General features: G+C 38.7%; 1 protein-coding gene across 5 annotated transcripts; it reads right to left on the bottom strand.

The window, feature by feature from the left end:
- Window positions 1–1,934: 1,934 nt before the first annotated feature.
- STK39 (serine/threonine kinase 39) lies at window positions 1,935–101,005 on the bottom strand. 5 transcript variants are annotated; one of them, XM_061343285.1, is made up of 17 exons: window positions 100,601–101,005; window positions 80,960–81,072; window positions 75,830–75,938; window positions 74,437–74,578; window positions 72,280–72,335; window positions 67,376–67,485; window positions 67,163–67,264; window positions 66,838–66,971; window positions 63,472–63,520; window positions 63,300–63,365; window positions 44,970–45,092; window positions 44,817–44,849; window positions 42,808–42,875; window positions 24,183–24,235; window positions 22,269–22,337; window positions 6,755–6,819; window positions 1,935–2,738 (listed from the first exon to the last, which is right to left on the bottom strand). In XM_061343285.1, the coding sequence occupies exons 1-17, from the start codon at window positions 100,974–100,976 to the stop codon at window positions 2,664–2,666; spliced, it is 1,743 nt and encodes a 580-aa protein (XP_061199269.1). In that variant the 5' UTR covers window positions 100,977–101,005; the 3' UTR covers window positions 1,935–2,663. The 5 variants fall into 5 exon arrangements, 3 of the variants coding, with proteins under 3 accessions (XP_061199269.1, XP_061199292.1, XP_061199277.1); XM_061343308.1 differs by lacking the exon at window positions 100,601–101,005 and adding an exon at window positions 81,956–82,171; XM_061343293.1 differs by lacking the exon at window positions 22,269–22,337.
- Window positions 101,006–106,492: the final 5,487 nt, after the last annotated feature.

Genomic DNA, 106,492 nt, shown 5'->3' with positions numbered 1-106,492 from the left:
ACCTCCTGCAGCCCCAACCAGTACAGCAGATGAGCACTTCTGACAGTTGGTACTCCTACCTCAACACCTTTTCCCCAACCTACGGGGAGGTGTATAGTGAGTGGAATACGATTTTCAACCAACTATATATTCCCACTTCTTTTATACATCCGTGAAAACAACAAGCTTCCCTGAGCGTTCATTTCTCTGCCTAAGAAATTGCCAACTACCTTACAGGTAGATTAGTCAATAATGATGCAACATTTGGTGAAGCATACATTAACGTAAGTAACAAAAATAATCTAACAGCAATGCTCTGAACTTCACCCCTTTGGGTCCTGCTCAGTAGTCACCTCATCACAGCATTGCAGGTTACTGTTTCACTGGCAGATATATGTTTAAGCTACCTTTGAATTTACTCCAACATAAAGGTTGCTAACAAATAATTATCTGCCAAGGAGCAGCCTGCCCCCCCGGGCAGACACGATGCAGAACCCTCTGTTCTCACCCGGCACAGCCGAGGCAGAGGCTCCCAGGCCACGGCCTCACCACTGCTGTGGCGGCTGCCACAAGTCCTCGGCCCAGCTCCTCCAGGCACAAAGCATGCACAAACTGACTGAGACAAAGCATTAAACAACACAGGGCAAGAGATAAACACCTAATTACAGAGCTCTGAGGTGAAATGGGGGAGATACGGAGCAGACATCAATAACACCACACCCCCAAAGACACCCCAAACCCAAGTTAAAACACACTTACCATTTCTGTTGGATGCCTGCAGCAGACCAAGCCCCACCAGAGCACAGTATCATTCCCACACAGACTGCAGCGCCTACCACACTGCCCAAACCCAACCCAGGGCTGGGGCTTTCCACACCAGAAGGCCTCGGGGCACCAATGGTGCTAGGAGGGCCTGACTGCCCCAAGGAGCCTCAGCTGTGGCCAATAACCCCACACCTGGGCTGCAGGCAGCACATGCAACCCTGCCCTGGACCCTCTCACTCTCTTCCCCACACAAACCGGCATCCCATACATACAGGCACACAGGTCCTGCCCCAACCAACCAAGTGATTTCTTGAAGTACAAGCACCCCAGGAGTCCTAAGCGTCGCTTCTACAAAGCACTGGAAAGCAATCAGTCAAGAACTCAAGACCAACCCTCTCCTTTTGAGTGAGTGAGCAGTATTTTCTCTCCTCCTTTTCCAGGTGCTGCTTATAGCCCAAGTAAGGGCAACAGACATTTGTAACATCACCCTGCTGCACAGCTGTTGAAATGCACACAGAACATGGAAATTCAAAGTACAAATCTGTTTGTGCAATACACCTTTATTTTTCTTTTTAACCTTTGCAGTCATCTTGGAGTAATCATCATGTAAACAGTAGGATGGGATGGGATTACATTGAGTCGTATGCAAATGGCTCTAGAACAACTTCAATGATTATGACAAGGCATTATAAATAACTTCTCTTAATAATATATATTTGCCATTTTCAGTACAATAAAGAGCTGCCGCTTATCTAGGATTAGCTAGGAAGTAGTTTAAATTGTAACCTCTGAGAAACATGTCTCCAAATTTCAAAAGTCTTTCTAAGCTTCACTAGCTCCGTAACACCTACATCACAGGTTAAGCATAAGACTACTTGGGTCAGAAGTGTTTTCTTTGTAACAGAGTTTTACTCGAACATTGCACAAAGCCCTATCACTTTCACTCCACCTTGGTATTTTGCAGAACTTCAAGTAAAGCTTCAGTTCCGTTCTTCAAGTTTTTGTCACCTGTATGAAACCAGTTTCTACCATTAAGGGTACATCAGATCAGAGATGGACACAGTAAGCGCTCTACCTTAATGACAACAGTTCAAAGTAGTTCTAGCTCATAGACCCCCCAATAAAGCATAGTCAAAATACTCTTAACAGCTTTGCTATTGTATATCCTCTCCTTGTTCAGATAACTATACTTCCATAAAATGGAGATTATTTGTTTAAGCAGCCTCAGGCACATTCTTAAAACGTTGTCTGCAAGGCACCTCCCACTCCCCTGACAATCAGTTTGTGGACCGGTTTTTAAACACACAACCAACAAAAGCTTGCTGATGCCTAACTCATTGATTTCAAAAAACCCCTAGAAGTTCCCAAATAGTTCAAAGGTATACCTGAATCTTGTTTAAATAATGGGAGATTAACTGCAAATAGCACATAATCAAGTCAAATCAGTTTCTTATTACTAGGATGTGTAATGCATAAATAAAGGAAAAATAAAATTCACAGTTTTAAAACTAGAATTCAAGTTTGGCTAGTAACTCTGAACTTTTATATTTATGTTAATTTTTTAATAGAACAGAACAGAGGCAGTATTATCAACCACAAGTACAGGGAAAATAGTATCACTCAAAGTTTATGAAAGAAGTAAGCTTGATAGAAAACTCCTTTTGTAACCAATAAATACAGCCACCTGAGTGCATTTCCACAGGCTTTTCACTTCGGGGGAATCCAAATCAACTGCTGAGAGACATTTAGTAGCATTTTGAATGTTAGCAGCAGCAGTGCAGCTGTGGGCTTTGCTTGTTCTGACTTTGTGAATTGCTAGATAATGAAGCAGAACTCAGTGTGTGGTGCATTAATTTTCCTCTGCATCTAAGCTGGCCTCTTCGCAATCTCACAATTCGGCTTGTGGTCGGGGACAGACATCAGCTGACACTTAACTGAGCAAACCCAATCAGTTTCACTTCATCAGGAATCTCAGAGCCATCACAGCCAGAGGCCTGCAAGCACAAACAGAAATATTTAGTGTATCACCCTACAAAGAAGGATTTGACAGCCAGGCTATAAATCTTCGCCGTATTGATTAGTCAGCAAACAGCTTACTTGAAGGAAAGCTTTCAGACTGCTTGGTGTATCCTCCATCAGCATCAGTCAACTGCATCCTTAATTTTAGTACACTGTTTTGATCAATATTAAAAATTTGAAAAAAATATTGACAAATGAACACTTAAAGACCTAAATTCTTTAACCCAAACTTTCCAGACTGAAGCCAAATTTGCTTTTTCTCATGAGTACATTGTTTTCACTCATAAAAAGCAAATAATCTACATCTGTATAGAGTCCTTTCACCATAGTGATGTGGACACCAAATATCTTTTGAGTTCAGTCATCAAGTCTGTCTGTAATACCAACCCCCTGAATTTTTAAACAAGAGATTGAAGCAGTCTATAAAAGTAAGTATTAATACTTTCAAAAGAACATCTCCTTTCTGATAGTAGTCTAGTACTTAAAATTGTACAGCTGAGATTCTTCAGTAAAGCCTGTCACAATACAAACTGGCACAAGTAATCAGCTTATTTTTCACAAATAACAGTAAGAACATAAAAGCACCTTGCTCAGGAATGAACTGTTACTGTAAATCTGCTTAAAAAAAATTACACACACTGTAGGCAAAGTATTTTTATATTTTGAGTTTTAAATACAAACATTACTTCTCTAGGACAGAATTCACTAGATTTTAACTAAAGGGTGTTTTTAATGCATTCTTCACCTGTGTGGTAGATAAATCAAAATAAGAATACAATTGGATGAACAGTGTATAATGGTAAATCACTTATGACAGATGCTTTCAGACTCCCCGGCACATCCCCCATGAAAATTCTGAACAATTGGTTCACCCTATAAAAATGTTCTTGATCCTTTTATACACTAGTAGCAGTTGAACCCTTTAGTAGAACTGGCTTGTGTATACGCAATGTAAGGAAAAAAGCTCTCAGACTGTGCACACAAGGTGCACTGAGTGACATTATCTGTTGAGTTTTCATGACCAAAATTAACTCATTTGATATTTGTGGAAGCATTACATCAGGCTAGTCCTTCAAATTTACTTTGATCAGACACAGAGAACAGAGGTTCTCCCTTCAGATAGTATTTTCGCAGATCTTATCCACTGAAGCAGCAAGTTACAGGTCTGAGATCATCACCATTGACTACTATTAAGATATCTCAATGGCTTTTGGATTGCAAATTTACTAAATAAAATGTGTTTGAATTTTGCCCTTAAAACATCATTCTACACTCTGGCTAGCTATCTATCTCCTCAAAGCTATGCTAAGTAACATACCTTATCAATAAATACTGGCTAGTCTTAAAGCACCTGAAAGCTTGTATTTTGTGTTTAGCATTAAGTACTACTATTATACACTAACTGAACATAAAAGAAAAGCTCTTAGTATTTGCAATACACTGTTTAGTGGCTGAATGCATTATTTCATCTCTGGGTTTTCCTCCTCTTTTCATATGAAAAATCCTTACATAAAATGCAAATTCTGCTGCACAATAATTGAGTATTACCAAGATTACTTGTGTATTAAAGTAGCCTCCTTCCAAAGTGTGGACAGCTAGATCCTGCAGGGAAGTCGTCAGTCTCTGTTAGCCAAGACGACTAAGGGAGGTTTAGTACTAGGTATTTATTCTGTAGAATGACATCATTGTAAGATCAAAGATGCACCATCCAAAAAAAAAAAAAAAGCAAGAAGGTGATCCAACCTTAAGGACAGATTTATCCAGGCACCTTAAATAACTTTGTTTACTATTTTGGCAATAATTAAAGACAAAACCCATTAAGACATAAGCTGTTCATTTTTTTTCTCCCCACAAAGATGAAAATGCTTGCTGTCCGAATACAAATATTATATACCAGCAAAATACCAGCAAAAGCAATCTGCAAGCAGTGAGATACTAACCAGGTTCCTTCTCCACAAACAGTAGCAACTAGTCCTAGATTGAAGATGACTTTTCAGTTGAATTCCCTGAATGGATATGGGATTAGGTACATTTTGACTTTGAATCCCCATGACATATTTACTAACAAAATGTGTCTAATCAAGCTGTATACAAGTGCTCTCAAATTCAGTTAGACCTTGTAACAAAAACTCAGTAGGGCATACAAACAAATGACAGAGTTCTCCTAGGCAACAATTAATTTAGCAACTCCACCACATGATACAGAAATGGGCAGAAATGGAACATAAATTAATCCAAGGATAAGAATAAATTAAGATACTTCTGGGTATATTCTTTTTCTGGGAAGTAGGGAACTAAACTAACTAGGTTAAAAATATCAAGAAGAAATTTAAGTTAAAAATTAACCTCAGGAATTGTTACCTAGCCAGTGGAACTTGAGAAGAACAGAGACATTGATTTTGGATTGTCTATTAATTCTGATTATGGTAAGGAGTAGGATTATAACAGTGTTCACTCACTGGAATTCGAAATACCATGTGAGGCTAACTGCACCCCATCAATAAATTCAGCTGAATCTCAGAAATACCCAAACTGAAATTTTCAAGTGGGTTTGTTTTTAACATATATAAACATTAGCAGGATACTATGGGATATTACATTTTGAAATCTCAAGTCTCTATTTTAAGCATGTGAACTAGAAACCCAGATTTCTACAGAGCCTCTGGAGTATCTACATATCTAAATGCTCCTGGTGAAATGCCACTGACTACACAACAAAGCTAAGTCAGATGTTTAGACAGCTGCAAAAAGAGAAGCACCAGCCTTTAAGCTATATTTAGTTAGATTGCTTTGTTTCTGCAGCCCTTACCAAGTTGTACGTCCTTATTTCCATCCCACTCACAACCCTTTCTCAAAAGAAAGATGCAAGTTCTAGTGGTTTTACTGGACTGCAGAAAAACTGAAAAATTAGGAAAAATTAGTCCAAATTATTTGGTGAGTTAAAGCTACTCAAATCTATATGGGAAAAATTACATAGGAAGAATAATCCTGAATCAATACATTGTCATCAACTAGGTCACATACTCTAAAAATGGCTCCCTACAGCCCATCTGAAGCAGCTGATTTTATAAACAACACCGAGACTCTGTTGACCTGCTTATCTAACAGCCATTCAGTCTAGGTTTTCACACATGGCTGAGTCACTCTCAGCAAGGGGTGCTGTAAACTAATTGGTAAGAGTTTGGTATTTACATTACTAATCATTCAATAGCTTTAGGTATGTTAATTTTTCAACTTAATTTTAGCAAGAAATAAAAACAAATACAGTACAATTCTTCATTAAGTTTTAGCACTGAAAATTTATTGCTATTAATCTATCATGATAGCATCAAAATAGACGAAACTTAGGACTCATGGACCAGGCACACAAAATGGAGCACAGAAAACAGTCCCAGGGTCTGCTGCACATACAGAAAAGAAGTGGGGAGGGAGAAACAGCAATGAAATACAGTGGGAACAAGAGCAACATGCAAGTGAAGATGGCCAACTGAAAGATGGTTGAAGGGAAAAACTAAGGAGAAGCAAGCAGTGGAGAGAGCAACTTGCATGTCAGACAAATGGCAGCAGGTGCTGGAAAAACTGGGATTGGAACAAAATGTCCATAGCAGAGGTCACTTCATCCAGGGCAGAGCTAAGGGAGTGGGAGTGCAAGGGAGTTAACCTAACAACTACAGTTTTCACTCCTTTACTTGTGTCTGCAATTCTTCACAAGTGGTTTGTCCCTGCAGTTTCTCACCTAAACCTCAGACTTCCTCAGAAATCATGTGAATGAACCTCCATTCCCCAGCATGCTTATGCAGCTGTTTGACTGCACATATCCCTAATGTCCTGTCAAAACAGAATTTAGGTATTTCTCTCACACATGGCAATTTCAATCACCTTGCCTGTCAACACATTTATTCAGCAAAATAGCTGCAAATGAGATAAAATCCAGACTCTATGTGAATACTGTGATAATTGATTTGTTTCTTCCGTTCATGCTTTTACTTACCAATTTAAAAGTCAATGTTTTCAAGGCCTTTGGATCATCTACTATCTTCTGTAAGTTAGCAGCAACTGTAAAGTATGAAAAAATATTATTTACAGAAAATGGCATTCAACATCAAGCCTCATGCTGCATCTTCTACTTAATTCTACACACATACATGTCTGTAAATTACCACTTGAATCATTTCATCACTCTCTAGCTGTCATTTGAAAGTCAGAGGGCAGCTGGTCTGCCATAAATGCTACCTCCTTTCTTTTTCAGTCACTGACACGTTGTGACTATGTGAACTGATTTAGGGAAAAAAAATCTGCCTGAAAACCACATGACAGAAAAAAAAAGTAACTACTGAATTTTAAGCTTAGTCTATTCCATAAACAATTAACCATCACACAACTGCAAGTGCCAGGAAAACAGGAGATACATGCAGCCAAGGAAAAGCTGATGGCTGTCATTATTTATATATCATGTTTCTACTATAGCCTGGACCACCATCTCCATAAGCTTCCAGATGTCTGAGCTCACTGTCCCCTCTCAGTTTCTGTTTCTCCTGGCTTTATGTGTGCACTTCTGTCCCTTTTTTGGCTGGCATTAGTACCCACGCAGACACTTGGATCTTGGTAAGATCTTGGTGTTACAGCTCATTACCAAAAGAAAAATGAGCAAAAATGAGAGTGATCCTCAAACTGCTTTCTCAGTAAGCATGACAGAGATTTGCGATGTAACAGCAGTAAACAGTTTAACTACATCTACAGACCCCGAGTGTCCAGAGAAGGAAGCTGTGTGCCGTAACAGAAAGAGCAGGCAGGGAACAAGTCCTTGAAGACAGAGGAGGCAGGAAAATAATAAACCCTTTTCCTATCAAGACACCTAAGTCACATTTTCAGTTGGTCTATTATTTACAATATTGCTACCATTAATCTTGATCAAAAAATTGGCTGCTTTCAGCTTTGTACCTTTACTAAACTTGCTCCCCAGCTTTGCACATAGATGCTGAGCTACCTGAAATCTTGAGCTCATTGAGAGCTTTTGGTCAAGACTGAATTATGAGCACAAAATGCCATCAACAGGACATCAGCGTGAGACAAAGACTCCATGCTTGACAGAGCTGTTTAGACAAGATTTTAAAAAGGAAATAAACAGGTATTAAGCAGCAGACATTTTTTTTTAGTACACTGACTAGGTGAGTACTGTAAAACAGAGATGCAAGAAACCAGATGTTCTCCATAAATACTTTTCACAGACTTCACAGGGTAGAAGATATACAGCAAACATTTGCATGTTGAATGTTGTATTGCTACAAACTCGGGCTCCTACTTCCTTCATCTTCTAGTATCACAATGAGAAAATTTTCACTCCTACCATGCCTGATCATATATGATTTACTGGGTAGTAACAGAAATTGGCCTCACGGGGCTAAGTTCAGTATTTGGCCAGAGAAGTTAGAGAAGTAAATGATTAGGCAAATCTACCAGTATCAAATGCAAACTAATGTTTTGGGGGTCCCTTTTCTCTATACCACTGAAATGGCACCAAGAATTGTTTATGCACCTGTAAAAAATTTTACCAGGGATGGAAAGGTGTTTGAAACTAAAACTAGCCTTCAAAGCAAGCACAGGATACCTTTTGTATATAACACATTTTGGAAAAAAAATAAAATAACTTTCACAGTTAACTACTGGCACTACAACAGAAATACTTTGTTTCTGCTTTAAAAGCTTCATTATTCATAATCTCCTTTATTCTAGTCATTAAAAACAGTTTTTATTTTAATCACACAATTCATTTCCACAATCAGTAAGTCAATTTTATTGCAATACATCCTCCTACCTGATGAAATATGTGCAAATACGGATAATGCTTTTCATTACAATTAATACTTAGAACCTTATATGTAGGCAAAAAGGAGTGTTCAGCCTCATAGCTCCCGAAGTCAGGATAGAAGAGCTTCAATTTTTTATGTCTTAAAAATCTATAAAACAGGATCATGCACTAAAGAGCAGCTCCAGCTCACCCAAATCCCTGTAAAAGATGTTTTATAAAAAACTCAGTAAAAAAGAAAGAACAAATTCTCTAGCTACTGTTAAGCTGGATTCACTGAAATGGAGTCAGCGCTACAAAACCAGTTAGGAGCTGGGTCCTAAATTCAAAGATTTCTAGCTTCACCAATTTGAAAATGTTAAAAGAAAGATGAGCTCCAAATGCACGCTCTTCTTCAGGAGTGGCAGCCTTTCATTTACTGTTGAGCAGTTGTGGAACAGCTAAGGCAAGTCAGCATGCTGCTAGGCTTAATTTTGCCTTAATGCAAAAACTTCCAGCTGCCCTTAAGCAAAGTTACTGGCAAAGTTATTGTTACTTTTACTTACAAATAGCAGCCCATCATCAGCAAGTGTTTCAATGAACTATCATAATACAGTGTAAAGCAGCACTAAGGACTTAAAAAACCCCTAGCATGCCTGATGATTCTTTATCAGGGAAGAAATTAAAATCTGCAAAGCAAAAAAAGCAAAAGATAAACTAGGAATGTATGTAAATGGTTAACTCTAATTACTTTTTCTAATTATTATTTAGACACCATAACAGAAAGGAGCAGGATTTTAGATGGATAGCATTCTCCAAGAAAAATGCTTTTCAAGGAACAGTACTCATTAAAAGGCTGCAGGGACACAGTTTTATTTGTTCACTTGTCTTTACATTTAATATGAACACAAGCCAAAAAAACTTTTATATCTAAAATGCTAGAGAAACATCTGAAGCAAGCATATGAAATATGCTTTATTTTTGCTTCGCTGATGGGCTGTAACTAAAGCAAGCATATTTAATCAAATAGAAGATTAGGAGGATTTAAGGGAGTAATGCCAGATATTTTCAGGCTATGCTTGAAAACGAGAAAGCAGACCTGCAAAGAGACCGTAATATTAGAATACAAGTTTACATTAAAAATAGTCACACCTGCAGTATCCTGCACAGAGATCTGTTAAATTTCAATTATATACATTCAATATTTTTCAAATAAAACTAGTATTTTGTGTGACTTCTGGTACTCTGTGGCTTATATTTTCTGGTCTTTACAGAATGGCAATAAAAATGCTTTTGCCAAAATAACATCATTAATCCTGTTCAAGGCACCATGAATGAGAATCCCCCCAAAGGCACGCTTTTTCTGCAATATCAGAAAGAGTATATAAGTAACATCAACCAAGAATCAGATACATGAGTGCGATTAGCTACCAAAACCATACAGTCCTGTTTGTATCTTTTTATTTTTTTAACTCCTTGCTTTTGTTTCACTAGGCCTTGTGCATTCTTACTAACATACTTCTAAAAAACGTGGACTACTACTAAACTTAGAAAGAGTTTGGACCACTAAGTATGCAAAGTCTCCTAAAAGACACAGAGGAATTCATGCCAGACATAGGCTCACAACAGTAAACAATGCTCTTGTGTACAAGCACTTCCTGCTGCTGTTCAGCCCTATTCAGAATTACTGACCACATCCGGCAGGAAAAAAAAACACAATTATTTTAAATTGTAACTGCTACTAGGCATTACTGAAGAACATCTCGACCAGCTACTAAATTTATGCTCAATTTATGCACATCAAGGAAAATTATTTACAAGGTCAAGACCCACCAACTGTCCCAGTACACAGTTCACATGCAAAGCTCTAATTTGCCTTAAAGTTTCTAAATGCAGGTGAACTCAACCACATCTGCAAACTCTAGGGAGAAAAATAACCATCCCGCTCTCACCACCTCTCCCTCCCCCACGCCCCTAACAAATCTTCTATTTCAAGTCAGTGAACAAAGTCAATTTAATACAGTAATGCTCTTCCCTCAAGTGAACAGGAGTTTCACATTAAGAGTTTCCAGAGAGATAGGAATCTTCCTCTCCACTGACACATTATTTGGAAAAGTGGTAAGCGTTGTAAATATATGTCTCTGGATTCTACTTTACGCTTTATCTCCAAGTTAAGTATACTACAGCTCCTACTGACAAAGCCATTTTTTCTTTTAAGTACACAGGAGTCATGCCTTGGATAATGTACTTCTGAAATTCATAGTAGATTAGCTTGCCTGAAAGCAGCACTAATTGACAATGTCAAATCCTATTGGGAATTCACTTTTTATTCAAGGCCTGGCTACAGTAGACTCAACTTTATCTTGCAGAGTGTTTTCTCAAGATGTTATGGCCATGTTCCTATAAAAGTCAGAGGAAACATGAACAAGATAACTGCAGGAAAAAATTGGTGATGGAAAAAGCTTTGCTAGCAATAACCTCAAGTAAACAGAATCACAGAATAGTTAGGGTTGTAAAGGAACTTAAGATTATCCAGTTCCCACCCCCTTGCCTTGGGCAGGGACACCTTACCCAAGACCAGGTTGCTCAAAGTCCCTTCCAACCTGACTCTGAACACTGCCAGAGCATTCACTTCCTTGGGCAACCCATTCCAGTGCCTCACCATCCTTACAGTAAAGAACGTCTTCCTTGCATTTAATCTCCCACTTATATCTAACTTCCCCTGTTTAAGTTTGAACCCGTTACCCCTTGTCCCATCACTACAGTCCCTAATGATGAGTCCCTCCCCAGCATTCTTGTAGGCCCCCTTCAGATACTGGAGGTCCCCATGTGCCTTTTCTCCAGACTGAACAGCCCCAACTTTCTCAGCCTATCTTCATATGGGAGGTGCTCCAGTCCCCTGATCATCCTCGTGGCCCTCCTCTGGACTTGTTCCAACAGTTCCGTGTCCTTTTTATGTTGAAGACACCAGAACTGCACACAATACTCCGAGTGAGGTCTCACGAGAGCAGAATAAAGGGGCAGGATCACCTCCTTCAACCTGCTGGTCACGCTCCATGGGATGCAGCCCAGGGTATGGGTGGCTTTCTGGGCTGTGAGGGCACACTGAAGCTGGCTCATGTTAAGTTTCTCATCAACCAACACCCCCAAGTCCTTCTCCACAGGGCTGCTCTGAATATCTTCTCTGCCCAGCCTGTAGCTGTGTCTGGGATTGCTCCAACCCAGGTTGTAGGACCTTGCACTTGGCATGGTTAAACTTCATAATGTTGGCATCTGTTCACTTCACAAGCCTGTCAAGGTCCCTCTGGATGGCATTCCTTCCCTCCAGCGTATCAATGGAACCACACAGCTTGGTGTCATGGGCAAACTTGCTGAGGGCGCACTCAATCCCACTGTCCATGTCAGCGACAAAGATGTTAAACAAGACCGGTCCCAACACCGATCCCTGAGGGACACCACTTGTTACTGGTTTCCAGCTGGACATTGAGCCATTGACCACAACTCTTTGCATGCAGCCATCCAGCCAGGTCTTTATCCACTGAGTTGTCCATCCATCAAATTGATGTCTCGCAAATTCAGAGACAAGGATGTCGTGTGGGACAGTGTCAAACGCTTTGCACAAATCCAGGTAGATGACATCAACTGCTTTACTCCTGTCCATCAGTTCCGTAGCCCCATCATAGAAGGCCACCAAATTGGTCAGACATGAATGGCCCTTAGTGAAGCCATGTTGGCAGTCACCAAGCACCTTGTTTTTCATATGCCTTAGCACGGTTTCCAGGAGAGTCTACTCCATGATCCTGCCAGGCACAGAGGTGAGGCTGACTGGTCTGTAGTTTCCTGGGTCTTCTTCCATTCCCCTTCTTGAAAATGGGGGTTATATTACCCTTTTTCCAGTCATTGGGAACTTCACCTGCCATGGTCTTTCAAATATGATGGACAGCAGCTTAGCAACTTCATAGAGTATACTTCAAAATCATGCCTTGGAGCAAAACCCTTCTTCAAACATTAGCAGCAGTTAGCAAAATAGGCTTTTTATTGTTTACAACAATAAATGAGGTGCCTTTCTGCTTCCTTCAGAAGGCTCCTGTAGGACATGTAATCAACCTATATACCACAAATCATTCCAGGTCCTTTTGCAGGTTTTGCTCAGTGAAAAATGGTTCTGCCACTGTCAAAATAAGTGTCTGCTTAAGAACATACAATAGGATAAAACATCAAACCGAGCACATAAATATACACAAGACAGGCTGCTAATTGCAGATGTGATAAATAAAACTTCCACACAACTACGGTCCTATAGCATGCATATTTATGTAGAACATACTACAAATAACTCTTTGCCAGATGACAATTTTGGCCAACCACATTAGTTATAATTTTTATATAAGTGATCAATACAAGCTGAGGTAACAGAACAAAAAAGGCCATCTTCAAGATCACAAATAAATATAAGAGAATAAGCATACTCTGGGCAGTCTCAAGTAGCTGTTTTGCTCCTGTAATGTGACAGGACTCTGCCTGGTTATTTAAAATTCTTAACACAGCATGAAACCTAACCCTAATGGCTTCTGAATAGGGAAACTGGAAAAGTTAAAATTAATGAGACAGTAAATAAAGCTATGATGTGAAGTACAGTAGAACTATTGCCAGCACAATACTGACCCAGCCAACTGAGCCGGAGCCATCTGGAACAAACAGAATATAAAACTTGGGATGATATTTCTGGGGTGCTCTCAAAAGAACAATGATTCATCCGCTTTGCCATTTTTAAAAGAATGGATGGGGAACCTTCTTAGGTTCAATGGTTTGCAAAGCTGTTGAATATTTTAATCCTGAAATCCAGATGTGAGGAAAGGGAAAATATTATTCAGGCACAAAATTACTGTCACCAAACAAACAACCAACCAACCAACCCTGAGCTCTGAGAAAATGAAAAATATTTTTAATAAGTGAAAAGTGAAATAATTTGTGTGTAGTCCAAAACTCAGTCTGTAAGAAATAGCCACCTTCAACTACTCCCTGCTTCCATCATCGGTTTTGCTGTTAGAGAGGCCACACTCAAAGCTCCACAGATTTATTGGCTTTCCTAATGACAGTTTCAAATGTTACCTCTTCCCCAACTGTAGGCAGTTATTTTGACATTTTCATCTGATACATGGAGTCCTACATAATTAAGTGCCTTGGGAGTCTGCCGATTTGAGGATTAACACTGTATTCTTCTATATGGGTCTTAGGAAGCAGGATGCTTGAGTGACAGGGAATACTTCTCAATAGAATTATCACATATTCAGCTGCTGGTAGGGCTTTTCTCTGAAGGGCTGAATTTATTATTCACTCTCTTAAGGCAGTTTCAATATTGCGAGAGGTTCATTGCGATATATACATTCATTTTTATTTCATACTGCGCAGTGGTTTTCATGCATTTGCAAGTTCATAACAAAATCAAAATGAAGTTTTAAAACCTACTATGGATTATAGTATGCAAACAATCGGAGTAATCAACCTTTAGATTTTTTGGTAACAATTCCTCCAGATCTCTGACTTTCTTTTATCCAATAGCTCATGAACTGACTGCATGACAGATTAAAAGGCTTTTCAAAGGGAGTTCAAAAAGGTCTTTTAAATGCAGTGCAATTCCATTAGCTCACCCATTCAGGATGCTTGTCATAAGACCCCTTTTGTCTGTGTTGCTTGAGAACAGTAGCAATGGAAATATTAAAGCATTTTGAGATCTGTGACAGCTAAGTAACAACTGTTTATTGCTAGAGGACTGCAAGGAGCTAGACATGATTCTTATAGAAAGAAAGAAAACAGAAAGATCAACAGCAAATCTGGCTTCTCTTCTGAAGAAGCTATTGGACACTGATAAGGCAGAAACATTAAAACCATTTAGAAATGTATTATTTATGAAGAGGCTGTCATTAGGAATTTATCAGAGAAGATTAAGGCTCACAAATTTGTCTGAATTCTCTAAGTACATTGCTGAATCAGTAGATACAGATAAAGACAGTGGAAATGATCTCATTTGAACATTTGATACTTTAATATCCAACAGCTTGATTTGCAGCCTCACAAGCAGACAACACAGCTGAAAGAGGACAGCTACAAGACAACAGAAGGCCAAAGCAGTTCTCCCTTGAAAGGAACACTGGGATACTAAAAAAGGTCTCCTTTAGCATCCTTATGGATGATATTGCAGTGAAATTCCCCCAGCTTAGTTATTATTAAAATCACTTCAGCCCTGTGGTTCACATGGGTTCTGAGCCCCAACACTGTAAACATGGTAAACCCAGGAATGTGTGCTGTTTCACATGTGGGTAATGTATAAGGCATGAAGAACTGTACCAAATAAAACCATCCTCACCTAGCCCAACACATACCAATACTAAAGAAAGGAGGCAAGAAATACAAATTATGCAGAGAATATATGCAACAGGCACATATAGTTTATATAACAGGTACCCTTAATAAGTACCGAAATCTGTTCTGCCTTAACTTGGGTATTAATTCATTTGTTGTATAGAGGCAACCAAGATTTAGGCTAGTTCACACCTCTGTAGACATTTTTAAGGACATTAACGCGTAGCTTGGCATCAGGGTATCTCACTCTGAGAAAAAAAGGGGGGGATGGGATGGGAGTGGGACCAGAGCTGTAACAACTAACACATTATGCACGTTATTCAAGAGCTGAAAAAATAAAGAGTTTAGGAAATAATAGTAGACCTTGAATGTCTTAACATTAAGATCCACTAACACTGGGTTTTAATACCCAGGGGTCACAGACAAAAGCTGGAAAACTGAGGACTGATAAATTAATAAACAAGATTTCATTTTTAAGTAGTTGATGGAAGAATTCCCACCCAACAGCAGCAGTACATTTTTGGTACAAGAGCACTGTATCAAACTGGAAAGTGAAATAAGTTAGAGATAGAAATCGACCTATCTCAATTCCAATAACACATCACTAAACTCCAAAATTCTCAATTATTTACTGTAGATATCTGATCCCAAGGTAATGTTTTACATTCTACAACCTGTGAGAGAAAAAAAACCCAAAAGACAACTAACATTGTGATAGCTGTTTTTATTGATTAAAATATTAATATAACTGGCAAATCATGCCTTTTCCCAGAAACTGATGAAAAAATAGAAGGTTAATATTTCAGATCGACACCCCTCCCGGGTGCATGAAGAACACTTAGGCAAGCCACTACACATAAAAACCGAAGTATTATAAAAGGTAAGTGGAATATATTTGGATACTTACAGGCTTATCTATTTCAGCCCCTGATTCTGCATGTGTCTAATGGGAATAGATTATCCACGAAGATGAGGGACGAAAACAGCATTTTGATGATACTAAGCATTCTAAACCTCAGTCTAGTCTCAGATGAAAACTTCAAACTTGGACCTGCTGGCCAACATTGCTAGTAAGGATATTTAACAAGCCTGAAACAGTACAGCAAATTGTGCTCATAAATTCTCTATGCAAAAAAATGAGTGACAGTACAAGGTTGGAAAAAAATTGTTTGCCAATGACTGAATGTAGAAAGCAAGTGTTAGCTTTCAGACAAAGCTTTTGACAACAGTTTGATAGCCAAGATACTGAAGACAGCTTTACAAATACCTTCATCATGCTGGATTAGAGTTTAAATGTAGGTCTATGCAGAAATAAGGCAGGTTACATTCTGCTATGCGTGTTATTACTTGGTAATCTCCTCTCCCCATCAGATTTTCACAACCTCCCCTGTCCTGAGTTCTGCTATGAATTATAGATATTGTTCTGACAAAACTATTAAGATGATGAAATAGCAGCCAGGCCACTTCAATACCTTATATCTGAAACTTGAAACAAGGAAAAATATATTTAGAAAAGACTCCCTGATGTGCAGGAGTTAGGTTCTGAAATAGACTACCTCTAGTTTGAAGAACCTCAATAAATCCTTATTTTGACATACTTACCACTTGCAGAGAAGTGAATGCCAAGGAAACAAATAACAGCAACTAAATTGCTATTGAAAAGAGGAACATTACTTACACTGCTGTCTTTGCAACTTCTGATACAAATGCATAGGGCTTTTGGGGAGTGTTGTGGTTTTTTGTTTTTTTGGGGTTTGTTTTGTCTTTAACTAGAGAGAAAAGACCTCAAAACTGCAATTCAGACCTATGAGGGCCAGGAACACACTCCAGGCCCAAGAGTTTATGACCTACTTTAGCAGGCAAAACCCAAACCAATTCCACTAATAAACATGGATTTATCCCTCATTTATACAGTTAAGTAAGAATTGGTGGACTGCATGCTGAAAAAAGAAACTTTATTTGAAGGCAACTGGCAGTTCCACCTTTATTTTTTTTTTCTTAAAGTAACTACAAATTATTTTCTTGATCATGCCTGTAACATAAGCACATTTACTATGATACATGAATACACATGTATGTGTGGAGAATAATTTGCACACTTGATAGTTTCTTACATCACGTATTTATTGTTCTGCCACAACCACCGTGACAACAGTGGCAATTATTCACCTAACACAATAGTGATTTTTTCACCTTGAACCTCAAAGTTTTCACCACACTGCATACACATACATACTTTCTCAACATACTTTCTCAAGTGCACACTGCACACAACATACTTTCTCAAGTGCACCTTTTACGTACAACACATATAGCTAAAATAACTTTGAAGGCTCAATTAGCTGCAAAGCTTGATTACCTGTGAGTATACCTCAAGCTTCCAGAACTCCCAGCAGTCTACTCATAATGAGTCACCCTTCAATGCATTAGCTTTAAATGAACCAGATGTGTTGAAATATTTAAGTCCTTGGGGATTTTAGAGATATTTTCCTATCTGTAATGCATTTGCCTATCTTACTAAAGATACAGTTATGTGCACACATTGAAGGCACAAGAGTTTCTATAAAGTGCTTTAAAATAGACACGTTTTCATTAAATAGATGTCCTTTCTGGATAACACGTTAAAAAGTAAATGCAAAGTATTTAGTCTGACATCTGAAATTGTTAGGGTTTATAAAGGCATTTTTCAGTAGAAAGTTCATGAGTACATTGAGCTTTGGAACATATGAAAACATGATAAAAATTCCATCACCTACCTGTAGCAACATTACTCCTCGTTGAGTAATTAATTTAGACATTAGCTTATGTCTCTTTGAGGACATAAACTAATGCAACATGTTTTCTACTTGTTTTACTACTTGCAGCACTATCCCATTTTCTGGGATTACAGTAAAATGGTAAATCTGAATTAGTTGCACAAAATGTGCTTCATGCCATTTCAGAGATGATTAATCTAACAAGACAGCAAAGTAAAGTAGGTGTAAAGAAATACAGAGCAAATCCAAGGAAAGCAGAAGGATATTCACTGTGTAACTCTATGGTTGTTCTAGGAAATGAATTATCAGTGCCACTATGAGTCAAGATGTTGTTATATAGGGTACACTAACAAACTGGGCTTCTACTTTTTCATCTTACCATTTTTGTAAGATGACAATACCTTCAGCATGAGCAGACATGATACTGTAAGGCACTCTGCTGTTTCGATTCCAAATGTTTTAATACTGTGATTAAGTGGGAACTGTACATACTATTTGCTGTTTAACATCCCTTGAAATAATGTCATTCTGGCTTTGGCCAAACATGTTCTCTGCATTCATGGCCAAATAACCCATCCACAGCCACATTTTTTTATTTTTATTCTAGATGCCAGTTTAAGTCCTGTCCACTTACCACAGTAACTGCACCAAATAAAAAGTCTACACTTCTTCCCATCCCAAAAAATACCCAACAATCCCCAAACCCTTAGTCAAACTATTACGGCATCTACTGTATTCATATTTGTAAGAATATTCAAGATGCTGATAAAAAAGCTTCTACTTTCAAACTACTATCTCATTTCAAAACATGATCTATTGGGTTTTTAGCTGGTTCTTGTAAGCACATTAGGCCTTTCAGCAGGAAGCTTTTGTTTTGACTGACTAAAATCTGTTCCTCTGGTTACTAAGTGGATACCTGGGTCTGGCTCCAACACCAAGACAGATATCCACTTACCAGTAGTTGATATCTGGTGTATTTAAAAGTGATGGCATATCTTCCACAATGCTCAAAGTAGTTACAGATACTTTTGACAAAAATACCTATAATAAAGGTAAATTAATATAGTGAAGGGCAACTGCACAATTCAATGGCATGGCCATCAAGGCTTTTATTTAATCAGCATTCAGGAAGGTCAGTGCTTATTTTTTTATATACGGCAATTTAATAACTGTAAATACCCCTTTCAGTTCTGAAACTCAAGCAAGGCCTCTAGAGGATTAACTGTAGCCTAAGGCTTCACTGAAATTATATGCACATTGTACACCCCAGTGAAGCAGAATTACAGGTATGTCATTTTCAACAGAACTCACTATTGATATGATTTGAGTTTCCTTTATGGTATCAAGAATAAAAGAAAGCATTACTAGATGAATGTTTACTAGCTAATATACATATACTGCATATACACAGTGGAATATTTCCATCCCAAAATGTATTTTGAAAATATTCCAGATCTTTCATATAACATAGCCAGTTCAGTACTGTATAAAAATACCCCATCAGCTAGATATCAGTGTCTACATATAAACTCCAAGACTCATTCTCCTCTGCAAATGTGAACTCTAGTCTGCTTTTACACAGATCTCTGCACTGATTCCCTTGATCACAACTGCCTATGAAACAATGCTACGTCAAAAAGAACAGAAACCAGTCAATCGTAGCCAGAACTGAACATGCAAGATGGGATTTTTACTTCTCTGCAGAACACGTAGCTGAACTTATTACTTATCAGAATGGAAATCTTCCTGCGAAGTTTGTGTTAAGTGAAGCAAAACCAGCAAGACTCAAAAAGTGAAGTATGTTGATGCCTAGCAGAAAATTCTATAGACCTTACATGTCAGCTGGTCCCCGCTATAAGCTTCAGCTCATGTATGCTATGGCAGTACTTTGCACAACACCGTTTGCTGACTTCTATTCAAGTGTCCTTTCAGAAAATCAGCTGTTATGTCAGTAACTTATTGAGTTCAACAGAAGCACAGGTATTTTTACCTTTTTTTTTTTTTCTCCCAGCCTCTATATGTTCCAACATCCATTAAAAGAAACTACAAGAACAACTTTTATGAGACTACCTCCAAACTTAGTTTTCATTAACGTTATATGGCCTGCATTTCTGCATGCTTCAGCTGAAAAGTGAAAGGTAATTTATCAGCTGCTTTCAATCTGGAAGCTAATGGAATCAGCTCTTCTGGTGAAGAAGGTTAACCAAATTCTTCTATACTATTCTCCTCTCCCTACATAGGAAGATTTAAAACCTTTTAATTTTGAGTGAACAAGGTATAAAATCATCTTACAAAGAAAATTAGTTTTGTAAGCAGATTTACATTTTCAGCACCATCTACTCTCTTATATGACCCATTGCTGTAAACTAAGGGACTGAAACATTCCTTAGGACTACACTGCTGCAGTGAAATTCTGAAATTTGCAGTAAGCTGCCTGCATGCAAGTTGTCTTATTCCATTCCCATACAACATTTAGACAGTTTTCCCAAACCAAATCACAAATATATTCTTAATAAAGTTCACATTTTTTAAAATTAAAATAAAACCGCAAAATCACATTCAGCAGAACTTGTCTTGCAGTAAAACATGAAATCTAAAGTCATTTTCTAGGAAGATAACAATGTCCACACATATTTGAAAACACTGAATTGAACTGAAATTGAAAATTATTTTACAAAGCCATGCAAGAATTTGTGCCTGTGGAACTTGACGCAAATTACAACATCACAGGAAAATGACTGTATAAAACTGATTATAATTAATGAAATTAAATTTAGATTGAATACTTTCATTATATATAAGAAAGTTATTTTCCCACTTTTTTTTTTAATATTGCAATAAAAAATTAACAGGAAAGAACACAAAGGACCATCATCATAGTGCTAAAAAGCAAAGTCTTATGCAATTCAAAGCAAGAACTAAGCAAAGAAATAAACTTTTGTTATTAACTAGACAGTGCCTTTAACCAAGCCTGCTAGGAAAAACCTTCCTTATTCAAATGTTCATGTTTCTTCAGGAATCAAAGTCCCACCTCTGGAGCCATGACGGATAACTATCTTAATTTTCCTTTCCCCCACATCTCCTCTGAAAGATGGAGAACAAATCCCATTCATGGTGCCATTTCCATAGAAGCACTGGCCCTATCCATTGCAAGTGAACTCTGCAGCAAAAGGAAAAGGGAAGAGCAAAGAAAGGAAGAGAGGTCTCCCTGGGTCCCAGCAGGACTTGCACTGTAGCATCACCATCCACGACTCCACCTTCTGTGCAAGAGTGCCAGCTGACTGCCCAGCCAGGTAAGATAGTCAACATCTTACCTGCCTGGTAAGATGTTCTCTTAGACAGTAAGATGTTCTCTTAGACAGAAAAAAATCCTTAATTATTATTATTTCTAAATGAAGTAAGGTATCTTGTGGCAATGAAAATAATAGCAAAAAACCTCAACAGCAGTATGGTACTGACTGCTGCTGTAGAAAACATCATACTGGAAGTTTAAAAGGCAACAAACTAAGGCCAAGCTATCTCTCTCCCCTAAGCCCTTATGGTACCAGTGCAATAGAAGCGACTTTAAGAGAAGAGTGCCTACTAGCCTGTATCAACCCTAAATACTTTTTCTTTAGAAAGTAAAATAATACCCCATAGGTAGGGCTTTTGTTTTTTACATCAACTAGAACCAACCTGTATTCTGAACATACAAAAGCAAAAAGTATCGTCTTTTCTCTGAAATCCCTTAGGTACCCTACAAAATCATTGAGAAGGTGCTTAGATAATCTTCCAGGAGTGTCATATGAACTTAAGGATTTGTGAAACACTCTTCATACATTGAGAAACTCGGTAATGGTATCTGAACCAATTGATATAAACTTCTTTTCAACACAAAGATTCATTTGCCAGTATTCCTTGATTCGGTTCTCACACATTTACTAGTCTCCCCCCTCTGACTTTGGTAACTGTCTATCTACTGGTCTTGACGAACCAGAAGAAGAGAAGGGACTGCAGGGGAAATAAGCAATTCCTAAGTAACCATCTTTGCCATCTTTGCCAGGCATTGAATTTCATAAATAAATAAATAAATATAGTGAAGCACGAATAGAAAAGTAGAGAAAAATCTTTCCTCAAAGATGCCAAAAAACATTTCTGATCTTTTTCTTTCTTTTTTTTTTAACCAAAGAAATAATATCTCTTTAGGTTCAGTTTCCATAGATCCTGAACTCTGGCTTGCTTCATCTTCCATAAACCTAAGCTGAATACTTGCCAGCTTCAGAGCTGCCAAAGCAGACTTTGCAATAGCCTACTGAAAAATCATTTTATCATTAAACAAAAAAATTAAGTTAGCACAAAAACGATCAATCATTGAACTGCAAATAATCCTTCAGGAGATCTGTCTTATTCCATCCCTCTCAAACCACTAAATAGTTGTGACTTCCAAAAGCAATCCTTGGACTGGTATCAAAATTGGCTTCTTGATTGAACTATGCATACATGAAAGCAAAATCAGGAGAAAAAGGATTTTGTGAAAACCAGCATTAGAGGAAACATTTTTCGTAACCATTTAATACAAATTTGTCACAAGAGCATAATTGCAAACAAAAAATGTAATTTACCTATAACTACATCATGGCCATCAACCAGACCTGCTGAGAACAGCTCCTGAGAAACGCCATCTGCTGTGTCTGTCCAAAAGGTGAAATGAATAAGTATGAGACCCCACAAAAACAACACAAAGTATCAGTCATCCAGTGCATTTTAACAAAAATACATTTTAGTTCCAAAACACCCATGGAGGCATGCTTGAATTCAGAATTATCTTTAATTAGGAGGAAAAAAAGATAATTATCTTATCAGCCTCTGCACAGCAAATCGCATGAGGTGATGATCTGATTCATTGCAAACCCCCTACAGACCTTTCCTAGCCACCAGCATTTCTCCTCTATTATCTAACCCTGTACTCCTACACAGTTTACAAGTTGAGTATCTTCACAACCAAGAATATAAACTATGTTTTAGTGTGGTTTTCACTGTTTTCTTTATCCTCTCCATTGTTCTGAATATCTATACAGAGACACGCTGTATAAACTTTCTTGTTTGTTACCAGTGGTACAAAGGACTTATGGGAACAGTCATTATTTAGCACTTTAGGCTTAAAAGAGATTTTAAGTACTGTGATGAGGGAAATTCAGAGGTTTGGATTCAGTTTCCAGCAAGTGGGTTAATTACCAAGTCCCTATGACTAGTACTTGCTCTTGGATTGAGACTTCAGAAGGTTTAGTGGTAAGTAGGAGGAAACAGCAGGAACTAGCCTAAATTCCATCTAAGTCTCAACTATAACATGGCCTCAATACCAAATATCTGCATTGAGCACATGCTTCAAGACAGTTACATTATTTCCTTAAGAAACACACACAGGTGAAAAACAATACAGCTGAGCTAGCTGCATTTCTGGAGAGCTCTGAAGATGACAATCACAGCTGCCTTTTGACTGGCTTAGTGACTACTAGAAAGAGTCCTGGTATGGCATATCCTCTATTTTCTGGCCAACTAAGAATTCTCAAATGGTTTATGTAAGTGCTCAGAGAGTATTAAATAATTCTTTTGACAAGTGACTAAAGCAGGATGGTCTGTGCCCAATTAAGGAAGAGATCTTTCACATTATTACCCATTGTCAACATCAATGAGAAATGCAGGTGGACAGCACAGACTATATCCATGCATGGAAATACTGCACCCAAAAGATACCATGATTTACAGGAAAAGAGAAATCCCTTCAGTATAGTTTAATTTTTTTAGGTGGAAGCTCTTTGAAGGGTATTCTTAAATATAGTAAATATTGACTGCTGAAAACCATGGAATGTGTTCATAGTTCAAACTGTTGCTATTAACAAGAATGATACCTTCTTACTCAACTTATCAGCCTCCCTTCCTGCATTTTATCCCAACAATTGATTTTTTTCAAACAAAAGTAACTTTATAAGTTATTAGAACTCCCAGCACTGGAAAGCGAATATGCTCCTACAAGCCTGCAGTAAAGTTTCAATGTAAAAATTTCTTTCTGGTGATGATATCAAAGCTACAGATGAAACAACTTTCAGTTGAAGACAGCATTGTTAACAGAACTTCTTTTATTACGCAGGAGAGAGAAGCTTAAGTATTATCACCATCACCCATACACTTTCATGGCTGCTATATTCCACCTCCTACGATGTTTTCCACATGTGAAAGTGGAAATTCCAAAGCTGTAAGTATTGCTATTCACAATCTATATATACCATATAGATCATTTCAATATGACATGAAATGATAAAGTATACTGGGGATCAGGTCTAATATATACTACATATTATGCAACCTTGCCACTAGAATTTACAAATATCTGCTATTCTTGTTCAGCTGAAGTTCAATATAAAGCTCTGCAGTGTAGGAAACAATCCAGAGACAGTTAGTATTAAGCATAAACAGTAATCAATTTCTGAAATACATTTTTGAGCAATGAGAGAATAATTCAACTGAAGGAGCCTTACCTCTGCCTGGAGTAAACTCAAACCGTATGTCATTAAGTTCTTTCCTGGAGTTCCTGAAAAACATTGTGTATACATTAAAATGTAATGAAGACAGAACAACTATTCAGTTCCTACACCCGAAGAACACCTGTGCCACTGATAACCCCATTTTCCTAGTGTGAATTTCCTCAACTTGAAAAACACTGCTCTCCAAAAATGCCCATACTGGAGAGACTCCACCACATTTTCATGGCAGTATTCTGGGAAAAAACTAACAGAAAGATACGCTTAAGCTGAGAAATACCTATGGTAACCTAAAGGATAAAATAAGATCTTCTGGTAAATATTTTCCTTTTTCATCTTCAAAAGACACTCTACCATAATGACCCTGCTAGCTCAATATAGTCTGAAATTGTACATATTACCTCTTCTTCTCCAAGAGTATTCACTTGGACTTAAAACTCCCCATCTGAGATCACATTTATACAAGACATGCTCATTTAAGACAAAAAGTATCTAGCAAACATTACATGCTAAAAAGCAGCATTTGATGCATGGTGTTTATAAAGCTGTTTTGAAATGAGGAACTTATTTCAGTGACCACCATTGTCTCAGCAGTGAGGCTCTAGCTACACATAAAATAAGCAGCAGAGTGTGAAAGCCAAAGGTTTCTATCCTTCCTGTTTGAAGATTGCTTTAACCAGTTCAGTGTATGACACTCTCATAAGGGACTTAATGCCTATATTAAAGAATTCCTTTACAGTCTCATATCATGCTCCAAACTGCCATTCCTTGTATGTTTCCAGCTTGTTTTAGTTAATAATTTCTACCACCAATAAAACATTAGCCTCTTTGCAAAATACACGGCCATCTCATTTTTGGAAATGGCAAGCCTACTGAGCATAGGGATGAACTTAATTGCTGTAGCACACTCTTTTTCCAGTGAATAGCTCAATCCACTTGAAAAGCTAATAGCAACAGAATGTGTTTTGCATGCCATTATTCTTCTCTTCAGCAAGGAAACTGCATGCAAGCTCATATTTCAGCGTACCAGGCCATGAAGTCTTGCTGTGGGAAAACTAAATCCAATAGGCAGGCATACTCAGCTGTGACTTACAGCTATTATCACTTGCTAAATACTTATAAGAATATTACAGTCAAAAACTGGCAACATGCAGGAACACAAAAACCAAAATGACTGGCAACACAGACAAAGGCAAGATAGCAAACCCTGAAAAATAAGTATGCCACATGCAGGGCATAAAATGACAAGTACTCATTTACTGAATATACTGAATGCTTCAAAGCTGAAGGAGTTCTGGGTTCCTAAAACTCTACTCTACATAAAGAATTATGGGAGTTTAGAATCACTAATACAAAGCTGCAAATAATGCAGCTAGCCAGAACAGATTTACGAGGTTCATTTGCTATAGAAATCTGCTGCCATTATATGGAATATTGCACTATTTTTATTCAACACAGAATTAGCATGAATCTCAGTTCTTTCCTCTCCCTCACTAAAAAACCTAGATAGTTTTTTCCCTCACTAAAAAAACCATACACCAATACACTTCCCTTTGCTGAAATTAATTATATCTAATAAGCTTGCTAAAACTGCTGCTTTCTAAAAATAGGGAAGTTGCACAGAAATTTAGCATTTTTCTTAACATATGTTTTGACTGGACATGCGATGCAGCTCAGACTTAGACACTGATTTCCTGCACACTCTTTTGAAGTCAAATGCTAAAACCAGCTGAGAAGCAATTCTGTAGACTTTGCACTCTTACAGCTAATTACCTAGAAGGTAATAAATTAGGGTCTCAGACTGTATCTTTCCGCAGACCTCCCGTAAGTAGGACATCCACCATAAAAATGGCACTCTCATGAAAATTACCACCTTTGCAACAGACTGATAGAGCTACATGAAAGACCAGCTGCTCACATTACAGACTCATCAAGTAGCACGCAAATGGGGTGCATTTTACTTTGTCTCCAAAATTGCGGAATGCCCCAAACAGAAGATTAATGAGTCAGATCTCGTTATTTAAGCAAAGGTGAAAGTTCAGGGAAAGCTGATATGTATTCAGCCATCCAACTCTGGATGGCTATCTGGAATTGTTACACTGAACTATTCTGAACTTAGGACTCTGCTACTTCCCTTTTAATGGTATACTATAATTCAGGAAAGCAAAACAAAAGAAGTCCAGCAAGAGTAATTCGCTAGAAGTCTGTAAGTGCTTTTGCTTACAGTTCCATTACCTTCCAGACATTTATTTCCATCAGTTATTTACTCCATTATATATTCTACCAAACAGAAGATGTACTTGAGCTATTCCCTAAAAGCTTCTCATACTCTTCTCCAGTCCTCCAATACCTCTGTGATTCTAGTTAGTGTCATTGTTACCATAAATTAGTTTACTAGTTCCCTTGATACACTTTGGTGACAACTATTTGGATTTGTTGACTTATTTGCAGGCAGAGCTTCCAAGCAGCATTTCATTTGTTCCATTGGAGTTCTCTTTTTTCTTAGATCCATTACATTCTTACCATGCAGCAGCACACAGGCTTTACTTCTACTAAATAGAAACAGGATTTGAAGAAAGGCACTTATCTTTGTGATTAATAATTTTATCTTCATCATTTCTTAATGGCCCCTAGTTTCTCTAATGCATTTGTGAAAAAGATATTCATTTGAAAATGCAAACTCAATTTTTTGCCGTCTCTTATAATACCGCTTATTTTCTTCTTGTTCTATGCCATTGCAGACTAATATACCTGGATTATCATGGATAAAAACAGCCCATCTCCTTTAAAAAGTAGTAAATTTTGAATACTTTCTTGCATTTTAGTACACTGTAGTGTACTGATTCCCTGGAGGTTGCTTTTCATCATGCAGTCACCTCCAACAGTAGGAATTCTATAGAACTGCTCTGAACAAGGCCAATACCAAAGCACATGCTAAGATGTTTAGCAGCCATCTTTCTTGCCAAGTAACTTCAGAATTTAAAATTTTACACTTTCTGAAAGCATATTTTGCAAATTCTCATTATTCTTCTGTTTTCACCAGGACCACTTGATGTGCGCAATTCAATTGCTAGGTCTGATTTTCTAGGGAGTAATGCTTCCGCACAGAACTAGAAAAAAGCATGGGCCAACTTCATCACTTATTCCCAGTCTACAAACTGAGACCACCCTGTCAGTAGGATATGAAATGAAGATGCTCTGTTTTAAAGGAACAAGATTTCAGGTTTTCACATTTAAAAACAAAGTCTGTCAAATAATTACCTAATGATAGCATAATTCCTGCTATAGTCAGTTAGCTGTGTTCCATATGCTTGACAAAAGATCTACGTTGTTGAATTAAAATAGGAAATCGTGGTTGTGTAATGGTGCAACTGTAAATTGGACATATTAAACATCATTATTTCTTTTGTCCTTAAACATAGAATGTCTATCATATGAGTGAGATCCGAGGAAATTAGATGTCTTGGAATTAAACTTAACATGTAAATCATACTGAGATAGCTTGGTTATATATCAAGCAGCAGATTCTCATTCTTTTTCACTACTACTTCCCCTCCTCCGCTCCCCCTTCCCTATTTATCCACCAATTATCATGCAGAATTATCCAAAACATTAGCTTCTATTTCCCACAATCTTCAGCAACTTCTATATGGTCCTTAGGGAGAATGTATTCCTGGATGGGATACATCTTACCATACCTAAGTAGCCATATATTCTTCCTTCCCAAAGGAAGAAGAAAATTCTCAAATAAGGTAAGCCAAAAGAAGGACATGGGCATGTGTGTAAGAACACACAGGTTTTGTCTCTGCATTGCTTGCTGATTTTTCAGCTACTCAGTCATCATATGTGGCTTACAAGGGCTGATATACAGAGCTCAATGTCAAAGAATGCAGGTGATAACAGAATGACAATTAACAAAGCTGATTTGTGAAACAATATAGAGCACATGTACATCACAGGGAAACGACATCATTTATGGCTTTTGATTAGTTACAGCAGATGCAAAACCTCCTGATTTTCTTCATTATCTTTTTTCAGATAGAGTTAGAAACCATAAATCACAGGCACTTCCCCATCGCATTTACAGGTTGGGCAGAGAATGGACTAAGAATAGCCCTGAGGTGAAGACTTGGGGATGTTGTTTGATGACAAACTGAACATGACCCAGCAATGTCCACTTTTAGCTCAGAAAGCCAACCATATCCTGGCCTGCATCAAAAGGAGCGCAATCAGGAGGTTGAGAGAAGTGATTCTCCCCCTCTACTCCGCTCTTGTGCGACCCCACTTGGAGTACTGCATTCAGCTCTGGAGCCCCCAGGACAATAAGGATGCGGACCTGCTGAAGCAAACCAGAGGAGGGCCAAGAAGGACTTGGAGCACCTCTCCTATGAAGACAGGCTGAGTGAGTTGGGATAGTTCAGCCTGGAGAAGAGAAAGCTCCAGGGATACCTTACAACAGCCTCCTGGTACCTAAAGGGTGCCTACAAGAAATCAGGAGAGGGACTTTTTACAAGCCCATTTAGCAACAGGACAAGGGGGAATAGCTTTAAACTGAAACATGGTAGATTTAGATCAGACACTAGGAAGAAATTCTTCACTGCAAGGGTGGTGAGGCACTAGAATAGGCTGCCCATAGAAAGTTGAGAATGCTCCATCCCTGGCAGTGTTCAAGGCCAGGTTGGACAGGGCTTTCAGCAACCTGCTCTACTGGAAGGTGTCCCTGCCTGTGGGGCAGGCGGTTTAGAACTAGGTGGGTTTTAAGATCCCTTCCAACCCAAATCATTCTATGATCACACTTAAAAGGGATGCTGCATCACTTCATCTACAGCTTGTCACAAAGTAAATTCTGCTGTAAAAAAAAAAGGCAACAAAAAAAAAAAGCAAATCAACAACAACAAAATCAGTAAATTATTGCCCACCAACATAGTAAACTTACCGTTGTTTTCATGGAGTGGTGCTGTCTCCATCTCTTTCATTGCTACTATGACCATTTTTTTCTGTGTGTAAACTAGGACACTAGACTATACTGTAAACACCCATGCTTTCAATCTATGGCATTTCACAAATACATCCCTTTGTATGAAACACTACTTTCTTTATCAAATGCTACTTTCTAATTCAACTGCTTAATCATCCTTTCCCACATCTCCAATGAAAAAATAATATAAATCACTCTCATTTTTGCCCACTTGCATATGTAACCATGAATTGCTTTACAGCAACATTACCCAACTTGGATGGTAACCATTCTTTTCATTACTGTATCATTTTCCTTTGTTATCGGAAATGACAAACAGTCATTTTCCTTTGTTATGGAAAATGACAAACTAGTCCTAACAAGGCACAAGAATATTATCTACTATTTCTATGTAGCACTGAGTTGAGGCAGCAAAAGACAGAACTCTCCTGGAACAACAAATACTCACTTAGCCCATTTCCTCAGCACTGAACCTATCTTAACAGACTCAAACATAGAGGTGCTTTGGCCTGGAGCAAATTCCACTTTCTTTCTCACATATTTTTCCTTAGTTCTGCATGATTACATTTAAATACAAACATATATAGAATCACAGAATCATAGAATAGTTAGGGTTGGAAAGGACCTTAAGATCATCTAGCTCCAACCCCCCTGACATGGGCAGGGACACCTCACACTAATCCATGTCACCCAAGGCTTCATCCAACCGCCAGGGATGGAGCATTCACAACTTCCCTGGGCAACCCATTCCAGTGCCTCACCACCCTTACAGTAAAGAACTTCTTCCTTATATCTAATCTAAACTTCCCCTGTTTAAGTTTGAACCCGTTACCTCTTGTCCTATCACTACAGTCCCTAATGAAGAATCCCTTTCCAGCATCCTTGTAGGACCCCTTCAGATACTGGAAGGCTGCTATGAGGTCTCCATGCAGCCTTCTCTTCTCCAGGCTGAACAGCCCCAACTTTCTCAGCCTGTCTTCATATATATATGAAAGAAGAGAGATATATACAGAGAGATGGATACAGAAATATCTTCTACCTACAGACATATATACATGTATAGAGAGAGCTAGATATAAGAAGGAAGATCTATATATATATGTATCTTCCCTCTTTCACCCTTTTTTTCCTAAGCACCAGTTGAACATGAAGGATATTACAAGTCAAGGAGAAGTAAGTGAAAACATTAAAAAACAAACAAACAAAAACCTCAAACAAATAAAAACAACGAACAACAAATCCAACAAAAAACCTCAAAACAACAAACAAAAAAGGTCAATGAAAACCCAAAAGCTATGCTTTATGGTATGCTCAACAAAATACAAGCTCTGCCTAGGCAAGTGTCCTTAGTTAGCCCATGAAGGGAGGAAGTTAAGGAGCTAGAGTGCGTGCACCATTTGTTGCCTAGTAAAAGGGATGCTCCCTGCAATTTCAGCGCCTGACCAGCTTTGAGGAGGAACATGGTCTGATTAACTAAATTATAAACAAGAAAGCATTCTCAGAATAAAGTCAGAGGAGCACTTATTTCTTCCATCCACTTTTCACATCATGACTAGTTATAACTCAGCAACAGAACTGGTAGACTCATGTTTAGAAAAATCTCCATTAAGTGTGTTCTCCCTAAAATTCAAGCTTGTACGTTGCTAGTTCTGTCAAAACTTAACAAGTTTGGCTAGCAAAAGAGACAACAGCAGAATACATATTGATCTCTGGAACCAAAAATAGTCTTCGACTCAAATGGTATAAACTTTTTTATGAATGGCACCATAACACATGGTGCACATGGCACCCTTCACCAACCAGTCTTTCCCTTTCCCATGCTCCTACTCCTTTATTCCCACCAGAACAGAATTTCCCCACCACAAAGGACTAGTCACACTGGCCAAGTTTAAGTCAGTGTGCTTTGACAAACAAAACACGCTGAAAATAAGCATCACACTTACCACACTTGTACAAAATTTAGGTCTCACTGATGTTCCTTCCCTCCAAAATGTGAACTGCATTGAAACTATCACAGAAGCAAACTAAATTATAATGGAAAAAAACAAAGAGAGCATAGCTTAGGAAGCAAGGGCAGCAGTATGGTATTTGCACTGCCTGACTGCATTTACTGGTGTAATTAAAATCACAGAGGTACTTAAATGACTTGCTCATTTACACTGTAAAGAAAGCAGAAGTTCACATCAAAACAGAGTGGACTAATCAGAGTGATAGGTAGGTTGCACATCCTAAAGCTGTACTCATCCAATTTTCATTCCACATCTCTGGGGCAAGATCTTTGTGTGTATAATGCAAGAAATATAATTGAGGGAAAAACACACGACTAAGGTTGGCAGGGTTTTTTTACAAGAAATTTTGCTTGCTATTCTAATGTTGAAGGGACAAATGTTATTTGCCCACATGAAATGTTATTCAAAGTCAAAAGGTCATCTTCCTTCTCACAATAACGGTTCACCCATTTCTCACTTTCATGTGCTCAAGGCATAATGCACAAGTTTAAAATGGTTCCCTTTGTAGCCTAGCTTTCATAGCGTTGGTTTATTCCACAAGTGTTTTATTTTTCACTCAATGCCCTGTATTATACATGGAGAAAACTTTTTCCTTTCTTAAGTCACAGTACATTGCATGCAGTAGAACCAAAGCAGTAATAAGAGAAAGTCTGTTTATTAAAGCAATTTTGTGAATCAGAACCTTAAGGCTCCTGTGGGATCACATAAACACTACAGAAGAGAGCATTTACTGTAAAGAAGCATTAGCCTCCTGAGGATTCACCACATGTTTATGTAAATCCCTTTCTCTCTAACATTTCCAAGCTCAGCTGTCATTTCCTAATCGATATCCAGGCTCTTCCATTATACAGTACCATACTATCAAGAGCAGATCTTACCTACTCAGCATTGTAGAGAAAGATGGTTTTTCTCAACTTATTTTTAATGACTTCAGGTCAATCCTTGATTAAATGGAATAGCATTTCTGTTAACTTTTGGTAGGAGTAAAATCGATGTTTGAGGTCTGCCCTGCTTCCAGATTGCCACCAAGCAGAAAGGGACTAAAATCTCTCTATATTAGTCCTAAATTACAGTTCTTTGAATTCCATTAAAACTCTACCATTTACTTCAGTGGTTCGAAAAAAAACTACCCATAGGTTTATGACTTATCCCTCCATATACATTACTGGAAGAAGCAAAGATGTTTAGCATACGATTCTTCAAGATCAAGTTACAGGGCTCAAAACTTAAATACACAAAATACTGCCACTACCATTTAATCTTCACATGTTCTTAAGTAAGGAGCAGATCCCTGAAATGGTGCAACACACTAGTTCATCACTGTACTTCAAGAGACAGCAGCAATATTAATGGCAAAAACCAGCCCAATTATGCTTTCAAGAATGAAAACCAGCCAACTGCACAATGAAATACCGTCATCTGACTTAAGATGTTGGCCAGTTCTATCCACAGCTGACCAGTCCAAAGTTGCTTAAGACTCAGAAGAAGTTAGAGTGATTTTAATCTAGTAAAAACTGATGTAAAAATTAAAAAATTATAGTAAAACTAAGAAAATGCACAAGTTGCATATAGAAGAAACACAGGAAAACTAGATGATACACGCAAGTACCACCAAGCAAGTCTGCAAAAAGTTGTTTATCATTTTAGAAGTGACATATGATCATTAAGTCGTTCCTTTCCATTCACTGGTTTACAGCCCCAAGTCTTACTTCCTTGACACAAAAGTGTTAAAACTAGAGACATTTTAGATATATCTATACTCCAAGATGCTTTTAAATAGGTCTTCTCTCTTATCTGCAGTTACTGATGCCAGAAGCTAAATCAAAAGAATGTTATAAGCCCTTCAACTTTTTTTCTCATTATATTCATTCCCAGCTAAGTCAAACAGCAAGCTCTGGAACAAACAGTATTTCCACCTCAATCCCCTGTGACCCATTTCTCTGCACAGGCAGCGCAAAGCAGGATTCACTTGCATCATATTTTTTGAGGCTCACACTTCCTACCTGCTCTCATATATCAGCTGGTGGAAGCAACTCAGGCAAAGAACCATCAGTTTTGTTGCTGCACAGAGGGCAATATTAATCATAAGTTTTTTCCCTAAAATTATTCCTGAATTAGCACAAAAGTTTTTTAAAATGCAATGGTAAAGATTTGAGTTGTGAAATGCATCAATATTTTTAACAAGTACTTGAAATACAATGAAGGGGAGTACACAGTTACACTGAGAATTTATTAATGTGGCAAAATCTCAATGCTTGCTCAAAACCAGAAGTGATCTAAAACTGACTTGTTCCTAGAAAGAACTGGAGTTATGTACAGATGATGTCAATAATGTTAAAAAACAATCACTCTGAAGTACTCAGTGGGAGCATTTAAATAACAGAGAGGACAACTGCCATGCACATAACTTGATCAATGTGTTAAAGATTACAGCACGCTATGGTTATAGTTGCCTTTCTTGGACTTGCCAATAGTTTAACATACCCTCACCAGTATATTTCATATATAGTATTTCCATATATATGGAAAGTTCTCCGTATTTCTTGATACCAAACACTATTGATCAGTGCACAGCTGAAGGAAGTCAAACCTCTACTAGCTGCATGACTACAGTGACATACCATCTGCCTGACTGATAAAAAATACCAGAGCAACTAAGAGATTAAACATGCAAAGGCTTACTTTGTATGCTTCTGCATGCCTGGTGCACAAAAATAGAGATTATAACCTGTTTCTTCCAGTGACAAATTCTCCAAGTACAGCATGGTAAAATGGCCACTATGCTTGAAGCAAAACTTCAGTTCTTTAAATCAGAAACTGTGAAAGACAGTTCATTGCCATGAGGCTTGGGATACTTCAAAACAGAGTGCTAGGAAAGTGATTTAATTTATGTAATCAAGACAAAAGACTTGCAACAAATTCTACAGGTATGTATTGGTGGTTTTTATTAGATATTTATAAATCCCCAGTGCACAAAACAGGGAAGAGTCAAGAGAAACTTTTTGCCTTATCTAAACCAAAGCGTGTTTTAAAGATGCTGAATCATAAACTCCCTGGGTGTGTGCATCCTTTAATTGCCATTGGCTTGGAGTTTTTCACTCCTGATTATCTATCAGCACATGACTATCACAACCAAATAAGACTTGTAGGGAAACCAGAAAGACACCTGAGCCACCACATGATTATGACAATTTGCACATTATCTGCCTAAAATTGATGGACTCTTACTAGCTTATCAACAAGAGTGGGAAATATGGCAAAAAGTTTTTATTTTTTTAAATCTTCAATGGTTTCACCTAGTTTCATTGCCATGGGCCAAACTTTCTCAAAAGTAGCTTTAAAATAAACAAGTTTCACTACCGAAGCCTGCTAGTAAAGTTCTTGTCCCAGTGTACCTCTTGAGGTCAATTCACTGGCCTGCTTTGTGGATCAAAACTGGGTTAATGAATGAGCAGTTAAATTTTTGCCTTCCCCTCAAAAGTATCGGAAGACACAAACCAACCAACCAAAACCTGGATCTTTTATAGTGACCTAATACCGTCCCAACCAGTGCGAAGTGGAAAGTCCCTACCAGTGCAAAGTGGAAAGGCAAAGAATCACAACATTAAAGGGGAAGAAGCAGCCAAAACAGACAGAAGTATTTAAGATGGTTTCAACCCCCCACCAAATGTGCTACATCAACACATTCACTAGCAACTCTACAACAGATGGATGAAGATGAAACAGTGTGGCCTCTCAAAGTAGTAACATGTCTTTAAAACTATTAGAAAAATAACTAATTGGAGTTAAATTCTGCATTATCAAAATGTAAGCCATATTACAGTTGGCCATTAACATTAATAATCCAAATAAAATTACTTTCAACACTGATGTCTAACCATGTTTTAAACTACTTTTTTTAACACAAAGGAGGTTGGAGGTGATGTTTGGGTTTCTTTGTTGATTTTCATGCTTTCGGTTTTTTTTCTTCTGTAAATAAAACAATAAAAAGTTAGACTGGAATCATTCAGAAACATCTCCAAATGCAACTGCATAATTTACAACCACAGCTGAGCAGGTTAAATGCCTAATTCACAGAATCATAGAATGGTTCTATTCGGAAGGAACCTTAAAGATCATCTACTTCCAACCCCCTCTGCCATGGGCAAGGACACCTCACGTTGGCCAGATTGCTCAAAGCCCCATCCAGCCTGGCCTTGAAGTCTTCCAGAGATGGAGCACTTATCACTTCTTTGGACAACCCATTCCAGTGCCTCACGACCCTCACAGCAAAGAACTTCTTCCTTATATCTAACCTAAACTTGCCCTGTTTAAGTTTTAACCCATTACCCCTTGTCCTATCGCTACAGTCCTTGATGAAGAGTTCCTCTCCAGCATCCTTGTAGGCCCCCTTCAGATACTGGAAGGCTGCTATGAGGTCTCCACGCAGCCTTCTCTTCTCCAGGCTGAACAGCCCCGGTTTTCTTTTCCTGTCTTTGTATGGGAGGTGCCCAAGCCCCCTTATCATCCTTGTGACCCCCTATGGACTTGCCACCCAAATACTTAGACATATAAAGTAGATTTAATAAACAGAAAGAATATATTGATTCCTTGACTCAATTATCAATTTTACATACAAAAGTTGTTTTGATAAACAAATATACCAGTTCTCTGTTTAATAAGTGATGGTATAGCAATTGCAGACAGGATTATTTAGGTCATAATTAAAATAAATTTTTGAATGTTTATTTTCAATAAAAACACAGCAAGGCATAAAAACATCCTTAAGTAGTGAATGAGAAAAGCATAATTTACCATTTTTAAAGAGCAAGCAATGATGGAAATAATAGAGGTACAAACAGAAAGCAGGATTAGAATCAATAGTTTAATCAAGGGTTCCTGCTTACTGATTTCAGTCATGATTTAATCATGATTAAAAAGGTTATTTAAATGGAGTTTTCATGCTCTGAAAATAAAATTCAGCTCAGTAACCAAATCCTGATACCTCCCCAGTTCCCAAGGTGATGGCAAAATAAATTATGGGGCAGTGCTCAATAATGTAATCACAGGGACATTTATTTCAAGAATTCTACAAATGGTTTTGTTTATGATGTTTGATACCAGATCAGTTCCCAGCCTATAGAGAAGTTCTGTTCCTTTTCAGTTATAAATCTACCACTCAGCTTGGAATTTGTCTGTGGATTTTGTTATCAAATACACTGGAGAACAGAAGCTGTTCTAAACAGCAAAAATGATGAGAAATACCTGTCTTGGTGAAGGATGCACTTACAAAAGTAACTGGAATGATAGAAGATTTTCAAGATTTAAAAAAATAAATAAATAAATAAAAGGAGGAAAAAAATAAGCAAAAATAATTGTGAACCCTGGGTTATGGTACTAAGCCAATTAAAAAAACTCATTCTGCCTTTAGACAGAGCAGATGAATAGGTTTAGCGGTTTGCCTGTTTATAGGGAGTTTTTACTTGCTTAAAAATCAAAACCTTAACAACACAGGAATAGCTGTACGAGGTACCTCAAACCAAGTATGTTTTTAAGAAAGAGGTCAAAAAGCCAAGCCTACGTGAAAGCAAGAAGATTAGCACTTGAGCGTCAGCTCAAACTAGTGAGTAATATCTCATCATCTATGTTCTGGCACTCAGAGGAAATCACATTTCACTTAAGTCCTAACAACTCTCCTGCTGTAGCACAGCATAGGCAACTGCCTGCTACAGGCTACTCCTTGGACTTGGTCATTCTGAATTGTATCTGTTTGTCCAGCTCCCCAGATGATGTATTCCTCAGATAGGATCAAGTGACACACAGTTTCAGAGTGTGATAAACCAGCTCTACGAGCTGAGAAAATGTTTTCATAACAAATACAGACACGCACAAACGTTTACCTGTAAATAACACAATCCGAGTGCCATACAATCCTGCCTTGGCATTTCTGAACACACTATGTAAAATAAAGGTATACAACAATATAATAGATGGATCCCATTTGCCAGTGCACCAAGTAAAAAATTTCCATTTGCCCCTCTTGTACTTATTCCACAGGCTTAATTCATCCAGCATGCAAGAACTGTATTAAATTAGGTCCTGGGACATTCCAAATTACTGTCAGTAAATTATCTTCCTGTCACAGGAGCTAATTTAACCACCTTAGATTGCTTCAGATAATTTGCCATTCTTAACTATTAACCAAGTCTCCTGATTTAATATGAAATGTCTCTGTTATTAATCTAAATAGTCAAACCCTCTGTCAGTGACCTTCCTGAATCTGTAATAGCTTGGTGGTTAGACTGGACATTTCCCAGCAAGGGTGATAATTCCTTTCCATTCCTTTTCCCTCGTGGCATGGCCATCAGAGGACTATACCATGGCCAACTGCCTTACATCCTCTTTTCAGAGTTTCTTCCAGGCCCCACTACCAAGACACACACTGTACGCAGCCTCAAGGGCAAAAATCTGGAGTACAGATTTTGTTCCTCCCCACTCTCAAATTCCTCCTCTTCTGTGAGAGTGAGTAAACAAGCATCAACATTTCAACGCAAGGATCATATAGTCAGTTCGGGTCAGTTCCACACCATGGCAAAAGATCAAGAAGCAACTGAGAACCAATATTTTCAGTTCACTGCAGGAAAAATTCAAGCACAGACTCTTAATTAAACTTGAGTTTTGGGATACTAATGGTCTTTATTAAGTATTTAATACTAGAGCCTTTCAAAAGCTTTGCATGGAATTACCTAAAACACATTGCTGCTCATTTCGCTTCTGGTGCAACATACTCCAAAACACAAGTGCAAGAGATAGAAAGTATGGTGGAAATTGCCATCACCAACTGAATAAGGAACTCTGACAGCAGAGAACATTTTTACAAGTTAGTTCCACTGAGAAAACTATTAAAACAGAAAGGTATTAAATACAAGGACAAAAAAAAACAGATACTCAAGTTGGAAACCATCCAGACTAAGAGAGTTAAATACCAGCACTTGTATGAAGAGTGCCATGGGATTCTTTAAAGATTATTTCAGAATGTGAGTTGTGCTTCTCACCCACAACAAGGCATCTGCACTAAAGAGAGGCTGGTGTTAATTTGGCATGCCCTACTCAATTATTGAAGGAGTCCATCCCTGCTCTGCTTGGGAAGAATAGCAGAATCTGACCATCCACTAAAACAATTACTTAAATGCATGGATTCTTCTGCCAGAATTCCTCCTCTGGGAAGGTGATTTTTAATTTTTATGGGTACTATTAACCTTTGTGAGCATTCTACTACAGAGAAAAAAGTGCAAAACAAACATCTAAAATTGGATGGGGCTGGTGTAGCAGAGCCTCACTGTAAATGACGGAGAAAAAAAACCCAAGCCCGAGGAGCACTTACTTGCCCCATACACACTCCTGATGAAGGCTGCCCATCTCCCTAGGCTTTGTCCTGTCCCAGATTTCAAGGCAGTACTCTTCAGGTCTTTTGGATCACACTCCCAAGCCTCACAATAAGTTGTTTCTGTCCAACCTCTAAATGTTTGTATCAACTTCCATGACAAGTTCTCTGCAACCAAGGTAATCCCCTAGTCATAGACTAAGCAGTAGCACGTGCAATCGGTTTTCTCTCCACCACCCCTTCCTGCCTGAGGACCCTGGGAAATGCCTTCTCCTCTCAGGTCCTAGCCCATCCAGCCTCCATCACACAGGAAGGGCTCCTTCCCAGCTGTGATGCTCACCTTTTGCTGTCTCCTTACATCATAGTGCCTTCTCTAGGGAAGCAAAAGGAAGGCAATGAATAGATGAGACCTTCCTTAGCCTTCTCTTTGATGTGTTTACTTCCCCTTTCCTCTCATCCTCCCCATCTGTCAATTCATCCCTCTTGTATTTTGCTGGTATTTACATTTTTATCCACATCAGTACTGAGATTGGTTTTTTCTAACAGTAATTCTCAGCAGCTAAAACCAATGTGTTCTGAACTCATCAAGCTACTGCAGTTTGTGTAATTTGATTGCCTCAAGTGAATTATTTTAAAAGGAAAAGCTTCTAACATTTTTTATGATATACTGAGCTCTGAGTCTTCAACTCTAGCACCTAATGTTCACAACGTTTATCTGAATATCAAGCTACACTTTAAAAGCTATATAATAGCAGCAGATGAAGCGTCACAGCAAATTGTTTCTATCTTCTACCGTAGCTAACTTGCTCCATAATAACATGGTTCACAACTTATAGTTCATTTTAACAAATCCCATAAAAATCCTCTGATGTGCTCAAGTCTCTATCAGCTATATGACTTAATGATCAATTCACCAAAAGACATCAACAGAACAGTTTAGGTTCTGCAGTGGAGGTGGATAAATGCAGAAATCCCTGTGAGGATATTAGCTGTTTACTACCCTATAAACACAAGGGAATGTCGTGTGACACAGAGCAAGTCATCTATAGCTCTTTAGTCACTACAAATGCCAAAACTAGCAGTATTTTTACTTTCTGATGCTCAAAAAATATTTACTCAGTAAGTTAATTACAACAGAAGAGAGCATTTAGGAGCCAGAGCATCTTTCTCCGTGTACAGCTGCCTTAAATGTAAACTCATTCACCCTGCAATTATCCCAGCATAAGGACAGCTGTGTAGGGCTAGAATGCAGGTGGTGGCTTCTTCCATAACCCCAGACTGACCGGAGGGCCTCCAGGTTTACATCTATGACTTAGGAAATTTATTTTTCAGACTTTTATGAAGGAACCCCATACAACTGCCCTTCTGCTAACAAAACAGAAAAACCAGCTGAATTAGTCCAAAACACATTACAGCAATAGTTCAAACACTAACGCTACTGTCTTCCTAAAACAGCATCTCTGTTGCTTGTCACTTATATTACCCAGTGTGGTACACACTTGCCAATACATCACTGGAATGCCAGCCTCAAACCTATTCTGGCCTTTGTTTAGCTGAGTGGTAAGGTAAACCCCAAGAATGAGGGGCTAGGGAGGAAGACTCCTAATCCTATGCCCGCAAAGCAGCACTATACTGTTACCACAACCACTGTTTCTCCAGAGCTGGCTTTTCTGAATTTGCCCACTGCAGCTAGACAGACTCACAAATACAGAACCTAGGAGTCCGCTACTCTCAGGTGCAACCACTCACTGCCAGGCAAGGGCCACTGTTAATGTGCCTACAGTAGGGTCAAAGATTAAAAGCTTTTAGCAGAATCTACTGATAGGTACTTGATACTGACAGGCAAATGAGTTAACTCCCCACAGATAATCCAATAACAGAAAAAACATAAGTATTTTGTTAAAAGTAAAAAATGATCATCAACTCCTTTCCCCAAGTAAGGTTTCTGTTAATTTACTGAAGAACAAGACATTCAAATACAAACCTTGACAAGTAATCAGCAGATTGCACAGCCCTGCCTTGTTCACAGGAGCCTCAGCTGCTCCCCTCCTGAGGTCAACATTGAAGAGGAAGCACAACTATTCAAATGCCATCAGAGGTACCTTGCTAAACACAACATACATAGCAGCCAGCCAGTGGCTGCCCTGAATTTCTTTGAATGTTCCATAAACAAAATAACTCTTGCCTTTAAAACAGCAAATATAAAAAAAAAAGCTTGAATACTAACTCAGAATCTAGACCACTGGATAGAGGCATAGGAAGCTTGCAGCCCTCATTCTCAGACATGTACTTTGTGAATTCCCAGCTAAAGGAAAAGCGTTGCTTGGTATACTGCACTCCTATATACCCACCAACCACACACACACATTGTTTATGTGGTAGCTGTGATGCTACTCACACGCTCAGGTTTCCATCAGAAAGAAACCCAAACACACAGCACAAAGGTGCGTATTTCAGCCCCTCTCCTACCACTAAAGCAAGACGCAACCAGAGCTCACGTGGGGCCAGGAGTCTGCGCTGCAGAGCATTCTTCTCTCAAAAGTAGGTCAGCTTAAAGTAACAAAATTTGCTCTGCAAAATTAAGCATTAGATTTTGGGGCTTTTTTGTTTTGTTTTGGTTTGGTTTGGGTTTTTTTCCTGAGACACCACCAACAGTGTTCCCAGGCCCCAGAGTGTATCTGCTGGTCAAGACTGCTTTGTTTTAAGGAAACTTTATGGTTCCTAAAATTAGAATTCTTATTTCTTCCCTCTCTACCAATAACCACTTAAACCTTCATAACTGTCATATATTAATTTAGTTACTACAAATTTGCTTTTAGGGAGGGTAAGAGAAGGGAAGCTTTTCACCCATGAATTAAGAGGGTCCTTAACAAGAACAGAAGTTCACCGTGCAAATAAGAATTTGGAAACTCAAGTCTCCTAGGATCAATATTCCTCCACTTCTGGCTTAAGAGCATAATCCTGACATTTCACTGTACTTGCAGGACTAAAATGTTTGCCCTGTGGATATGCCAACACTGCAAGTAACTGGGTAAAAGCCAATCACTCTGTAGGTTTCATCGTAATTTAAAAATACCCACAGCACCTCACTAGTACATCTGCACAGCAGTATAAATCAGTCTGTTTCATAAATGGTTTAATCTACCTGTCCGTCAGCAGAGAGATGAAAAAGAATATCGACAGCATAACTGGGCACTTATGTAAATCGGGCAACTAAACTGATTCCAAATAATCTTTAAGTCTTTTCTCTCCCCACAATAAAATTTATTACTCCTCCCTTCAGTAAACAACCTTTGGCAGCCATGCAATATTTTGCAGCTGCCAGTCGAAAAGCAATCAAAGAAAAGGGAAGATAATAGATTTTGGAACTCAGCACTCATTCTGTATAGACTTTTTTTGATTACTAACAGGTTTTGATGTTACTTTGTTAAAGCTACTTGTTATGCATAAATTGGCTAATTTTTTTCTCAAACACTGGTTGTAAATTTGTAAGTATTTTCTATTTGACTTTTTATCTTTTTGTTAGCATAAAACCCCACAACATTTCACTTTTTCTCATAGTAATTTTAAGCATTTACAACCTTTCACAGAAATCCTGTCAATACAAAGTGGATGTAAACAAGTTTTCAAGTGAGCAGCAGTACATTTAACTAAGCTAGCAATTTATGGAAAATGGCTTTAAATACACAAAAAGTCATCAAAGCTCCTTCTGAAAAAATATCTTTACCTAAGAATGAGAACACATAATTAATTCAAATCTTAGTTATAAGGTGGTTTTAATTAAAGGCAATCTGACTCATTTTAACTATGTATATATTTAAGCCAGACAACATATTTGTATCCATTTCTAAAATATCTGTCACTTCTCCACAGTGGCTGATCAAACTTGCCAGTGAAAAACGTTTTGAGTAGGCAACTTGTAATACAGCTATGGTTTATTTCTGTCAGAGGCTGACTGCTGAAGTGTGAAAGAAACTCATTAAAAACCTCTCACTGTGATCCTGCATTGCAAGGAAAAAAAAGAAAGAAAATACTTAATGAAGGGTACCCTTAGCCTGAAGCCACATTCATATTCTGCTTTTCATGTTACACTATTTCAGTAGCAATTAAAAGACAGCAATTAGTCATAGAAACACTATTCATACTGGTCATACTGGGAGATTAAAGAGGTTAACACTTATTTTATGTTAATATTATGAAAGTAATGAGGGAGATCAAGAATAATACAGCCTACTAAAAAGAAATACTAAAATAAGTAGAAGAATCTCTTACCTTAATCTTAAGACAAGATTCACCGCACATGGAACTTCACTATATTCGTCACTAACAGCAGGCTGAGACTATTAAAAAAGAAGAAAGTCTTATAAAGGATGCCAATGGGGAGGGGGGGAAATCCCCAAATACTTGCCATGCTAACAGTTTGTAGTTAGCACAGAATATTTTACACATCTTCTAACTCTCAAAAACCTTTTAAACACTTTCAGTAACACAGCCTAAAATATAGCTGATAACAGTAAAACTGCCATATTTCAATTACAGAGATACAAATGATAAGGCCTGTATTAAAGCACCGAGTGTAAGAGCTTTTAATCCACCTTGCATCAAAGCTCCAGTAACCTATTAAATAATATGCACACAGTGAAAATACCATGCTACTACTCACATTATTTTTGTGTAACAGTTTTGGTTGTTAAGGAAGTCTTGCATCTACCCATCTGCAAAGAACTAGCAGCATATCAAAGCAGACATCACAGCTCGGAGAATGTCTTTCACAGTGAAAAAATGAGGAATATGGATATCTTTCGTACTATCACTCCTCCCTCACACTGTGATACCTTCCCCAGCTCTCAACTAACATTTATATGAAGTCTCAAGCAAAAGTGTGTCCTACATACAGCATTGCTCAGTGTCGTCTACCCTGCTACGATTTGATACTTAACTTGGCATATTGTCACCACTCACAGAAGCGTGTTCAAAGGTTACAGTCAACTCCTTCCAAAACAAAGACTTGCATCACAAATTTCATTTGTTTATTTTCTGATAGTTTTCCATATTAAAGCTACTTAAAAAAAGTGTTACACAAGGTCTTGCATCTATTTTATTATCTATGCATTTGAAACAGAAGTTAATGAATATTTGGAAAATTATTTAATCACTAAAGGGGGAGTAGATATTTTTCTTACTCCAATTAAGTTCCTCCTCTTCATCTAAACTACTACTGTTATTTCTGCATCTGTTATTTCAGCGTATAGGAATGTGTAGCCCAAAGACCAACAGGCACACACCAACAGTGACTAGCTGCACTTGTCTTAGTTCCAAGTCATCTTCTGGAGTGTTTAGGGAAACGGAAAAAAAAATTAACAGATTTCAAGCAGAAACTTTTTTCTCCTTCATAAACTAAACAGCTCATTATAAAAGAGTTGCCTGCAGAAACTGCACAACTCTGAAGTTCTAAGACAAAAAGGCTGTCTGGTGAAAGTCCTTTATTCCCCCCCACTCAGCTTACATAGGACATCTCAAATGCTGAAGCACTGTGTAAACTAACTCTACAACAGTAAGACTAGGGTCATCACAGGAGCTAACAGGACCAAAGCTAGCAGGAAGCTGTTAGTCTTTTAGGAGATTTCTATGGCATCAATGAAGATCAGAGAATCTAAAATGGCAGGTGAAGTGGCAAGGGTCACCCACCCAAGGAACAGACATTTTTAAAACAGCATTTTGGCTGTAAGCCAGTAATCCTATTAAGCAGTTATTTATAGCAGTGATGCTTCCCACAGTCTCAGCACAGGGCCATGAAACTCAGTATGGTATTTCATTCCTCTGAATTAATTTACTATGCCACAGTACTGAACTATTTTACTGTATATGGGATGACAAATTTCAATTATAAGCTACATGTAGTGATACAAATCCTGAGAATGAAAAATTATTTGGAGATCTTCTGGCTACTCCAATACAGACATTATTACTCTGACAAAAAGACAGCAATTAGTGTGATCCAGTCATGAAGATTCATTAAAAACAGCCAAATTACCTATCTTAATCAATTCTCCTGGGCACAAACATAATATGGCTTTAAATTTCCTACCCATTTTATCCAATGTGCTCAAGTTAATTATCACAGGCCCAACTGCATAGCTCTATCCTCACAAGTACTTGCCATACAAGGCTGTAGAACAACACTCCCACCTCAAATCACATTTTTAACAACAGAAATTAAAAGGAAAGCCCTTCACTCAAATACTTGGAAGAAAAAAATAAATTGATAAAGACATTTTTACCTCTGTGTTCTCCTCCTCTTTTACTCTTCGCGACTGGAAAACAAATGCGGTGAGATATGAGCTATGCAGCTTTATACATTGGAGATCCAGAAATATTAACAATTAACATGACAGAAAATCTTTCAGAGAGCAAATGGTACAAGCAAAAGTTACCTTTTCCTGAGAAACAGCAGCTTTGCCTTCTTCGCTCTTTTCATCCATTTCATCATCACTCCATTCCCAGTCTCCATCTTCTGTTTTATGGAGGTGACCACTGGAACCTGGTACTCGTCTGACCTTCCAAAATATTACAGGTGTACCATTACACAGGCATCTTTAGTCTTTATTGGTGCTCTGGTTAATCAGCAATTCTTTGTTACTTTTTCCTATATGCTTTCCTTAGTTTGCTTCAGGAGTCACTGGCACACTGGAATAGTGTATGACCACATCCTTAAGCTAGGGGGAATAGTAAGATATGCAAAATTCACATAGGAAAATGGAGTTTGGATATATTGTACAATTGTTTAAGGTGAAGCTCGGGTAGATGACAGCTGCTTACTATGAACTAACCCTTGACATGAAAGGAAGCTCTGCAAGGAAGAGGTTACACAGATACGGTTGTTCTTGACACATAAGTCTTAAAAACTAATTGTTCTGCTAAAAAGCTTTAAAATACATAAATGTGTTTAGGATACTTTAGAAGTAGAAGTTATCCTTAATTTAAAGCAGTGGCTGCATGCAAACGGAGAAGGCAGGCATGCAACACCAAACTAGCTGGCAAACTGTAGATCAAACAATATAACAAGGCTTAATAGGAGGATCCAACGGCTAAATCTGAAAATCAAAAACTCTTCTGATGCCACCTTGCTCTTTTTCAGAGCTTGACAACAAGCCTTGTTTTCCCCCAGATTTTTAGCCTGTTTGAAAAGCAAAAGAACATCCAAGAGTTCTTCCTGCACCTTGGTATACATTTATGAGACCCATGAGATGTGAGCACAGTAAGAAGCAGCCTCACTAGTGTTTAGGTTAGAGCCAGTTTCTCTAATTATTTCACATTACTGATCCAATAGAGAGTTCCCACTGCACAACTTCAAATGCTCCCCAGCACTATAAATTTATAAAAGCTTAAAGCATATCCTTTTCAATTATGAAAAAGGAAAAAAAGTTATTCAGGAAAACAGCCTATAGATTGGTAAGAGAACGAAAGGAACAAAGCATTAAGTGTTCACAGCACACAAAAGGGAGAACTAAGTCAGCAGAAAAACAGTTTCAAGCCAAGAACAACTGCTGCAGAAGACATCTAATAAAAAGAACTTAAAAAAAGTATTAACCAGATGGTCTTAACCCAAAATTGTATATCCTGTTTTCCAGTATCCACAGTAACATACAAAAGCCTGGTTCAATTTTGGCTTTGCAGGTTCCTGTCTGTGCTGCTTTGATGTATTGCACTGAAGTATACTGAGCACTGACTAATTCAGTTCTATCATCCTGACGGTTGGTGGTGGTGATGGAAACCCATTCTGTCCTCACAGAACAGGAAGGTTTTTTTAAAAAAAATAAATCTCATTTCTAGAAAGTTACTGGTTTTTCAATATAATGAAGCTCACAAAGACTAAACTGGTATTAACAGTGCTCTAATCCCCTCCAGTTGCCGCAAACCACAATGCCAGGAGAAATGCAGCATGTGACAGATTCCAGCTGCTTCAAAATCCCATCAGGCAGTACTTCAGCAAAATATGCATGGCATAAAACAGTACAGGACACTCAAAGCCTAACACTTGTGAGCTTCCAGAACACTGTGTGATGCAGATATCAATAGAGCTTTTCCAAAGTGGCTTTTCATAAGGAGCTGGGTACTTAAGCTATTTCCCTCCTTTTGTTGCCAAGCACAATGTGGAGCTGGCTGGCCTGACACCACAAAAGCAGGAGAGAGTATGAATTTAGGAGCCTTCTTTCAAAGCCTTGTGCATACTCAAGCAGGTAACTTGGTGTCTGTCTGCACCCTTTTACTTATCTTCCTTCCCGCACTACCCAAACACCCATCTGCTCCTCTCCCTTCCCTTCTGCACATAGAAGGCTGAGCTAGAGGAAAGAGTGAAGCTTCCAGAACCACAGTGCATTTCTGTACTTTCTTTGGTCCTTATGATAATCCTCCATTACACTTCTTCCCTGCACAACCATATGAGTGCCCTACTCAGTTTCTCTGTCTTTTGTATTCATTGTAACTGAGAAGAGGGGAAACCTATGCAGGACACTGGGGAGAATATTCCTACTCCATCGCTCAAGGGACAAATTCAGCACTATTTTCCCTGTTTCCCATACTAGGCTCCTAATGCACCACTTTTAGTCCTAGCTGCCTCAAAGCTCAGTACAAGAAGCTCGTGTGTTTAGCAGGGAGGAGCAAGCAAGAGTCAACAGGAACAGTAGCACAGCAATTTCTTACTCAGCTGCAATCAGCCCAGGCGCAATCACTGGGCTCTTACTATCTACATCCTCAGGGATTAGCACAGACACAAGGTAATCTAGCAGGCAATTTGCCTCGTTCTTGTGGATATAATTTATTATCCTTCAAGAAACAGTCCTGGCACAGGCTTTTCTTTAACAGCACAAGCATCTTCCCAACAGCTTTACTCAAACCTATGAAAGGACATCAACCACAGCCAAAACAAGCTGTTCAGACTGACTAGAATAGAATGGTTTACAGACACAATCACACACTACATACTGCCCTAATCAAAATCTCTTCTGCATCCCTTTTCAGTTGTTTTGAAGACTTATTCTAACTAGAATGATTTTAATGGAGCTTAATGATACTGTCAGAGAGTTCTGGGAGAAAGCTTTACTGATGAAGATGGAGTGCATTTCAAGTTTTAAATAGATTGCCTTTTAATAAGCACTAAACACATGGCTCAAGGAAAAGAAAGTAAGTTACTCCAAAATAAAATGCCGTGTTAAATTATTTTCTTAAAAGGTGTCTGAAGGCAGAAAAACAAAACTTTAGACTTGTTCTCTGTTTCCATTAGACTGATTCCCACCAGCACACGTATTCACAGGAAGGAAGTCATGATTTCAGCTAGTGCAAAGTAGCCAACCTATTCAACCTTTGAAAATGTGAAGTTGTTGTCTATGACTTTTTTTAAATGGTAGGTGTGCTAACGCTTGCATTACTTAACAAATTAATTTGCATGAGTTTTTATTAAGTGGCTTTACTCGGCCTCAGTTCTGCTAAAAGCAACAAAGCCTCGTGTCTCCTAGGTGTGGGACAGAGCAAGAGTGACGCACCATGTCTGCAAATAAATTCATTGTCTCTTCATTCATCAAAATCTGTGTAAGTCTAAAATCCCATACTGGATGGAAATATATTAGGTCAAATTTCTGTTGTAATAGAAACACAGCGTAACAGACTTTATACTAGTATAGCATTGCTTCTGTTTAGATTTTCTAGTGTCTTTTCAGAGTACGTTCATTAAGAGGCATATAGGCAGTAACGCGTATTACTGTAACATGCAGTATTTTACAAGTGAGCTAGCATTTAACCATATTCAACTCACATTAATAAAGAGCAAAAATACACCAGAAGCAGTAAAGGAATAAAACCTACATTATACAGCTAAAGCTCCTTTGAACAGAACAGCCAGAGAACCACTGTAAAGGGCTAAGTTAAGACAACTGAGACAATCTAACGGTTTGCTACCATAGGAAGAAACAATCCCAAGATGTCCATCAGGGCTGCGACCTACTCACTGTACCACCAGGGACCTACCATTAGATTCAACCCACCAGCCTGGGAGAAAAACTAGGATTTCTTTTCTCTTCTGAACAAGTTTCTTTGCAAAATTTTTGAGTCAAATCAGCCCATCTTGAGGTCAAATAGCAGACACTGTAAGCAAAGAGGCAGAAACAAAAAGGGGCAGTGAAAGGGAAGTTGGATCACCTTGCTTTGGCAGTGGCAACCACTCAGGTTCCTCAAAATCATGTACTCAAAACCCTACAATGCAGCACCATAACTAGAGTGCATGATCTGCCACACTAAGTCTCCTCAAGCTTTCGTTTGTGCCTGTACAGCTGTGCAGATGACCCTATGAACACACTTAGCTTGAAGCCAAATCAGCTTCTTAATTTAGCTGATCATGACCTAACACAATCACTAGAGTCTGCACAAGAAGAGAAGCTGGAATATGACTTTCAATAGCTGCCCCAGTCATTTGTGGTGAAAAGCACTGTAAATTCCCTAAACGTGATAGAAATAAGTATGAACAGGGAGCAAATATATACAGACACAGCATACATTTGCCTCCATCCCCTCTTTTGAGCATGCTAGTTTAAGTTCTTTAAATCTGTGACACAGTCTTTAGTCATTCCTTCTTGTTTTATTCAGCCCAAATACTAGGCCTGCAGTATTAGGCTCAGTATTTTGTCTTAACTTTCTACATGCAAAACCAATAAACATATTGCTGTTTTTTCAGTGGAGATAGATATATAGCTATAGATATAGATCTTTGCAGCTCTGAATAAATTGTACCATCAGCATTACATATTAGCACACATTTTGGGGGAGTGGGAAGGGGTGAAATCAAACTACCTGCTACAAGTGGGTTTTTTTTATATGCTTTCACATATAAATATGTCTTTTCTTCATGGGAGGGTGAGTGGAGAAGAATATGAATACCATAATGCTGTTATTTTACATTCTGAAACAGAAACAGTAGCATAGGAAAACATTTTGTAGTGTGGATACATGCTTCATTGTTATCAAATATTTAACTAAAAAGGACAACTTTACTTCAGGAAAAAATAACCTGGTATTTTTTTTCATGTTAACATATTATTTGTACTTTCAGAAGGGGTGCATCTAGGATAAGCATTTATGCATTTTAGTGGCAACTGCAGCGTTTGGAGACCACAGCAGGACAAGAGATATGAATCAGCTATAGCGGACAGCACCCATTGCAATTTTCATACAGTTTATTGGACTACTATCATCTGTAAGAGTTCAAGAATGGTCAGAATCCATTCAACCAATAAGTTTCAGTATTAACTAGTTATGTCTTTGCTTAGGAAAGAAAGGCAACTATTTCGGCACTTTAGGTATTCTCTCAATTTTTAGTAATCCTGTTTTCAAATTACATCTGCTTTATCAAGACAAAGCCACTCTAAATAACATTGTAAGTCCTAAGACCTTTTGATAACCACACATAAAATTAAAGCAATTTTGTCCCTTAAAGAAGTAGATTCTTCTTAAATACTTATCTTTGTCCACCAAACACTTGTCTTCTATGCTAGTTTCAGTCCTAGCTTGCTAGGATGCAATGTGTCTTCTGCTCTAACCTTTTTTTCCCCTGTCTCACAAAACACCATAGAAGTGAGCACATTTTCATAAAGGTATGCGAACTCTACTAGAATCTTCAGAAGATTTTCACACAATCCAGTCTTTTTGATGGTTTGGATTACTCTTGAAATGTTAGTCACAGAGTGTGGTAAGCTTTTGTCCTTAAAGGCCTAACCAACCTTCAACACAGGGAAAAAAAACTCACTTTTCCGGCAAGTACATTGGGGGCCATTATAACGGGCCTGCGACAAGACATCTTCACCAAGGTGGAAACAAAGACTGAGTTTCTCTAGATGGCATTCTTGCCTACTTGCTTCCTTTCAGTTTAGAAGTGCAGGTATGCAACATGCAGAACTATTTTGCTGAAGAACAGTTATATACACACATGTACTGAACTGTAGCCTGTTAAGCACTTGCATTGCACAATACAACAACAGAAATCCGTGCCTCAGGTGTTAAGCATCTGTAGCAAACACATTACTATGGTATGCCCATCGGGAGAGAGCGAGAGAGGGAAACTATTATCCATTTTCTCCCATCAAACTGTAGTCCCCTATGGCAAAGCTTACAAATTCATTCCTGTGGCAGTGAGCAGCTACTCTGTGAAATGCTACAACTTGTAAAAGTTAATGAAAAAGCTGCAATGGGCCAACACAAAAATCACTACATAGAAACAATGAGGAGAGCTCACGGGGACTTGACAGCCCACATAAACACTCAACGGTTATCTAAAAATAAACTAGATGGCTACTGATGGAAGGGTATAGAAAGCAGTGCTCACCACTGCACAAAGCACTCATCTGCGCTTTCTCAATAACCTCAGCCTCACTGGGTCACTGCAGGAACCCACGGAAAAATTGACAGAAACAGCAGCAGATCCGAAGAAATCACACAGGCAGACAGCAATACCATCATGAAGACATTCAGGGAGACAATGCAATATGACAAACACCTCACAGGGCATCTTAAGTCCCACTTAAAGGATCTATTCTATTTCTGACAGAGTTCAACTCCCAGCTCTACTCAACAAGTGTTTTTTGAAATGTCTTCAACAGTACACTTCACAAATATGGGCATTAAGAGTTTTTCTACCCTCAAAAGAAAAGTGCTACAGGAAACTAATGCGGATGAACAAGTGTATGCAAGACAGGCTGTTCATCCCAACCTCTACTATTACCCTGGGAAGGACAAGAATTCCCTCAAGACAAGATGCAATGAAGTTCAAAGCATGCTTAACTTGGAGACTTAAAGATGTTAACTTAGGAATGAGTACTGCATAGCTCTCAAAGGACACCAAGAAACAAAGAAAGACCAGACTTTGTGCCTTTTTTACCATCTTCCAATGAGATTAAATGACACTTTACCCTTGAGGTAACATAAACTTCTTCTGATTTTATTTTACAATCAAGTATAGCATTTCCCTCACATGAACTGTCCTTCACAGAACGCACTACCTTCTTCCCAACTCATGCTATCTCAAAATCATGTTGTTTACATATAGACGAAGTATCTTCTTTCTACATTCCCTTTTCTTTTTCTGGGGGGACTTTTAAGACTGTAAACATTATTTGGCAACTGCATCCATGGTTTCTGTCATAATGAAATACTGACTACAAACTTATGATTCAGCTTGCTGGAGAAAAAGACATCTCTGCACCTTTGCAGACCTCTATATGCAAGCCTTAAATTGGTGGTGGACTTCAGTCCAACTTCCCAATCTCTCTTGTGTCAGTGCTGAAATTGGCAGAAAAATCCAGCAACAAAAGAATGGATGCTCACCCTCAATGGAGATTAGTAATTAGTGCTACAGATAATTGAATTCCGTATACTCATTCAGATCCAGTTTGCTCCAAATTGATGTGGTCCAACCAAATGGTAAATGACCTTTCATTAGCCTTCTTAGAAGCCAGCGTAAGAAGGGCTGTCTAGCCTAGGACCAAAATCAATTTCTGAAGTGCTGGATCAATAGGGAAGAAAAGGCAAACGGAAGGTAAAAACAACAGTCTTAACACTGTTCCCAGCAAGAATATACAATAGGGATTGTGTAAGGAATACTGTAAATATTTGGAGTTTCTTTACTGGTTATCATTTGAGATAGTATTAGAAGACTGATTATCACAAAGGCAACATGCTTGCATTTCACTTCAGCAACTGCAACATTACAGCAGTTGAGAATATTCTATGTATTTCTGCTGATACCTTGGTTACATGCCTCTCATTTTACAGAAGGAAATAGACGCCGACAAATGAAGTGATATATCCAAGGGCACAAAGCAAACCTAAGACAAAGCATGGAACAGAAACAGATTTCTTGTATCTTTACAAAAATAAGGAAGAAGTTCTTCTACACTGCATGCAGTAGCAATACAAAAGCAATTTCACCATCAGCATTAGTCAAAATACACAGCATCAATTGTCTATCTCAGTAAATATTTCAGAGGGAAAGGGAAACAAGTTAAAACATGCTCAATTCTAATTTGGGTTTTATTGTTGTAAAAACCTAAATGCTCCTTCCAAAATAGGAAGTAAACTGAATCATAACTTTAGCTAATAAAGAAAACAATGAAAGCCTTCAGCCTTACAAAGACAAATTAACACATATGAGAAAACATATTTCACATAAATCAGATGAGCACCAGGGAATAAAAAATGAATTTGAATGGCTAGCATTTAAACTGCACCCAACACAAAAGCAGTTTAGAACATTGTATTCTACAACCAAAAGCAGTTTGTAGGAGGGAAAACTTAACAAGCCACTGCCAACATTACACAGCTGTGGAAGGAAGACATTATGAACAACAGCTACAACAGAGAATGCATGGACAATTCAGTAAGAAATCATGACTACCACAAAAGTGTTAAGCATGTTATTATTATTGTTGCACATGCTGTGGCTCGTTCAAGTTTATTCCAGTATATACCAGAGGCACAAAGATTTAAGAATAAATTAAGCTGCTGACAGAACTATTTGTCCTTGCTCTTTTAAAGTGGGATACAGATAATTTAACATCCCCAGCCAACAATAGCATGCACCAGCTTTCCAGGAGAATGTCTTCTTAACCAGATCAACAGAGCAACTGTAAATCCAGACTATTAAAGATTAGCCCAAATTAGCCTGACAGAGAGAGAACTCCAGCATCAGAATACAGAAGCTGCCCACATTTCCCAGAGCTTGATGAAAAACAGGCTACTGCGTAAGGAAACAAAACATGAATTATTGTCTTTTAGGCACTGATGTGCTTGTTATATGCAGATGTTAGAGACTGGGGAAAAAAAGAATCTATTATTCATCACTGATTCTTTTGCCTCTGCAACCTCCTCACAAGTATATTTTTGTAGGGTGACAAGGAAGGGAATGATCATTTTCTGAATAATAAAATCTTTCTATTTCCTCATTTATAACTGCTCAAAACAGCAAAGAACTGGGCCCACTCAGTATTTTATTTTGGTGTCTAATAAAAAAATAAAACATAGAACATCCTGTGAGATACCAGTGCATACACACACACTTGGTACAGCACATGATACAGACCACATGAAAAATCCATTATTTCAATAAGAGTAATACTATGCATCTATTGTTTTGCTCCTCATTCTACAGGAAAATGACTGAATCAGTAATCTTGATTTTTCCACTATGTCAATTATATAAGCTATTCCTTTATAAGTCTCCAGCTACTCAATATTTAGGATAGAAACCTGGGTAGATTTAAAACATTTTAAACTTTGCTCCACAAAAGACTACAGTGACCTGAAAGCACGGTAAATAAGATACACTTGTGTAAGCAAAACTGATGGCATTAATAAGTGTTACATATTTGAGTAACATGGAAGGTGCTTTACCACCATCCATGTACAGGTAACAGAGCCCAGCTGTAATTTTCTCCTGAATTCCTGGAGAGAGGCAAATATGCAGACCCAATCCCCTTAAAACACATCTGTAAAAGTCTTTGTGGAATCTTGACATTGCTCCCTATTGATTTCTAACTAGAGAACAGTCAGTGCTGTGCTCCATTTTTATACTTACATATCTACAGAAGGAAATCCGTATCTTTTTGGGTTTTTTAAACACGTCCTTCTGGAAATACTGCAGTCCAAATAAATCAACTAGCTTAGCTTTTTCTTGAGATAAAATTGTCTTATTTTACCACTGATGCCCTTCAGCTACATCTGCTAGTACAGTATTCAAGATACACACAATCCCATATGCCCCAGAGAGCAGGAATGACAAGGTGGTTATTTAAGCACCTCATTTTTTTTTTCATTTTTCTGCAGTCTGTCCTACTAAAAGCCCAGATTTGACTTTCAGGCAGCACAGAAAGACCAGCCAAGTTATGCTGTGCATCTTCACCTTTCCCTAAGACTGTGGCAATGGTTCTTACAGGAGACAGGACTCCCCTGTTACACAGATCCCAGAAGTTCTTATGAAACAGATATGCTGAATTACTTTGCTCATATTACTTGGTAATTGATAAGATGAGAGTTTGTGCATCACCACCACCTTTCTTCTTTTTTATTTTTTTAAGCAGAAGTCCCAAGAGTTTCACTGCTCATACAACTTCATGATAAGTATTTACAATGCCAGTTACCATGCCAGTTCCTTTATAGGAAGAACCATGATGAGAAACAGGACATTACTGAACACAGTTTTGAGTTTAGCACAGCATTTTGCTCTGTGTCTTCTTCTCTTAAAAAAAAATAATATATATATATACATATATATATAATAAAATTTAAAAAACCCAAACAACCCAGACCAGCTCCTTCCATACACATCTAAGGCCTGTAATCAGATTTGGTTTTTACCTTTAGCCATCTTGCAAACCTTTCCTGAATGTTTCATAAGATACAAAAGCAAATTTCAACCTTCACTCTTACGCATTTATTTGCATTCCAATGCAATGAAGGAAATCAGCATATCACATTTATCCAATCACAGCACAAGCCTTTTGCTTAAAACAGTTACACATTTAATTACGCCTTAGCACTTGAGGTAAAAGTCAGACCATGGAAAAGTCACTTTCTACAATATATATTTCATGTGGAAGAGCTTTTTGCCGTCTTTTGGCACAGGAACACCTACACTGTAATCACATTTTTAAAAACTAAATAAATCTGAGATCCGAGACAGAACATAAAATCCCACATATACACAACATCCTTTGTTTAAGAGCTGAGGCACCACTTCCAGAGAAAGCTAGTCCCTATCCAACCCAGTCTAACAGGTCATGTGAGCATCCTAATCCCTTCACTGCTGGCTGTTCTTAAACCCCCCCAAGTTTATTATAATACAGAATCTCATTTTTATTCTGATACAAGCCACAAATTTCTACAAACCTGAATATGCTTTATGCAATTGGGAACCTTGCTTTTTCCCAACCATGACTTATGCAGACTATTGTTACGAAAAGGATGTACCACTACCTTTCTAAAATAACACCCTGGCATACCCGCCTTGTAGAACTCAAAAGGTGATAAAATACCACAGTAATTGGGTGTTAGCACCCCCTCCTCTTAAGCTACTCTGCATACTGCAAATAGGAGTCTGGGGAAAAAAAAACTGAAAACCAAAACCCTTCCCCTTAGCCTTTCTTTGTTTTAATACTACTTGGAAAAGAAGTTAGACAAAACTTTAAGTGTTTCATATTCATATGCAGAAACAGTAGTTTTTTCTTGCCTTTTTGCCTTCTTTGTGCCTTTGGTTTTTGACCATTGGTGGTGTTTGTTTTGTTTGGTTGATTTGGGGTTTTTTTGTGGCTTTTACAGTAAGAATTTAATCTGGCATAGAAACTATGTTCTGGGATAATCACAACTAGCCTTTCAGGCCTAGACATTAGTCTTAAACTCTGATTTCATAATAAAAATTTAGATACACAAGCCATTGCTCGTAAGCACCTTCCCTTTGCAAGAACTGCGGAGGTTTGTTGCATTATGCCTTTTGTGGTATGAAGAGATTAAAATCCTCTGTTTCACTGCCCACAACCATATGCCACAGAAACCTTCCTGAGGAGTGGAGGGGAGGAAAATCATGTATGCAGAAAAGAACAGGTAAGGCTGGTCATGAATCCTGGAAATGTGCAAAAGTTCACACTCCATAGCCAATCAATTATTACTGTTTCTCTGCATTGTACAAGCACACTTAGTTTTTGTCCAAATTACTAACTGAAGGGACACAGATGATTTAAACCTTTGCAGTTCCTGAAAAATGTCCTTAGACGTTGCCAGTATGTATATTCCCTATGTGAAACAACAGAACACAGGGAAGCTCCAAGGAAGCAAACACATTATTTGGTGTACACATCTCCCATGCCCTAAAGTCTCAGTCTGAAGGGTTTGAATTTCAGTATTTCAAGGTGACCTTACTATGGGAGAACCTGAGGAGTCATTAGCACTTCAGGGATTCACTTTCCAAAGCCCTCCTCGGTTCACTTTTTCATAGAGTCTTCTCTTGTTGGGATAATGCTGCTGAGGGACAGAAAAATGTAGCAGCGCAAACTAGAGACACTGTTTTGTCACCTAAACATCTTGTAAACAAGTGCAGGTAATTCCCTACACTCTTAATTCTGCCTTCCAAAACTACGAGTTTCTACATAAATACTGCAACATACTTATTATTTCCACTCCAGTCTGAGTCCAATATTTGAACATGATTTTGTTTTGAGAAATTGCACTATTTTGCAGAAATCCCAGTGGCAAACATGCAGGTTGAGCAATTCAGTACAGATTTTGGTTTTCAGACATTATTTCTCCATTTAGGAGTTCCACTACATAAATTTCATTACTGAATGTTATTAACTGAAAGCAATTCGTTCATTCACATTTTAATAATAGCTCTTTCAGGCATGAATGTGTACCTGTGCTAAGGAGGATGTTTTCAATTAATTGTGCAGACGAGTTGCATTGTTTCTCTAAAGTAACACTTCAAACAGAAAAAGAAATCCCAAATGGGCGATCAGGCATGACCTGATGGCTAATACATACAGGCAGACTCTTTTATACCCTCTTTCTTCTTCCTGCCTGGTCCTTTCCTCCCCACAAGTCAAATTAAGGTGCTAAGGCCAAGAAGGTATCCGTAGAAATCAAAGGAAGCCAAACAAAACCACAGCAAGTTGGCAAAGTAACTTGGTACTCTGAAAGATGAACAAGAAAGATAAAGATCAGACCTCGTTATCTTTCCTGGCTGCTCAGACGAATGGGCATCACAATGGTAAATCACTAGCAAAAGGCTTTCTGTTAGAGGGATCACAAGATCCTCCTTTTATAATTGACATTTTCCAGTTTCATCACCCTTTTCTATCATCCAAGTTGTTTACTTGCTTAAAATGACCAGAGGCAAAAAGAAAACAAATACAGCCTCATGTACAGCTTCCAGTACACAGCAGTAGATAGAAGACTCCTTATAAGGTGGGTTTCACTGCCAGCAATGTGGTCACATTGAAGAGGATTTAAGAAAACAGCCTACTACTGTAAAATTCATGATTATCAAATACTATGATTTTCACTTACTTTCAGACTCAAAAGCTTGAAAATACCATTTCAAGGTGAAATTCTGATTTCTTCCCTTTTCTGTTTTCTGCAAGGGTTCACGTAAAAGAAATAATTGTAAAAACCACCCTCCACTGCACACAGATTTTAAGGAGACCTAAACTTGTTCAAGTAATTTAAAAAAAAAAATAAGGCAATAAAAAAAAAATTTGGCTGTAGTTCTCCAAGAGTTACAAATGAACATGAAAGTACTGGACATTTTTTTATTAAGTCCAAGTTCATAAATCCCCAATGTTTACATGTCAGTTAGACAACAAGCAGCAGCATGCATTCAACCGGGCTATAGCATGTGAAACCACAGATCTAGAGCCGCTCCTCACTCACAGCGGTGCTCTCCCTGTGCGAGCGGCAGCTCTGCTCCCGCACTGCGGTGAGATGCGGCTGCCCTCTGCTGACTGTGAGTGCCACGCAGCACAGCTGGGATGCACACATGTGTCTTTTCCCCTTTCACTTCTTGTACCGCGTGACTTAACGTTTACCTGCAGATGCACAGTTTCAGCCCTGCTTTTCAGGGCTAAACAGAAACTCGACCCTGCACACAGCCTATTACTGCCCAGTCCATCTATCTGCTTTGCTAGCCTCAACCTACCTATTCCAACTAAAACCCTGCAGCTTACAACTCCAGCCATAATTTTAACTTCGTGAGCCAGGAGCACTTTTCAGCTAAACCAAGTCCCCCGTAATACCACTGGGTAGCACAATCTCAAGGATGTCCTGCTGCATCTGTATTTCTCTTGTAGTTCTCCCCACAAATTTCAAGAATATCACCTGTATCAAGCACAAGTGCGGGAGGGGTGAGTGTCAAAACAAATTACATCTATTTTCTTTTTGTGTATGCTGCACTTTTAAAAGCTTCACAAGGTCTAACCAGGAAAATGTATTTACTTCTCATTTTTGTTCAGTGTTGGGCCTAAGCTTGCCTTTTTTTTTTCCCTCCCTTCAATTTTATTCTTTTTTTTAGAACTAGGAAGATAAATCTCTAACTTTCCCATACGAAAGCATAAAATCTCACATAGCTGTAACAGATGGCAACACTGCTTCTAAGCCACCTTGCATTCACAGAATCTTCTTTGTAATTCATTTGCTTGCATGACCTTCCTGACAAACTTCCCCAAAAAGTACACAATCACAAGTAACACACATTTCCACATCCTCTCAGGACTCCTCTTTACCTTTATAAACAAAGACAGGCAGAAAGGCTTCTTCTACCACCTCACTTAAGACAGCACAGTAGGAAACCTCATGATGCTAAGGTGACCCTAGCAAGCCAGCTGTGGCTGTTTATATGGACAAAATACTGTCACAGCCTATAGACTGGAAACAGATTTAATACCAACTAATTCCACTGAGTCACTTTCCATTTAGGACTGACACTGTTTCAAATCCATGACAGGCAATCTGGCTTAGGATGTCATTTGAGTGAAGCATTTGAGGCTTCACTTCTTAGAAAGCAAAGAGGTAAAACCAGCACCTTCATGTACATTCTCAGTGACAGAAACCCAAATCATTTAAAAACAGGACAATAAGATAGGATTATCTTCTGGTTAGTTACAAGACTTACTCCCTGATCATAGAATCTACCACCAGCATCATGCATGGTCTTCCTTTACCATGTCCTGGTTCTTTAACCAGGAGTCAGTCAAGAGCACCTTTAAGAACAGCCTACACTGGTATTTCACAGTAACAAAACACTCCTCCAGTACCGATCATTTCAATAGCTTAGATAAATGCCAAATATTTAAAACTACTGTTCTAATCAGAGAAGTTCTCATTACACACCAACCTCATGTTCGCCCATGCTGTAGACATTTCTGAACAAGCCAAGAGGTCATGAATACACCATTAGCTAATGAGCAGATTAGTGCTGTTACATTGAGAGACAGTGACTCAATCACAGCATGAATTCTGAAGTTAAACCATGGTAGCCTATGAACCATAGAACACCACCCAATACAGAAGAGGATTACTTGTTAATGATTAAGATGAATCATGCATGAGTTTTTAAACCCTGCCATAACAAGCAACACAATTTAGTGTAGAAAGGCTTATGACCATCTGAAGTACAAAAGACACTCAACTGAGCCAACAACTTCATCGTTCGTTTAAAGCTTGTCTATTCTGTACTAGATTTGCTGCATTTGAGGGGGCACAAAATTCAACCTCACAAACTGTATATAAATCGTAAAAGTTCCCTATAAAAGAAAGGATGGAAAAACCAATTTACTGCATAAAGTTCCCTGTATCTTTTGGCATAACTGCATGCTGGCAGAAATGGTGACAGCAAACTTTCTCATTTATCTGAAATGTTAAAACAGCTGGTGCAACTGCATGTGTCTGCCCTTTGGAACACTTTTCACTTCTATGACCCTCTAACTTAGGCACTGCTTTCTGATTATAGGAACTTTTGTCAAATTTACATTTTAATGGAAAAGTGTTTGCATAAAGTTTTACTTCCAAAAACATCCTAAAAACAATAATAAACACAAAAACAAAAGGTTCCATGGTCTGAATGCCAATTTCTCCTCTATTTTTTGTAGTAACAGCCAACGACCTAAAAACAGTTGCACTAATTTTGTTCCATTTGTAACAGTGTTCTGGGTAAACCAAACAATTAATCCTCTGCAACAGAGGGGCCTCCTACATGCAAAGCCTTGACAAATACATAGTTACAGCTCAGCTGATGTTTTCCATAAAAAGCATTCCAGTATAGCACACGTACCTTCTCTTTCTACATCATCATTAATGAAATAAGTATTTCTTAAAGTGTAAAGAATCACAGCAATGAATATACATTAATCAAACAGCTCTGCTGTTTATGAAGTCTGGAGTCCAATTGTAAGAACACCCATTATTGGCAAGGTGCATCTATCAGATTAAATCCATTACTGAAACAAGGAAGTGCTGCATATGTATGTCTTGCTGAGGTGTAATCATGCTGCTAGAGCTGCCCAAGAAATATGGAATCAAATCATATTTTCCTCATTAAATGGAGGACACTGTTAGTTTCTTCTATATATTAACATGATGACTTCCCTAATTAGCCATATTGCAGAGCTAGAATTCCAGCCCATCATAAGTAAGGGTATTTTACTTAAGTTTTAATAAAACGTGGTATCACTCACACTAATCATCTCTTTAAGCTGTCACAGGTTTTTCCCCAGTAACTTACAATTTTGAGCTCCAAACAGCTTATAACAGGACAGAGCAATACCAGCTCCCAAAAATGGAATTCAGGCCCAATTATTACTCAATTGGGTTTTGGTTTGTTTCTGTTTTCCTAGCAGCATTTCAGACAGCAATAAAATGAAATGCAGGCACAGGTTTTCCCTGTTCACTTTGTAAAACTGGCAGTCATGCAGGGGATTTTCAGAATTAAAGAAACAGGATTATAAAACCACAGAATTGACCAAGGGCCTTTTTCATATAGAGTATTTACAGTTAGAATCATAGAACAGTTAGGGTTGGAAAGGACCTTAAGATCATCAAGTTCCAGCCCTCCTGCCATGGGCAGGGACACTTCACACTAAATCATGTCAGCCAAGGCTCTGTCCAACCTGAACACCGCCAGGGATGGAGCATTCACGACTTCCTTGGGCAACCCATTCCAGTGCCTCACCACCCTTACAGTAAAGAACTTCCTCCTTATATCTAACCTGAACTTCCCCTATGTAAGTTTGAACCCATTATAATTAATATTGCAGAGTGACAAGATTTCAAAACGGGCAGAATTCTGGAAGCTGTTTCAGATTTCATCTATTCCAATATAGCAATTCTAATCACAGATGAAACAACTGAACATGTTATGCTACTATGTCAGACGAAGTTGAAGGTAAAACTAAACTGAGGCTGGAGTTCTGGGCAACAAGGCAAAATACTTATACATGTGGTAAATGCAAGAAAAATTAAATTACTGCAGGACAGATGTGACATATGTGCAAGCAGTGGTGCTACACATCATTAATTACAGGCATTTCACACCAAGTGCTACACAAGATAATGTAAGCATCAATGACACCAGCTCCTTCCCATCTCTTGCCCTAGTGACATTCTTTTTTCCATTACAAGGGTTACTTCTCCCACGAGTGTCATCTTAGATATCTTACATGTTCATGTTTGAATAAACAAACTCTACTTACATAAGCTTTTTTAAATAAACCTCTGCAGTTTTAATATTAACATACGTTTTATAGCATCTTAAAACAGCAGCTACATGCAAAGCTGTAACAAGTGAACTAAATTCTAAATACCTGATGAATGTTAATACTGTGTCCTTTTAAAAATAAATATTATAGATTTTTCACTAGCTAAGACCTAAATACTGTTTCCATTTATGCTGTAATTAAAAGATGCACTAATTTGCTTCTAGCACAGTTTTGATTTCTTAAGAATTTTCCAAAAATTCAGCCAGAAAACTATTTCTGGTGGTGTATTGGAGGCTACCCTGTGCTCCTTCTGCAATTCCAAATGCCAAGTTATTTAAAGAAGGAAGTACACATACAGGTATGTATGAGTTAACATGCAGTCCCTAAAACTGATTTGGAGACACAGCTGGGAGACAAATCTCACGAGGCACATGTTCTATCACAAACCTAGCTGGTACTAGAACATGTCTAAATTACTGCTGTATGGCCCAAGATACAAAATGAAAAGCAAGCAACTATGATTCTTCCCCCAGGTATTTTTTTCCGTGGGCATTGCTGCCACCACATGGCTGAACAGCTGAACTACTCCTACACTTCCTCTGCCTAGCAGATGCTAACCAGCTCAGCATGCTACTCCTTCTACAAGCCCTCTCATTCCAGCTTTCTGCTCCAGCCTCACACAAAGTCCCATCATTGCCACTGTCTTCCCAAATTACTTCCATCTAAAAGAAGACAAGAAGGAACCCAAAGCATTCAGATCTTGCTGACAGTCTCTGCCCAAGTACAAGCCACCAGCTGTAAGGAGCATTCCAGTGCTGTAGAATTATGCCAAGCCAGTATTCACAAAGAGAAAAGAAAATCTTACAAATGCCAGTCCAGGTAAATGAAGCCTAACTGATGTGCCAACAAAGGCTGAAATAGTTCCTTTTGTTATCTACAGAAGTGCTAAAATCATCAAAGAAATACCAGCATATGTTACAGCTATGCATTACACTCCATCTCCTGTGGGATAAGGCTGCATGAAGCACTCTGAATAACTCAGCAGCACTCTTGCAGAGTTTGGGCCTGACTTCCATGTATTTGAGCATCACATTTGAAATAATCCAAAGAACCAGGCAGTTGTCAGTAAATACCATATATCTTTATGCTTTCTCTAGGTGATCAAGAAGACATGAGCCTGCAGGCTCACAGTTTACTTTTTATTTGCACAACCTTTTCCCCATAGCTTTCTAGAGGAGTGGGGGAAAAAAAAGTATCATGTATGATGACAAATCCCATGTATCATTTGGCAAGGCCAGAAAGGAAGTAAAAATGCCCCAGGGCTTCTTGAATAAAGCTAGGCTGCAGAAACCATTAATTCAACAGTCACTATCTCTGAAGGACTGCCTAAGAGAACATCTCAATCAGTCAAGTAAGATGTAAGGCAGCTCATGAGTTGCTTTCTCTTGCATACCAATCAAGAAAAAAAAAGGATGTGAGTACACTCACCTTTTTTGCCCTCTGTGCTATATTAGGTGTTCTAGTGAGAAGCTTTTCAATCAGGTATTCTCTATTCTGCAAAACCAACATTTGGCAAGTTAAAAATCAATACAAGGCAAGAAGAAATTTCATGTAGATTTTAAGGCAGAGCAAAATTTACTCATAGGGTTAAACGTTTTACCTTGGCTTTCTGGAAAAATTTGCATTTTAAAAGTTCTGCTGCTGTGGGCCTGAAAGATCAATAATAAATTAGAACAGAAAACAAAGACCCCTCTCAGTGAATACAGTACAAGACGTTAGTTAAATGGTACGTCTCTAACACTTCTGAATTAGTACTGTATGAATGGGGAATGAATGACAAATAGCTACTGAATTAATTCACACATACTCACCACATACGAAAAAAATAAGCCTCTCTACAGCAAAAATACAAAAAAATAAAAATCAGTCTCTAAGTTGCCAATTTCCCCCCTTTTTCTTTCAACAGAAATGTATTTTATCCTTAAAACAAATAAAAATGTAATCAGGTATTATTATGTTCTTCCCCAAGTAGACTCTAGGGATGCAACTGAGCTTTGCTCCACAGCAATAAAAGAATAATTACATTTTCCAAACAGCAGTACCAATACCTGATACCAGCATTCTTTTATACTTTGTTGATGTCAGCAGGCATTCACAAAAAAACTACGCTGACACTATTAACATGATGCATAAACCAAACAGAAAGTCATCAGGAGCATCTTCCACCCAAACTGACAAACAAATCAAAGCAGCCCAGACATTTCATATTTACTTGCAGTTCTGCTTAAGTCTTTTTCTTCCTATCATTGCCAAATTTAGGATTTTTTACATTTTCAACAGGTAATCACAATCTCACAGCTACCAAAATAATTCAAACAGCAGGACTTGTCTCTCCTAGCTTCAGGCATCTAAAAAGCTACTTATCTAGGCAAAGCCAGACTCTAGTACTGAAGCTGACTCTGAAGAGAAAGCGAAGCATCTCCTCGGATGAAATAAAATCCTCCAGGCTCTTTTCATCCTTTTCATTAGGAGCCCATACCCCCAACCAAGAGTAATTTTGACACAGCTAAATTTAGGGAAACCAAAATCTCCAGGAGTCATTATTTCTAAATGCACAGAAGCAACATCTGCTATAGTTTTCAATTTGAATTAGAGCAAGAGACTGGATATAGCACAAACTAGGTAAGGCAATGGAAAGCTGAAATTTGGAAAATTTCAGTCTCAAGAGAAAAAAAAGAAATCCAGCTTATTTCTCCGAGGACATATCTAAACAGCAAGTGAAATATTAAGTAGTGTTAAGTAGTGTGTATGCACGTATCATCCCACTCCCACTAGAAATAATGAAACTCCTGACATCAACTAAAAGCATCCGATTTAGAAACACATAGTAGTTCCACACAGCGTGTGTTTCTTTTCTCCTCCAAAACACCAAACTCTACAGTAAAAGAGTTATGATTAGTGGTACTGTGGAATCAGTACCATGAGGCTTAGCAGTAATTCACCTATAAATCTTGGATGAGCAAAAAGGGGAGCATTTAAAAAAAATAAAAATAAAATTAAAAATAAATAGATCACCTTCTGGGTCAAAATTTTAAAGTTCTATTTCAAATTAACTCTTAACTTCAAGACAAGCTACAGTGATCCAGTACCATCACATCTTGCAACAGGGATATGCACAGTTAAAAGCTCGATCCTTAGCGAAGTTTTATTCAAACTAGTGCTCTCCATTTCTCTACTATTAACTATGCCAGACACTTCTGAACTGCTCTGGACATGCTCTCTGGGCCTGTTTTTCCACACAGGCCATGGCAATGAATTGCAGTCGAGGACTGTAAACAGCATCCTTGGCACTGGAGAGAAACACCTATGCAGATCCCAAAAAGAAAAACATCATGGTCTGAAACAACAACAGTGCTAACCCAGTCCCCAGATTTGCCACAAAGAACAGGCACTTCTTCCACAATTGATACAACAACAATGGAGGCATCTCCATGCAAAATTAAATCCTGGATTGGGAGAAACAAAAAATAGCAATGACCGCACAATACAAGGACACTTGCTCCTCAGAGTAACTGGCACACACACAGATCTCATCACCTAACTGGTCTAATTGTTCAATTCAAGGCAATCCCAAGTATGAAGCTATTGCACATGTTTAAATCTCAGTGTAATAAATTAGCATAATTAGTTTAAACACTAATATTTCAACACTGATGTGGTAACTACAGATCAAATAACTCAGCACTATGTATTCAAGGAGAGAAGGAAAACCCATTTTAATTCTCAGCTTCTCATGTCTGCATACCAATTTAATCTTACCCTTAAACTTGCTGGACACCGGAAACTAAAAGAAGCTTGATTATATGTCACACATTTCATCCTTATCTGTAAGCAGCCTAACTGCAGTGCTAAGCTTAAAACTTGCTACTAAAACCACCAATTGTAAAGGGTTTGGGAATCTGAAACTATACACAAATGACCTCTCAGTGAAAAAAAAAAAAAAAAGAATGTGAAAGATTTCAAGAATAAAGAAGTTGCCACACAATCTTTTTCTTAACTATCCTTGTTCTCTAGTATTGCTGCTGTCACCTTTTTGACTTCACTCCCTACAAAAACATCCTGGATTAAGCTAGCACAACAATAAAGATAAGTACCCACCATAAAAGACCCACACTCAATCAGTATTGTTCTCTCAGAACTCTCTCTTTTCATAGAAATACCAGCTCTGAAACTCTTCAAAAAAAGTGATATATTAAATACCCTTAGGAAATAATGTTAATTAGAATGTGCTTGCTCCAATTCTTCAGCAAAAGAAACCTACAACGATGGGTCTGCATAAAAATTAATAAAGGATAAATAAACTAATTGTTCTGGGAACCTGGGACCTCAGCAATAGTTTTGAAACAACTGTTCAATAATTTCATTATCTTGGCTATTTCATTCACAAAACACAGTAAGAACAAATCATAAAGATACTAGACATGCAATTGACTACATAAACATGAGGAAAACTACATGAGCTTAGAGCCTCTAAGTTTACAGTAAAAAATATATATACCTCTTAGTAAGTAATTTTCTCTGGAAATATCCAAGTTACTAAGCTTACGTCACAAAATAAGAAAAACAAAAATAAAGTTTTTTGTTTTTTTTTTTTATTTTAAAGGCCAAGAAACTCATGTGTTTGGTTACCAACAGTTCCATCTGATCGGTCTAAACAGTCAGACCTATAAACAATATCCAGATTTATACCTTCCCTCAGATGAGAATTAACATGTATAGCAAGGACTTTTATTTGATCAGTTTGATTCAACAGTATAATAAATAAAGTAGGTAACCACCCAGAAGAAGAAAAAAACCTGAATGACAATCAAGAGGCAATTCCTTCTCCCCAGATGAAGATGACTGAAGGCTGCTATTCACAAAATTCAAATCATACACTTAAACATGGTGTTTAAACACTGGAAACTTAAGTAGCCTGTATATTTAAAAAATAATAATTGTACTGTACACGGCAATAATGACCTACCTTTTGGAAGGATCTTTTTGAAGGCATAATGAAATTAGTTTTCTAAAGGATTTGCCATACTTTTTCATCATCTCCTTGTCCTCTACACCTGTCTCTAAAGTGGGAGGGTCATTTTGAAGCGTCAGCATTAGCACCTATAGTAAACCCAAAGAAGAGATGTTGTAAACAAAATCAAATCCAAGCATGTGGAAATTAAAGGAGAATAATATTACACAGAATACATATATTTATAGACATCTGGAGTTGCTATTGGAAATGAAGCAGTAATAACTATCTAGCAAAATTAATACAGCTAACAGCATTAAGAATACAAAGTGACTGTTACTTTCATAGGAGGGTATTTGTGATAAGGTGCTGCTCCTGTTGCTAACTCAATGGCTGTTATCCCAAAACTCCACATATCAGCCTTGAAGTCATAACCTCGCACCTGGAATAGAACCAGAAAAGAAAAACAGGTTAGTGATATCTCAAGTTCCAGAAATTAAAGAGTTAAAGTTTTGGGGTTTTGGGGTTTTGGTTTGTTTAAAATTAGGAATACCTGCTCCATTACTTCAGGGGCCATCCAACATGGAGTACCAACAAATGTTTTCCTTACTTTGTTACGAGTAACATCACCTCCTGTTGCTAAAAATGCACTAACACCAAAATCTGGGAAGGGGGGGGAAAAGAAGTCAAAATCTGTTAGACTGCAAGCAACAAAGCAAAAATTTTACACTTTAGAAATTAAGTCAGTTCATAAAAGCCTACTAATAGGAACTCTCCATTGCACAGCTTACCTTTGTTTCATGACACACTATTGTTGAAATGCTATGGAAGGAACGGTACAGTTTTGTCTGGAAGATCTACACTAGGATGTCCTCAAGTTTAACCTCCTAGTATGAGCCTTGCTGAATAAGATTACAAAGGGCTCCAGTACATTTGTCACCTAAGGTTTTTGAATGTGCACTCTGAGCCAAGTTTTGAATGGTTTGCATCTGCTTTTCTTCAAAAATAAGGAGCTACTTCAGTATAGCTACCAAATTTGAAAGCACTTTAAACAAGATGGAATACTATATATAATTTTAATACTCATGGAGGTTTAACAAATAAAAAATAACCAGCAAAGTGATCAACAACGTGCATTTAATATTAGATGATGACACAGTTTTTTCCAAATTCCAAAATATATATATATATATATATATATATATATATATAAAAAAGAAGTGTTCTGTTAACCTGTTACTATGTCATGAACAGCTGTATGAGAGACAGGAGGAGAATGGAAGAAAGAAGAGCGTATTACCAATGTATGGAGAAATACTGTCACTTTGACTAGAGCTATATCAAGAGTATTTCAGTCACACTGAAATCAAGTAGTTTCCTACAGATTTACTTCAATTATTGTTTTCCTATTTTTGTTGTGAATTGAAAAAAAAAACCACAAACAAAAAGAAGCAAAAAAAACCCAAACAAATAGTAACTACAGAAAATGTAATTTTATTGCTTTCTGTTAAGCATCACAGACTTAAATTCTGTACCTCTTCTACATCATTAAAACACAAAGAAACAGTAGCCAAGAAGCAAGCTTCAAGCAACATTCTTCAATTTTCCCTGCAGCTTTCCTGATGAATAAAAACCCCTATTTTTTCTCCCAAGAGCCTGTAAGTTACAGAATAGACGGGTTTTATACATATTTCTGAAAAGCGTGAACAGCCCCAGAAACACCTGCTTCAGTTTTTAATGCCCTAAAAATCAACACTGGTATTAGTGACAGCTCTCAGAATAGGAGCTATTCTATGTAAGGAAAAGCTGAATAGGCAGAAATAAAACAATAAAGTAGATCTTTTACAGGTCCTTTCAGGAACTGAGACACCCAGCTAAAATCCTGACTTAAGCTTTGCTCCCCTACTGCTGTTCTTCCCTATTAAGATAACACTGATTTTGAAAAGGACAACAAAACATAAACATAAATGGGTGAGGGAGGACATGAAAACAAAAACAAAAGACAAAAACTAACTAAATTTTCTTTTTGCATGACCTTCAAAATGAAGCATTGTAACACCTGAGAAAGTTGAGTATTTATTTGAGTCAAGTGAACATTTCACTGTAATACTAGTCAAACACAGTTGCATGTTTATAGACAGAAAGAACACTTTGATAGCTGCTCAGTAAAAACAAGACTTTAATTTCCCTTCCCAGGCATAGCTTTCACAAATACTGGTTATTTAAGAAAAGACGTGACCTACAGTGGAAAGCTTCCTATCACATAGCAGACAAATTATTACTGAGAACAAGTTACATAAAGAAAGGGAAATTTATTACAAGGAAAGAGCTGAACAATTCAACAGTGTTATGCACTAAAAGTCATATCTAATACCAAAGGAAAAACAAATTTAATGAAGAGCCCTGATTTAACTGTATTAGTAAAGCATTCTGAAATTAAATAGAGCTGCCTAAATAAGCATAGCTTACGAATTATTTATTCCCTAATATCTTCTTCACCTCAACAAGGGTTGGGCACTTGGCCAAGCCTCAGCCAAAGCCAACAATCCAGAGTTAGTGTTAGGCATTGGGTTGGGAGAGAGACGAAGCCTAGGGCCTCCAAGGGAGCTGGGCTGCAAAGAGACCACTAAGGGAAGATACAGGCTGCAAAAACATTTTGAACACAACAGCTTTTTCACCTCAGTCAGGGCTCGGGCTCTTGGCCAAACCTCAGCCATAACCAACCTCTAGGGATCAGGCCTGGAAGAAAGATAAAGCCACTGTTTCCATGGCAGGGAAGCCGCAAAGTAGTTGCTGCAGAAAGGCACAGGCTGCAAAAATAATTTCATCCTAACTTTCTCACCTTGGCAATGGTGGTAGACTTCAGACTAAAGCTCAGCCAAGGCCATGTGTAGGGTTATGGTTAAGATTGGGAAATAAAGAACACAGTCCCTATGAGAAGGCAGCTGGCCAAGGAAAGCTTGGGCTGCCACAGCTGTCCCTGATAAATCTTTCTCCTCCATCTGGTTCGAGTATCTGAGACAGAGGCTCTGCATATTTTTCAACAGATCTTTTCCCAAACATTTCTGTGGGTATGGATTACCACAGGAATTAACACCCTGAGAACCACTGGTGCAATGGGTGAGTTCACACAGCCACTTATGCACACAACCAAAAAGAAGGATCTTCTGCCAAGATTCCTAAAAACATGCATTCCTTTTCTGACAGGTTTTACTGAAACTGTCATTTCTTGTATGGACTAAATGCATTATACATCCCATACATTCTACACATTCCACTAATCGCTGTGTATGACTGCTCTTTGCTATATGCTCCTTACATATCTGCTCCTTCAATGGTTTCTTGCGTACTTTGACCTTAGAATACAGAAACCATGATGAGGTACCAATCACCTTGTTTGCCCAACACCAGATCTTACAAACTTAAAACAAAAAGTTTTAAGTAGAATGTTGGAGCTGAGGAGCAGCAGTGACTGTTGAATATTGTATTTGTGAAAACTTCAGAAGTTTCCTGCTCTGTACACCAGAACATCATACTTTCAGAAAAACAACCTCCCCAGTCTACACAAAAATGTGTATTTTCCTCTTTCCCACCAAAGACTGAGCAGATTCTCTGTGCAGAACCTGCAAGGTCCATAATGGGAGGTCTCTGTAGAGCTACCCCAATTCTTTGAAGAATCTATGCCCTTCTATATCTACACAATGTCTTTTGTCAAAGAAACACTGGGGTGAGCTTCATTTGTGAGACACAGTCCCTCAGAACCCAGAAATCCTAATGGACAACTCTGTCCTCAAATATTACACCACATATATATTAGCAGTGTGTGCTGTGGATACATCTTTTCATTACAGAACCTTGGGGTACAGGAGAAAAAGCAGTCAAAACAATGGAAGTTCTTGGAATGAATAAAAAGAAGTAAAATTATGAGATATTCATTCCCCTAAGACGAAAGGAGGTTTTACCTTGTCATGGCAAAAAGATGTCAAAAGGATGAATTTTAGTCTCTCTGACATTCAAAATTGGCTATCAGTTAATCTGCAACGTTCAGCTGTCCCAAAGAGAGCAGCCCAGCCCAACAAAGAAACTAAGTTTTGACACTGCTGCACTTTTCACCTGAACATCAGAAACAACCTGGTATTGAAATAATACATGACAGAAAGAGACATCCCACATATCTATCCAGCCACTGAACTTCCTCAGTGCCACATAGACTGGAATGCCCTAGAAGCACAATTAAAGTTTTACTCATTAAGATGCCCACAGCAGAAAGGAGGAAAAGGTCAAGAAGCCAAGCCCTGGAATTGAACTAGAAAAGGATAAATGAAGCTGTTGTTTGAATGTTATCAGACTACTGGAAGAGTAGATTTGCTTATGTGTGAAAGTAATGATCTAAAGTCAACAGCCTTGTTTCAGATGACGCAGGAGATTTTATCTTTCAACTTTTCAGTTATTATTTTTAACTAAGTTGGCTGTTTAGATATCTACTGCTTTACAATATGAGAAGATCAAAATAATAGTTGAACGGAGACGTAGAATCTCAGCAGTTGTCCAGAGTGCTATGCAAAGTGAAGACAACTGTGGGGTAAAATCAAGTGAATAAACAAACATTAAGTATCATTAGAACTCAAGTCTTTAAAATTGAGCACCTACTTAAAAAGTCTTGAATTCAAAACGGAAGACTCAAAACTGCTCCGATGGTTTACCTGCCAGCCAATCTCTGCCCATCCAGTCCCATAGTTTTATGACACTGTCATACTATAGCCTTTAAAATATATGTTTACGCAGTACTTTGAAAGCATTGTTCATATAAGAAAAGAACTTTTGGCTACAGCCATTTTTATTACTGAGGGCTACTAAACAAAGCTCTCATTGCTGGGTCATAAGCTATGAACTGTAAAAGGCCTGAGAGTATGCTGGGAGACAGGGTAAGTATCACCATTTGCTCACTCTATTTTCCAGATATCCAATACTAACTTGAGAGATGAGATATGGGGTCTTGCTCAATACTTAAGCTCTTACAAAGACCAAATAATTTGATACTTACAGACTACCACTCAAGAAGGATATCAGTACATTCAGAGGACACTTAAGATGCTAAACTGTATCAAACCAATACCATTACAAGACAAATGCTAGAAATGACAAAAATAATTTGCAGTGAAATATATTTCATGCATCTCAGTGACAAGCTATAGCCGTCATACACAAGTGATTCAAAAAGAAACATCAAGAGGACACTACAATTTTACCAGTATGTTTGATGGAACACAGAAAAATATTGTATAATTTCTAAATCATGTATCATTAATCAAGAATCCTGAAATCTGAAACTGGGTAACTTGCAGGTAAAGCAACTCCAGAAGGAATATTAAAAGCCAACAGAAAAATTTATACCTTTTGCCCCTAATCCAGCTGCAATTTCCTTTTATTTAGTCATTATTCTACCACCACCATTACCTGCTATTTGTACAGAGCCATCTTCACCCAGAAGAATGTTTCCAGCCTTCAAATCTCTAGAATGTACAAACAGAGGTTAGTATGAAAGTAGCTACATGCACATTTTCATAGATAAATAAATATTGCATTCTAGTTTCACCAAACAGCATTTTAAAATATAAAAGACAGAAACAGAGACTAAAGTATAAAAACATATTTGATTTACAATAAAACAGAGTGCAGAACTCAAACTCTCATAAACTCTCTCTTTATAAAAGACCCAAATTCATCTTTGGCATAAAACAAGAAGGATCCAGGGATGGATTTTGAGAACAGAAATACTGAGGTCCAAAGTCTGTTTTACCACCTTTTTTAAATATAATCTCAGAAACTGAGAACTTTCAGAGCTTTAAAGCAAGAATTAATGCTCTCACATCCCACTGCACCACTAATGAAAAGCTGGAAAAAGTTCTCCTCTTTGACTTCTTCAGAGAAGATACCCATTTTCAAGGAAGGTAAATATGCTGTAGATTTCTACTCAATAAAATTATGAAAAGCTCACGAATAGCAACCATATTTTGTCATAGGTTATCTGACACTGAAAATGTCAAAAATGCAGCATGTGCTTAACACTCACTATATCCAATTTAACACATCATTGACACATAATGTTAAGAAAAAAACTTTCTGGGTGTTTGATTTTTTTTGTTGGTTTTCATTTTTGTTGCTGTTGGGTTTTGGTTTAGGGTTTTTTTACAGAAATATGCCTCCCATTCTTAATGCACAGGATAAATCTTTCATGCAGAATGTACCATAAATGGTAAGAATCTGAGCAAACTAATCTTTCCAATGTTCACTAAAATTATTAACACATTCCTCCTGAAAGGTAACATAACCTGTTTCCTTACGCATAACAAGAATGCATTGAAATAACAGAACAAAATCCCTGAACAATTTTGGAAACATCTCCAACTGGCAAATACCATTTGGATAGCGTTCCCTGAAATACCACAACATACATGAAACAAGAAAAGCACACTCTGTTGTCTTGAACAGGACTTCTATGGTACTGCACCACTTACAAATCACATGTTATAAAAAAGGAGAAATCTCAGGTGTAGAAATAGATGTATCCTTAAAAGCTAACAAATGTTCCTTTTGCAACATCAGTGTAACAGAAGGTTACGAATTAAGGTTTGAGGCAGATCTTTGGCATTCCAGACCAGAACTCAAGATAATTGTTCTTTATTTCTCCATTTATCTCAATTTTCTCTCTGCAAAGGGAGGAAATAGTTCTTGATTTATATCAGAGGCAGTTCATTTATAAGATGAGGCATAAGATGTACACATAAAGAACAATTACCCTGCTACATCCGCACTACCTCCATTCTCAGAGTTCTTCAGCAAATCGAGTTTTTGTTTAAAAGATTCACTTATAAAAGGCTAGTGTTTGAAACAGACAGAAAGCCTGTTGTAGAAACCTTCCTTTAAAGGCAAATTCACCTCAGTAAAATTAATTAGGGAGGTCAGAGTACAGCCCTTGCAACATCTAAACACTGGAAGCAATCTGTGGTTTGCTACAGCAGATATGGATAAATCATCCTAGGGGATCTGCACAATTTACACTGAGGAAGTCAGTGGAGACAGAACATATAGAAGAGAACAATCACTAGATGATATACACCAAGATGCAGTTCCATAGTATTAATACCAGCTTCATGTGCGGTCATAGGGGTCTGTAGAGCTGTAACAGACATTACTGATTACCAGGAAAAAATAAATTTCACATTATATAGCAGTGCCTGTGTGCCCAAGGTTACAGGCTTACAATAACCAAGTCACAGACCATATCACACAAACTAGATTCAGATCAGATTATCTGGAGTACCAGCAGACACAAGAACACAGACCACAGTCCTGGCATACTTAGTATAGCACAGACCTATCCTAATTATAAGAGAGACAGAGTAAAGACCAGGCAAGTACTGAGCATTAGTGACAACCTGCAGTAAAGATTACAGCATCTGCCTGAGCATTATTATTCGGTAATTACTGATGGCATTTACAGTATGTGAAAGGGACTGTACAATTTGTTTAGCCAAGCAACTGCAGCTGACCAGTATTAATAAACAATACGCACAACTTTGAAAATGCTTTTCATTGTGTATATGATCCTACCTGTGAATTTGCCCATTCCTGTGTAGATAGTCTAAGCCCTCCAAAACTTCCTTAAGAATTGTTGCTATTATGGGTTCTTCAAGGACACCATTTTTGTGCTCACCTCGGTTCACAATATACTTTATTATATCAAGCATTGAACCTACATTGAAGATCCAGAAGAAAAAGCATATATACAAAATTATCAATCAAATTCTTGAGTAACTTATATTTCTTTGTTCTTTTCATGCTACTGCAATTTAAGTCTTTCCACGTAAGCTCTCGGAACAAAGCACACCGCTACCTTCAAACAAGAAAGCACCATTTTTGTGAAGAATACTGTGACACTCAATGATCCATTAGAAAGATCTGCTAACAGCTTTCTAACAGAGCATTTATTAAAAATTCTGGAGTATCCCATATTTAACAGCAAAGGTTTTGGTTTATTTTCCTGCTTAGATTATGGTTTATGTGTCCACAATGAAGACATGCAAGACTGGAAGGAGGTATTCTCTGCAAACAAATGATGACAACGTTCCCAGTGGCACCCAATTTGAGACTGAACTTCAGTTATTAGAAATCTCAAGGAATCTAACAGCAACATTTTCTTTTTATCCAAGCATTTTTCAACAGCTCACAGTAAGTTCCTCTCCTGAATCACTGTTTTCTCTTAGGGTCTACACTTGCTTTTGATTGAACTGAACAATTAAATCAAATGTTATGTAAGAAATGTTCTTTTATGAGGACATCCCATCCTTGCTTTATAACATGATGGTGCAGTAGTCTGCTGCCCTCAAGACTAATCTTGAAGAACATCATGTAACAAACAAGACCACCACATCTTATGCTGGAACCCTGCTTTTCTAAGCTGGAAGCACATTCAGTTCAGTCCCTTTTTCCTCTTCAAGGAACAAATAAGATTTTTACACCAATCATCATCACAAAAACTGTAATGAGTATTCGGTTAGTTTGAGCAATAAATAGGATGCAACACGTGTAATGCTTGTCCTAGGAAGAATCTTACTTGAATAAAGACTGAAAAACACTGAAGAAATGAGAAATATATGCACTTCTACAGAAACAGAGTAGATTCTAGAGAAACACAAAAAAATGCCACACTGACAGAAATGACTTAATTCTCATCCATTTTCCCTACAAAGCCTTAATAGAGTTTTATTATATTGAAACAGAATAAAAAAATACAGTATTAGATCAGCAGAATTTATCTTAGCAATTGTTAGTCTGCATTATCAATATACATATATAAACTTTCAAAATCTGCATATTCCTGCTATGTCTTGAGCTTCATTCCATGGAGTCTCCCTCCCCACTCTTACTTTAGAATCAATTAACCCAAAGAAGGTACATTAGAAATCATCCAATTTACTTGCAGCAAGCAATACCAGTAACTTACCCCCACTTAACAGCTTCATAACCAACCAAAGTTCATCCTTCACCACAAAAGATGTGTAATAGGTCACCACATTGGGGTGATTGCATTGACTCATTGCTTGAATTTCTTTCTGTAAGAAATACAAAGCCCAACATAACACAGCCAGCTATCAGTTCTGCTTGTATAGAGAGAAAGTTTAATTTCCAAAGTGAAGTACTACAACAGAATTGAAGTATGCATAAAATATGCATCAACTTGGCAAAACATTTCAATTTACCTATAGATCTGCATGCAGGACGAAACATTATTGCAAAGAACACAAGGGAGGTTTGGCCAGGAGATACAGGCATAAGTACACCAATTTTCTCCTGAATACAGCAAAGAAATTACTGTTAAAAGTCCCAAATTCAGAGTGAGCAATGAAGAATGAGCGGTCTCCAAGAGCTGAAGGTACAGATACAGCTGGACAACAAAGCGCAAGGGAAGAACAAAACGTACTGCAACTTTCCTGTTCAAAAGGGTTATGAAAAGAGTAGAATGGGAGCAGGTGGAAAAGGAGGAAGGAAGTGTTGGACAAAGAACACAGCACCACTGGCTCAGCTACTGTGGGATGGACACGTGGTCACCAGAGCCACGCAATCAAACAGAAGTGCAAGAGGAAAATCAATGTTACAGACTAAAAGTCAGAGGAAACAATTGACTAAAGAGCAGAGTCACCAACAGATGCACAACGTGGCACTACCAAGTAACACCATCTATGACACGCCACAGCTGTACACATCAAGAATGACTGCCTTGTATCTGTTATTTCAAGCAGAGTCCTTTTTCTATTCACTCTTTCACATAATTGTTCTGTAACACCTTTCCAGCAGCTCTCATTATGCTGCCTAACCTTTACGTAGGAGCATTTAGGCCTTGTCTGTACCAGAGGGTTTGGCTTCACACCAAATCAAGCTCCCACAGCCCTATGTCTCTCCCTCTCCACCTCTGGTCACAAAGCCCTGATCCATCACATGGTGCTAGAGGGCATGTTGCTGGAGGGTGAGCCAGTTAGGGAGCCAACCCAGCTAAAAACTAACCATTTCCACCTCCTCTCCATCCCTGAAAAGCAACTTTTTTCAGGTGGACCCAGGTTACATATATGCTGACTCAGCATCACTGGCACAATGCAGGCACTACAGTAGTCCCTCTTAAAGCTGCTACAGATGCAATTTTCAGCTTGCAACCTCAATTCAGCAACCATTTCAAAGACTTCTTTTTTTTGCAGCCACTTTCTAATAAGAGCTTAATTATATGTGTTAAAGACTGTGATTTAATCTTGTGATGCCTGTTGGTGACTATTGAGTCAGGTTGTAATTTGACGCACATTTCAGCTAGTCTTGCTGCCAAAAGTCCTCCTCCCTGTACAGCTTCTGAGTCCTGAACCAGAGAAGGATGAATGCCTGGATAGAACCTGAATAACTGAGCAACTTGCAAAATAGCTCTCCCCCTGCCAGGAGACAGTAGGTGGAAAACAGAAGATAGATAGCATGGGCCACACTTCCCTTTCCCAGAAGACATGTCAGTTTAAACACAAGTCAAATTACTGCCTCAGGCTCTTAATTCAGCTACCCATACTAAATATTAACTGTAACTCTTCCACTCTTGTTACTATTTCATTTCTTATATTGTTTTATTGTTTTCTTATGCTGGTAATACAGCAATGGCTCAAAACGTGTATCTGCCACTACTGAGCAAAAATACACCTAATTTAGGTTTTTTTCCACACATTAATACTGCAGAAATGTAACTAATTTACTATGGGAAGCTTCCCTATCTTTAACTGAACAGTGCTTTGAATATTTTGTGTGCCTGAAACAACTCATTGGCAAAAACTGATCTTTCACAGTAACGACAGCCAAAGGCACTTTTTGTCTCAGCTTTGGTGACTTTTTTTAAAGAAAGTCTTTGTAAAGCAAAAATAAACAAACAGAAAGCACTCCATGAGAGATAAGGGATTAAACTTCAGTCAGGAAAGTATTAATTTCAGACTTGCAGTTCTGGAGAGCCCCTATCGCACACAGAAGGGTATGCCTCCACAGACTTCAGTTACTTGGCTGAGGCCCATGCTATGCACTTGTGAGAGAGAAAAGCATTCATATAAAATACTCTGCCAGAGAAAACGCTTGCAGCAGGTCATCCAGGAGCACGCCTCAAAGCCTTCTTCACATTCACATCACTTTAGACATTGGATGGCACCAAAGCCATAAGAGCAGTGATAATTTTAAATTTAAAAATGTATCCCTCATCCCTCTGCTTCTCCCTCCCTTGTGCTAGCACAAGTGTCTGTGCACCGCATCAGGAAACATGTCCAGGTTAAAAGGTAACTTCTTTTTGGCCAGGTTAATCCTGATCCAGTTTCACTAAGCAGCTGCACAAAAATGTGTGTTAGCCTAAGGGCAGGTGGGTAACACAGTTAATAAACAACTTGCAGACAGCTCCTTTCGGGGCTCACAGGACTGAGTCCAGCTCCCAGGCACCAGGCAGGTGCCACCGCTCTATGAGTGCTTCCCCAGGGCCGTCCCCACGGACTCCTGGGGTACGGCTGTTTGAGGGGTTTGGTTTAACCTCCAAGGGGCATCTCCAGATAGCCTGCTTTGAAGGGCTATCCAGACCAGAAATGCAAACAATTTAGAAAATCTATTCAATCAAAGAAGCCATTCTATGAGAATATTCTTTGGCTTGTAGTGTTACGGGGTTTTTTTGGTTGTTTTTAAAAAAGAACAGGAGGTAAGGGGATGGGAGAAGATGTCCTGTCAGCACAGTACTAAGAACAGGAACTCATTTCTTGGCTCACGAGGTTAAATTACATTTACATGTAGTGAGAACACAGGACATTGCAGGAAACAGAGCATCAAATTTCAGGAGTTTGGCAGTTTGTGTTACATTAGTATTATTTAAACTCCCTCCCACACTGCCTTTCTATTTTAACTGACACTGGCCCAAAACCTAAGCCTGCTTAGGTGGGCACCAGGCTCACTGCATTTTCCACTTCTCTGAAGGCCACACAGCTCAGAATTTGTGAAGGGTGCCTTTGCACACCATCCGTAAGCACTCAGCAGCAGGGGTTTACAGAACAGCATGATCAGAGGGCAGCCAGTTTTAGAACATCCCTGTGCCAATGGAAACTGTTTGGTCAGAAAAATTAGTGATAGAAAACCAAGCAGAAAAGAGTGTTAAAAACCCCAAAACAGACGAGCATTCCAAGTATAATCAACTGAAATAAAAATGTCAGTACAGTTGTAACAAGTTTTGAAGGTCAATGATGCTCTTTTCCTAATTTTCTAATTTTAAACTACTTTGAAAATCTATTAGAACTGAGTCAGAGCAAGTGTGCTTCCCCTCACAGAAAAAGACTTAATTATGTGTGTGTAGGCATACACATGTGTGCATATAAAAATGAATCATACATAGCCCTTTTTTTTATTTAAACCCTCCTAACCAGGAACTCAGATAAAAACAAATCAACAAATAAAAGAAACAACAAAATCTGAACACAGAAAAAACAGAAACTGACTTACGTTAAAAGAAATAGAAAAGATGATATGGACAGTTGTCTTTGTACCAAAGGAAAGTAGTATGGGACCAAAAATCCAAGACCTATTGACTCATTTGGAAGACAGCAGAGACATGTCAGCAGTAAAAATTCTCATGCACTTGCTAAGGTAACTTTGTACAAGCTGGTAACTAACTGCAGTAATTTCTCCAGACCACCTGAGTTTCTCTGCAGATATTCAGCAGTTTTGTCTGGTTTTATTTGTTGTAATCCAGTAATTGTTAATTCTCATTATTGGTTCAAATTCTAACAAGACCAAATTTTGACCATATTTATATTTCTGGTTGTATAGAAATGTTCTTTATGGTCTGTAAATGTTAATACATAATACACAGCATCTCACCATCTCTTTCTAAACACAGATCAGAATTTATCTTTTGAGCTTGTACTTGACAAACTCAAAAGATAAATTCTGTGAGTTGAGCCTCACCACCTCAGAGGTAGTTTCCACTACCACAATCCTCAAACAACACAACAAGATCTCATACAAGCTGCTACATAAACTGAAAGCAAATGCCATCAATCACAAGGGGAAAGGCATTTTGGGTCCTCCACTGTAAAAAAGCCATTTTATCTGAAGAAACTGGACGGACCATACCCTCTGTATCAAATTCAAGATATCTTTTGCACTGGCAATTCCCTGCTGAGGAGATCATTTCCTTCAGAGGCAGGAATTTCTGCATTAGAAAAAGCCCACAGTCTCTAGGCAGTAGTAAAACCTGTGGAACAGAAGAAAGTGTTCTCACTTTTAGAATGGTTTTGTCCTTCAACTCTTTTTATGCTGCCTATATATAAATAAGCATTAATTTTATAAGCACCTGAGTAGAAGTATTAGAAAGCAACAGGTTTTGCTCTTTAACAGTTCTTTGTGACTTTGGATTGCCGTAACCAGTGCAGACAAAAAACTCTTGCAGTCCCTTTTACAAAGAGCCTCTTATAGGTCTCTTCCTTCTCTGATCAGTGACCCAAACAAACAGCATTCCTCAAATGGCTTGTTACTGCCTATCGGAATAATGCATATTATTAGCTTTAACAAGAGTTTCCTTGTGTAGATGGCAATGTAGCCATTCCTACTTCTCCCCTCAACAGTTATCATTACAAAATGATCCAACAACTAGTTTTTGACATGTTTTGGTGCTTTAGACATTTTAAGGAGGCCTACCAAATTTTACCCTTATATTTTTAATTAGTGTTTAATCAAAGCAAAATGTATCTTTCCTTGGTATTAAAAGACACACAACCAGAGAATGAACTCTTGAAAGCGAGTCACCAGAAGGCAACGTGCAAGGTTCTTCCCATGGTTCTTAACAGTTAGTTAACCTAAAATCCAATGTCAAACTTCTTGGGTTTGTGGCATTAGAAAATGTATGTTAGCAGAATATATTTTTAGGGGAAGGGCATAATTCTTTTTGATTATTTTCAAACCCTTTTCCCACTATTAGACTGAATAAAATTCTACCCTCACTCTTGAACCAAGAAAAAAAAAACAAAACAAAACAACAAAATCAAAACAGAAGATAGTCTCCATGCAATATGTTCCCCTCTGCTTTACTTACAAGTAATTCATCCATACTGGTCTGGCATTTTTCTAGGTTGATCCTCTTTATTGCTACACGTTCTTGCCTGGGTTTGCATAGTGCTGCCTGGACAACTGCTGTAGCACCACTACCTGAAAAAGGGCAGAAAAGGAACATGTTCTTAATACAACATAAGTTTAAATGAGTGACCAATGTAAGAACCCTACACTGACAAAGAACTTAAAATCTGTTCTTCATCCTTTTTCAGTGCTTTCCCCACATGCACACCTTTCCACTTGGTAAAGCAACATGCACACTTCTCAAATGGATAAGAAAAACCAGAAAGTTTCTGTTCCATACTCCAAAAAAAGCGTTCCCAAGTTGACAACTTAAAATGATGTGCTTATTTATTAAATCACCACTCAATGCATTTCATAGTTTGGAAACCATTACACTTTTAGTTTTGGACACATCTGTCTTAATCAAGAACATGACTTGCACATCTAAGACTACATAAAACATTATGTCTTCAAGTCAGTCCCTGTTTTAACCAAGGATTAACCAGGTTTTAACCAGGTTTTTGTTCCGTCTATGTAATGAACAGAAAAATATCAATAAAATTGTATATGCCAATTCTTCTACAGTTTCACCTGTGTTCCTGCTTGTTCATCATGATTAGGGTAACATCCTACAAAAAGCATGCTGATTCTTGTAAAGAGTGCAGGAGGCACAAGTATCACATCAACAAGACGAAGATGCACCGTGCTGAGTGGCCCCAGCAGAGAAAGTCAGTCATGCTTACTTGACATGCAAATCACATATGGTCAGACAACTACACTGGTAACGAAACTTAGTGGAATTTAATAAAATTGGGGAAAAGCATTAGAATAATATTCTTTAGTATGCTTTATTTGCAAACAGCAGGAGTAACAGCTCAGGTTGCTTTTTTTATCAAGCACCCACTGGCTTTGCCTCAGTCAGTATTGCCTCACTAAATTAATGAAATTATTGTAAGCAATATTCAGAGAGATTTACCTGGGTTACACACTTGCTGCCACTTCAAATACTGCAGTGTGTGCTTCCTCAAAGTAACTGCTTCGTGTTAATTCACGCAGAAATCTAAATTCCCCCAAGGAGGAGCTTCTCACCTGTATGCAGTTCTAATTATTTTAATACAAATTATGGACTTCTTGTAAGTCATGAATTGAGCAACATGTTATATTGGCCTGCTCGTGCACTATGTTCTATTTATGCTCAGTAATGGGCATGTCCTAGATGAATACAAATGGTGAACAAAAAGTCTTTTGTTGTCAAGCACTACAAATGTGGATTCAGTTACCAGATGACTTACAAACAATTGAGAGCTTTTCACTCTGCACATCTGAAAACAGCACCGACAATACCTCATGACTAGAAGTTGTTGTCCATGTTTTAATTGCCATTTGCTTAGCTACTTTCATGTATTAGTTCACTTAACATTTTCACCCAAATCGCAAAGCTTTTTAACGAAGTGTATCAATTTCATTACAAAATTCTGAGCTCATCTTTAAAAAAGTCTCAACAGGACTAACTAGTCCTGTTTCTGCAGGATGCGGTCACAGACAAATATTGACACATCCTGTTCTGCCTGCTGACAGAACAAAGCCTTTAAAAATTCCAATAATGTAAGTAATAAAAGAATTAAGAGATACTTCAAAAATTAAACAGGACATCCCAAGGAAGGAATCACTAAGTCAGCACTATTCGACTCAAGACAGACCCATCTACATCACTTTAATGAACTTCTCATACAGTAGACATTGAGACACAAAACCTCTTGTTACTTTGACTACACAACTGTAAGTTAGGGCGAGGGAAGTAACCAAATTTTTAGCTCTTAAGGATACGGGAACAAAAACCAAGATTTTTCTTCATGTATCTTTTTCATCTATGCCAGTAGTTTTAACTACTTGTAGGAAACAACCAGATCTTCACTTTCAAAACAGACTCAGATACAAAGGCCACATAAAGGACAAACAGGAAAAGCACACAGAAAAATTATTCAGCCCATGACAGGATGGAATCATGCCTGCTTCCTCAAGTTAAATGACAGCAAGCAACACTTCGAAACATTTTGGAAAAATCAGATTACAAAACAAAAAAGGCCTGTGACACACCTGACCCCATCCCACTGTATCACTTGCCTAAATTCTGAGACCCCAAACCAAAGACTATGTGCTTACTACGGTTTAAAAACTCTTGACTGAAAACTTAATTCTGAGCTATCTTTATCCACAAGTTGAAGATCTGTTCCTCTTTTCCATACTGAAAGAGGACAAGATGCAAGATTTTAGACCATAAACTAGAGTTTGAAGTTTATGGATATAAAAAAGCCTTTCAAGTGCATTTCCCTGTTTTCTCCTCAGAGACAACTTGCAATGGGATATTCTTCACCACAAGAATATGGTGCTCTGACAAAGCAAAAAGCTTTCTATGTTTAGAAGAAAGCCAAGCTACTTGGTTTCTTCTTTCTCCTTCCTCTTGAATAACCTACACAATACAGTGTTTTGATAATAAATGCAATCTGCACAGCCTGCATTCTCAGTGGGACATACATATAAAACCTGTCTGGAAAAGCAGTTTCAAGTACTGAAGTAGGAACCAGGCAATGGCGGATATATGCATCCTTCCTCTTGAAAGGTAATTCCGCTCTCCTGCTCTGGCTTTCAAGATGAACAACAGGGAATAAAGATGAGGAAAATCTGCAGCTCTTCCATCTGATCAGAAAAGTCCTTTTGTGTCAGTAAAGAGATGCTCTTCTTTAGCCTACTAAACAAAGAGAAGCGTGAAGTGTGCCAGGGGAGTAATTGTTATAAACAGAACAACCCAGATAAGCATTTCAGTCAAGAAATAACAGACTACACAATTAATGCACTACCGTACAGTGAAGCAAAAGTGTCACAGACAACTATTCAGCATAAAAAAATAGGGTCACAGAAAATTATTATAAAGAGATTACAGTCAACCATTCCTTGACAGAAGGCATGACTTCTTCAGGTATGCTGCGTCTCACTAGTCTTCCAAAACCCTCACAGCAGAGGGTTCCCTGCTACAGAGAAGCTCTCTTTGCCAATTTCAAAAGTTAATAGTGAAATAATGCAATTTCAGTCCCTATCAACATGCTTACTACTCCCATTTCACAACAGGCAACAAGTCAAAGTTTCATCTTGCACTAACAATTTTGCTGCATCCTTCTCTCTAGTGTAATCATGCCCTTCAGCCAACCTGTTCCTTCATTCCATGAACCATGTGCTCCCTCTACCATGCTGCCCTAGCACAGCAAAGCCATTAGAATTGCTCTTCATTATTTGGGTTCATTCAATAGAAATCTTTTCAAGAGCTATGACATATGGCTGCACTTCACTTCTGAAGTTTTAACCTAGAAATCGTTTTCATATAAAAACCTCAGACACAAACTAGGATTTAAGTTTATCTGAATAAGTTCCTTCATGATGTTCTGTATCTGACATAAAGGTAATTTTTCTTTCTCTTTTTCTTTTTCTTTTAAAAAAAGAGGAAGAACCTGTTTTCAGCTAGCAAAAAAGAAGGATCCTGGAACAAGTGTGATCAACAACTGACATTAACATTTTAATTTGATCTACCCTCCACTAGTCAAGTCTCAAAAAGACAGACCTTGAGGTGAGATGGCTGGACTTGCACATTGTATATGCACATGTCCTTCTTTATACTAAACTCTAAACCCTTCTGAAACTTAACTTCTTCACAGAAAATGAACTCATGATTTCTCTATCTTCACATGACATGAATGCTTGTGTTTTTAAGAATTTTACAATAATCAAATATAATGCACTAATGATTTCTGCTCACTTTGTCTTCTTAATTCATGCTGGATCAAATCTCTCCCATTGTAACTAACTTGGATATTAGATTGCGTATCCTAGCCATTAGGCTTAGGACATAATAAACCTAAAATACACTAAGTGTCCTACGAAATCTGCCCAGGCATAGAACTGCTACTTCTGCATTTTCATCATTCAACAATTAATCTCACTAATTCTTCATGGAGCTATAAAAATAATATTTTTCTGCAGTTGGACATTCAAAAACATCACCATTATGGCTACAGAATCACTGGGTTATTCAACTGTTCCATATACCTCTTTGTGGGAGAATTGCTTACACAGCCTCCGAGGTCTATCTTATCCCACACTACTTTTCAAAAGCACACTGTATAAATAGTCCAGAAAAAAAATCTCCAAAGATGATAAAAGTCTACAAATACTTCAGTGATCCCACTGAAGTCTTAGAGATGTAGCCTAAATGTCCGTATCAAAATTATTATGCCTTTGAACCTAGAGTAGTAAGACAGTCAGTATCGCAGCTCCCTTGCCAGTTTTCCAATCCAATATACTATATTTAGTGCAGAAGCTGGTTTTATCCCCCTGTGCTATCATAATTAGTCTTTAAAGTGATAACATAGCAGGAGACACAGTTAGCAACCTATCTGACAGCCCAGCATTTCAACACTCAAAAGCTTTTAGCCCTATCAATCACAAAAGATAAGGCAAGTAACAAAACCACATTCCTGCCCTTTTCTTAAGAAGGCACCTACAAAGTAATTCAAGTCTTTAGGACAAGATAAGGTGCTAATGAAATTGAGGATCAACTTCTAGGAGTGCATCAGAAACAGGCAGCAAACACAGTGTTTCACTTTTTGACTGTCTTTGGATAGGAAGCTGCATATACTCCAAAACACACCTTGGTACTTGACATTGAAAGAAAGGCGATGTGTTGCAAAGGAAATTGAAGTGATACCAAACACCCAAGCAGTTTAATGCCTGTCTGTATGTGTCACCACCAAAATTATCTTTTAACTAAATACTCCATGGCATTGACTCTTCTTACACACTAGCCGAGAAGCTCACAGAGAGCCTGGTACATTTCAACATCTGGTGTGAAAGCATCTTCACATTTATTAATAATCCACACCAAGAAAATGTCAGCACTACAGCAGTTAAGGAAAACCTAAACAAAAGCAGTCCACTTTCAACAGGTGTTATCTTCTCCCTGACTTGTCATTCAAAATAGATGAGTTGTCTAAATAAAGAAGTTGAAAGGGAACTATAGCAACTCAAATTAGACTGTCTTGGCAAACCCTGTATTATAAACACTACCCAAGATTAAATTCCTTTTGCTCTGCTCCACATCTCAAATGTCTTCATTAGAAGTGTTATTTATAAAGTAAAAAAATGTTTATATAACAAAAAAAATAATCCACAATCAACACTATTTCAGAATTTGCAGTCATCAGAACTGGAATTTGCCTTGTGGAGGTACCAGGATAAGACTGGTGAGATTGGTACCCTCTGCTCCCAATCCCTTGTAAAGTGCTTAGCATAACTGGCACTATTTTACAAAGCAAGTAGCATTCTCTGTGACTGAGCATATCACATATTTCAGATCAAAGGTGACACCAAACCAAGTATCTCTGCTCCAGTTTGCAGGACTGTCTTCCTCACAAGTCCCACAGTTTTCACGTCTGCTTGGCATAGCTTATCACTTTATATACCTAGTTCACTTACCCCTTCATTATCATTTCTCCAAGGCTGTGATTGTGAAGTAATATAAAGTACTGCAGTTTAAGAGATTAATGAACTGAAGAGTATGGAACTAAGCTTAGCAGTGAAAAGTCAAGTTTTATACCTGAAACAATCTCTCCTCTCAACCATGTTACCTTCCATTATGAGCTGCCATTGTTAAAAAATGAAGCAAGGCATTATGCATAAGGGTAAAATACTGTTTCAACATTAATTTTACTATAACTTACAAAGGTTGTGGAATTGGAACTGGGAATTCAATGCCACCAATAAATGGCACACATCAGGTCAGATATCAAAGAGGTTGTCTATCTTTGCTCACCTAATGAACACCTAAAATGCCTCTACTTTCGTATCAGTATATAAAGATAACTTGTGGACTCACCAAACCTATAGTCTAGAAGATATGTGTGCCATTGCACAATGAGCAAGTACCATTACACATAAGAGTCCATTATTTAAAGAGATTTAAAGGAATAATTTTCTTTGGGCATGATGAAAAAGAACTAACTAAATAAATCCCTTTGAGCCCAGCATCTAGAAGAAAAAAGGGAAGATATCTGTTACGTTGTCATTACGTTAGATTATGTAAACGAATGTGCGGACAAGAGTGCAGATCATCTATAAAGGTTCTCTGAGAGAACTCCTGAGAAGACCAAAACAATGAACTGAGCCATATGTAGTAATGACACATAAGTACAAGGTATTACTAACTGCTACACTACTCAAAAGACAGAGGAGGGAAAATAAAATCTCTGAGGTACCCAAGCCCGTCTACAGTTAGCATTAGTTTTATAATCAGATCTGCACTGGCTTCCTGCAAAATGACAAAGAACCCAACTTCACTCACACTGCAAGTTTGTTAGGGAAGGAGAAACAGAACATATAGCAGCCAAACAACCTGCAGCAGACTTTTTCACCTACGCCGCTGCTGCTCTTACAGCACAGTTGGCAGCAGAGCTGTGCTGCACAGCCACCCAGCTGGCACGCTGCAGGCAGGAGTCAGCTCCTCTTGTACAATCACACCGGGGCCCTCATACGATAAGGAGAAATGTGGATGTACTGTACTTGATGTGAATGAATGCAACAGATCCCTATTCATTCTGCATTTCCCCAACCATTACCTGTTCATCCTCACAATGTAGGTCAGATTTTCAGGTAATAAAGTAAACTTCTTTATTCGGGCTTTTGCTTTCTTGAGTTACAGTTGTACCAAAACCTTGCAATCCAATTCACAGAACCAAAAGCCGTATGAAAGAACATCTGTATAAAACTGAGACAGTTTCTTGCTGTCTTGATATGCTGTGGTTAGGTCAAAAACTACATCAAGGACCTAACAGGTCTCACCTTTTTAATTCAATCTTGTTCTCAGCATTCATACAGTGCTACATAGCAGAAAAATAAATAAAATAAAAAAAAGAAAAAAAAAACTTTGAAGTACATGTTAAGAGGTCTTAACAATTTCTGGCTTTACAGGGTCTTAGCAAATTAGGTGAATTTTACTCACATTTGGGGAGAATTTGTTCTTACAAGATTAATGAAAAAATGTCTTTTCCCACATTATGCCAATGTGCTTCTTAAACATCTTTCTTTCTTTCTTGAAAAAAAAAAAAAACAAAATAAAATCATGGCCTTCAAACAATCTATTTGCAAAAAAAAAGTTAAAAAAATAAAAAATAAAAAAATAAAATATCCCCAGGGCTTCTGTAGAAGATAGGGTTTCTACAAGAATTTCAGGAGATCCTCCTCTACTTGATTAGTCCTCCAGAAAGCATTCCAGCAGAGGCGTTTCTTTTTTCCTTCACTGATCTGGAGAAGCATGAACACTTCACTCAGACACATGCACCACAAAAAGTAGCTTTTATTTGTTTCCTACATTCATTTGAAAAGCTGCTAAAATAAACTTCCTTATCATTCAGTCAGCTGCACAACAAAAGAACATCAGGTAGCAACTCTCAAACCAAAGAAGCTTATCCAGAAGACAAAGGGAAATCTGACATCATTCTTCCCTTCAAAGTTTTGCATCCAAATTCGTTGTTTCAAAGGTCTAGAGTTTTATCCTAGCATGAATAGTCCACACAAGAGTTTCACATGAAAATTTTAATGGTAATACTTTAAAAGGATCAATAACGTAATTTAGAAATACACATACCAGGAATCAGTTCTTAAGGGCAAAGTGTACTTTGTACTTTTATGAAACACAAGAGAAATTAAAAAATTTCCAGAGAGAAGAAAAAACAAGAGGAATAACCGACAAAGTATTTGAAATTAGAGGGAAATCAAAAAAGAACACTAACAGGCACTTAGTTCTATTCCGTTGCATTTTGTTTTAGAGCAAACAGGGAAGTTCTGAAGTGAATACCCTCTCCTTGATCTTCCTCACAAAGCTTCTGTTTGCTTTGCAGAGCGGCTCTTGTGTGTGCAAAACAAACCTCCTTTGGAGGAACCTGAACTGGAAGTTCTGCCCCAGCAGAAATGTGCCATAATCTCTGAAAAATGTAATGGTTCAGACCAGTTCAGACTGCAGCGTAGAGGCCTCAGCATTAACTGATTCACTCCCCTTATCTGCTTCCATTTCCCCAGAAACTTGTAGACCTAAACACAACTAAGATACTAATGAAATCCAGTGCTGAACCAATCTGTTATCTGCACATATTCTCCATATCTGCCTTTCTGTTAGCAGGGACACTTTTGTCAGACTTGTTTCCTAAATTTAAGATGCCCTTTGACAGAGCAAAGCTTCAATCAAGTATTTTTCTGCTGTTTCACACAAAGATACCACCAAAAACTGTTTCAAGCCATGGAATCACAGAAACACTTAGACTGAAAGTGTTCACTAGAGCTCATTTACTCCAGTCGCCCAGTTACAAACAGGGTCAGCTAAAGCAGGTTGCCCAGCCAGGTTTTGACTATCTCCACAGATAGAGACCCCAGAACCTCTCCAGGCAACCTGCTGGAGTGTTTGAGCACCCTCAGAGTTAAAGTCTTCTTGTCTTAAGACTGAGATTCATCAGATTTAATTTGTGTCTGCTGCCTCTTGTCCTGTCCCTGGGCACCAATAAGAGAAGTCTGACTCCCTCTTCTTCATTCCCCTCAGTCACATAGTTACACATATTGGTATGATCTCCCTGAGTCTTCTTTTCTCCAGACTGCACAGTCCCAGCTCTCAGCCTCAAATGAAGTACATTCCAGTCCTTTAATCACCCCTGCGGCCACAGACTTGCTGAAGTTTTGCAGGCTCACACCTGACATACAAAGCTGAGGAAAATCTCTATTATGACAGATTCCCTGCACAGGCTGTTTGTCCAAGCTGAGACACAAACTAGAACAGCTGAGGTGTCTGTTGTTTCCCATCTCCTTGTTACCTGCCCGTCCAAGCTTCATTCAGTTGGGAGTTTTCAGAACAACACAAAGAAAAGCCCTAGAGTAACATACTCTGAACAACATACCTTGAAGAAACAGCTATTTTGAAATACAGCTGTCTACACAACAAAGATTTATCAGGGATGGTGCGAAGAAATAAGAATAAATTACCCTTTTAGTATTAAGGAAGAAAAAAGTTAACCCAGCACTTAATATGAATTATATTCTAAACAGCAACGGCATCTTATCATAACAATACAGGTGTATGACACTGCCCCAAAAATAAAGCTTCTCCTTCAATGTTCACAGATGTAAGGAAACATCTTCTTTCTCCAGCACTCTTCTAGTACAGAATGAGTTCTTCCTAATAAAATATAGAATAAAAGCAAAACCCCTTTTCTATCATAAGCTCTAATATCTTTAAATACTTGATTACATTACCTGGCCAGATATTTTTCCCTGTAAGACAAGCTCAATGATCTAACTTTTAGTTAAAATATATTCAGAAAAGAAGTAAGGATTGTGATTTCATTCCCCCTGTTGTTTCATCATCAATACAGAAATCATTATTCAATACGCTTAAAAATCTTGATATCTCTAAGGCAAAACTCACACTGGAAATGGCTCTGCATAGCTACACAATAACTTGATATATGGTATTCTCTGCAGACCAAAAGTTACCTTAGCAGGGTATTATCTGAGCTGCACACAATGCTGCTTAATCATAGAATGGTTAGGGTTGGAAAGGACCTTAAGATCTTCTCGTTCCAACACCCCTTCCATAGGCAGGGACACCTCACACCAACCATGTCACCCAAGGCTTCGTCCAACCTGGCCTTGAACACTGCCAGGGATGGAGCATTCACAGCTTCCCTGGGCAGCCCATTCCAGTGCCTCACCACCTTAACAGGAAAGAATTTCTTCCTTACATCCAATCTAAACTTCCTGTTTAAGTTTTAACCCGTTACCCCTTGTCCTATCACTTACAGTCCCTGATGAAAAGTCCCTCTCCAGCACCCCTATAGGCCCCCTTCAGATACTGGAAGGCTGCTATGAGGTCTCCACGCAGCCTTCTCTTCTCCAGGCTGAACAGCCCCAACTTTCTCAGCCTATCTTCATACGGGAGGTGCTCCAGTCCCCTGATCATCCTCGTGGCCCTCCTCTGGACTTGTTCCAACAGTTCCATGTCCTTTTTATGTTGAGGACACCAGAACTGCACACAATACTCCAGGTGAGGTCTCACGAGAGCAGAGTAGAGGGGCAGGATCACCTCCTTCGACCTGCTGGTCACAATCCTTTTGATGCAGCCCAGAATACGGTTGGCTCCCTGGGCTGCGAACGTACACTTAAGCTGGCTCATGTTCATTTTCTCATTGACCAGCACCCCCAAGGCCTTCTCTGCCGGGCTGCTCTGAACCACTTCTCCACCCGACCTGTAGCTGTGCCTGGGAGTTAAGCTGTGCTTAACTCTACCTTATGCAAGCAGGATATATTGAAGATTTGCTACGCTGAACCAGATTTCCTGCCCCAAAAAAAGCTGTTAAAAGAGAATTACTGTTCTTTTCTGAAGTAGCACTATAAACAAATGCTGGTGTTGATTTAGGTGGCATATTTTATTGTTTCTCGTTTAGTTTGAAAGTAAACACTTGGAACAATTCTAATATTATGAATGCAATATTTTCCAAGTCTTCCGGATGTCACCACATAGTGCATCATTCTCTTCTGAGAATGAAGAATAGCAATCTATGAAAACAAAGGCAGTATTTCTACTGCACTGTCATGAAGATCTCTAATTAATACTGTGGTGTTGAGCTACAAAACATTTTCAGCAAGTTCACCCCAACAGAACATGCCTGCTAGAATCTTAGTCTATTGTGGCCATGCACTACAAGCAAAAAACTAACCCATTTCTTGTCCTCCTTCTCGTAAAACAATGGAAGAGTTGGAGCAATATAAACGCTATTATATCATTGAGTTTTCATCAAGTAATTCTAATCTAACAAAGTTCCTAATACTAGTCTCTGTAATAAAATGTCTTCAAAGCAAAGAAGTGAGAACAGAAAAGCAACTTTATAACTGAATTGTGATCCTTTTGTGATGATTTTTGTCCATATTACTCGTACAGGACAGAAACCAACAAGTAAACACGTAATATTTTTCTGGTCTGTTATTTTTGTGCCACCTCCCTTGAAGCAGGTATACTTGGCACAGTCTGGTTACATCTGTAATAATTATTTGTTCCTATTAAGAAAACCCTCAGACATTCAAAATTGATCTTGACCTTTAAGTTCACACTGCTTCTGACAGCATGACTAGGAACAACGAAAAGCTTCCAATTTTCAGTCTGCTTCTGGTGTTCATTTCTCTTTAAGTGTGTTAGCGTTGCTCAGCTTAAAAGCTATGTAGCACCATCCTTACATCAGCCTCATAGGACATCCTCAAGTTTCACCTATATTTCACTACTAATCAGAATACCTCAGAGGCCATTAGACATCCACAGGAATAATTAGGCTGATAAAGTAATTCACAAACTGTTAATCGTAAAGACAAAGGATTAACAGAGACAGCTAACTTATCATACTGGAGTTCCACCAAACCGCTGGGTAAAGTCACATAACTAGTCAGACACTGGAAAAGGGTAAAGGACCAGAAATATTAACTCCACCAATGACACAAACTTAATACTTCAGCTAACAAATGAAGAAATTTTTCACTGAGCTTACCGAGGGAACAAGCAGTAGGACTGTCACAAACAGCAACCCTGGAAAAATCACACCTGAGAATTGGGCAGAGGGACTCTAAAAACCCACCACCTTCATCAGCTTTATCAGCATCTCACCACTGCCCTGAAAACCTTCTATAAAACAGTCACCAGTCAGCTGAAGTCTCAATGCCAGGAAGCATGCACACTTCTCCGCGAAGATTAAGCTTCTTCCCCCTTTACTGACATCCCCCAACTATCTATCTCTCCTGAAAGGCAGCCAACTCACATAAAGTAACTCTGACTTGACAGCAGTTTCAGGAAAATTCAGGTTCCTTCTGCACTATCAGGTACCACATGATTGCTTGTTTCTCCATGTATATTCTCTCTTTTTTGTGTCAAACACTACATTTTCTGTTCCAGTGCAAGGCAGCTGGGTTTTTTTCTGCATCTTTTTAGTCCAGTGCACCTAGTGCCCCAAGCACGTGTTAAACACCACAGCAAGGTCTTCAGCAAGAGGCACTTTGCAGGAAAAGCAAGTGCCAGAAAGAAGGAAGAGCTGCATCACCATCACACAACCCTGAAGTAGGCAAGGGAAAACAGCAGCCAAACCCCATTAAAGGAGGCAAGAGATGAGCACTCAACATGTACCGGTTGCTTCAGTTACAAAGTTGATCCCATAACTACACAGAACCCAGTATTGCACATATAGAGACTGGTTAAGAAGGGGGAAGAAAAAATGTTTTCAAGCAAATTTTTCAGGATTTCATACCAGCATTGCTTCATTCTGCCACTCCTGGATGATAACATTATTACACCTATAAGGTTCAAACATGTGATCTTTTTGCACACCTAAAGACCTTCAAACTTTGCAAGAAACAGTGAAATCTAGCAGAACTGTCAGTATTTCATCCTACCAGCAAGGCTGTGCTGCAAAAGGAAGAAATAAGTAAAAATCCACTCACTCAAAAAAGCTAATTATTTATTTACACAAGGTAAGCACTATCAACTTCTGTCAAGTGTAATTTCCTGGGGTGCGGGGAGAGGAGCGGAAAACCTCGCTCTTCATTTGGGGCACCAGTAAATTTCCTTGTGACGGACTTATATTCCACATTCCACAAGTAGATCGCTCCTCTGCTGCTCAGTACTATCCCAGTGACTTCCGCAAACAAGAAGTTAACAACAGTAACTAACTTGACTTGATATTTAAGGTCCATTCTTCAAGTGCCAGGAATTGCTATTATTCCTGGAAATAAAACCAGCTTCTACTACCACTGCCTTATGGTTCTGAATTATTTTGGAAGGGGGGAAGTGGGACAAGAGAGAGAACCAAAAGCGTTACACAAAAACAAAATATGGCCTACACATGTAGCCACTATATGAGCCACCTACATCTCCTTTGCAAGGAGAGCTCACTGTTTTTTCCCCTCAAGCCAACCAAAACAGATGTGGGTTTGTCTCCATTTTACCAATGGATTATAGAAAAAAAACAACTGGTCTCTGACTTAAGGGAAAGTGATTCTTCACTGAAGAAAACTGAAAAAGTAAAACAGTTCTAATGTTCTTTCGGAACAACACATCACCCAACCTAAAACTGCTCTCCCAGGTCTGAACTTGGCTCCTGCTCTCAAGAAGTGGCTCCAGTTTGAAGATGCAAAGCCTTGCTGTTTTAAGTCTTAGTAAGAATCAAGATCATGCAATCCCTTCAAATTTCCACATGGTCACCAGCAGAACTGCTCCTCTTCTAGCACTGAAGGAAATCCTATGGCTTTCCAAGTATCAAAGGCTTTTGACCTTATCTGTGGAAAAAACTTGGATGGGGGGAGAGAGAAAGAGTAGAGACAGGTGGGCCAAGCATAAAGGAGGTAGGCAGGTTCCAGAACAGGAAAGCATAGCATACTTTCTGTAAATTATCATTACATAGCATCAACCAGCTGCCTGGTTACATACTTCTTTACCCTTCCAGTTACCAAATTAACTTTAAAACATGCTTTATTTGCTGGTTACTTGCAACTGCGGGAAACACAAATCAAATTAAACTTTATTTCTATTTTTATTTATGCAGGTTCTTGCCAGGAAGATCATTAATTTTATTTTACAAGTCTCCAATTGCATGAATTGTAATTTTTTTATTATACAACCAAGTTTTATCGCTGAATGGCTTACAAAGCCTAACTCTGTCAACTGAATTAAAAGACACTCCTTATTAAAATAATAGATGAGGACTTAACATTTCCAGTTTCTTCAAATGGTCATTAGCTGACAGAAAATCTTGACCAATTATTTCCCAAAATATGAGATTTTAATTTACAAAATAATAAACTCTTCCTGTCGAGCTACAGTTGTAACAAGTTCCAATTAATGTTATGAAACCTGTATTTAATATCCACATGTACAAAATGCTTAGGCTGCTGTTACTTTTAAGATTTATTGGTAAGGAACAGAATTTGCTTTGGAGCAGGACTAAGGCAGGCTCATCTTTCTGTTTTACACAAAGTTCTAGAATAAAGATCTTAGGCAGCACTAAGTATTACTTATCAAATTATGCAGCTTCTTATGCAAGAGTTACAGGGATTTGGGAAAGAAATCTGCAAGAACAAATGTCAAAGTTTATCATAGCTTTAGTTGCTACAGTGTGGTATTTCACTGAGCACGGTCCGATCTAACTTGCAACATATACATAAAAACTTCTGTAAAAGAAAGCCCTTCAACCATTTTTTACACTTAAAAAGGAAAAAAAAAAAAACCCACAAAAATCTGATTAAGTAGAGGGGTAAGAAATTTTCGAAAGCATGAATGAGAAGTGAGTGTCTGATTAACAGAACACAGAACTGTAATGCTACCTCTAACTGTAGGGAGGCTTTTCAAAACAGTATGCACCAACTTGAACACCAGTTCAGAGCATCATAATCAGAGATCTCTCTACAGTCAAAGATCTCTGATAACAACAAATACAGGAGAGTCTACTCTGTCAGACAAGGAACCATTAGCAATACACATGCTGCAGGGAAGCGTTAAAAAACAGTAACGTTCCACAGAAACAGCAACAGAGAGCTCAGAGCCATTAAACCGTGTCTCACATTCTGCTTACAATAAGAACTACAAGAAACAGCAAAACTGTCTCAAATGGTAACTTGTTCTGTTCAAAATCCCAACACATCTGACTGAACAACACTGCGCCTTATGAGGCAACAAACCACATGGCATTTTTTTAGCTCAAATTTAGAAAGGCAAAACTAGACAAAAACCTCAGTTCAACTAAGGTAGCTTTTTTAACGAGTTTCAGCCAATATAGATAATCCATCATGTAGAAGTAACCATCTATTTTCCAACCAATTCTGGCTGTTTTCTAGCCAAATTAATTTTTCACGTCAGTTGCAGCAGGAGAGAAAATTGTATAATGAAAGCTAGCACCCAGCCTAATCACGAGATAACCCACTGCTTCTCCAGAACAGAACCTTCCTTCCACAATTATCAACGCAGGCTGACAAACAGTAAGTTACATCCAGCAGAAGAACACCAACTCCAACGCAGCTCTCCAGAAACAAGGCAAAGCTACTTTTTCATATCCATTTAAGAAACCTTTTTTAAAACAAATACAAACAAAATAATGCTGCTTTATCTCATCCATATGATTTAGGGCTCATTACAATTTGAAAGGTACAAATATAATTTTAATACTATCCAGTTTTCAGGTTTTTACATTGATTACTAATTAAGCATTTGTTCTTTGAAGATTTATATTGTTTCTGAGGAGAAGAAAACCTCACATATGTAAGTGACATAAATTCAGAAAATTCTATATCAGTTATGTTATTCAGAATACTTGGTTACAAACCCAGCCTGAATGAGAAAATACCTCACAATATTGCTTTTATTAGGGTTTTTTTTTAGCTAAGTTATATCCAGCTTATTAAAAAAAAAAAATAAAAAAGAGCACATACATTAAAATTCACTGCACATTTTAATTTAATGCATTAAAATCATAGAGATCTCCCAGGTCTTCACTAAAACCTGTTTCTCCCTTAAGCACAATTACAGCAATTCCTAGCAGAGGGTTCCTTTGGATCCTCCTGTTCTAACAGCTACGAAACCCCTTCTAACTCCCAAATGGGTTGGTGTATGGACAGCCTCTATCAATCTGAACTAATGTAAGAATTTCTTATTTTCTTAACTCTTTGCCCTATACATTTACAGATAGCAATCAGAATGGTTTCTTTCTGCTCCAGAAAATATTTGTATATAGGAATTAACAGGAAGAGCCTCTTCCTCACATCACATCTCTCAATCATGCAGCAAGTCAAATAGGGAACCTGATCAGACAGGAAACTGACCCAGCACAAGAACTAGTTCTCTGACAGATTACGTGATCCTTTCAACAGCTGCCTGTTAGAGCAGATTAAATGGATCATGAAACCACACACCAAGAGTTCATAAAGAAAGACATGGCTAGCCACCTCAAAAATAAAACAGTTGGAATAACATCTCAGACAAAACACTCTGACAGGCAGCTGACAGACACTTGAATGTCTCAAATGTCACAGAGGAAGCAACAGACAGAAAAGGCAAAAAAACTGTATCATTTGAAACGTGCATCATGTGTCCTTGGTTTTCAAAACAGCATTTGGCCGATACAGATGAACAGTAAGAAAAGTTCACAGTTCTCAGAGAAAAAAAGCAGAACTTCTCCAACCTGCTAAATCCACAGGATGGAAACAGCCCAAAGATAACAACTTTGACTTTCTGATCAACACCAAAACTTTTAAATTACCCCTAAAATGGGCCACTGAAGTAATCCTGTTTGTGTGTTCTAGTTACCATACAATATAAAGCCTATGCTGTTGGGAAGTGTGCTAAACTATCCTGGTGTACCTAACCCTGCATACCTTTTCTCCTGCAAGCCCATAAAGGTGCTTTAATATGTTATTTTTCTCATTTAATTGGCAAAGGGCTGTTGTAACTAAACTCATCCCTGAAGACACTACCCAGGGAGAGGCATGTAGTGCTTTCCTGAGGTGAATGGCTGTTTCAGCAAGTGGTAACTATTCATGTTCACAGTGCAATTAACCCTGAGGTGGCCAATGCAGAGCAATATAAATTGCTGGTGAACCAAGTTCAGGCTGTATTATTCTCCCCTCCCTAAGTATAAAAAAGACACTGTAAAAGTCCCTCGCTAGTTTCATTAAAAACCACAAAATTCACCCAACATACCCAAAATTATATCCACACTGGGTGAAATGCATAGATTTTACAAGGGAGGAAGTGGGGTTGGCTATGTTTTTTAGATTTTACTATTTTTAATAGTACTGAGATTAAATTTAATCTCATCCTGGGTCTCCTGTAAATTAAGAAATACAAGGTGTTAATGAAAAAAGATGTAATTGACTAAGACTTGTAAGTCGAGTGGTACAAAACAAATAGTGAGTCTGAAAGTCATGTAAACAACCTAAGCTTAGTGAAAGTTTGACTAAAGACAGCCAAATTACCTACGTACAAGGATCTGGTTCAAAATAACCTGACCTCACTAGGCATTCACTTTAGTTAAAGAAATAATATCAACATTTAACAGCACCAGTAGGTAATTAGCAATAAAGTTTCACTACAGATAGGTATCTGCTACGCCAATTTCACATCCACCTGTACAATGGCTGTATGCAGACACACAAAAATTTGGAAATACATTTTACTTATCAAAAGATGCAAACTTTTAAGTGGAAAGAAAGTGGGAACAATTTTCTAAACTACACTCTCACTCAGGCATTCTACAGGTACTGCAACGGAAAATAACTACTATTTAAGTAACTCCTATGACTCATGTCACACCCTAGACAAGGATTAATCCAACATCTTTGAGACCTTTTTTACCTTAGAAGAAGGATTTACTCCTCCGCAAAGATGTATCTTATGCTAGCAGAATCACTTCTGCTTGGATAATTTAGATCCATTCTCCAAACAGAGTAAAACAAAGTTCTCTGGCCTAAAAACCCATGCACATGCAGTGCCTCTGCTGGCAGCACTCGTTCGACGCTGAGCACCAATCTTGGTCCAAGTTAGCCGCCTCCAAGGACGTGCACACCTGAACCCTGATCCCTCCTTAGTCCCTTTTCAGAGCCTAACAAGTGCAAACAGAAATACCACCTGGGTCCAAAGAAAGCCATCCCATTTTAAGGAAGAAGTACTTTTCTCAACTATTTTGTTTCTGCCTGTGGAAAATAAAAAGCTTAATGACACAGCTGAGTACACACAACTTTCAATCCAGATCAATAACACAGAATCATAGAATCATAGAATAGTTAGGGTTGGAAAGGACCTTAAGATCATCAAGTTCCAACACCCCTGCCATGGGCAGGGACACCTCATACTAAACCATATCACCCAAGGCCTCGTCCAACCTGGCCTTGAACACTGCCAGGGATGGAGCATTCACAACCTCCCTGGACAACCTATTCCAGTGCCTCACCACCCTAACAGGAAAAAATTTCCTCCTTATATCCAATCTAAACTTCCCCTAAGTTTTAACCCATTACCCCTTGTCCTGTCACTACAGTCCCTAATGAAGAGTCCCTCCCCAGCATCCCTATAGGCCCCCTTCAGATACTGGAAGGCTGCTATGAGGTCTCCACGCAGCCTTCTCTTCTCCAGGCTGAACAGCCCCAACTTTCTCAGCCGATCTTCATACGGGAGGTGCTCCAGTCCCCTGATCATTCTCGTGGCCCTCCTCTGGACTTGTTCCAACAGTTCCATGTCCTTTTTATGTTGAGGACACCAGAACTGTACGCAATACTCCAAGTGAGGTCTCACGAGAGCAGAATAAAGGGGCAGGATCACCTCCTTCGACCTGCTGGTCACACTCCTTTTGATGCAGCACAGGATACATGTCGTTCTGGTTGTCATCTGCCTGACAACAACTAGCAACTGATGCGCAACACTGTGAATAACCAACAGCACCATCAGGCAAGACTCCAGGATTTTTTTTTTCCTTTAAATAGCCTCATCCGTAAGGAACAGGAATCACAGTCTTAAGAGATGGCCTTTGACATTTGCTAGAGACGTAAAATGTTACATAAAAACAAAAGCAAGTTTTCCCAAAGACGTTCATTAGCAACAAGCAACATTGAGGTCAGGATATGAAAAATTTTCCATCACACATACTGTTAACAACAATCATCTTTGTACACTATAAATCTCAAAATTACTCAATCCAAATGAAGTGGATAGACACTGAACACATCTGATCCACATTAGCTGGACACATGAGCAAAGCACTGAAGCACACTACCAGAAAACACCCTGCCTGCAAGGACTTGGGGATGGCCGACAGCTAAAACCTCATCCAGGGCAAAGGCAAGTTGGCTCGGGTGGAAGGAAACTGAAACCCCTCTCTGTCCTATGTGCCACCACTGGGCACAGGCAGCTAGGCCAAGAGGCATCATATTAAACATTGAGGAAAAAAGGGATTGAAGATACATATATATATATATACATATACATGAAAAAAGAAAAGAAGTCACCACGATAGCAGCCGAGATGGAGTGAGATCCACACACCCCCACGCCCCATAAAGCCACCGGAAAAATGCAGAGTAATCTGAGCGGATGCATGCACACGTGTGCATCCACAGACGGACACATGCACACACACAAAGCACACACAGCGCATCTGCGGAGTTGCCGGGGTCCCATCGCAAACCAGCCGGCCAGGACTCAGGCACCACCGGTGGGGCGGGTGACGATGCACCACACGACGAGGCGACAGCACCGGGCGGGGCGCGGGGGGTTCTAGAAGGAGCCACCGCCCCCCGGGGCCGCGCCGCCCGCCCGCTACCGGGCGGATAAAGTTTGCAGCAGTCGGCGGCGGCGCTACTGCAGTGCCGGGCGCGTCCGCCGCAGTGAGCGAGCCCAGCCTAAGGGAAGATGAGCGCCGGTAGGCCCAGGGCCGGCTAAGCGGCAGCCGCAGCATCCCTTGCCTCCACCCCACAGCACCCCCCCACCGCACCCCGCGATCTCCCGCTCCACTGACCGATAACCTCTTGCAGCTCGTAGGCGTCCCTGCAGATGGGCCAGCCGACGGCTGGGGCGGCTGGCGTTGGCGCCGGCTGGGGCTGCTGGACGTGGACCGGTGACTCGCTTTGCTCCGCCATGATGCTGGAGCGCACAAGCACCCGGCGACCTTCTTCAAACTTCCCTTCCAGCAACACCTTTCGGCCGCGCTGCCTCCCCGCGCAGCCGGCTGCCCGGCGGAGGGAGGAGGCAGGGCACCGAGGGGGAGGAGGCAGAGGCGGGCGCCGCCGCCGGCCCCGGCCGCTGGTCCCGCGCCGCCGAGGGGAGAGCGAGAGTGGCGTTCGGGCCCGGCGGCCCCCAACTGGTACCAGCGCCGCGGTGGTCGCCCCCTTCATGTGCCCCTGCCTGAGGGAGAAGAGCGAGCGCTGCGGCGGGGGAACCGGCTGACTCCGGCAGCTCGTAGCCTGCCGACCGCATCCGCAGCCATCGTCCTTCCCTGCTCATCCCGCGGCTCGGCGCCTGGAAGCGCTGCGGGGTCCTGCGAGGGGTAGCGGGGCGAGCCCTGCCGGCAGAGCCCTGGGCTCCCCTCTAGGCCCGGCCGGTGCTGAAAGCGGGGCAGGGAAAGGCTTGAGGGAAGCCACATCGCCTGGCGGGGATGCCGGGAAGTTACCTGTTAGGCCGGTAACAAGCACACGAGCATCTCTGGAGCATAGCTCTCAAGTGTTACTGCCACGAGCACTGCTGCTGCGAGGTGACTTGTATTAAATTTGAGAACTTAAGCAAAGCATTTGCTGTCATCAGTGGTGAGGGCTGCGGTTCTGCAAAGCGGTTAAGTTGCCGTTTGACCTGAGTGGCCTGTTCAAGGCGCACCGTGTCACCTCAGTGCCGACACTGCCCCAGCTCACACCACCGAGAGGGACTGCGCACTGAGAAATGTCCTCCTCGGCTCACCAGAGAGAGACAAGCGATTTAAACTCAAGACAGGAATGAGAATTGTTAAACTTACCTACTGCTTCCCCTTGCACAAGAAAAGAGGAAAGTAAAGTTAGATGAAACTGCTGTTAGTGCAGGTATTGGCCATTTTCTCCCTCTTAGTAGTGTCAGTGTTTGTATAATATCAGCAGGATTTTACTTACTAGGAAATAAATCAGAAAATAGCTGTTTGTGCAGTCTGAGGTCTCATACTTTGAATGCTTTATATTTTAAGATGTATGGAAATCTGGAAGAGTGGGAAGAAAATATTTCAATACATTTTAAAATCTTACTACAGCAGAAATTTAAGGTAATTAGAACTAATAATGAAAATACAGGGAGCAGGAAAGTTTCAAAAGTCAGCACTGATTAAAAGCAGAACTGAATCTATAAATTGTTAGGAAGTAGAATGAAGTGTGATTTAAAGTCACAACAAGAAACATATAACACAGCTTCTTAGATACTTCATTCAGTCTAGTTTGGTGCAGGATAGCCCTCTTTTACTAACTAAACTATTTTTGTGTAGTTTATTCAGTGAAGACTTTCAGTTAATGGAAGGCTATTCCAAAAAGGAAAGCAAGTTAATTCTGGTTTTCTGTGTTTCTACGGAAGCTGAATGAAGCATAAGCTCACCACCACTGGCTGCTTAACATTTCATCAGAAGGTGTATCAGCAACTTGCAGACATGGAATCATTTGTGCACTGAACTTCCATTTTCTCACAAGCAACAGATAAGCTCATTATGGAGGCTCCTAGTAGTAGAAAAAAACCTTGCACATTTTTGTGCTAAACTAATGATTCAGCTCAGTCTCATTTTTAAAAGCTAGGTGATTAAAATAATTTCATGTGTACACATTAGGAGTTGCCTGCTGCAAGGCTAAAGGTCAAGACTTCGAAGAGGAAGTATTAAATTGTCATTCAGGATTAAGCTTAATGCCAAGACTAGACAAACTTGTTGGTAGAGAAGACCTTTCTGCCAGTAATAGCAAGAAAAAAATATGAGTAAGACAGCAACAGCACAGGCCAAATCAATCAGCACAGAAAAATGGGTTACTCACTATTGATGGAAAACGGCCAACTTTTCCATTTATACTCAGCTGTTACGGATGGTGGCAGTGGGGTAGGGAGTCATTAGTTCCTGAGCCTTGAATTTCTGTGATGCTCCTGCCATATCACTATATGAACAGCTGAACTGCTGCTTCACATCTGATACCATTATAGTAATTTTTGTCCCAATTATTGTCCCAGTTTGTCCCACTAATCCTACAACTTCAAGAATTTCTAGAGTGTACCTGCACTGTGTGGTTTAGTTGAAAAGAACAGCTTTTACGTGAAGAATTTTATAGGTTAACAATCTTATAAACAGTGGGAGTTGTGGGATATGTTCCACACATTCAGGTTAAAGCTCAAAAAAGAACATCAGAGCCTCAAAGTCGGGTAAAATAGAGAAGAAAGCAACAGCAAGACCTTGAAGTAGTTGGTCCCTGCCAGTAGGTCAAGCTGCCGTCTAAAAGTAGGTCCCCTGCTGGAGACATAGGAGAAGAGCCCTGTGTCAGTGAAGGCTCTGCTGTTCAAAGCAGTACAGGCAATACAGTTCTTCCACAAGACTTTTCAGAGACTGGAAAGAATAGCAATCTGCAGATTCTGGAGATTCTAGAAATTTTTTTGAGAATTCCAGAAAAAAACTAGGACTCCTCCCCACATGTACGAGAAAGGCTGAAAGGAGGATTCAGGAAATTGTCAGTGCCTGGGAAGATTATGGAGCAAATTTTCCTGGGGTCAAACCAAGGATGAGATTGGAAAAAGCCAGCATGGATTCACCATGAGCAAATCCTGCTTGACAAAGCTGATCACCTGCATTCTGACTGGACACAAGAGGAGTATTTTTCACCATATTTTCACAATCAGCTACTGGAATAATCTCCCCAGGGAAATGGTGGATTCCCCAATATTGCATACTTTTAAGATTCAACGGGACAGGGTGCTGTTCAGGTGACATCGTGTGTAGGTCATGCTTGCCTAGAAAGGTTGAACCAGATGATCCTTGAGGTCTCTCCGACCTGATACTTTATGATTCTATGACTCAAAATCACTATTCTGAAAATCAAAAATGGTTCAGAATGGTTCTGGCTAAACATGTCTTAGCCTTTCCTAGTTCTTGAAGACATAGGATTCAAAGGGATTGTCTGTGTCACTGAGTCCAGGCACCAAATGATTGATACCAGAGTGAAAAAAAAGCATTTACAAAGCTAGGCTACAGGCAAAACTGGCTATATTTTAAACTCTGGAGGCCACCATGAGAGAACAGTTAATCCAATGCTCAGACCTCTTGATAGTCCCCAGCAGTACCCTCGGCTGATAGCAACAACAACAAAAAGTTTAGAGCAAAATATCTCAGACTTCATTTCTAGGTTTCAATGATTAGGCAAGAATAACATTGCTGCTTACAACAACATTTCAGACCAATTCATCAGCTGTAAACATACCTATATAAAGTCAAAGACGAGCATGAGGACTGGGATTCATAAGCAGTGGCACACAGACTAGTAGCATACACAATGCATAGCACCTACCCACTCTTTTATTCTTTTTTTTCCTGAGTAGAAAGGCAGCAGTTGTAACCTGAACAGCCATATAACCTAGCACAGACTAAACCAGAGTGAGAAGGAACCGTTCTCTCTACTATCATTTCTAGCTCAGAAAACAAGTGAAGTGAAACCATCCTCTCTCCCCAGAAATACATCTAAATATTGCAGCTATGATCATCATGTGGTATAGCACAGATCTCTGCAATTATGTACATAAGGTTTGAAAGCCTCTCATTTGATAGTAGTGAGGGATGGCTGTGCTTTAAATGACATCATGAAATATAAAGGCTGATGCAAAAGCAGCTGGTGCTAATGGGAGTGCACTAAATGCTTTCAACCTCCCTTTTTCTTCTAGTGAATGCATAGTTAAATAGGTAGCATGCCTATTGTCACTAGGATGCTTGCTTTCATCGAAGTTTGCAGCATAGGTTAGTTTTGGCTCACACAGAGGACAGGAGAATCTTCTTGGCAATTCACATTACTAAAAGCATCTTAATACACTGGAGAAACTTTGATACAAAAATTATACTGAAGTTAATGCCTTATCACAGCATAGTGACTTTACAAAATAAACCGCTTTTATTTTTTTCCTGGGTCGAAGGCCTTCATGTCTTTGTCTCTTCCCCCCCCCTCCCCCCTTCCTCCTTGTAAACTTTTGCAAGCTGTTCTACTCAGCATATTTACTCCTTAAACTCTGGTAAGATTTTGTGTTCTGGATAGTAATTGTTGAATCGGTAACTATTAAACTAGAGTTATATAGTTTGTTATATAGTCAAACAGGCCTTTTAATTATTTCTGCTATACCATATCCCAAGCCGATAACAGTCCTTGCAATAGAAACTTCCATTGCCTTTCTGGTAAGTTCACTCAGTGACACAAAACTTGCCACTGTGGTTAGTGACTCTTTCTATTAGAAACAGAATTAAGTACTGTTTGCTTTCATGTGAATACCAAAGCTTTTTCTTAAGTATTTTCTTACTTGACCGTCCTATTTTTCAGGCCACAGATATGGGAAATGCTCATGTTTCTTTCAACCACTTTGAATGTGAGTAGCCTTGACAGGCATATTAAAGGCATCACTTAAAATAATAATGGAGCCTATGTGAACTGCTCCGCAGAGCTGGAGAGCAGATGCAGCCCCTGTCTCGATACAGTTTTTCCTCAATGTCACAGCTAGCATTGCATGGTAGGAACCACTGTTAAGGCAGTTAAGTCTTCACATCCTCCCCATCCAGCTTTGCAGGTGAGATGATGAGAATGCATTTTGTAGTTAACTTGCTATTGCTACTATACCACCCAAAACTTGCAAATTACCAGCTTAAAAATGACTAGTTTATTCCAGTACCATAAGCACCAGTGGCTTATTACCTAAATCATAATGGTCCACCAATGATTATACATTTCAAATTTTTAAAATTCAGAACTGTGCATACATTGTAACCTTATCTAGGTGTTCCTGCTCCGGCAGGGGGAATGGACTAGATGATCTTTTGAGGTCCCTTCCATGAGGTCCCTTCCAATCTCTAACATACTGTAATACATTTAAAACATTTACACACCAGCCATCCATGGTGTGTAAACATGGCAACAACAGCCTTTTTGCAACAAATGGCTTTTGGAACCTGCAGGAATCACAATTTCTGCTATGATGGTTTGAAGGAACTTAGGATACAGTCACCATGAAGATGACAGTGGACTAAAGATTATCGTTGTTTTTGAACTCCAGGTTAATATCGTTAAGATGTTGCAGAGGTGTCTGGATTTCTGAGGCTTTTATCAGGAATGAGCTCTCTGTAGCTGTGAATGGATAAAACACAAACATATAAAAGAGTTGAACTGTGAACCTCCATGGCTTTCATCACTGTAGGATGTGAACAGCTCATGCATATTAATAAATTAATCTTCACATACCAGAAGGCTGGGGGATATAATTATCTCAATTTCACAACTGGAAACAGAGAAAGCTTTAGGGATTTGATAAAGGTCATACAAGAAGTCTGTAGCAAAACTGGGAATGTAACATATATTTTCTAAGGATGGGATTTCACACAGTCTCACAGCAAGATCAGGGACCTAATCTCTCTGACAGCTAACTCCTGGTTTGGTTCAGATGAAAACATCAGCTAGTTTACCAGGCAGCCTAACAAGCAATGGAGAGGGTAAACAGGAGAGAAATGAGGAAAATGTGGCCAATAACAGGGAATGGGAAATACCACCATTTAGGCAAGGGCACAGTTTTATCTTTGTTAGATGATCATGAAATGACACTGAGTTTGAAACAAATACCTTAATTATAAAAGGCTATTCATCGTGTGAGTAAATGACCCTTTCCTCATTCTCTATATATGGGA

This window comes from Neopsephotus bourkii, unplaced genomic scaffold (genome assembly GCF_033783945.1).
Source record: "Neopsephotus bourkii isolate Nb327-2 ecotype Australia unplaced genomic scaffold, CSIRO-AGI_Nbou_v1 NB_196, whole genome shotgun sequence".
Lineage (NCBI taxonomy): Eukaryota > Metazoa > Chordata > Aves > Psittaciformes > Psittacidae > Neopsephotus > Neopsephotus bourkii.
Note: the sequence above shows the minus strand (reverse complement) of the source record. Positions and strands in the feature narration are given on the sequence as shown.

Bases quoted from the DNA above. Each gene is read 5' to 3' on its own strand.
- STK39 (XM_061343285.1), bottom strand. From the start codon at position 100,976: ATGAAGGGGGCGACCACCGCGGCGCTGGTACCAGTTGGGGGCCGCCGG. The intron at 67,265-67,375 runs GTATTCCTAATT...GTTCTATTCCAG, and splicing joins CCCCTGAAGTAATGGAGCAG to GTGCGAGGTTATGACTTCAA. The intron at 42,876-44,816 runs GTAAAAATGTCT...CTTTTTTAATAG, and splicing joins AAGAGGAGGAGAACACAGAG to TCTCAGCCTGCTGTTAGTGA.